Here is a 125013-nt window from a genome sequence, read left to right on the forward strand (position 1 = left end):
AATTGTTTCGCAGATAATAGCTAAGGTCAACACCATGAATGACGTCGTAGCTACAAAACTTAAAGAATGGGGATTTGAAGATTTTATAGATAATTTTCGTCGTAAGTGTCAAAATATACTTAACAGTGTTGATATTTTATATATTATATATCGTACTAATGCAGTTAATAGCTTCTTTGATATTACTATTATGAGGAATTTTTTTTGTATTGTAAACGTTTTCGAATAATATAACGTCAGATTAATTGTATCAGATTAATTGTATCAGTAGTGTGACATAATGTATTATAGTAAATTAAGTGAAATGTTTTAATTATAATAATAAAAAATGTTAATTATATAATATTCTTAAATTAGATTCTCTTAACAGGAGAACAAATTGATGGAGAATCATTTAAATTGTTAGACATGGATGTAATGAAGATTCTTATTCCACTAGCCGGTCCACGATTAAAATTTGCAAAGCTATTAGCTGAATATAAGTCATTACAAGACGAAGTATTATTCGAGTTCGATTTACATGGTTCTGTTGTTTCCAGTAACAATATTGATGAAATAATAAGTGTACCTGAAACAAGTGCCAGTTCATTATCATCATCTGATCATTCTGTTCTCTGTGCACATATGTCTTTGAATAAAATTGACCTTGATCTGAGACAAATATTGCAAAAGAAATATCCAAATATCTTGTCCTTGCTAACAGAACGCAAACAAATTGGCTGGTGTGACAAACAACGAATTAATCGACTGTTTGTTTCGGCACTCACTGATAAATATGGACCTTTCCCTCGTACAACACAGAAAGTCAGTCTGGCACAGTTAATTATAAAAGAATTTCCATCTTTGAAAGGTCATGAGGGAAAAGCTTATGTAAGTAACAAAAAGCTTATGGATTTTCAATTTATCATAACTACTGAATTAAAATTTATATAGAAACAGTGGTTTTATGAAGGACAAAATAAAAGCGCGACATCTGGTAGAAGACAGAATTAGAAACTGGAGAAAACGTCTTAGTCCTGGGAATAAAGCAGCATTTGGAATCAAATCGCACAAGAAAAAAAAAGTGATGATTGCAGTAAAGAGATAACAGAGTGTTCCACACAAAACACAGCAATTAGCCAACATATTCTTCAAATGCAGCAATGGTTGAAAGAAAACTCTACGCCAAAATCTATTGTAATTGAACGTATGCGCGATACTGCAGCTGCAAGAGACACATTTTTATTTTTGAAGAGAAACATACTCTTACGGAAATTCTTGACGCTTGGCCTCGTTTGTTAGATGTAGAAATTGTAAATATATACACAATTATTTGTATTTATATCAAATATAATGGTTTATTCAGAGAGAGAGAGAAAGAGAGAGAGAGAGCAACAGATACTTAAGTATTATCTTTTGATTTCTTTTATAGATAGACGCAGAATTTGTACGACGATATTCACAACAACAAGAAGATTCTCTTTGTAATGAATTCGGATTACTTTCCAAAGATTAATCTTTCAAGCCAAAAATTGTGGTCGTACAGGAGCTGCAAAGCTTGCACAAGAATTAAGTGCGCAAGGTTAATAAAATATTATTTCAGATTTTAAAATAATTTTGGTTTTCATATAATTTTCGAAAACAGATTCTGACCGGATCATAATTGCATTGCAATTGCTTCCATTTCTTCTTCCTCAAATGGTATTTATAATCAAAGAGGGAGATAAAAAGGAAACTGTTAAGAGGATCAAACCAACTCCACAGATTTCTAAGTTGCACTTTATCGATGTTGTTCCTGTGAGTATTAAATATTTCATAATTTTGTGAGATTTATAATTTATGTTATCAAAATTATATTTAACATCTACAATACTTTTCTCAGAAACAAACATTTTTTTACACAAACTGTATATCGGCACTGCACTCATTATCAGCAATTATTATTCATATTATGCAATTTTGCATTGGTAAATCTGATATTTCTTTCTAGGAAACAACAAATTTGGATTACTACCTTGTTAATGATCGTTTAGGATCAGATAAGCATCGAAAGCAACCGTTTATTCTACTCACTGGAGAAGAATCTCGACCAAGACAAATATTTGTCATTGTAGAGAATCATGCCATTAACGTGCCAACTGTTTTAAAAGGTGTAGACGTGTGTTTTAAAATACATTTTGTTTGTGACATACATTACTCTGAATTCTGCAAAAATGTATGGTATTTTTTAGATGTTGTATTTTATAAAACTGGTACTCTTAGTGATAAGAATATTCCAGCTTCTGTACGAGAATTAAAAGCGCAGCTATTTTGTTACTCAGAACAATCATGAAATGTCCAAAGTGTACAAAAACCTTTCATCAAACTGAAACATTACGTAGACATATTCGTTTATTCCACGGTATTAGAGATGGCGAAGTTATTGTGTGTACTGAAAATAATTGTTACCAGATCTTTATGAAAGTGTATAATTTTATTCGATATTGTAAAAATTATCATAATATTAGCAGTATTCATGAACAATCAAAAGTTATTTCCACACATAATTTGACAACTAATGACTTAAGAGCAGACACTGTAGATTCTTTTACAGTTTCTGATACAATTCAATCTTACAATAATAATGACAATATGTCAGAATGTACTATTGAAAGAGTTGAAAATGCAACTGCACAGCACTGCAGTTGATTTATTAGCACAAGAAAATGTTACAGTCACTGCTGCCGTAAACAGTATTCAGAAGACGTCAGACTTAATGTCACACTGCATTCTTTACTTAAAACAAAGAACAATAGATACATTTATTGAGAATAATGATTCAGAGCAATACAACAATCTTTTACAAGAATTTTATATTTTGTCACAAGTTTTAGAGCCTTATTCTACTATAACAAAATTAGAGAACTTAGCAAAAAATTGGTCAACTTATGTAGCACCAGTAGAAGTTGAATTAGGAGCACGTTATGAAAGTAGATATAAGTCAGGTAGGATGTGTTTAACACAAGTGAAAGAAACATTCCAACAAATTCCATTAAAAGAAATGCTCATAAATTTTTTTTCTTCTGATGGTGTTTTGAACACTGTAAAGCAATATAAACGAAGAGCTAAAAATGAAATTAATGAAATGATTAATATCCAACAAGGCGCTTATTACAGAAATCATGAAATTCTGTCTACTGATGATAATGTAATAGCATTAGAGTTTTACATAGATGATGTTGAAGTTGCAAATCCTTTAAATTCAAAAACTGGAATTCATAAACTTGGCCTTATTTATTTTACAGTAAAGGATTTGCCTATTACACATATGTCTTATCTCGAAAATATTTTTCTTTGTAATATACATTATGCAGTTGACGTTAAGAAATATGGTTACAATCAAATTTTGCAGCCTCTTATTAGAGAATTGGAAGAGTTAAAAAGAGATGGCATAACAATCTATGAAAATGGCGTTGAACATAATCTAAAATTTATTTTATGGCAATTTACTGGAGATAACTTAGGAATTCAAAAATTATTTGGTGGAAGGTTTTACTGGTAATTATTATTATAGATTTTATACTTTACATAAAAATGACATGAAGTCATGTACTATAGAGATTTCTGCTAAATTTGAAAGGACATCGCAAAGTTACCGAGAACAACTGGCAGACGTATTAAATGGAATCAAGACCGTTTCTGAAACTGGAATTAATGATAGTTGTTGCCTTAATGTACTAGGTTATTCGCATGTTACGAAAAACTTTACAGTTGACTGTATGCATGATATATTTGAAGGTTGGGGATCATTAGAATTGAGACTTATTTTAAGACAGTTTATATTGATTGACAAGTTCTTCACTTTATCTTTGTTAAATGCTCGCTTGAAAAATTTCGATTATGGTTTTTGTGATATTAAGAACAAACCAACTGCATTAACAAAAGAACAACTGAATAAGCCTGGTGGTTCAACGGGGCAAAGCGCAGTTCAAATGTGGTGCTTAATTAAAATATTACCTTTACTCGTAGGTGACAAAATTCCAATAGGTAATAATTATTGACATTTATATCTTCTTATATTAAATATTCTCGATATTGTTATGGCCCCACGTATTTCAGTAAGTGAAACGTTTTTATTACAAGAGATGATTCACGAGCATCATCAATTATTTTTATTTCTTTTTCCTGAGCGACATTTGACATCAAAACAACACTTTCTTGTATATTATCCCCGAGTTATAAGAGAATTAGGTCCTCCTATCAGGTACTGGAACATGCATAATGAAAACAGGCATTTTAGTTTTAAGAAAATGGCAGCTACCAGTGGTAATTTCATTAATGTGAGTAAAACGCTTGCATACAGGAATCAAATTAAACAGGCTGCAATTCTAGGGAAGTTAAAGTGTTTTGGAGAATCTGCAAATATGGCCGAGTTACAACGCACTACTGTTAAAAATGTGGCTTTATTGGAAAACCATGAACTTTTCTTGAAAGCAACATTTGATACAGAGAATTTAACTGTTGATTCAATAATTACAATTGCAAAACCAGCAAAAGTTCAGAATATAATGTACAGAACTGGTGAAGTTTTTAATATTAATTTCACATAATGAAAATTTACCACTGTTCGGTGTTATAACTCAAATTGTATCTTCGTCTTCTATCTGATACTTCTATGTATCTGGTACTTCTATGTATTTTTATTGTCATGTATTTGTAACACTTGGTTTTGATGATCATTTTCATGCTTATGTTGTGCGTTATTCAGAAGATTACATATATATAAAGAAATCAGCGTTGTATGATTTTAGAACTTATTGGGTACGTAAATCATTTACTATTGGTGACAAAAATTATTATATATGTTTACTAAACAAAGTATGTTCGACTAAAGATGTGTAGTACGCATAATATAAAAATATTCGTGTAATTGTTAATTTTTATTTAGCCTCTCAAAGATAATTTGTATTTGTTTATTTTGTATAATTTTAAGAAGTAAAATATATATTATATATATATTGCTATTGCTTTTTACATTGATATTACTTTTTAGTTAAACTACGTTGAAATGTAATTGTATGATTTATTAAGATCCAGTTCCAACAATATAAAGCTAATAATAACTTTGATATAATTTATTGTTTAATTCTTATCGTTTTATGGGTATATAATACTGCGACAGTTAAATTAATTTTTATTCTATTGTAGTTATATGTATCTATAGATTCCATTTACGCAGTTCCACTGTATAAAAATTAACTTTAATCTCTGTTTAATTTACTTTTTATTTTTTTTTAATGCTTATAATTAGAAAAAGATAAAATATAAATCGATCCGAAATTATAGTTGATTTTTATACGATGGAACCGTATAAATTGAACCTGTAGGTACATATAACTAGAATAAGAATTTAATTTAACTATCAGTATGTGCTCACAATAACGATAAGAATATGTAAAATTTAATCCAAACCTGAGTATTTTTTAACACATGTTAGATTAACAATATTAGTAAATTAAAACACAATAATGAGTTACTTTTTACTAAGTCAAAGAGTTATATTAACGTATGCATTTAGTAAATAATGAATTAAATTTGAGTCAAATTTAATACATTTTCTGAGTTAAATTATTATATTTAACCCTATCGTTTTAGTTAAATTAACGATTTATTTAGTAAGAGCAATGGCGACTTACGGGAGTGATTAAAAATAACTCAAATTTGTTCTAATTTGACAATGCGAATGTAACAGTGAATATGGAGTCATGGAATATGGAGTCTTTTTGATCAAAGTTAAATCCAAAAAATTAAGCTTGTCACATCCCTCTTCCAGTGTAAATTTAAGACGTGGATGATAGCTGTTAAAAGTAAGACAGAGATCGTTAATGTGTGTTTTGTTAATTGTTAATGCAATGTCGTCTACGTAACGTATATAAAATGAAGGCTCTGTCGTCAATCTATTAAAAGCAAATATCTCTAAGTCTTGTAAAATTGTCTGCAATTATACTGGAGATAAAGAAAAGCCCATGGGAACTCCAAAGGATTGTCTACAATATTTGTCATTGAATGTAAAAAATGTGGAGTCGAGAATTAATTTAATCGCATTAAAAAACTCTGTCTTAGATAAACATGTGTTAACCTGCATCAAATGCCATTTATTACCTATTATTACCTATTATTGATACCATCCAACACTAAATCCGTTGGAACGTTTGTGAATAGAGAAACCACATCTAACGAAAAAAGAGTATCGTCATTAGAGATTTTTAGTTTATCTAGATTCTTAGCAAGTTGAAAGCTGTTACTAATGAAACCCTTTGCTGAAGGCAAACCTTTTACTATAATTTTGTGCAAAAAGGTTGCCAGGTTATGCAAGGATAATATCATCCTATAGATGATATATTATTATCCGTAACGGATAACCATTTTTGTGTACTTTAGTCACGCCATATGCTCTTGGTAAAATTGAGTTAGCAGTGTTAAGATATCTGTACTTAGCATCACTAATCAAATCATCTCGTTTCCATCTCTTCAATATATCCTTCAAACTGGTGATTATCCTATTCACCGGGTTGCGCGAAATACTAATGTAAGTGTTATTGTCGCTGAGCATCGTCTCCATTTTCACAATATATTCCGCCTTGTCCATTCTAACCACCATATTACCCTTGTCCGCTTGCATAAATAGAATGTCTGGATTGTTGTTGATAAATTTTTTTGTCGATAGATATAATGACCATATCTTTTTCTCAAGCTATTTTATTTAACGTGATGTTGTTAATTAAAGGTATAATCTTGTTTCTTAATTCTGAAATATTAGGCATTTTTATTCTTTAAAAATTATACTCTATATTTTTGATAAGGTTGATAGTAGCTGTTTGGACATTGTGTAACGGTAAGCAAAACCTATGACCCAGCTGTAACAACGCTTGTACTTCTCGTGGAATGGAGACTTTGCTCAGATTTACAAACCAATTACCATTCGATTCCAATATGTCATATTTTTCTTCCTAATATGCTGTCACTGATACATTAATGTTAATAGTTTCCGCGTGTGTATTGTTTAGTGGTTTTTGGAATGTAAATCTGCTTAGTAGACACACCATTGACTTGTAAATTCTGGTTATCTGTAATATGCACAGTTTGTTCGTTATGTTGCCAAAAGTAATTAATGTTGTTAATTTCCTTAATATTGTCCATAGTGTGTCTCCTTACCAACCAATCAAATTTTCTGTTTAGTCTGTTATGTTGTATTTTGTAACGTCTATTTAATGCTATGTTTTGTGTATAAAAAAATTTTTTATATATAACCTTAGGAACATTATCCATAATTTGTTTGGAAAGATTAGAAATTTTTGATTTTAACTTCTTACAATGGAAATACGCGTCTGTAATTTCTAGTTTATATAACTGAGCAATATATATATATACACACACGTGTTGACTTTTTTGTTCGACCTCTGTTTAAACTTGTGTTCATAAAACCGAAGTTTAAAAAGAGAGCTCTTTAAATGTTCCGGATGCTCTTTAAATGATCCGAATGTTAAATTTTCATCTCTCTACATCTACTTAAAAATTCTATTTTTAAAGAGATTAATATTAAGTCCATATTGTATTTGATCCATTTCTTTAAAATGTCAACAATATACCAACCGAATAAAGAATTAATATAGTTAAAAAATGAAAATATTCTCCTTTGACGCATTCTCAGGCAGTGATATATAATATGAAATCGAGAAATTAGTTATGGATAGGCTCATTATTTAAAAATAGTTATTAAGCGGAACTCTTGTTATAAATTATAGAAAATTCTTCGTCTCGACAAAAGAAAACGGGAACTCTAATCAGAACTATGGAATTGCAATGTTGGGGTGCTGACTTCACAAACGCGTTATTTATAGGAGACCGCGAATTGCCCCACCATTTGCGTACCAGCCAATGAGCGCGATGCTTCGCTGTGCTCGTTGTATTCGAACGCTCATTGGATTACGCTAGCTTTCAAGATATATAAATGTTGCGCACTTAAAAAATTTTAGTTTTTCTTGAGCTGGTACTAGACGTTTCTCGAGAAAAGGAATCATATCTTGGAAGTTCAAAACGAATTACAATAATTAAATGATTACGATTGGATGACTGTTGAAAAGAGTGTATGAAAAAAGAAAATATATATGTAGATTACGTCTTTGGTCCGACGAACTTCCAAGAAGAAAATAATTTATTTTAGCGTATAGCGTTTACATTCATATGTATACTCCATCCGAGAGCTAGCAGTTGTTAAGTACAAAAGTATAATATAAACGTCAAATAGAGACGCGATCATGAATAATTAATGCTGGTATAATCTCGTTTAAGTTTAATTTCCGATATCGCGTACATGCAAGAAAAGAGAGCCTTATCGTCGTTTGTCGTTTATCGTTTATTCACAAATAAGCATGTATAATAATTATCATCAGAATACATTTTTAGTATCTAAGTAGAACTCGGTGAAGTTATATTGTCGTTATATTAATATTTTGATTTTAAGAATTTTGTTACAACTTTAAGTAATATGTATGTACCTTAATTTCTGTATTTGCAAGATAATATTTAAATAATTTTTAATTTATATTATACTTTTCTATCTTTTTCTTTTTCTAAAATTAGAAAGAAAAAGGATCCTTATTTGTAAAGTCTGTAGGAATCGCCAAATCATGGACATATATCTAACTTTCTCTTTCTCTATTTTAAAATTTATTAATTCTATTCTCAGTGAACATAAGTTACATGTAACATACCGGTTAATTGTAATTTCCCACTCAACGATATATCTGTAACGTAACACAAGTGTTATGTTACGGTCATATTGTTGAGTGGGAAATTACAACTAACAGGTACGTTACATGTAACTTTGTGTTCACTGGGTTACGTCGTTGGGCTGCGTTTCGTTATCTCTCTGTTTTGAAATCTCTCTGATATAATCTCTCTAATATCAGAAATCGTATTAGCTGCATTCTATTATTCGCTGCGAGTACTGAAAATCTATAATATACATAACATGAACTATAAGATTTTCAGTATTCGCAGTGAGTGGCTACGTTTACACCGTACTTTTAGTCCGCGACCTACACGATAGGTGTCTTTGTCTAATATACAGGATAAACAAGGACGTCTATTGTATAGGCCGCGGCCTAAATGCACGGTGTAAACGTAGCCAATAAGGGAACGTATTCGTAGTCGTTGTCGATAAATAAATCTAGCATGTGCTTCGCTGGAGGTGTAGTGTGCTCTGTCGGGTGCTCGGAGTACTAGGCGGCATCGGCATCGACAAAAAGGGCGACATCTTCCATTGGTGTCTGCCCGACGGAATTTTTTGACAATCCGTTGCTTTTCGAGATAAATTCCGAAGTAATCTCGGACGCGAGCGTCGCGAGGATCGCGAGCACACCGGCCGCGTGAAATAGATGGCGTATGCGAATACCGCGGCTACAGGAACGGCGGGTGGAACAATTCGCTCCGAGAACTCGGACACTACCGCGTACGAACATGATAGATCAAAACAGGGAGCCGGAGTCGACCACGGGCACCGCTACGGAGCAAGCGGGCGCGCGACGGAAATCAAAGCGTGGAAACACGGGTGGAAAACTCGCGACGCTTCTCCGACGGTGCGAGAGTAATCGGCATCAGGAGTACAAGAGGGAAGACTTGACGAGCGACACTAGGTCGATGGAGCATAGATTCAGAGGCTCGTCGAACAGCAAACTATCGTTCTTTGATTTCGTATGTAATGTCAAGAAACACTTGCTACTGAAGAATCTATGCAAGTCAAAGAAAAAGGTAGGCTTTTTTCCTTCTTTTCTTTTTCTCACTTTTCTTCTTCTTCATCATTCCTTCCTTTACCTGGAGTAAGATTTCTTTACTCTTCTTCTACGATGATTGTGTTTCGCCTAAAATAATTCCTTCTTGTCATTCTTTTTCAGAACAAAGAGATAGAGACATCGATCCCTTGCTCTGGTACAAAGCAGAATGTTATATCTGTCATTAAGTCTTTTAATTCTTGTGAAAAACGAGAATATCATTCAAATGACGAACAGGCCTCATCAGATAGGCTTTTGTATGAAACCAGATTAAGTAACATACTTGAAAATTCCTGCCACATCGAAGAGAATAAAACTAATAGCATGCAATATGATATAACTGGCATAAATCTTCATAAAGTTCCTATAAGACAGCAAAATAAATTGATAAGCAACATTACAACTGTCAGCGAAGCAACAGTGATGCAACCTACCTATTCTGATGCAACAGTGGCAGTTCTTAACGCAATAGCAGATGTTCCTGGCAGTACGAACGAAACGTTAAATAACGAACATAAAGTTAAAGCGAGTCTTGCAAAGGAATTGCTTAATCTAAGCAAACATGGATGGTATTGGGGTCCCATATCGGGAGACGAGGCTGATGCCAAACTCATATCTGAGCCAGATGGTGCATTTCTGGTTCGGGATTCGTCAGATGATAGGTGCATATACATTAGATAATTTGACTTTGCAGAATTTTATATATTTATACGTGCTAAATAAAATTCTATATTATTACCTGTAGGTATGTCCTAACACTCAGCTTTAAATCATCTGGGAAGATGTTGCATGCGCGAATGGAACACAGCGGTGGCCTATTTTCTCTGTGCAATCAAAGTACCGAAAATGAAGGCTTTACTTCAGTAGCTGCTTTAATAAATCACTCCATGAACTTCAGCCAGTCCGCTGTAATTTGTTATTCGAGGCCAAAATATCCAGGTTATCCTTCGTTTCCGGTCAGATTAACGAAACCAGTGAGCAGATTCACGCAAGTAAGGAGTCTGCAATATCTTTGTCGTTTTGTTATTCGCCAATATATTAGATTAGATAATATACACAAGTTGCCTTTGCCAAAAACTATCAAGGGATATATCCAAGAAGCGCATTATTAAAATTTAACAGATAAAGAAATAAAGAATGTTGAGATTAATAATAAAATTATTTTTTATCAAGATATATATTAACAAAATAGTATAGAATAGACTTCTAACAATAAGATGAAATGGCAGCAAAAGTATGTATGTGTGTGCGCGTACGTACGCACGCACACACGCACGCACACGCACACACACACACACACACACACACACACACACACACACACACACACACACACACAAAAGAGAATTTTTTTTTATTTTCAGTATGTCATACTTTGCAAAAATATTTTCAGAAATATTTTTCTCAAATCATTATCTAATATCAAAAATGTAAAGCAAATAAAAATTATAAATTATTTCAAAAATTAATATTAATGTTGTTTTTTATAAGTATTACACATTATTTTTATTAAATTAAAAGAGAATTTCATATTTATTATAAATTACATAATTCTAGGAGAAATTTGCAATAAAATTTCTATACGTTAATTATTGTGTGTAGATGAAGAATTTAACTTTTTCTACTATATTATGGTAGCAAAATGTAAAAGAGTAACAAGATATTTATATAGCTGATTCCAGACGATTATATGATTACTTAATTATGATAATATGCAGGGTAAACGAATAATTGTTTTTAATCTATTGTTAAAAGAATGTTGATATAGCTTTATGTAATCAACAATTTATATCTTTATATTTTGCATGGAGATAATATAGATTTACTATCTATTTTATTGTACAGATTTTGTTAAAATATATTACTGTGTAAAATAAATTAGCTATATTTGCTACTAGTTCCTTTCTTAATAATAATTTTTAATACAAAATTAAATGGTATGTTTAATAGTATTATTTACTGTACTCGTAAATTAAATAAATTTCTCTCGTAAGACCCTGTGCATAATGGAGGAAATATTAGCAACAGGAATAAATAATAGGGGAGAGTGGTCTAAATCGGACCTATTTGCAGTTTCTGCTCTCTATAAGGCGTAAATAAAGTCCGATCGTAAAATCGAAGCTATCGTTGGAAAGATCATTTAATTCCCTTCATTTTTGCTTCAGATTATTTTAACGTATCTCTCACCTGTGTTAAACTATAATGGAAAATGTAAAAACGCTCTTTCCAGTCCAATTTGGAACCATCGGTTATTTTTATGGATTTTTAGATAAAATTTTAAAATATTTTAATGTATTTCTCTTAGTATGGAGTAAGAACGAGCAATTTGATAGTCAAAGATAAAAATGTTTTCGGAAAAAGAAAATACTGACTGTTTATATTATTAGAATTGAAATCAATAAAACTCAACTAATCTGAGTCTGATGACTCATGATATTTTACTGATTTAATTGCTTGGAGCAGATCTGGTCAGCCAATCACCAGTACTACAATCAGGCCTATAAGTTATTCACTGAACTGTCCGATTTGGACACGGGTCCTTTTGAACTTTGGAACAAATTTTACAATAAACCGCAAAAGTGATCACGAAATGCTTGATATTTTTGAATTCTACTCTTTAATTATCTTAAATCAATTACTTTTCAAATTTTTAACATCTTTTAAATAATGATTTACAAGGATTTTCTTTTTTAAAAAAATTTTCACACGATGACTGAAAATACATATTTGCCTCTATTTTATGAATGTTATGACAGAGAACTGTCAAACTGCTATCGCATGTTCGGTGTCTTATAAGGACTTTACATTATAAATAGTACGCAAATCTGCTTAACCGTATTCATTTAAATTAAAAAGGTCCTATTTGGAACACGGTCCGATTTAAACCAGTCTCCCCTAAATATTACAGAAATAAAAAAAAATACGAATAGACACACAATGGATACAAATAAGATATACAACATATCATATGTCATATCTTATATGTATCCATTGTACGTTACATTTAATCTCTCTATTTAATATCCAACATTTATTCTTATTTCTAATAGTTCTCCTATTGTGCGAAGGGTTTCATTTTTTAAAAAATGTTTAATTATATTTATTTGAAAACATTTACAGAATATCTCTCTTTTCTTAAAATCTTCTCTCATTAATTTATTCCTTGTTTTACTAACGCAATCCGAGTATATTGCGGGCCTAGAACAAAAATATAATTATATGTACAATCTCTCAAAAATGGCTCATAATTTTAATTATAATCAACCAGAATTAATCTACCGTTATAAAAACAGTAGAAGCTGTTTCTGTAACACGGTTTAAAGCTTCATCTGGCTTAATCGAGCTGGAAAGCATTATCTGTACTTGTAAAATATCCTTTAATCGTCTCTCTAGGAACAACCATGTTTCTTTGTGGTCTTCACTTTTATCTTGCAACATGTACAATTCAGTAGCTTTATAAATAGTCGCTAGTATCAGTCTCCTGGCATACCAATTAATCTAATCAAAGTAATGTATTCTATTTAAACAGCATATCCAAACAATATCTTATACTAACAGATAAATATTAGTGATATAACTTACATCAACCGATCTATCGCCGGCATAGTAGCAGATATCATCGACTAAGGTTAATAAATTTGCTAAAGCAGTTGGTACGTTCGGTGGAAGGGACATAATAGCCACTGCTTGTGGCCAGGTTTTTTTGTAAGGGATCACCATTCTCAACCGAGTTTCTACAGCGTCATAAACTTGCTGTTCTGGTGTCTTCTGCAAACTTGAGGAATCTGCTTTAGTAGCTAATGCTTCTTTTTCTAGGATTTCATTTAATTCCCGGTTACACATAGAGTAAAAATACTCCACTAAAGCCGCACTACCTTTTGGAAACAATCCATGTATCACGCCCGGATATCCAACTGATTCTGCACCTTTAGCATCATACTCGATTACATCATTTTATTTTATTTGTACGTAAATATAACGCAATATTTTGGCAAATTAAAAGAAAAATTAATTATAAGATAGAATAGAATATAAAAAATGATTAAAATTACCAGCACTAATAGCCTGTTTGCTCCATCCCATGTCAGGAACAAATTTTAAAGAAGCGCCAAGTATTTTTAACTTAATATTTTTTTCATATTCCTCATCATTCTCCTCATGAGTAAATTGTTGTGGTTCTGCTTTTCTATTGTCATTTTCAAACTGATCGGCCAGCAAAGCCCTAGAAGTCCATAAACATCTAAAACCTAATAAAATCAATATCTACTTTTAAAATTATCTAATAATAATAATAAGATACGTATTAAATATGTTATATAAGACATAAGAATTGTAAGTATAAATATTAGTATAAATTAATTCAATTTTAGTTTAATTTTTATCACAAATATGATATTAATACAATACACACTCAACTTAAAAAATTTTTTATTACATTTAAACAATTACAATTTTACGATCTTAAACAATTACAATTTTATGATAGTATGACATTTTCATGGTTGATTTTATTTCTATTCAGGTAGTACATTCATCAGATTTTTTCACAAATTTTTCATTCATATCTATACATTCATTAACTCGTATAAGAATGCTTTCCATTACATCCAAACCATTTATCACTTGATAGCAGACAGAAATCTTTTCGTGGAGCGGCATAACTGGTAATTGTTCACCACCAATAGTCAATGTAACTTCCATATGAGCCTTCATTAACTTGCTATAATCTTGATCTTTAGCTAAATCCTTTTTCTGTTGCTCCAAATCTTTTTTCTTCACTCTCCAATGTGCTCTGCATAAGTCTATACCTTCTCTTAATGGATTCAGATAATTAGTTTTCAGCATATCTGTCATATTCCAAATACCTGTTTCATTGTTCTTATCTCTGATAAACAAAAATCTCAGCAAGTTCAGCGCAGTAATGATTTCGTCTGATATTTCTACCACATCAGACGAACTTCCATGAGGTAGATTGCAAATTTTTTTCAATAACAATTCCATATTTTTTCCGAGAAATTGAGGATTTCGTGGAATTGAATCGAGACATTCAATGATAGAAGATTTAAATATGCCAGTGATAAAGCTTAACAGGCCAGAATGTTCGACAATCTCATATAAATACAAGATAATAGTATATCTAGCTTCCGTACTAAATATCTCGATATAATCTTGAAAAACGCGTATTGCCTTCTTCCGTTGCTCATCACTATTAGAATAAATCATCACTTTAATGATTGGTTGAAACAATTCTGTATATATTTCCAGGCTCAACACCTCAGAATCTAAGGAGCGAAGTGAAATACGTTTTATAACATTTTCCATGAAAATCAATCCAGTAGAGATTGAATAATCTTCACTAAGCAGTATTTTGAAAAAGTATGCACATGTTTCAAGGATATAATAAAAATTATATACTTGTGGTACATTTATCCAATAATTTTCTTGGGTAATTACGTAAAAATAAAAATTAGCATAAGCCATATTAGATATGTTTTGACTCCAATCTAAAATTGTAGAACAAAAAGAAGATTCAATCTTTGTTTTTAGGCATTTATGTAGCGTTTTAACAAGAGTAGATTCTCTTTGACGTTTGCTAACAGTATCTAAAAAATATAATATATCTCCGGTGAGGTAAAGTGCTTGTGTTATTATGTTATCCGTGATTTCTTTATATGTTATTTCTTCACTCATGTATTTGTTCAAACAGCAAAAAGGTTTTCCACACAGAAAAATAAAAAAACTCAAGAGACGATTTCCAAGAAGAGATCCTTTCTCCTGCTTAGAATTGATATCTATCGCCTCATGCACCAATGGTTCCAGAAATACTATGATTGCCTTATATGTATTTACAATTCTGTCACTAGCTGCTTCTGGATCATCGACTTCATCTGGCAGTGGTAGATCCTCAAGGTACATCTTGATCGCATCAAAGTACCAATCGATGGTTTTACTCTTGTTCCGTACCAGCATCAAACAGGTCTGTATTGCACCCAAGATGGTACAAAAATTCACATGGTCACTCGCCTGCTTTAAGTATCTTGGGAACTCTATTATGGCTATTGTGGGCTCACAATTCTCAGTTAAAAACGTCAATACATTTGAACAGCAATCAAACATCGCTTTATGATGTTGTAACACAGGGTTCGTGAGATTCGGAACGATGGCAGACATGATGCCGCATAAGCTATTTTCAGTCGTCAAGTGATCTTCTTTCAAAAGCTGTATAACTTCTGCAGTTTTGCACTTGTCCAAAAGGTTGGTAACTCGGCTGATAAATACTTCTGTCATCTTGGTAAAGCTGCCGAAGGCGAAAACACATAAAAATATTACATGCAGATAATATTATTCTTTAAAAAAAGTATTTCTATTACCTTCTATATGTATATGTGTTTGCCTTCTTGGGTCGATCTCAAGTAATTCCTCCTTTATTGTTCGTCACTTGTTTGCAAGATTTTTCATCAAAGAAATATGCAGACACATATATTCTTTATTTTCGCCCTTGAGAAGAAAACATCAAGCACGAGTCTCTTTCGAAAACGCGTCTTTAAGCGAGGTTACGTCTTCGCGCAAGAACGTAGGTTAGGTTACACGAAATGTCACGCACCCTCCTACTCTCAACACGAAAAGGCACGGAATTGCACAGAATGGAATCTAACGATAATCAGATTCGATCGAGAGCGAGCAGTTGAAAAGACAGCGAAAAGTCACAAAGACAAAAAAAAATTCCTAGAAAAAAGGTTTCGTAGGTAGGAATGAAAGGTAAGACAAAACAGAACAAAGGGTGGGACGGAAGTTAGCATCGCTAACAATTCGCTTACCGGTCGCTGCAAATTTGCTCTGTGCCAAGCGGAACGAATTAAACATCGCCATGTCACCGAATATCCTTTCAAACTCTTATCGCTAAGAAAATTCCGACAAACCATGCATGTTCTTGAGATGCGATTAGAATTTCGCGAGAGAGACTGTTTCTAGTTTCTACATCTGACGGTTGCGCCGCGGCGTTTCTCAGACCTGACGAGTCAAGGATAGATTATATATTCGAAAGCACATTTTTCGAAGCAATCTGAAAATGATAATGCGGATTTCCACTTTGTGCTGAATTGACGATAATATCGATATTGATAAAAATCAGGTTAACAAGATAAGCCTAACCTGACTCGCATATTAAAGCTCGAGAGAGAGGCATGGCAATGCATGGAGATCACGTGGGATTCAGCCAATCAGAGAAAAGAAACTTCGCTTTTTTTTGTTCCAATTGAAGCAAATGTTGATTGGCTACGTTTGATTGCGGTTTACCGTCGAGACCAATAAACACACACCCCCCCCACGTCGATCACGTCGAAGCCGTCTGCTGAGTTTTGTTGAGTTTTTGTATCCTCGTGAATGATGTCTCTCTTTTAACCTGAAATGCGCTCTGCGCAATTTTAGTTTTGTGATCGAAGAGCACTTGATTAAAGTTGTCGCATTTGATTAAATCAAACGAGAAGATTTCACCGCAGGAATTTGGTTTCTTTGGAAATGGGCGATTCGGATGAAGAGAATTACGTGACATTCGGCGTTCCTCTTGACCCTTTGGACGAAGGTATACAAACGGAATAAATTACAGTGCTTAAGAATATATATTGTATCATAAATATCCTTTTTATTGCGTTATATCAAAAAGTTTTGATCTCACAGAGAACATCCCGCGAAAGAAGCCCATTACGGTCGAGGATCAATATGCATATGACGCCCAAGGTAGACGTAGGTTTCACGGAGCCTTTACAGGCGGTTTCTCAGCAGGATACTTCAACACCGTCGGCACTCGCGATGGCTGGAGACCACAGCAATTCAAGTCTTCCAGAAGCAGCAAAGCAGACAACGTTGTTCAGCGACCAGAAGACTTTATGGATGAAGAGGACACGAGTCTCTTCGGGATAGCTCCTAAAGGTATTCGAGCCACCAGCGATTATGCTGATCATGGACAGAAAGGAAAAAAGAGGGAGAGGATGTGCCAGGAAGGACCTATTCCTGGTACTCCTATCTTAAAGGAGCTTCTAAGACCTGTCAAGTTAGTATTTGCAAAAATTAATAATGCCATTTAATTTCTGTTAGTTTTAAATTGAAATTATTAACGGTATGTTTTTGTTTGAGAAAAAATAGAGTAGTGCATTAATTATTTACTTTAATTTATGTTGTGTTTGATTTGTATTCCATTTAGATTTAAAGTTATATTAATTTCTGATCATTTTAATTGCTCACAATTACAGAGAAACAGTGGGTATCGTCCTGCTCAAGAAAATGGGCTGGAAACCTGGTCAAGGTGTAGGTTCCAGGCTAACGAAGAAAGAAAAGCAGAAGATAAAGCTACGTAATGAAAAATTAAAACTAGCACAGAACAATCCCGAAATGACTGGAAGCAATTCCGAGGATTCGGATGATGACTCTACTAATATTACTTTTGCACCTGACGATTACGAGCCATTCCGGTGTAAACCGAAAGATAATTATTTTGGCATTGGTTACTCGGGTTTAGATAGGCGGAAAGTCCTTTCCAGTCATATCAATCTATTTGACAGTCCAGCTTTTTGCGTCCAAGATAAAAACAAGAAATTGTCGATTCATGGCCAGGCGTTTGGAGTTGGTGCCTTCGAAGCTGACGACGAGGATATATATGAGAAAGAAGACATGTCGCGTTACGATTTTGCTTTGGGTCCCGAGCATAAGGCAAAGACAAGATGGTCTCAGGATGGACCGAGTAGTTCGCAAACTGATTGTTTGGACAATTTTACTCATGCGAAAGAAAGACTAGAGAGCAAGAAAGTCTTCAAACCTCCAGAATTGCCGAAGAATTTTGCACCAGTACACACTATTAGGAAAAGTAGGTTTTATCCGCCGATTACAACTTCAGTAGAAAGTAAACGCAGGGAACCATTGAACGCCACAGACAGAGCGCGAATCTTGGAAGACCCTGATGAATGTTTGAAAAAGTCACAGGCATCATCGAGCACATCCGTTGCCTCTAATATTATTTTAAAAACCTTGAATTTGCATGGTAAACAACAAACAGAAGAGAGAAGAAAATTAGAGACGCAGCAGAAGACGACGACCAACTCTTGGCTAGACAAATTAAACGAACAAAATTTTGTCAAAGGTGGTATTGTCGGTTCCAGCAAAGACGATATGAGTAACTTAAAGAAATTGGAAGATTTTAAAGAATCTTTATCTGCACAATCAAGCACGGGTAAATCACTGGAGAATGATTTCTCGGATAAGAGTGAAACGAGAAAATTGTTCCTATCTGATCCGGATAAACAGAGACGATTCGAGCAGTATCTTATCTTCTCGAAGAATAGCGAGAAGGATAAGTTCGAAAGTATTCAACCACTTTCTATGACTAATTGGGAGAGAGAGCAAGAACGCGAAGAATTCGAGCAAGCAACAAAACTGGAGCAATCGAATAATTATATGGCAGATAAGTTTGTACACAGTGCTAATGAGACGACAGACAGAATAGATCCGGAAAAGGACGTAAAGGAAGCAGTAAGATTGAAAATGTTTGGCAAACTGACGCGACAACGAAGCGAATGGAAGCCGACGAGTATCGTTTGTAAAAGATTTAATATTCCCGAACCGAAAGTCGGGTGTGCACCGATCGCAACAGATAGGAAATCAGCCAAATTCTCAGTCTTTGATTCCTTGGACTGGTGTAGCTCATCAAAATTTACGAAAGCTGTGGATACAGTTGAGACACAAGTGGAAGACATTCCCCTGCCGTCAAGTAAAACAGAAGAAAATTTAAACGAACCGATTCCCATTGACTCCAATAATATTCCGTCTAACATTTACCAACCTTTAGAACCTATTTCTGAAAAATTTAGAATTTTCGAAGCTTCCTATGAAAAAGTTTTTGGCAAGGGTATTCACAATATTTCTTCCGCAACATCAAAAGATGTCGAACAAAATACAGGAAATAATTTAAAAGATGAAACAATTCAAGAAATAAAAGAGAAGGAAAAAACACCTGAGCCGGTGTCTGCGCTTAAAGATCAGTCGGAAGAAAAGAAGGATCTGTTCAAGGCAATCTTTCTCAGCAGCAGCGAGGAATCCGACAGCGAGACGGAAGATAATGTTGACAACGAGGCTGTCAAATCGATTTTGATTGGAAAAGATCCGAAGGAGATAAATGTGCAACGCAATACATCGCCGCCGCGAGGAATCTTTGCGAAACTAGATCTCGACAGCTTGGTGACACAACCGAAACACGTTAATGACGAAAGTAAGACGTCTAACATTTCAGAAACTAGTCCGCCGATTACTGGTGAATCGCAGAACGATCTTATGGATCGTAACGATGTAACTAATGATAAAGAGACTGCGATACTGCCAGATATGTATGGTCCGGTCCTGCCACAAAGATTATTGAAACAAGACAGTACTACAACGACAGAAGCTGATAATACTGATCAATTGTCAAAACCAGTATTTCGAAGTGTCGTGGTATCGAAAACTATGGAGGATTCGAAACTCGGTGGAAAATGGGTGGAACGAGACAAGATGAAAAAATCGAAGAAGAAGCATAAACATAAGGAGAAAGATAAATATAAGAGCTCCAAGCATAAGAAAAAATCTAAGAAAGAGAAACGTTCGAAACATTGATTTCTGTTTATTTTATCTTTTGATGATTCGAGTAACAGATAAATCGATTTATCAAGTAATGAAAATACCTTTTAAGTACTCATCATAATAATTATATAAGACATTCGAGATGCTTTATGCCCAATTAAAACTGTTTCATATATTATTTAATTAAATCGTATAATATTTATGCACTTATATATATATATATATTTCGCGATGCATATATGTACAGCTGTAATATAAACTGAAAATACATATTTAAACTGCAATTCTGATCATGTCAACAAATCTAACACGATTTGTAATTTGTTAGGTCCAATAGAATTTTAATTTGATATAAGGTACTTAAAATAACTCTTGGATACAGTCAGTAATACTTTATACATTATATTTTCCAATGATTGTACATTGTACAAAGGATATGTATATTTTACACACACTCATATTCACGAGCCATTTTTTATCTGTGAAAAATTTTCATAAGATAGATATATATATTAAATGGCGACTACTTGTTTTGAATATTAAACCATTGTAGATATCGTGGTTTAAAGATTTAAGACGCTATGGATATACGAGAATACACATGTACGTGCATTTTTCTATTAAAATCATCCCGATATATCTAAATACGAGTTTTGAGCAGTCCACCTTTTTATTACAGTATCATCGAATGTAATGTTTCTCTCTTTCTCTCTCTGGGGAAGTAATCGTGACGTCTAGTCAAAATATCAAGTTTCTTAACAAGATCACACATGTGGGATTATTAATCCGATGTCATGGAGTTCCTTGAAGCAGGTCTGCTGGAATTGCCGGTTCCAGTCTTTTTCTCTGCGCTGAAAAGGTATCATAACTTTTATTAAACATTGTTATATTTGAATTTTTTAATAATAAATTCTTTTGTCTATTTTTATGTATATTAGATAATTTACACAATTTTTTGGCGTACCTGCTGCTTCTTGAACCTCTTTTGAACATGGCTGTTAATTTCTTCTTTAGGTTCTTCTTTTCCAACTTAAGGGTTTCATTGATGCTGGTTTCAGAACCAGATGTCTGTCAAGTATTCGATCATTTTAATAAATAATGTTCTACTTGCATAAAAATAATTTCGAATATTTAAATATCTTCTTGCCTGAAGCGAGTAGTCGGTCATATTCGGGTCATCGACGCTAGATGATTTAGTTAACTTATGTGTTAATTTTCGTATTATGCCCTTGCGATATTTCTTGTCCCGATCTAACATTTCGCTCTTTGTCGATCCTCCGGAAAGGCGACTAAATATAATAATTATCAAATATATATTCATTACCGGTATTATGCGTATACTTCAAAAGATCATTGTAATGTTACGAATATTATTTCGATACCTATCTACACTGGAATCTCTCTGTCGACTAGTTCCGCGAGATTCCACTTCTGATCCTTCCAATGATTGCATGCTCGACAAATTGCTGTCCATGCCCCAAATACCTGCAGACTATATTTTATGCAAAAGTTAGCAGTAATCAAAAGAAGAAAGATTACAATTCCAGAATTGTATGAATATTTTCAGATTGTAAAAATTGGTATCTTTTTGAGATCGAATTTCGTACAGAGAACTAGAGATGTAAACAGCATATTTGGCATAAGATCTCTTATCTCAGAAAACTATTTCTTATACTTCACAAAAAGATTGTCTGTATAATAAGCATCCTGTTTACCTCCTGATGCCCAGACGTTTGTTCCAAAGAGAGACTCTTTCTTTTCAAACGTGGTTTACCGCGATTTAACACCACTCCTTTTCCTGGATCACTTTCTACTGACGTCGCTCTAAAACAACATAATATTTTTCATGCTCTGAATAGTTTGGCAAGAAATTAGACGAATTATAAATCGCGAAAGCTCACCTCTTCCCCAATTTCTTCAACCGCATTGCATTCGTTTCATCTGCCGTCTTCTTTGATTCCTTAAGTTCTTTCGCCACGTCCATTAATTTTTTAATAGTATATTCTAATTTTTCTGTTCTTTCGCCAAGTATTGGAGTTACAGCTGCATACAGTTTACAACGACATTAACAGTAAATTATTTATACAAAAATTAATTAAGTCTTTATTTCAAAGTACCTTTGACGTCACTTTTTGTTTCTAACATTGGCGACGACTCCCTGGATTTTGGTCCCTGCGAATAATTATATATTTTTAAAAAGTTTTTAACGCGTTTGTAATTTTGGATTATACGATAATAATTGACGTAATGTTTCGTTCCCTACTAATATTATATACGAATACTCATTTTTTTATACCTTCAATCGTCTCGGTGGTGTTGGCGTGTATACATCAGGTTTTCCGTTCTCCGTTACAGTATTTAATTCAGGAAATAGCTGTAACAAATCTTGTACTTGTTGCATAAGAATATTAATGTTTCGCAATTCAGTTTGCTCCAATTTGCATTTATTTAATATAACTTCTTTGAGTTCTTGTCTCTCCTTCTCGTGTCGCTCTTTTTCACGTCTCATTTTCTCATTGCTCGTTCTTAACTTCGCATGCGCGTCCCGCAGCTCAAGTAGGTCGCATTGCAACTAAAATTAATTAATACGATTTACGAACCGAAAATTATCAATCTTTCAACGACTATATTTTCAAAACACACTTATACAAATATTTAAATACCTCCGATAATTTTTTCTTATTTTCATCTTTCTCTTCATCAAACACTTTCTTTAACTGATCTTGTCTCCTTTTGTTTTCAAGCCGCTCTTTGCTACGTTCTCTTTCTATCTGCATAAATAACACTCGTAAAGTTGTAAAAAGTCTGAATTAACTATGTCATCTTGTTTTTATTCTAAACTACTAATCAATACCTCGAATAGTGTTTGTCGTAGATCTCGCGCTAATGTTGCCGTTTCTTGCAGTAACCTTTGATGTTCTTCTCTCTCTTTCTGCCAAGCCAACTCCATACGCACTTTCAATCCTGGAATCTTCGAGCGTCCGCTGGTGAGCAATCGCTCCTCTTCCAACTGCAATCACAACGAATCAGTAATGATATATTTGGAAATGTATTATTTGCATCCAATAAATCTAATTTATAATTACCTCGTTAATTCGGGATTGCAATTCAGAGACTTTAACGTGACTAGCTGATTTTTCTGAAACTAATTCAGCCTTTAGCCTGGAGGCTTCTAATTTTGTCTCAGAAAGTTCGTCTTCCATACAACTGATTTGTTTTTCTAGTACTAAGATGTTAGCTTTCGATGATTCTTCATCCTAGAATAACAGGAAAATATATTTTTCCTAATAGAAGATAATTAATAGTTAAAAAAGGATAGAACACAGTTTGAAGATGTTCTCAAAGAATCATCTTTAGGAATATCTTCAAAATTTTTTAAATAAATTTAAATATTGATGTAATGGTATTGACAAAAGCATATTGATTTGAAAATATATTGTTAATTATTTACCTCGTCGGATTTCCCCGAAGATGCATTAGAGAGTCTACCTTGTCTCGTAGATTTTAGCTCGCCTATAGTTTTTTGCGCGCCTTCCAACATATGTTTGTAAGTATCACGTTCGCGTTTGTATCGTGATAATTGATTCTGGATTGCTTGTATTTCATCGTTGATCGCCGTAATTCTATGCTCGTAGCGCATTTTACACTGCGCCAGATCTGCCTTTTTAGCCTTTTCTGTGTTTGTCAAGGCATTCTTTAATTTCCGAATTTCTGACTCCAGTGCTGTGGTGTCTGGTGTCAATGCTTGATGAATCTTGGAAACTGCCTGATAATCTTTCAGTTTTGTAGACAAGTCGTCATTCTGTAAATTAAAATAATTAAACAATAATAAGATTGAAAGACCGCTAATGTTAATAATTAAAATTATATTTTTTACATATATGTATATGAGAATAATTAAAAATTTAAATAAATTTGGAAATTAGCCAAAATAATGTAAAAACAAAAAAGTGGATAACAATACATTGATGTTTTGTATATATTCACGAAACAGCAAAATTAAACATAAATAATAGATATTATGTACTTACTATTTTTCTTACATCCTCCAATCGTTCCAATAAAGTGGCATTCTCTTTCTTCAATGTATTAATTTCGTCATTTAATTCTTCTACAATAACTTTGTTCGGCAATTGATTGTCACGAATTTGGCCCTGAAAGTATAACTCAACGATAATGGGATTTTTCAAGCTAAAATTTCTAATAATAATTGTATGATGAAATCTCTATACCTCAAGAGCAGATTTCTCTAATCGCCACTCACTCTCTTTCGTTCTCATCGAATTACGCAACTTTTCAAGTTCGGTTTGTATATTTTTTAAATCTCTCTTATGTTCCAAGCATTTGCTATAATAAAACGTAAGATTAAATGAAGAAAGTTATATGAGGCATTTAATATTGTTGGCAATGAATTCTTACTCCTCACACCGTTAGTGTCGAATTGCTGTTTACCTATTCAGAGATTCATTTTCCCTTTCAACCTGCAGCTTTGAATTCGTAAGCTCTTGATATTGTTTGGTAAGAGTTTCTTGCTCGTGTTGATGTTTCTTAATCTCATTCTCGAGATCTGAAAATTTCGTCACGTTAAGTCCATAATACATTTGAGAAATAAATTGTATCTTGCGATACTGTACTTAATATTTTTTCATCGTAAGTTTCTTTCATCTCATTCATGCGTTTTGTATTTTGTCCAGCCTTTTCTAAGGAAGTTATTTTTTTCTTAAGTGCTGCTATTTCAGTTTCCTTCGCTTCTTTCTCGCTATTAAGTTGCGATGTTAATTTCTCTCTCTCCTGCTTAACTTCCGTAAGCTCTGCAGTTAGATCCGCGATCTTCGTTAATGTCGTAGACTTTGTACTTTCTAATTCCCTTTTCAAACGTTTTACCTCAAAATCAAGCTTGGCTTTCGTCTGTTCAACCTATTTTAATCGAAAAAAATAATATGAGTATCGCAAGATAGATTTATTAATTTAGTCAGCTGTAAATAACGTTTCTTGCTAGAATAAAAATAATATTTACAGATGTTATCGATTGCGACATTTTTAATTCCCTTTCGGTGTACGATGACAAATCATCCTGTAACCTTTTACACTTTTCTTGTTCTTGCGAAAGTTTTTCTGTTATTTCATTTATTGTTGTTTCCATCGTTGCTGTATCTTTTTCTGACGTTTTAGCTGTTTCTGTAATATAATGAAAGTCATATATACCATTATCAGTAGTTTTCTAATAATATTTGGATATATTAAAAATATGCAAGACTAGTTAAAAAACTGTGATTTTATAATTATATTAAAAATAAAGCACAAATTTTACCGAGATCTTTCTTTAGTTGTACAACCTCGTTATAAATTTTTAATTTTTCGGACGATAGCAATAATAGTTTAGATTTCAATTTCTCCTTTTCTTCTGAAAGCGCCAATTTCTCTTTATCCCAGGCTTTTCTTTCAGCTTCTCGTAAAGTAACTACTTCGTCCAACTTTCTCTTCACTGTAATAAAATTTACAATTTAAGTATGTCTAATCTTACTGTTGTTAATGCAAGATTCATGTCTTTTCTACCATTTTGTAAATCCACATTTTTGGTATCTTCTACTTTTATACTCGTCTGAATTTTTTTCTTCTCTTTTTCGCTAGCCAGTTCTTTCACAGCAGATTCGAATTTCTCTTTAAGCAATTCATGTTCTTTCAGAAGTTTATCATACTTTAAAGTATTATTATCTTTCGATTTTACATCCGGTATGTCGACATTATGTCCATTTTTAATATTGGTAAAAATATTTAGCATGTCCTCTAAAACATTAACAGTTTAAATGAGGTATTTGATTTGTACGAAATTTATAAAAATACAATGATCATTAAACCTATTTCCTTCTCCATTTCGTCAACCATCTTTTTAAGTTGCAATTTTGTTGTGGATTCTGTCGGTTTCTTTTGCGTTCTGTTCTGGAATGCACTGCTTACTTTCTGCAAAATCTCTTCTGTTTTCTTTACCTAATAAATTATAGGTAAATAGGGAGATTTAATATGTAATATAATCTTATACTTAATGAATATGAATTACAGAACGGCAATTATTTGACTACATTATGTGTTATTAAAATTTAATAAGAAAGAAATTTTTTATTTGTTGTTATATATTTACCTCTTCATATTTCTTCTCTAAAGCTGACCGATCATTTTCTGATTCTTCGGCTTTGCGTTCTACTTTTCGCAATTTGAATGACAATATTCGGCAATTTTTGTTCGATTGCTCCAAACTTTTTCGTAAACGAGTATACTCGTCTGCTTGTTCGTCCCTTATATGCGAAAATTATATTCGTATAAAGAACACATATTGCAGCGCGACACAGTGTAACCATTCACAGATTTGTCGCAGATTTTGTCACGTTTGAGTATCTCTGTTCCTCATAAAGATGCGAAAGAAATTCTACACAAAATTTGCGAGAGAAGAACGGTATGATATTCCATATATTGCTCTCTTTCAAAAAATTTTCAAACCTTATAAAATTTTAATGTGAAATATCTCATAGTCTCTCCGCTAGACTTCTCTTCCGAAAAAAAAGTTCATGGATTTTATTTTATAGGTATGATCACGGTTGTCAAATAAAGAATCAACAAGTGCCAGTCGTATTAAGGATTACATACATCTCAAATTTGTCCAAATCATTGTCCTGCAACAATCCACATATAGTTCATTTTGCAAAAGATTGTGATCTCTTTTGAAACTTATGATTTCCTACGTACAATTTTCAGGTTTTTTTTTTATAAAACGGTTTGACTTCGCATACGTGTTGCATTGCCATATGCGTAAAGATCCTGAATAAATCTTTTGGACATAAAAAGGTTTTTTCGCAAAAATTGAAATGCGATAATAATTTATTGAAAGGAACAGAGATACCGATTTTGATAGATATGTAATATTAAAATCACTCATTTTATATAAATAATGGCGAGTCGTACTTCGCAATTTTTTAATAATGATATAAATCTATTAGTATATTTAATTAGAATTTTTCTTTATAATATTAATAAATACATATACCAAAAATTGCCATTGTTATCAATTTTAAAACAAAACTAAAGCCATTTGAAATAAATAATGTATGAGACATGTTATTATATATAATTTTATTAAGCATAAAATTATATAAAGTTATATCTTTGAAAAACTACAATAAGTAAGTAGCATGCATAACATTATTGCGGGATCTCAATAGGATATTTCATAATATCCTTTATGCAAGAAAATATAGTACCTAAAATTATCTTGCAACTCATAGATTTCTTCTTCTAACTGTCTGATTTCCTTTTTCATATCTTCATTTTCATCCATTAAACTTTCGCAAAGATTTTCTGCGGCTTTCAGTTTCGAACGTAATTCGTCGTGCGTTTTGTCCTTTTCACCTCTGTACGGTTTACTAATCGTTTCTTTTTCCAAACTTTTTATCTTTGCCAGCAATACATTTTTTTCTTGCACAAGTGCTAAAACACGCATGTGACACTACGTATTATATAGGAGTTTAGAAGAAATTTTTTAAGTGATGATAATGCGATGAAAGAGCATAATATATTACAGAGAATTTTTCTATAAAAATTTTCTATTGCATTTTCTATAAACTTAAAAAAATTAATACCTTCATTTTTCTTCTGTAGCTTTGTCACTTCGCTTGTCGATGTTTTGTTCGACATTGTCTCCATGGTCGTCAATCGACGCAGTAATATCTCGCTTTTTTCTTTCTCTGCCTTCTCACATCTTGCTCTCATGTCATTTAACAGAGACCTCAATTTTTCAATTTCATTCTGTGAGGAGTAAATATCTGTTAATTGGCACTTATCATCAAGATTATGCTGTTCATATATTCAATCTTCGCTTAATCCTCTCAATTCTGACACTCGTAAATAACATAAAAATTGCAAGACTATAAAAATAATGTTGCGCTTGAATAATTTAATGCATTTTTAAATCCATTGCTGCATGTATGCAACATTTTTTCTAAAAGTCAGATCTGAGAGGTTCACATACACATATCTTATGATATATAGATAGATGCATTATCATATATACTTATAATACAAACATCAAAATCATCTTTTTGATAGAAACTTTTCTTTAAATTATACATATACAGGCGTAACATCGATCTACATACAGTTAATATCTGAACAAGTTAATTAACATTTAAACAAAATACATTTAATGATAGTTTTGAAGTACAGTATCGCGAAAATGCTTCATAATTCACGATATACGACATTATGAATCTGGGTGTATATCAAGTACGTAAACAACGGCATCACACAACGATATGATGGGCGATATACACATATGATAGTTATTAATCGCAAGATTTCCGTGCTATATCGAAAGCGGCGATCGGCTCACCTCCTTGGTGTCTTCTCTCTTTACCATAATATTATCCGGCCCGTCCTGGACCACCTGTTTGGACGGTGCTGATCGTGATTTCCTTACCTAAAGTAGTGTGACAAATGAGAGTGCAAAAGAGAATTTCACATTTGTTTTCACATCTCTTTTATCATTGAATGTTGCTACGCTACCGTCTGCTGTACATGTAACTACAAGGCGCCTTTGTATAAAGAAGACGTTTATAAGCGTTTATGTGCGTGTTTGTATGCAGATGTGTATGTTTTATTTGACATAAAGCATTCCATGCCACTAGTGAGTTAGTTAACGAAGGGATACCTGAATAATAAATTCAACGTCGTTTTCCGAAGTGCCACTGTTACTGTTGCTTATCACATTTTTTATTTGAAGCTTCGCCGGTTTTCTAACATCTGGATTGCCACGTAGATTCACGCAACCGTAAATTAGTGTGATTTAAGAAAAAAAGAAGAAGATCTGACATTAGTTACTAATTCCAATATTAATTTGACGTTTAATCTGTCTCAGTACTTCGCTTTTATTACTTTCTAATTTAGGAGCGTCTTCTGGATTCTTATCTATAGCGGAAAGATCCATCAACGATGTCCATCCAGCTGACGCTGGCGGTTGCAAATGATCATTCTTGGTTTCGTCTTTCGCCAAATTCGTAGCGGAAGACCATATCCTTTTGTTCTCGGGTCCACTTTAAATAATTCATTCACAACAACAATCAATTTTTCTATGATATACAGTTCTTCAAAACAATATATCACTATTGCGATATTATTTTGCAGATATTTTATTAACTTATGCTAATAGCAAAGGCGCGTTATAATAATTGACATTTTATGCAATTTATAATTAGTGGGCGAAAGGACCTACCGTGCAGAATCTGAGGAAAGACTGGGAGACGAAGACGTGATGTCTCCCAGACTGTTTCTTCTGCCGCCATGCTCTTTATAATCCCTGAAGAGATATTATTATTGATTCGAAATGCGCATTTTGTATTGTTCCTTAGCCTTTGCTTTAAGTAATTACCTAAAACATCGTTTGCAACGCGTTGGCCACCGAACCTGCGGGTGGAAACCCAAAGGGCAAAGAGGATCGCCTTTTTTAGATGAATACATGGAGTGCATTCTGTGTACAAGTTTTTTTTTTATTATATTCTCTTATAGTATCTCGAAATAAAACAAATTTATTTATAGATATTTCCGAAGGAAATGAAAAAGAAACATATAAAATGTAATTTAATAAGCAAAGATAGATCCAATTGTTCATCTAACGGAAATAATATTTATATTGATTTTAATGTTTTCAAAACATAAATATTACCATTTAAAAATAGTAACGATAATATACAATATATAATATTTCAAATTCTAAATATATTTGTTGATATTATTTTATTTAAAGAGAGATTCGTGTAAAAAGAGGCATGAAAAGATTTACATAAAAATTACAGATAAAAATGAAATTACGTTTTAATTTTACGAGATCTTTTTAAATTCACGATTATACATTTCCGTAATTTATTTTTTTCTTACAATTAGTTGTATCGCATGACACTAATTATTGATATACTTTATACAACGGCATAATGATTTTCTCCTCTCTTAAGTGCGAAAAAGAAAAAGTAAATAATTTGATAGGAAAATTTAAAATCAATTAGTCAAATCAATTAGACAAAATACACTTGTCAGGAAAAAGAGAAACCTCTGCATTTCATTATATTCTCTGTTAAAAAATCATTGGCCAATTTTTTATAATTGCATATCTATCGATGAATTTATCATTATCGATGAATTTAAAGAAACTCGTAAAACTATAAAAAAAACTGCATGTTTAATCACTTAATTTTAAATTGACTCGTCTATCAAAAAGAATTCCTAATTGCGATGGAAAAAAAATTGTAACCGGTATAATATACCTATTCCAGAGCGCCTTTACTTATGCTGTTAATAACGTACGTAATAGCAAAGTCACTATTGCATGAGTGCAAGTTTAAATTTCCGTTTAATGAATCGTCTGATCGCAAAATCTGTGAAGAATATTTTAATAATTCACGCGATGCCAAAAAATAGAAAGAAAAGAACAATAAAACTTGTTTAAAAAGTTGATTTCTGATTGATCAGTGAATTTGTCGCCAGCGAACATTCACGAGCTGCATTGTCGTCTTCATACATATTTCTGACAATACGCACAGGCATACACACATACATACGCACACACGCGTAACAAGCGTGAGAACTGTGCGCACCGGCGCGGCGATTTATTTATAAAATTTCAATGCCACGCTGTCTCTTTCCCTTTTTTTTCACCCATCTTTTGCCTATGTAAAACGGGAATCAGAGGAGCCCGGAAGGAACGTGGGGGATAGACTTATTCGCGTTCTCCATTTGACGCGATGCCTATCTATCTCTCGACGATTTATCTCTTACGTTACGCAATCTGTCGCGTCGGTTTTTATATGATGCCTGCTACTCACTCAATCGGCACCGATATTAATCCAAATACGGCGAGCCGACGTGAATTAAATTTATCGTAGGCTGTTGCCGGTCGGTCAATCGGTCGGTCGTCGCTCGGTCAGAAACGGGCGTTCGTCGTCGCGGCGCTCGTCGTCTCTTCCATTCTGAATGAATACGGTAATCGCATCGTAATCGCGTAATCGGACAGCACTCGCATCGTAAAGGGGAGTAGTTTCTCACGATCTCGTCTTTCCTCGAAAGTCGGTTCGCCTCTGTAGTGTCTATCCGCGGATCTCGCTCATTTTTTCTATTTTTTCTTCTTCTCTTTTTGCACGCGTCCGCGTTCGAGATTCCTACGCTGCGCGCGACGTCACTAATAGCACTGACACAGCTCCGCTATTACGGAGTTTGTCCGTTTTCCCCGTAGACTGTGTGCGGGTATACGGGCGATTGGACCTACGCCAAGGTGTATATTTGTCTCTAGCTATAAATATAGGGAAGCGCGAAGACATCTTGAGCGCATGTTGCACGCGCGAGGCGAAGCTTCGTCTTCATTCATTTTTTTCGCCTCAATTGCGCGAGCGGAAGTAAAATACGCGCGATCGAGCTTAAAAAATTACGATATCCATGAGATATCTTTCATCTTGATATCACAAATGTCACAGTGGATATCCCCTCAAAGCTTTGTATTTCAAACGTCTTCAGGAATGTACAGCGCGACAGACTTATATTATATTTATGCGTTTTTCATTTTGTGGGTGTGCAAAATTAAGGTGCTATTAAAACCTAACTTAATATATTACTCAATATATTAATCAAGAAAACTATATTAATCTAGAAAGATTGTTCAATCACAAGCTATGGTGGATAAAATAAACATTCGTAATAAACATGCGGAATACGAGAGACGTATAGTGAAAAGATCGAAATATTATAAAATAGACAGGACATTAAAAAAAAAGAGGATTAATTATTTTTATTAACTTTTATTAATACACCAAATATTTCACCCATCTCCGTCACTCAGTATAAAATTGTATAAACATAGTATATATGTTTATATTTATATATGTATATAATATATTTATAATACATCATGATAAGCGATTAACTTGTCGAATGCAATATTTTAATTTTGCATTACCTTGTCAAGTTATCTACCCTACTTTGTATCAAATGATTTACTCCTATTAATCATTAAGATACTTGAAACGCATTGCACATCATCAGAATTTAACTTCTTTTAAAGAAAATAATTCGAAGTCTTGAAACTTTCTATTTATGCTCATGTTGTCTAATATTATTTTCACAGAAATGTGTAATTGTAAATATCAGCTTTTATATATTTTTCCCCATTTTCATATAAAAATGTATTAGAGTTCCTATATATTATATTAAAAAATTTTGCTTTGTATTCTTCTACAATTCTAATAATAAGAATCCTTAACATGATTATGGAATGTCTAGTAAAAAGGATAATTTCTCTGATGAAGAAAATGAAGACAAATTACTTACTTCATTTTAATATAGATCTTGAATTTTTAAAATAATTAATTTTTATATCTGTTTTATTTATTTACAGTATAATTGTTATGCATTTATTGTATCTTTTTATAGAAATATTTAAATTAAAAAATTTTTAATTTGAATTTTATCAACTTAAATCGATATTTCCATAATCCTTTATATATATATTCTTGTAAAAACCTAGTGAGAATCTCTCTCTATAGATTTTCAGTATATATGATTATTATATAATCAAATATAACTTTTTTATAGCTAATATAATTGTCTACTTGATAGAGAAGCAATCGAAAATTTTATTCGATCCACATTCAAAATTTTATCTTTCAAATCATTTATTTTTCAACAAGATATTTTTAAAAATCTAGAATAAACTTTAGAATAAAAAACTATAAGTATAAATATAATTCATTTGTACTACTTATGATGCATTTATACATATAACTGCGTCCTTATATAACAGTGTATAATTGCACCTTAGGAAGTTATAATGCAATTATATTATACATCTTGTAACAATATATAGCTGATTCGAGAGTATTAAAAAAATTGTAAAGTACATTTTATAGTACGCGATTTACGAGTACGAATGACTCTCACTGCTTAATTGGAATGTAAAAAACATAAAATTCGCGTCTAAATACACGCATGTAATTGCTCTGAATTTAGTTGAGAATATTTTCCTACTGTTTACCACAGCTAAATGATGAGCTGTTGAGATTATTTATATATGTGTGTGTGTGTGTGTGTGTGTGTGTGTGTGTGTACAAAATGTTATATTTTTTGTATTTAAAAGTATAGATATATATAATAGAAACCATTCCAAATATTTATATCACATGTCCCGTAAAAATATCAATGGTATTAATAGAAGACTTACATATTGTGTGTGCAAATTATACTTTCTTCGTTTACGTACAACTGTCGTTTTCTGCGAAGATTGATATTTAAGTGAGAATAAACATCAATTAAATTTCTCGAATATATAATTACAAATTTGCATAAATTTATATAGTACTGTACTATTTTCTTGATTTTATATAAGTTAAGACATTTTGAAAGTGTACAAGATGAAACTGGAAACTCTCTTCTGTACTATGTTTCGAATATTATTTCAGATTGTACGCATAAAATATCAAAACTACCGCACGCGAATATTTTACGCGAGAATATAATATGAAATCATTTTATTATCAATTTTATAAAAATAACCTTTTGCATTGAAATCCGAATTTCATAACACACTTATGTATTATAATTATGAAACTGCCGATAATGTAATTTTTCATAGCCAGATAGATAGGAAAAGATAAAGCGCGCGAAAAAGAGACAGGGACGTATTTTGTTTAGTGTGCTATTTTAACAAACTCCGCACTTTGAATATCTTACAATCTTGAGCGAAGCAGCTCGATTTTTTTGGCGGCGCGTTTCTGCAAATCGGGCAATTTCATGGCAAGCCCCATGTTGCCTTGAATTTTAACCTTCCCTTGGAAGAAAGCCTTCTGCGGATTTAATTTTCCAGAAATGAAATCGACGATATCGGTATCGCTAATCGTGAATGTTACATCAGGTTTGGTTTTGCCATTGTACTCGACTTTGCCTTTACCCGTTTTTGCGTCTACAATCCAATATCCTTCGGCGCCACCGGGACCATTTATGACTTTAAATCCGTAAATTCCACGCATTCTCTCAACCAGATTCTCATCATCTTCTTCCATCGCGATTGCCAGTGTCTTGAAGAGTACATCCGCTTGGAAGATACTCGAATCAGCGGCAACATTCACGTTCTTTCTGATTATTGCCCGTTTCGAGAAGCCCAAGCGGTAGAGAGCCACGATGACTGCACCGCCCAGACCTATGTTGTGCTGAAGTGCCAATTTGGCGTCTCGCACCTGTCTCTTGCCAGCCTCACCGCGAAGTTGCCAGGTAAGTTCAGCACACTGTGCTAATCCTGTGGCACCCAGAGGATGTCCTTTCGAGATTAGACCGCCGCTCGGATTCACAACGTACTTGCCACCGTAGGTGTTGTCTCCAGCCTCTATCATTTTACCGGCATGACCAGGAGCGCACAATCCTAAGGCTTCATAAGTGATTAACTCGTTTGCAGAGAAACAGTCGTGCAGCTCTATCACATCTACGTCGCTCGGCCTGCAGTGGCTCGATGTAAAAACTTTCTCAGCTGCGTTTCTTGTCATGTCATATCTGCAAAATATCGCAATAGAATTAGTAAACTAACAATTGATCCTATTGGGAAACATAATATAATAACTTGTTTATTTTTTCTCGTACCCGACAATATTCATACACGATTGAGTGTTAAATGTCGAGGATAAGTCAGTGGACATTTCCATAGCAAGGATTTCGACAGCCTGTGATTCCAAATGATGCTTATGAACGAAGTCCTCGTTAGCTAGAATGACAGCTGCTGCACCATCGGAAGTGGGACAACACTGGAGCTTCGTTAATGGTCCAAATACTTTGGGAGAATTCATAATTTGCTGCAAGGTGTATTTCTCTTGGAATTGAGAGTACGGGTTGTTTGTAGAATGCAGATGATTCTTATATGCGATTTTTGCAAAGTGCTCGGGCTTTGTGCCATACTTCCTCATATGCTCGATCCCAGCATTGCCAAACATTTGAGCGGTGATAGGACCCTCCGACAGACCTGTGCCATCGATGATTATGAGACAAACAAGCTAAATACATTACATACCGTTTCATTTTATGTTTTAAAAATTCTGGAATTGACCTGCGATATTTGCCATGAGCTCAACATGCTTATCCATGGGATTCGTGCGATCTGAAAATTTGGACATCAGGGAACCTCGCTCCATCTTCTCAAATCCAAGCGCTAGAATGCAATCCGCGTTGCCGCTCTCAACTATCTGTTTGCCAAGGTAGAGAGCTGTGGAGCCGGTGGAGCAGTTATTGTTGACATTGTAAATGGGACATCCGGTGAGCCCAATCTCGTAGATTGCCCTTTGACCGCAAGTGGAGTCGCCGTACACGTACCCAACGCAGACGGCCTGCACATTGTTGTAGGATACGCGCGCGTCCTGCAGAGCCTTGGTAACCGCCTCCTTCGCCATTTGCGGGTAGTCGAAGTCATCCCTACGGCCGGGCTTCTCGAACTTGGTCATCCCGACGCCGATCACGTACACTCTCGGCTTGTAAACCATCCTGGCGATCTGTCTCTTCAGGCACGAGCGAAACGCTGCAAAATTTCCCTTAAGCAAAACACGAGCGAGAACCGTTCTTTTTGCGAGACTTCCTCGTGTGACGAATGTTCAGGTTGTGAAAGTAGAAACGGAAAAAGAGAAAAAGAAATGACACACGTAACGTCGCTGCTACAGGATTACCGAGATTAGGCGATCGATCTCCGCGAGACGTACTCCGTTGGACTTTAATCCTCCATGTATTGCGGTTGATTGTAACAAAAAAGAGAAATTACAATGACAAGGCGGTTTACAGCGGACTCCGATTCACGATAACGAGCGACGATCACATCTCACCACGGCGCGAATAACGACCTAGATCGTTGTCTCTAGTGAAAATAATACGCTCCACGCAAGGTGTTATTTAATTGCGACTAACGTGTAATCGTGCCTCACGCAAAATGTTTCTCTATCGAGGAAACTTTCTATTGAAATAATAATAATAATAATAAAAATATACTTCGCATAAATTTAAAGTTATGCGCAATATTTTAATAATTGCCTGAGCGGAACAACAATTAGTCACTATTAACGTCAAAATGACATTAAAATGAAATCGGAAATGATTGAAAAACGACTTTTAATGATCATTTTGGAATCATTTTGACATCATTTTAGTATTATAATGACTTGTTGCTCCGTTTGGGTGGATGCGCAAAACATACGATTGACTTTTGTCCAGTAAGGCCAGAATATTTATCAACTTCAACTGAAGAATAATGTTTACGAGTATTTCATTTCCCTTGCAAATCTGTCCATTTCCCGTTCGCACTATTTAACGGAGAAGAAAAAAACATATAATAGTATAGAGGGAAAAAAAAGATGATAATTGCGTATTTATACATGATGAAATTAATAATAAAATTCGTAATAATATTAAAAAGAATCGTATTTTGAATTGAGAAAATTTCCAAATAGACATTTCCAAATGAGAGGCTCCACACAACATTGCTTTCCATTTAGTAACACGTACGGATCGACACGGACATCATTCTATCTTTAAACGAGTAACAAAGACAACGATACTTGTGTGATCAAATGGAAAGTACCCAATAGCTCCCAAAGCAGTTTTATCACAGTACATTGAATGCCATTTAATGACACAATTAAGTTGATTCGACACACGTGTCGTTCTATCTTCTTTACTCACTGAATATCAAGAAAGATAGAACTTACATTAAAATGGAAAGCACCCAGCCAGCATCAATGTTACGTTACTTTGTGTTTACGACGTATAAATTAATAAATAAATGTAATGTAATATTTGAACTGCATTTATTTCTTATACCCGAAAATCATTGCTGAAATTGATGAAATAACAATATGGAAAATCAAATTATTTTACACGTAAACTCTCCTTCCTTTGAAAATTCGAACGTATACACCTGCGTGTATACGTTCCAACCGAGGAAGATAAAAGCCGCGAATGAACTAACCCGTTTAAAGTTTAAAGTCTACGCCGCACATTGGCGTAGACTTGCCGAATGCCTACGCCGCTGGACGGCGCTGCGCCGGCCATTGCGCGGTCGTGTTTTGGCCGAGCGAAAAGATGGCGGATCGTTGTTTTCGATATCGCTCGCGCTCGCAACACGTCGGCGAGGTACGTCGCGGTTCAACGCAACTTTGAGGTCAATCCCGCGCGAAAGTTGACATGCCGCACCACACGTGCACCAGTCCCAGCCGTGGTAGATCGTCGTTGCAGCAGTGACGGTCGCGCGTGCGACTGGTGCGACTGCATCGCGCGGTACTCGCTGCATCGTGCTGCTGCTGCATCGTCTCGGCGTCATTGTCGCTGCCGTCGTAGTGGTGTGTCGTTAGTGGTCGTGATCGTCGTCGTTGCCCCGTCCCGGTGCGAAGCGGTGTAAATCACACAAAATTTTCGGATCTTGACGAGCAATTCCGACAATTTGTCGCCAGCGAGTCCAAGAGTCGATGCGAACGGGCGTGAGGACGCCATCGAGTCGGTAAAATGGTCACGCATCACCGCGAGTTTTTCTAACCCTCCTGTCGCTGTTTACCGCTCCCCCGCAAGAGACACGATTTTGGTTAGGTTACTCAAGTCGAGATTCGCGCATCCTATGACACCGGAACGCCGTCGCGCGTGTTCCTCGTGGTGGCCCATGTTGACAATGTGACGCGACATCGGAATCTGCGATTTGGTAATCGATGGATAATACATCCGCGATGGCGAACGATTTCGACGCAGAACAATTCGAGCGAAGACTCCACTCGCTGAAAGACTCGCAGGAGTCTATCCAGGGTCTCTCTGCATGGTGCCTCGATAGGAGACAGCATCACAAGAAGATTGTCACCACGTGGCTACAGGTTTTAAAGAAAGGTAAATGCCAAATCATTTTCTATGGTCAGCAGAAAACGCAGCTTTGCAACTGTTGTAAAATTCTTTAATATGATTGGTTTTGCGTTTTGCCCTTAGTTCCTCACTGGATCTAAATGTATAAACCAATCATATTAAGGAATTTTACAATAGTTTCAAAGCTGCTTTTTCTGCCGAACGCAGCCATAGGTTTACTATGATAGATTTACTCTCATAGATGTAAAATATTATCTTTTCTTACAAATAAGATCGTTTGCTGTATTTGTGTTAGATTATTTATATATGGAACTTACATAACTCTATCATATACTTCCATCGTCTTAAATATTCAATGTTAAAAGATACAGTTACTAAGTAAAGATGAAATACATTGTTACTATATAAAATTCATTTTTTTTTTTTTTATAACAGTGAAAGTGGAACATCGGCTCACATTATTCTATTTGGCCAACGATGTCATTCAATATTCAAAGAGGAAGAATTTTGAGTTTGTGGAGTCATGGGGCACTACTTTGCAACGTGCTACTCCTATGGTTCGCGATGAGAAAGTGAAGCATCGTATTCTGAGAATTTTCAAAATCTGGGATCAACGGCAAGTCTACGATGAGGAGTTTCTTGCCGATCTATCCGGCTTAATTTCAGCGGCACCAAAAAAGAAATTGGATCCTCCACCGACCACACAGCCTGAAGAGTTTCAGGCAGCTTTGCTCATTTCTACAATGAGGTCTTGTGCGACTCTGGAACAAGCTACTGATGCCAGATTACGTGATTTACGGGAGAGTAACATAGACATAGAATCTGCAGAGGAGTTACGTTCGTCGTTAAAGGACAGAAGACGCATGGAAGATGCAGAGAAAGAAATAGATTTGGTTGCTAGGAACGTCGAGAATTATGTTCGTGCATTGGAAGCAGAGATTAGGGAAAGGGCACAAGTGGTTGAATTGTTGGACCAAGCGGATCAGTTTTATGAGACTCAACGTGGGGAAGTTAAAATAGTAACGAATGTAAGTGTCAGATTTTGCAAAGTGATTCAATATCGCTGGTTTCTCATAATATATTTCTCGTAAATAGGCGTACCGAAATTTTGGCAGTCGTGTCAAGAATTTAAAGAAAAAGTTAGATGAATTACTGCCTACGTTCGTCTCGCCTATACCATCGCCGGATATAAACGCGCCTTCGCCGAGTCCCGACAGCGATATAGAGTTACCAGGAGATGAAACTCAGTCAATAGTTAATCAATCAGGAATGATTGACGTGGCACCACCGTCTCTGTACGGTTCATATTCTCACGAGTACGATCCTATTCCTGTACCTGCGCCTGATATGGTACAAGGCAATGAGTCGGCGGACTTTACTAATAATTTTCCTTCTTTTATGGGAGGAAATGTAGATTTTGGTAATATGGTAAGAATAAAGCAATAGTTGCATATATATCATTTTATAAAAGTTCTGCATTGCTTTAAACATTCGGTACATTGTATAATGTTGTTTTGTTTTCTTTAGAGAAACATATTTAACGAAACCTCTGAGACATCTCCTGAGATGTCTCAACAGTACAATGAGTCTTTAGAGGTAATTATTCATATTATTTACATTTGCAACATTCTATCAAAATATGCGCTTTATGAGTTCTGTGATTTTCAGGCAAAACCAATAGAAGTAATTAATATGAGACCTTCAAAAGATGAACAGAACAATGCGGACTTTAATATATCTAGTTTCCTGAAGACGGTTCTTCCATTATCTGATGGAACGGCAGATTCGGGTGCAATTCCAGGTTTAGGCCTGGACGTTTCTGAAAATCAGGTGGAATCGCCACAACGTCCCAGTTATTCGCCCTCGTTAGGGCCTGTAACGCCTGTGATCTCAAGAATGATGAGTAATCAGGGTACACCAGCCGTTAGTGGAGGCGGTGGTTTAAACAATTGTCAGATGAGTCACAGTACTCCAATATCGGTTCGCAATCTGCCCGAATCTCACACCCCTTCTCCGTATTCCAGTCAAAACAGTCAAAATAACATAGCTGGTCCCTTTGATGGACCCACCAACAATACGGTTAACCCTTTACCTCCCCCACCCTTACCGCCTCTCTTCCTTGATGATGAGAATTGTTACAATAAGTTACCACCAAAATTTCCCACATGGATGCCGGCGAACGAGGGTATCAAGGACTCGGCAAAATGGGAGGAAAAAGGTATTTTTGAAAATAATATTTTATGATTCAATTCTCTTAACTTCTTTATTATTATTCTACAATAATGCATAGTGTTAGTTATAATAAATTTTGCTACATGTTTAGGTAAGAATAGCATGAATCCTGCATGGCCTGGCGAGTGTGATGATAAAAACAAGAATTCCTGGATGGATGGCGATGGAGATAGATGGGACTCCAATAACGATTCCACATGGCCGGTCAGTAGAACAAAAAATGACATGCTATCCGAGACTCCTGAATCGCCGCCCATGTATGAAAAAGCTGGTTTTGCCGAGCCGGTGGAATACAACGAGCCACAACCACAAGAATCTTTGAATACTACAAGAGATGTAGATCATAGGTAATACAATTTTTATACCAGTTTCTATCCGAAACTGTAATTATATATATTATTGTTTTGATTTTTAGATTATCGATCAATTATATGATTTTCTAATCATTAAAATCTATATATTTTATATATTTTCATATCATTTACAGAGTGATTCCAATGCCAATGGCCCGCGAAAATCAGCTACCATATCGCTTGATGAAAGCGGCAGATGTGGATCATCGTAATCTGATCAGTTTGACTGGCAGTCCGGCAAATAACCACAATCCTGGTGAGCCGTCTTCTTTATCCAATAACAACAATCTATGGTCCACAGGCGATCAGGATTATCGGTGAGCTTTATATTGTTTTCATATCCATTTTTATAACTAGATATGTACACTGGCCGACAGAAATACCTTTACACATTCAAGATCGATGCGTTTTGGAACACATCGATCTTGAATGTGTAAAGGTATTTCCATCGGCCAATGTACATTTCTTATATAATTTGTATTCATTCTCATATATATATATATATATATATATATACATATATAATCTTTATATGATTTGTATAATTTAGGCGACACATGCAGTCTGGTGACATTGTTGAAAGTGTTGATATGGAGATGTCGGACGATGAGACTGACAGCAAGCCGAAAGGCAGGGTTCTTGTCGATCTGAGGTTGCAGGATCGCGACATGCGTGTTGGTGCACCACTATCATCCCATCACGACATGGATATGCGTATGATTCCTCTTCCCATCGGGCAAATGCCCGATCCGCATGATAATCAACTCATGCAAGATATGCACTTGATGCGTTCGGGACCACCTCCACCGCCACCGCTACCGCAGTTCCAACATCAGGGTCAAGGTGGTTTCCGACAAGATCAGCCGATAGATTTTCATCCGAATCAACCGAAGTTTCTACAGAACAGACCACCAAACTTTCTACGGAATCAAGATTTTCATTCAAATCAACAAGAATTTCATCAGCTTCATCAATCGCAACAAGACTTTGAATATCATGATAGAGAACACAATATCCGTTCAAAGCAAGATTTTTTGGCGGAATCACCAGGACGCGGGAGATATTCGCAATCGGTGGAGCATCAACATCAACACGACAATCCACCCTTTCATAGAAACGAATGGAATAATCGCGGTGGTCGTGGATTTCCGAGGAACCGCCGGGATAGATACTCGGAAGATCACAATGTACAAAAGCAGCGAAACAATTTATTGAATAGTCGCAAATCGAGATCGCAGGATCAACAGCATCACCAGTCACCGTCGGAGATCCCACCCAATAATCGACCATTACTGCAACCACCTGACATCGCCTTCGATGAGAAAGGTATACCGATCGGCTTACCCTTACCATTACCGGAATTTGATCAGGACAACAACGTGCTACCTAACACTCAAACTGAACCGGAACATAATTCTGATAACTGTCAGAATTCTTTAGTACCACATGTACAGCGGACTTTGTATGACATGCCGAGTTCTCACGATTCCGAATGCAATCAACAACAGCAGAATTGTCAGCTAGATTCTGATGAGCAGCAGACATCGTCTTTGGCTGAGTCGGAAGATCAGTCATCAACGATAAATCAAACGACGGTTATTCCGATAAGGACAGATAACGTTGGCGATGAATCGCAACAAAAGCAACACGTTCCTATTTCAGAATGCGAGGAGCACGTTGAATCGACTGAACACTCCGATTTCGCAGAGAAGACAAGTGCGATTGACGAACTGGTTAATGAAGGACAGAACGTGAATTCTATGGAAACGGAGTCGTTAGATGAGTCAATGACTTTGACCACATTAAATAAAGAGATAAAGAGAACAGCAAACGGTGATTGCGACGAGCAAAGTCACGAAGAAGGAAGCCCCAACAAAAAAAGGCCTCTCTTGCAGAACGGGCCGCCAATGCTGAATGATGACTTGTCTGGCCCGAATGGTCCCACACCAACAACGGATTTACATCCTGCCATGATGTACGAATTCGACGGACCAAATTTCCGGCCACGCATTGGCGCACTTTTCCCGCTCTGGCGAGGCGGACTACCTCCTCCGCCTTCCTCTAGAGGAGGCAGAGGAGGTTTTAGAGGTGGGCTCATGGGAATGCCGCGAGGTCTATGGATGGACAGAGGACCACGCGGTCCTATAGTCGGCAACTTCTCACCAAGAGGATTGAAACGTGGAGGCAAACAATTTTGGGGCGGTGGTTTCAGAGGTCGGGGACGAGGCAGTAACTGGTAGATAAAGAGAAAAACTTTGAAAGACTCGACGACTCCGTCGTCGTAATCTGACCGGATACATATGCGAAATGCGTTTCGCTCTCTGTAAATAAACAAACCGACACGCTTCGACATTCACACACGCGTGCGCTCGTGCGCGCACCCACCCACTCGTTCACACACACACACATACACACACGCACGCACGTACGCACGCACGCACGCACACTTAATACATACACGTACATAAAAGTAGATACAGAATCGGTTGGTTCTAAACAGTGAGATCTTCAGTAATGAAGATTCTTCACATTCTCCTGTGCGATTGATTCGCCTATATAAATATATAAATAACAGAACTATAGATATATATATATATATATAAACATATAGATATATGCATACTTAGTACATGTTTTGTTAAGAACTTAATGAGTGTTATCGAAGCGGCTTACGTTCGCATACATGTATATACATGTGTACACACATATGTGCTATTATCGAGCCCAGTAAATGATTAAGGGCAACGTACGGGCAATCTGGACGCGATATGTCGTCGTTTATAGTCGCTGCGATAATGACTACAATCGTCACTCCCATAGGTTTTTATGTCAGGAGGGTTTGTGTTTATGTATGCGCTGAGAGAATTGCTAATGATAAATTTGCCATCTCGTGAAGGAGGGTCGAGCTTTCAGCGAGTCGAATACTGGAAATCATAAAAACTACGATAGTTAATTGACAGCATCGATTGAAACCGAGCGTAATTTCACTGAGTTCATATTTCCGTGTTGTAAATTTACGAAAATAATCACTATGAAATAATAACATGAGCGGAAAATGAACTCTCTTTCTCTCGAAATTACGGCAGTTTCAATTTTTTTACTAATAATATATGTTTCTGACCCGATCACTATCCATATTCTATGGTCCATATTCCAAAAGTCTTCTATTCTTTCCTTTCCTCGTCCACCTTCAAAATAAGAATTGCAATCACTTGTTTCCTCCTCACCTATGCCTTCAATTCATCTGACTGTGTTCTCCGACGTTTGGTCGAGGTTCATTATAAGAGAAGAGAAAAAGGAAAAAATGGAAAATATACAGGCGTGTCAATGAACATTTTTAAAGTGTACTAATAAAATACAGTGTTTACGTTCTGGTCCGCTTCGTACATTTTCCCTATTGTTATTTCTCGTTTGTATTTCGTAGGTGATGAGTGTTTCTTCTCGATCGTAAATTGTTCTTGTTTATAAGAAAAAACGGCAATAATTAATTTGTCAGTAATCTGAAGACTCAACCGAAAGCGTCACATTTAATTTGTTTTATGTCGAAAACACAAAACAAATTAAATATGAAGAAACTATAAACTACATTTTATAATTTATAGTTTTTCTGACGAAAGAGAGCATCACATTTAATTTGTTTTGTATTTTCAACATAAAACAAATTAAATGTGAAAAAACTATAAATTATAAAATTTTATTATAAAAAATTATTTTTAATATTCGATTCGAAAGATAGGCTTATAAAATGTTCTTATAATAACTAATATTTTTTCTGTATTTATGATTGAAAAAAAGAGATTGTAAAATGAATAAGGCTTTAATGCCGAAACGATACGCTTGCTTAGCTATTTGCAAAATTCTTTATCGTTTTGCAATTGCTTGTGCATTCAAATATCGCCAAATTATTAATCACGAATTTCGAGTTTTTGTTTAGAAATCTTTTAAAAATCAATTAATTTTAATTTTTATTATATCCTTCAAAAATTTATTTTTATTTTATTGTCCTTCGAAAATTAATTTTAATTTTTATTATATCGATCAGTACATTTATTTTCTCTTTGGTTTTCCTACTGTAGAAGAGGTTGTATTGTTTTGTTGAAAGCAAGCAAATCGTTGTGGCACTCGAACTGAGTGTAGCAAGTGTAAAAAGCCCGTGAAATTCTCTCTCTCTCTCTCTCTCTATCTATTTATCTATCTATCTATCTTTCTAATTGTTTAATAAATAATATTGAGGATGTTTTTCTCTCTCCAACTTTCAAGTTTGATGGGTGAAACTATACTTCCGTTCTCGGGCAACACCGTTTTACCGACGCACACGGGTCATTCGTAGCTCACAAATATGTTATTGTTACGATTAATGCGAGAATGTAAAACGTATATATCATCTCGACGTGTAAATCTAACAATTCCCTTTCTTTTTTCTTTTCTTTTTTTCGCAAGTATCGCGATCTCAACATGCACTGCCTTACTACATTTCTCATTTATAATTTTTTTCCGTACGTAATTGCAAAAGTATGAAAAAGAGATGCGATTTTATATCGATTGTGACTCGCCGTGCGCTTCGTTCTTTTTCAAGCTCGCGATAATAGTGATTCAATTGGATTAGGACACCGTTCATCGGTCGGCGAGTGAAAACGAAGACGATATTGCTCTAGATTACGTGGATGGGTTGGGAAAGGGGGCGAAGAGAGGGAAGAAGAGGGATGTGTGGGATACGCGTGGAATATGCGGCTACAATGCAATTTCATGAACAGGATGGCGATATCCATGGGTAGTATTTTCGTAGATCTGTTCTTGCGTCGAACGGTCGGATATGAAACTCCTGACACTTCCGGAAGATATAGGATATATCGAGAATATATGTTTCCGATATAGGCTGTCTCGGAAGGGGTGTGAATTAGTAATAGAATTTTATCTCTCCGCGATATGTATATAGCGATAATTTATCATTTTCCCTTTCTTTCGAAGAAAATAAATAATTTTTCTTTCTCTTAATTAAAATATGATCATAAAAATATTAATAACGCATTTATGTTTTCGATCTATTTATTGTGTATTTGTAAATGTATTAGCAAAAGTTGTGTGAAGCTATAGTTGATTTGTGATCTTAAATAAGATAATTGTTAATTAATATAATATATTACAAATAGTTGTATAGATAATTTATCAGCTTCAATGTTGCAATATAAGTTAACGAAGTTCCTTACAGATGTTAAAATGTGAAACAATTGAAAGTTTGCTGAGAATTACAATAAAAAATGTCGAATGAGTTGTTTCAATAAACAGGGTGCTCTTTGTATATAAATGGCAGAATTTCGTTTCTTTAATAATTATTTTATCCTTTTTTTTATATTAATAGAAACATGTCTTTGATGTTAAATAACGGAAAATATTCTATTAATAATGAAAGTTTTACAAAGAAAGTAAACTTGATAATTTTTCTAATCTTTTTACTTTTTGAAAATAGATCAAGGCTTGAATAGTAATTTAAAATAAAAATTTTAGCCAAACAAGAATTTTTCTAAAATTTTTTTATAGTGTTATTATACTAATATACATCACGTTTGAGACAGCCTGTACATTCGTGTACATAATACTACGCGTTTTCTTCGAGAAGCTACATTTCGCACTTAAAGTTTTAATAATGGAACCGCTCAAGAATTTTGCAACTTATATAAATTTATAAGAGTTTTAGCTAGAAGTGCCTTTTTCACTAAAGCGAATCTCCGTCTTGTTTTGTGGGGGGAAAATGTAACATGTCTTATTTTTTGATGGGGTGAGAAAAGTGTATATGAACAAAATTACGAATGCTTCTATAATTTAATTAGTCGGATATATGCACGAATAATGAAAGATGAGAGAATGAAACAGTGTTTGTATGTGTATGTATATCAGAGCGAGCGAGTGGGATAGAGAGAGTGAGAGAGGGTAGGAAGTAGAGAATAATCGATTCAAAGTTCTATTAATAAACGAAGTACGGTTATTTCAGCGAATTATTATGTATATACATTAAATTAATGTTTAATTAATTAATTTTACATTAACGTTAAAGTTAACGAGTTTTATATCAGGATATAAAACGAATGTGCATACTGTGTATGCGAAAAGTTTTGTACATTGCTTAATAAAAGATTGATCTTTATTATTGCAGGTCCAATTTATTTTTATAATTATAGAGTATTGTATATTTTTTATTTACTACCTACGTATCAACGTAGATAAATTATATGTTGATATCAATTACTTTTGAAAATAAAAAAAGTATTTGCGTAATAATACAATTATCAGTTATAGATATTTTGTTATCTAAATTTTTATAAAATATATTTATTATATTTTAAAGAAAATCGAAAACATTTAACATTCGAAGTTAGTTATTTTTAAAAGGATAACTTTATATTGTAAAAAGATTTTTGACCAAAGCAAATTTACACTTTTAAATTGTATTAATTTTTATTGCTAGAATTTAGAACAAGATCTTTCTTTTATTTATAGTCGATTTTTATGGAAGCATAACATATTATAAATCTTATATTATGTTATTGTTTTTTATACATATAATTAGTTTTATATTATATATTATTTATTTATAAAAATGATTGTATGAAAATCTTCCAAGTGAGCGGTAATTGAGCGCTACTTTAAATTCTATTTTATATTAATATTTATATTTTTAACGTGCAAAAAACGTATTGTCAAAGAGACTGCAACGATAGAAATTATCTAAATTTTATTTGGAGTTATTTCTTTGTTTCTCTCTCAAAATTTTAGAGCTATTAATGATTAAAAAATGTAATGAATATATCAATATATTTGGTGAATTATACAAATAAATATTAAGATGTTATTCCAAATTTAATTATTTAATTTTAAACAAACTTTATTTTATTATATATCAAACAATACATTTTTAAAGGACTGGCAAGATAAGTGAGTCATGCATATATGAATAAAAGTTAAGTGAAAAAATACATGGTAATAAATATTTTATTCAAATCGTTGGACAATCACATTAGTGAATTATTTCTAATATTTAAAAAATATATACAAAAGATATTTACAAATAAACAAACGATCCGTCGTTACTGCATTTGATATAAAAATAAATATGTCGTAACGCATTTCCTCCTCATAATCTTTATATCTTACGACACGCAATCGCAATCGTAAAATAATGAGTCGCAACACTCAGGAAAATACGCAAACGCAAGAAAAAGATAGACGTGCGTTGTTAGTTTTGTGATGCGCGCTTATGAATTGACAACTAGTATTCTTGAATTGATTTCAAGCTCGTCGCAATTTCTTTCGCTTGCTTTAATTGCGAAGTAAAAAAAAATAGTTTTTTCGCCTCACAATATTTTATCGCAACATGTTGTCATTTATTTGGCCGATAGATACATGTTAGAGAAACAGATATTAAACTCAAGTAGCACACAACGTTTACAAAGCGTTAACAAAGCGCTGAAAAAAAAGATATAATCGCGTTTTTAGCGCTTTGCAGGCACTGCTATGCTATTTGGGATTTCCTGTTTTTCGATTGTATCATTCTATTTTTAACCAAACAGATCAATTCAACGAGCACGATTTTCCAATATCACTCTTTCGACATATAGCAAAATATAGTCCCAAGAATATCCAGCGGACATATCCTTAAGAATCTTCGGACGTTCAGATTTGATTTATAATTTAATATGTAGGTACTTGCGATAAGATTAACATTATTGTGTAATTACTCAGCCGTTAAATTAACGACTGTACATATGGGATATCCTTAGGATACACGCGGATGTTTTTAGAATATTTCTTAAAGGTATTTATAGTTTTTTATATTGGGATAAACTCTTCACGTCATTTTACACTTTACATTTTAATATTGTATACCTTTGGATTTCTATACGGAGATACAGGTGTCAGAAATATTGTTGTTAATTAGAGCTACGTCCTTAAAGTTGTTAGTGTGACATTAGATGTCTTAATATATTCTTCTCGACGTTCTGAGCAAATCGGAATATCCTAGAATCGCGTGCTACATGGAAATCGAGCCGATCCAATAACAGCAATTAATTACAGTGCATCACGTAAAATAGCTCGATGCGGATATCTTTCGGACATGATACTCTAACAAAAACTTTGTCGTAGTTTTAATTGCGCGTACACGGAATATATATAGTCTCTTTCATTTTGATTAGAAGTGTTACTCGGCGATAACAATCAATTCGCGGGAATAATAACGCTATTATTGCGCGTTTTCGCGTACAACTTAAATCATTTGAGATATATCTCCTTATGTTATTTTACTACCGATTCATGTCATCTCGTGCCTCGCAATCTTTGGTCTCTCTCACTTTCTTTGGTTTCTCCGCTTCCTCGTCACTTAAACATGACAAGGTGTAGCTAACGTACGTCGCTTCTATATTCCTACAGTATCTTCATTGTATCGATTATCTTTATTTACATTACAAACATTAATATATTTACGATATTATAGATCAGAAATGAGTCTTTTTTAATAATTATTACTGGACATTACATGCCACAAGTTTTACAGAAATATTTTTCTGAACACAATAATACTTCATATATCAAACTTGATTAGATATGGATAGAGAGTGCATCTCAAAGAATGAAAAGTTCTTCTCATATTTTCAATCTTTAGTCATAGTTTTTTATCATTTCTATTTAAAAGCGACTGTTCGACTACACCCTGCACGCTTTAGACGATTTATCAATCGGGAGAACTTGATCGCTAAAGTTAGTTCAAGTTGTCATTCATCGTTTGTCACAAACTGGTACTCTCTTCCCTCGCATCTACTCTTTCCAACATTCCTTTTTCGTCGATACCTACAAAGTACGTCGTGACTTCTCCTTTCGGCTTAACGTATGTTTCGCCACGTAGATGACACTTGACACCTTGTTGCTCCAAGACAGCAGCCGTATCCGCTGTCACCTAAACGAACGGAAATATAAATCGTTTTACTGTACAAATTCATTAATATTAAATATAATGTTAAATTTACTTGTATTTTTCCTGATAGTCCAGTAGTATCCATCCTGGACGCCATGTTTACGGCATCGCCCCAAATATCGTACAACGGCTTTTGAGCCCCCACGACGCCGGCCGTCACCTCTCCGTGAGAAATACCGATTCTTAATCTAAAGAGATAAATCGGATTTAATTTTTTGGTATTATTCTCGGAGCAGCATTTGTCCGTTTAAGTTAATTATGACATTCTCGAATTTATCTCAAACGTTTCGTCGAAACTCCTTATAATTTTGTCTATCGATTTTTACTTGGAATCACTTACTTGTGAGGTTTCGATGTAGTGAATGACCTTGCATTCATCCTATCGAGCACGGACATCATTTGTACGGCGAATTGCGCCATCACCTTGACCACATTGTCGCTGCAACTCTCGTCGCTCTCGGTGCTGTGCATTGAACCGCGTCGGTGCGCTTCCAATCCGCAAGCTGCCATATATGTTGTTCCTAAATAAAAACAGTATCAAACGAACTCAAATTGTCATTTAGATTCCAGTTTGCGTCAGTATTAATTTATTCGTTATAAATATGCATGAGATTCTCACCGGCGACCTTTATTTTTTCTATGCGACACATGAAGCTAGGTTCGAAAAGTAACTTGTCGAATTCACAAATAATTTCGTTCAAATCGCTGAGAATGTTACTTTCGACAATCGACAGCTCTGTCAGAGAGGCAAACATCACGGCAACATTGTTATGAGCCTCGTGATAAGGCTCGTTCTCCTCGGTTCGATTCATATTCAAATAAAACTCCGCTAAAAATACAACCAGTCACGCGATCAGTTTCGGACAATATAATCATCTCGATTACTAAGTGTTTTTTAAGTCAATGTATCAATTGGAGAATTTATTAAGAACTCGTAAAATATTTGCGGGGACCAACGCACCAACGTGTTCTGGTAAGATATTACGAAGTAGAAGCTTATTGGCATTCCTCGTATGAAACGCTTCGTCCTGTTCCTTCGTTAACTGACGTTTCCACTGATAATCCAGTCTACTTAAATATTCTGCCTAAATAAATGTTCGTAAAATTAACTCGTTGGTGAATAACGTTAAAAAGGTTTCGTGCGAATGCGATATTTCGGGGCTTACCTGACGATCGATGAGATGCAAAGAGAACGTGAGAAATAAAACGGACAATATATGCGCCAGTCTAGGCTCCATGTTAGGATTCCACGTGTCGCTTAACTAAAAGACATACTATCTGTCATTTATTATTAATAAACAATTTTGTATGCCATATATTTTGAGGCAATATGTATATTTTTTTATCGATTTTGTAACAGCAGAAACATTTCTTTAGAGAAATATGCATGTAACACCTGAAATATATTAGATCGGTGCACCCAAACGTTCCACGCGTAAAAGGCTACCACGCAGATGCTTATCACGAATTTCAAGATATAGTGAACTCTCAGGAAAAGGAAACTCGTGAGAATCGCCAACGAGCAGGTTTCTGTCATTTGCTGGAAAAGAAAAATCAATGACGTGCGAGAACATTCAGAAAGGGATTGTCAAGATAAGAAATTTCACGTGAATGAAGACACCGTGTACCTACTAAATAATCTTACCCAAGGTGTAGCTATGCAGTCAAACTTGGAGGAGATCTCCGACACGCTAGACGTTACATTAGCATCCAATAAGTCTTCATGGTGGTTTTTACACTCAAACTAAAAAGAGTTTTAACTCTTTAATTGCAAAAGAAAGAAATTCGATCTTTCGATTTACAGCTAATAGACAACTTCCAAAGCTGATTTTGTAAATGTATATGAAATAATAGACGGAAAAGGAAAGAATTAATTTATTAAGAAAACTCTTAATTTTTTAAAGACGAATCTTACAATCATATCAAGCATGGCGCATGCTGCTAGCATTATCGTAATCACCAGGTACAAGATCGTCCTCAGAAGGGCACTCCATACAACCTACGTGAAAACAGTAACATGAAAAAGAAAATCAACAGAATAGCTGATATAATTAAATAAATATGTATAATAAGCATTCATAACAACGTTCTATCTACCTTTACACTAGTTTGATAAAAAAAGTAGAGTAGTTTGTTTCGTGGATGCGGAACGTGTCCTTCGTGCTCATCATGCGGGTCCTTGCAGCGATTCCATACGAAGTGCATCCATGTGAGGGGTATTAAAGCGAACAGAAACATCAATGCCGAAAAATAACCGACAAGTGTGCGCAGATGCCATCTAAAAATTTATCGATTTTCGATTATTAAATCGACAATCTATGATTACCGGACAAGTAATCTTCTGATATACGTACTGAGGCAGCATAAACGTGGGCACAAGATACATAAATCCCATGAAGATGAGCACGAAAGCAGAGCAGCCGATGTAAAACTTGAAAACAGGGTCCGGTTCACGCAGGAATGGAATCTCCCAACTCCATTGCCGAAATGTCAGAAAGAGTGGATTTATGTGTTTCCAATTGCTCCATTGTCTAGAAAAAACGTCTATTTAATTTTATGAGCTTCACTCTCACTCTTTCTAATATCTTTCTATTGAAATGTAATACTTTGTCCAGAATTTTAAAAATTTAACAAGTTTCTAAGGACTCAGCGATTGGATTATCAGACAGACTCGATGTAAAAATCCTTACTCCCATTTGCTAAGAGGCATCTGGTTAATTGCGTTCTCCATCTCAGCGTCCGCTGCTTTCAACATCAGATGATAATCTCGTAGACAAGAATCCATGAAGTGCGTTCTCCGTCTGTAAGTGCTTGCAAAAACGTCCGCCTGATTGTTCACCATCAATCTTGTTCTAGAATTGGTGCTGATGATGGTGTTGGTACGCCCATTGTTGAACTTGACGTAGTGCTTGTTTGACATAGAATATGACAACGTCGGCGTATCCGGACTAATGGTGTTCAAACTGTTCTCGCTGTTCTGCAACAAAGTTCGTCTGTCAACGATGCGAAACACTCGACTAGGAATTCGCTCGAGAGCATAGTGTAAGAAATCAGTGGCGTAGGAGTATTCGTTCGTGATATTAAATGCTTCTGTAGTATGTCAATAGAGAAACACAAATCGTAGGAATTATTTTGTTGAAAATTTTTCTCAGATTTTTTAAATATAATTTTTTAGAATTTCAAATTTTTTATACAAATTGGAATACTTTTCAGAAGTATCGAGAAAATTTACATCTTTTTTTTAGAATTTTTTAAAATGATATCAAGTACAAATTTGTGATTTTTCCCACGCCACTGGGAAACACGCACCGCGTCGGTGACAGTATCGGCATTTCTGGCAAAGGTGCGATGAGGTAGCTACGGATTTCGTATTTTCGAAGGACCTCGTCATCCAACCTTTCGACCGGGATGTAGTTGTAGTCGTTCGCGTTCACAAGATCCAGCGTTTGCTGAGTAACATGGACCTTGCCAGGTTTCCCAGTCTGCTCCATTTTGTTCGCTATCACCACATCGCGCGACCAAACGTCGTATTGCCACTTGTTTGTGCCCAGGATTCCGGATATTATGTTGCCTGAGTGCACGCCAATTCTCATGTTCACGTCCACCCCGCTCTCGTGATAGACTCGCGCCCTCACCTCGTTGATGATTTTTATCATATCGAGGCCTAAGTAAGACCATTTTATGAAGCAATAATAAATCATACAGGAAGGAAACTAGAAATATTTTCTTATAATTGAACATCAATCATCAAATATTAAACTATAATATAATCAAAGAGAAAAAAGCCATCAAGATTTTTAAACTTCTAATAAATGAATGTCTACAGATATCTCTGAATTAATGTATATTAGAATAATGTTGTGCGCGATTTGTGTGCGTCAACATAGATTTTTGTAATAAAATTGAATTCGCAAATTACAACTTTGTCTATTTTCGAATGAAAACAAACATTATTTTACAAATGTAAAATGTTTAAAATAGCATTCTCTAAATATCCGCTCAATTTTTATTAATTGAATTACATTCTGTTGAATTGCAATGGATAAATAGACATTCTGCCGTTTTACCGAGATCGACGCAGCTCTTAGCATGCTGAGAGTTCGGCGTGGGCACGCCGCTCACGCAATAGTAACAGTCGCCCAAAAATTTGATTCTCAGTACATTGTGCCTCTCGGATGCTTCGTCGAAACTGCCGAATAGATCGTTCAACGTCTCCACGAGTTTCCGTATCGGCAGCGTTACAGTTAACCCGGAGAAGTTCACTACGTCCGCGTACAAAATACTCACGTTATCGTGCGTCTCCACGCATAAATCGCTGAAAGAGAACAATTGGAGTATAATAATCGAAAGAGAATATCGCATTTGCTATGGAGACGTCGTACCAGTATGGTCTGCCTTTTGGCGGAGGACTCTTTTTGTGCTCTTCTATGAATTTGAAAATATCCCGAAAGTCCTTTTTGATTTTCGCCACTATGTGTTGTGGCAATATACTCCGTGTCAATTGCTCCTACAATTGTTGATTATTTCCAGTTTCAGATATGTTCGATCAATCAGTTGATTTTTTTATTGTGAACTCTGGTAGATAAATTTAAGTTTGTAAAAAAATACAATCCAACTTCTATGATAGCAAAAATTTATTGTTAAAACTTTCACAAGTATGTAAGAATTTTTATAGACTTTTATACAATGCAGAACAATATAAAAATCTGTACTGAAGTTCGAAGACCCAGATTGCAAACGAAGGGTGAAAATTTCACATTGCCGATGGTTAAATTTCTATAATTTTATATTTAGTTTAAATTTTTACAATTTTCGCAAATTCAGATATTTGGACTCTTTATCATTAGATCAGATCTATGATCACTTTTGTAATATCTTTTTGCAGTTTTCAATTTTGCATTTATATTCTTCGCGGAGATAGAAATATACCTAGTAGGATGATGGATAATCGATCTAGGGAATGAAGTGCAAAGGACAACAGGAACTCAATTGTATTTATCGCGGTCGCATGTTTATACGTGCTCAGCATCGTGAATTTGTTTTTACATTCCTCGTACGGAATGCTACTCAGTTGCCAAAGGAGAATTACTCGAAAAGAACAGGAAGAAAGACAAAGGAAAAAGACGGATGAAATGAAGATCTAATACACGCTTTTCGTTAATGAAAATTATCTCGAAATTGTCCAATATCCCTATTTTTAATCTGACAAATGTGACGAAATGTGTCGCAGTAATTCAATTACGTCGGTTTAAACCTACTTCTTGATCCTTCTCATAATTGAGCCTGAGCGTGGACTCGACGCATTTCCGACGGTCCAGGAAGGAGCGTCTGATGACGACCTCGTTCATGAACCTGAAGTAGAGTCCCAGAGCGTTCACGCACATGAAGTATATCGCATCGCTGACGATCTGCGATTGGGGAGTGGACAAAAGAAAGAAAAGCATTCCATTCTTAGCTGCTGGTTTACTCTGGGGTTTGCATCAACGCGATTACATCGCGCATCGTCGGTGTAGGATTTACCTTGGTAATGTGATCGGACGTGCTGTTATAGGTGATTATTGACAGGGTCGCCAAGTAACACATGCTGGCTGTAAGGCCGAGCACGAGAGCGTGCGAATTCTTTGTGATCGGTAGGAACACGTAGCATGCGAGAAGCGAATGCGTCGCGTATGCCGGTCTGAAAAGAAAGAAACGCTGCTGAAAAAAGCGCGTGTATGTAATACGCACGTGAAGCACGGGATCATGAGTTCGCGTCGGCATGCTTATTGACGAAAAGTGAAAAAGTATATACAAACGATACAAACGTAATCGTCTAAATTTACTGCATATAACGGATCTCAGGTTTAACGAGAAAAAAAATGCAATCGGGATACGCACGTTAAACGATCAGTGGAGAACATAAAATGTGTGCACCCGTATACACGCATCAAGGATATTTTCGATTCTTGTACTGATTATTCTGCTAGGAAGGTCTTTTGCATCATCAAGTTAAAGCCAAATATTATTAGATCAATTTTTTTCGAAATCGTTTCTCAAAGATATTTTCTTCATATTCGAAATACGACGTAACAATTGAAAATATCTATAACTAATATATATAAAATTTATATTCTTATAAATTAATTGCTATGTAATTGTGACTTCTCAGTTTCTTGAACTTCTAACATACCTATAACCCTATATCATAATTGCTCAAAGAATAATATATCGCGTAGTCTTAAGCAGCGTTTCATTTGAAAATTGTGCCTGTTCTCAAATTATTATTATTTTGCACCGTACACCAGATAGAGATCATGATATCAATAAGTTATAATATCAGTTATAACATCAGTTGCTGTTCTGACAGTTACTATTTTTGTGTTGTGCGTGCGAGGCCAAAAGCACGCGCCTTTATCAGTAATAAATATTTACGCGATTTGTGTCATGCAGTTATCGCGGAATAATTTCGATAAACCCTGCACTAAATAAACGGCCGCCGCAAGGAAATCACCACGGCTGATACTAAAATAGTGATGATAATCAGATGCAACCTTGCATGATATTATGTCACGGGTCAAGTTATCGATACCTTATCGGTGGAATATCTTCGGCATAAGTGAAAACGTAAAATAGAGGTATGGTCAGATCACAAACGACCAAAAGCACAATGATCATCCAAGACAGCATGATCGGCAAATAGGTGTTTTTGGCGATGTGCCTCGATCGGAATGATAAGGCGATCATAGGACACATCAGAGCGCCCACGATGCAATAGACTACGATTTCCAACAAGCATTCCTTCATGCCGACCTAAATCAAGAAGAAAACTCCAGCTCATATATCCCTCAACATTACTTACAAATTTTTCAAAGTTGCATTATTTAAATATCTCTAAGTGATGTCATTAATTAAGGAATTTTACTGCAGTAGGAGCTAAGTGATTTTTAATCTCTAAGTACCTAAATTTCCAAGATTAAACGGTTAAGTAAATAATTTTTTGTATTACGTTTCACGTGGAAATTTAGTTTTAAAAACTGTTAAATTCATTTTTTAATATGTTTTGAAATAAAAACATATAAGTCCGTCGAAGATTATATAAAATTATTATTAAACATATATAGTTAAAAATTTCTAAATAAAATAAAACGCTTTTTTTCTCTTTCTGCTGTATTTTTAATAATAAATACTGAGCTTACCGTTATGATCAGAGACAAGCAATACGCAAATCCAAGTAGCAGTTGTAGCAAGATAAATATCGAAAGATAACCATATTGTATTCTTCTGTGATAGATTGTGTACAGCTTTTCTAAGTTCTTGTACTTGAATTGTTTCTGAAAGTAAAAATTTGTATGAGATCGTAATCAATTAGCTGAATTAGCAACGCTACAGAAACACGAAAAGGAACTTATTGCGATAAAACGATTAAATTGTCAATTGTTACAAACATTTAGCGATTCAAAAAAGAGATAAAAAAATGTCAGGATCTTATTTCTAAAGAAATTTAACTAAATCAATAAATAAAAGAAGGGCTACGAGTCAATTAAAATTTAAAGAATATTTAATATTCGTACAAACGTTTCGACGCCGATCGGGTCATTTTCAATGTAAAAACAAATAATATTACATAAGTTGTCGAAGTATTCAGTCAGATTACAATAGTATCCAGTGAAACGTATCGGTTGTTTTTGTATTCCCTACTATTTGATGTGTGTGATCCATATGTAAAATTAGCATCATTTGACTGATATAAAAGTGATCTCATCTTATTTTTAAATCTACAATCTTACAAATAAATTATCAAAAACTGTTCACATCAACAGATAAATAAAAATAATAAACTGACATTGCGTTACAATTAAATAAAGATAATTACATATCAAAAATGGAAGAGATTTTATCAGACAATAATACATATGAAATTATCAATAAAGATCCGACTAATAAACTAACCAGTGACTTACGCTCCTTACTTGTTAGATGGAAAGGTAAAAAGTTTATTGACGACTCCACATATCGAAGATTACTCACGACTGATGGTATCATTCCCAAAGCATACGGTTTAACAAAGATCCATAAACAAGGTAATCCCTTAAGAATTATTGTGTCATCAATAAATAGTCAACTATATTATTTTTCGTTATTTCTGCATAATAAATATTATTAATGATTCCATATCGGAAACCCCCAACTATATTAAGAATAGTTTTCATCTTACTGAAAAATTAAAGGATATTTGTATTGAGCCTGATTACATACTTGTTTCATTGGATGTCGTTTCCTTATTTACTAATTAATGTTCCCGTAGAATTGGTATCTGATAGTATTACAAAAAGATGGGAATGTATATTCATGAAAACTAAAATACCTTTGAAGGAGTTTTTAATTGCTGTTTGTATGGTTTTAAATTCTACTTTTTTTATGTTTAACAATAAATTTTACAAACAAATTTTTGATACTCCTATGAGGTCACCTTTATCTCCAATTGCTATTGATATGGTTATGCAGAATCTGGAAGAAATAGCAATTGAAAAATTACCAGTAAAGTTATTATTTTATTTTCGATATGTGGATGACATTATTTTAGCTGCTCCATCAGAGAGTATTAACGACATTTAAAAAATTTTTAACTCATTACATAGCAGATTGCAATTCACTATGGAAGTTGGTATAGATGGAAAATTAAATTTCTTAGACACTACATTGATTGTGGAAGAACAGATGTTAGTTTTGGACGTGTATCGTAAGGCGACTTTTTTTTGCAGATTTCTTAATTTTAATTCACACCATCCGCTTTGTCACAAGAGAGGCGTAATATACGGTTTTGTAGACAAAATTATACGTTTTATGTCATCCTCGTTTCCAGCAAAATAATTTTATTAATGCAATTAATATCTTTTTAAGTAATAGTTATCCATTGGAATTTATTTTTTCTTCAATACAAAAAAGAATAAAGTTTCACATTGATTCTAATAATAGAACTGTTAGCAAAAGAAGTCAAGGGAAAATTTTTCACAATACTTTATGTGAATTCGGTATCTGAAAAATTTACTCTAATTGCTAACAGGTTTCATTGTAAATTAGCTTTCTCTATCCCAAATTCACTAAAGAACTTTATAAGAAAGGGCAAAGACCAGTTGGATCCTTTATGCAATCAAAACGTTGTCTATAAGATCTTTTGTGATGATTGCGATGTTAGTTACGTAGATCAGACAAAAAGGCAATTAAAGACAAGATTACACGAACATGTCTCCGATATCAATAAGAAGTCAAAATCTCCAACGGTGATTACTAATCACCGCATTGACCAGAATCATAATTTTGACTGGTATAACGTTGAAAATTTAGACATAGAAGCTTCTTATAATAAGAGACTAATATCGGAGATGGTTCACATTAAAAGACAAAAACATGAGATAAACAAACAAAATGATACAGATTCTCTGACAGAATCATATCTTAATATTATACAATCTCTTTCCCCTTCCTAACATTGTCCTTTGTCATCTTTCATTTATTGTCTTTTCTTTGTTTTCTTGTTTCCTTTTTATCATAACGTCGTCTAACATCGTCGAAGATGCATGTTCTCTCGAATATACTGTATTATGGCTTACTTTTGTTTACTGCGTACGACTTAATTTGCGGTTTTCTCTCAACGTTTGACTCACATCATTGTGACAAATCAAGGTGTATATATATGTATGTAACTTAATTGGTACTAAATTATTATAACATATACATACTTAATTATATAATTTAATTTTAATTGTAACAGACATTTCATATATCAATTTGTTTGACTTTTAAGTATTAGTATTTGTATCAATTATATTGCAAGGTTTCACTGGGTACTATTGTAATCTGTGATCGAAAGTACTTCGACAACTTATGTAATATTATTTGTTTTTACATTGAAAATGATCCGATCGGCGTCGAAACGTTTGTACGAATATTAAATATTCTTTAAATTTTAATTGGCCCATAGCGCTTCTTTCATTTATTGATTTATTCTTATTGAGCCATATTATTAATTTATCAAATTTAACTAAATTTAATCTAAACATTTTATTCATCGTGCGATTCTTTAGTTCTTAATTTTAAATAATTGTTTATTAATTATGCTTTTTTAATATTGGTTTTATAAATATATATAACAATAAATTAGGTGCGAAAGTAATAAAGCAAAAGATCATTCAATTATAATTGAAATATATCTTTGTTTCGTTTCGGAAGTAGTATTATAGATTATCTGGAGTATGCACTATTATCATTCCAAAGAAAGTATCAGTCAAATTAAGGGTGATGAATATCGCCATTGTGAGAAACACGCGCAGCTCAACGTCGCAATTCATCTCAGCAAGAAGAAACGAGAGAGTATTTGCACACAAATTACATTTCGTTTCGTTAACGGCAAAGTTCTTTATTATTCATTTTACACCTTGATGTGTTCCATCAATTATGTCAGGATTCCGCTTTAGTTGATGATTGTATATATCAGAGCGGAGATATCCTTTTATACTAAAACAAGAGTTTCCTCTCATATCAGAAAATCGTTTTGATCGGTATAAAGGTGTAACTTATTATAGAAGTATCATCGTCACATTATCTGGCTCTCATCATTGTATCATTCTTGGAGAAATGTCCATAAATTTTCGGACAAAGCACTTGCACGCAATCACTCAACTAGAGCTAGGATACTCCCTTACTTCAAGAGTCTCCCATTTTTGTTACCCATTAATAACGAGTTCAAATACATGAGATTGATAATTCTCATGTATTTGGATCAACGATCCAAGGGTAAATTAGTTGAGCGATAGATTAAGTTTAGTAACTGCACACTTTTAATCACTTTCGTTTACTCTCGGCTCTCCTAACATCACAGGCCGACAGGCACAATAAGTCATCTCTAAGAGATTGCGATAGAAATCCTTATGAACTCATCCTCGCAGACCGGGGCTGCACTTCCGCCAGTAGTACGTCCCCGCTCGTACGACGATCATATAGCGATTTGCTGATCGCGTGCGTGTGGCGCGTGGCGCGCGCAAATTACACAGCTCTAAGCTCGTAAAACGATAAAGCTGCATCGGGCATCCGACCATCATCTGGCGCAGTCGCGCAGTCCCGACTGCTCCAGCATGCAACGTGTGTACCGTGGAATGCACCGCAGGCTCCCGCTGGAATTGCGCGCCTTCGAGTTGCTGGTATGACGGAATTACAGCTGGGATTAATCCTTATTGATGTATCCGCGCGAATACCAAATGTGCTCGCTCACATGTTCGTTCGATCCTTTCTAGCTTCATCTAGCTTAACTCAATCTTCTTTAACGACCATTTAAAATACATTTATTTAAATGGTTTCATATTCTTTCATTTAAAAGCTCACTCAGGTCATTCTAGTTTCAACAAATTTCTAATAATCACAATTTTTTGTAGCACTAATTGAGAATGAAGAAGTTAGGATTAAATGTCATAATGTCGAATTTCGAGTACGGAAAGGCAGAGATTGATAACCGCATATTTTTCTGAGACAATTCATGAAACAAAGATTTGAAGAATTTCTCATCCCTCGCGATATCTTGCGATAAATTACGTGAGCAAGATTATTACAACACGCGATGGATTTACGTATTTAAAAGCATCTGTGTACACATTCTAAAAAAAGACTTCTCCCAACAATTTTGACGAGATTTCATCATTGCGGTCATCGACTGCAAATAGAATATATTATCATCCCCGACGATATTCAGATAACGCGCGACATCATATCAAAAAGCAGAGTGTCCACAAGGCGAAACATCTGCTTTCACTCGACGATACTCACATGTGATCGACCGAAAGATCCGAGATTTGCACCGCGAAGTAGACATGCGATCTTTTCCCACGCGATGCACGACCACACCCGCTGAAAAGTCGCGTCCGTCTAAAATGCAACGGTTAACCAAGGTGCGCTTGAAGGAACCTCCACTTGCAGCAGCAGCAGCAGCCGGGGGAAACGTGCTTCCGTGCTTTCGTCTCGCGCGTGCGTTTTGTCCGCACGTTCCCGCTCAGCTTGGTGAATCTCTCTCTCTCTCTCTCTCCCCCCCCCCTCTCTCTCTCTTTCGTCTCGCTGAATATTGATCTTCAATCCCGAATTCGCGCAGCAGGTCTCCTTTACACCTCTCCATCTCTTCCCTTTTTGTCTTTCACTCTCAGTATTATTCATCGTCCTCTTTGTTCATTTCATCCTTCAACCCTTTCAATTCAATGTCATTCGAATAATGATCATTCGGTAACGATAAATGACGTTGATTCATAAATGATTGCCCTATTAGATAATGATAAATATTAGATGAAATACACATACAAATAAACACTGAAATAAACTATCTATCACACTGCACATTTTTGCAACAATTTTGCAATATCGTGCAATTTCGTTGGAACTTGTAATTTCATGTCTCCGGAAATTGTCTCTGCAGTATTACGTTGCAATTTGCTATGTTGCTAAAAAATTTTCCGATATATTGAAATAGAGATATCTTGCTATCGAAATTCCTCAAATAAGCAAACGTAAGCGAAAACTGCGTCTTTGATGAGATTATCGATTTCGTCACAGCAAACGCATTCGAGTGGGAGGATTAATTGAGATCTGATCGATATTCTCATTAGTCTTCTGAATATTAATTTATTAGTATAAATCAAATCAAAGCAAACTTTGAATCATAAAATGATTTCAATTAAGCAAGTTATTCTGTTCGGCGTTTAGGAAAAAATTCATACGTGCAATTCGGAACAAATAAAGAATAAAAAGTGAAACAATGAGAATTTCATTGGACCGTTCATGTGAATACACAAACCAATAGGAAATACAGCCCATAACGGTCGAAGCTGGATCTTTGGTGTTTGAATAATTCGATGCAATAAAAAATGACACTATTTTCCAATAGGAAATTATCGTAGAAACTTCTTTATTCAAGAATGGAATCTCCTCCAGAATTATTATCATCGATTTTTATGACATTTCCTTCTTGAATCGCTTAATTAATTGCAGTAATTAATTTTTAGTAACCCCCACCGCACACAAGAAAAGAATGTAGGAAAAGAAGCAATAAGGTTTCTTTCAGTTTTACGTAGCTCTTCTAGAGTTTTCGAGCATCACGGTGAAACATCCTTCGGCCATTCAGATAAATTAATCGCCGCTCGATAAGCAGCACCTTCGAAGAATTCACTTATTCTTTCTCACTCATTCACTTGACGAGTCATTTCTTTCTGATAGTGACTCTCGCGTTAAAAATTCTTCCACAATCTTGTTTTCCAGGTAACATCGTCTCAAAGCGTTATCAATACTGGAACGTTCACTTCACAGAATCGAAATTTTCTCGGGCTGTACAATACTTTTATTGCGATTACACTTCATTGTTAATGCAAATTCTTCATTGCCAAGTTTTTTTAATGTGCTTGAACCAACAATAACTTCGATATATATTAAATCAGAGGTTTTAATTCAAAATCAAGATATACAATTGCTTGTAAATTATATTTACACTTCAGAAAGCTTCACAGCTTTTCTTTTATAGGCTTGAAAGAAATGCATGGTTAAGGATATTCAAGGTTTCAAGAATCTGAATATTAAAATAGTCATTTACTTAATCCGAGATTTTTTAACACAGCGCAAAGTTCAATAAGTTTAGGAACTTAAACTTTACAAAATATTTTTGCTGTCATAGATTTTCAATCTAGAATTTGAGTTTGAAAGTCCAAGAAAAAAATATAAAAATAAAACAATACAAATCTTTAATATAAAAAATTACAATTATACATAGATAAAACAACAAGTCTGTTAATAATTTTTCGGTCATTGGATTTATTTTATATTATACAAACAATTTTCAAATTATAATAAGAAAATAATATATGACCTGAATCAATTATAAAATACAAATAAAAATGCATATTTATCTTGTAAATTATACCAATAAAGAAACCTAATAATAACAAAGCGAAGTAAAAGATAGCTATCGAAATTCTCAGTAACGTGGATCAAATGATAAGACGCCGTATAGTCAGCTGCTAAGAGTGAGGTACCAAGAGTAAGCTCGTTAAAGTACTCATTCAATTAAGACTTTTTAAACATTCGTCGATAAAGACAGATGGTTCTAACGTATAATTGATCGTTCACTTACCCGCAGACCAGACCACGTCCACTCGTCAAAGCTATCTGAAGAAATGATGCGGCCGTCGTCTTCCTTCTGCAGCGAACTGAACGATGCTCGGGTAACCAGTTCCATATCCATCCTAACTTCGTTAGTCGATTTTGGATCATCCATGTCGATGATAGTCACAGCAAGACGACAACGACGGTGACAGCGAGCTTGTCGTACTCATCATTGCGATGACGGATTCGCGACTGGAGAACGATTGTAACGAATCGCAATTGAAAAGTGAATCACCCCGAGTGTTGGGTTCCGTGATGATCAAGCCAAGCCCAAGCTTTATCGTGATAAGAGAAATGGGCCACTCGAAACTCCCCTGTGACTTTCCTACATTGACTCTCTCCTCCCTCCCCCCCCTCTCTCTTTCTCTCTCGTTCCGATTAACTATAATGCATGCTTCTGATTTTTTATGCTAGGAACTTTGTCTAGTATGTAGTATAAGTATAGCATCGATCGTGGGCGATAAAGTGACCTGCGGGAAAGATCGAGAATTGTTGTCTCGTTGTCGGAAATGCCTCGTGAGGCAGACAAGTAAAATGTATTTTTGGATGGAAACACCTTTCTGAAGAACTCGCACAGAACTCACAAAGAAGATCAACTAACACAAATGCCTCGACAATAACGTAGTCAGAAACATCCGCCGCCCGCTGACATTTTAAAGGGAATTCGCATTTCTCGCTAACAAGAACCGTAGGATTCACTCCACGTCGAGAGATACCGATATATTTATGCATACACGCTTCAATTGTCTCTTTTTAAACAAAATAAATAAATAGCCGTTCTGTCGAAAGCTTTCACATTTATCAGCAAGTTGTATTAGGCACGATTTATCCAAGCGATGTCGAAAATAGCTACCAAGTTCCTTTTGAATGTGACGTTTTCAAGGTCAGATAATCGATTCTTCCTGCGTTCGAAAAATGGATTTATCCCGCCCTCGATCCCCATGTCACAGAGTGCCGTCCCGGAAACGTAGTCATTGATCGTTGGAGGAAAGGCACGGTCCAATCTTGGAAAAAATGCACGTTCAAAGTATCTATTACAAGAAATAGAGAACAATTACATTTCTGTGCATAAAAAATTCCACAAAAACGAACGAGATTTTATATATTAGAATCCAACACTTTATTCGACCGTATAAAATATCCACACTAAATAAAGTCATCAATTTCAAAACTATTAATAAGATCGTCCTGTTCTGGTAGGATAAAATTTAAATGCACTTTTTCTTCGAACAGCAATTTTTGCTTACACATTCTTTCTCCAGCAATCATATCACAATTGAGTTATCGAACGGATCATGGAAGTACACTTGATAGCGGACCTCCTGTGTCTATTTTTGAGTTTCTCGTCTGCGGTTCACCTTTACTCGTCTTTACAAAAGTGAGATAGCCGAAATTGATTGAGAAATTAGATGGATATTTTTGCCAACTGATAACACTCAGTTTTTGCAAAATTATCTTGCTGACGGTATCAATTATTAAAATGAATCGAATAAAACGTTTGCAAATTTTTCTAATACATAGATTTTTCTACATAGATAGAATATTTGTTAAATTATGACTTTCTTTTATTATTACAATAACTTCTTGTATAAAATTATTTTTGTAACAATATATTCTTAGCCAACTAGGATATTTATATTTAATAAAGATTTCAAACTAAGTTGCTTGCGATAGAGAATAGCTAATTAAGAATATCGTTCTAGTGTAATAAAATTAATTAAGTTAAAATTTAAAGAACTTTATTCAGTTCGCCCTAGGTTGACATATATTTCAAATTATCATATCTGACAAGCCTTCGAATTATTCTTTATCTTTATCCTTACCGTTTAATTATATGTACATGAATCAAAGATTAGCCAAGTTACGTGATTTCGTTATGATAATATGACAATCGACAAACCGTGGCCTAAAAGTGAAATCTACACAGAAGTGAAGAAAATATTTTCAGCGCAGTTATATCACTGCGATTGGAACATTTTCGGCTGGTCATCGTGAACGTTTTCATTGTCTCTGACTTTCTTTCTGCGACACTTATTCATGCTAAATGCATCATTTATCATCTCGTGTTGCAAATCGTGTCCTCAACAATGCGATCGCACGTTAATTCATGGAAGACTTCACGATCGCTTAGACCTACGTGCAGTCGATCTACCGTGATCGTCAAGATCGGCTGCTACTAGCAATAATAACAGAGTGATGATAACAGACATAAATGCCGACACTTTTCGAATTTTGTAAAGGCCGGATAGAGATGGCGAATAGCGATTTTGGCGAACAGTAATTCCGGAGATTGGTCGCTAACAATAAGTAACAATAACAATGGAGAACCGGATGGAAATTGGTTGCAAGTAGAGATTTAGAGATGGTGTATGTGATTTTGGCGATCGGACGTAAGCTTCGAAATTAACTTTCCGAGCACTGCTAATTGCATCCTGCCCCTTCCGGATCGCCTAGCCCCGCGGCCAAATCGAGTGATCTAAACGATCAGTAATGTCTGTTCGAGAAAGGACGCCGTCTTAATGGACTCTCTTTAATGGGCCGTCTCAATGGAATAAATTGAATGAATATTAATTAACAATCGATTATCATGACGGATGATTCAACCGAGAGGAATCTCGAGTTAATATTTATTGATCGCTACGTGTCTGTGCAGATGTTTTTTTTTTTCTTTATTTCCAGAGAGCATCAAAAAAAGAGATTTACTAAATTAACGACCGGGTAAGCTTGTTTGAATAGAGAACGTGATTAATGTGCAATAAAGAGTCTGACAATTAATATAATAGAAAAGCATTAGAAAAACACACTATAAAAAAAGAAAGTTGGATATGCTATACCCAGAATGACATCAAAGGGTTAAATTTGTCTAAAAGCTCGTTCAAATTAAATTCGTGGATGGCAAAATGTTCCATATATTCTAAAACGACAGGTAATAAATTTTTAATGTTGTTATAAATCAACGTTAAGAATAAGTCAATTTTATTCGTCACGCGATTGAAGCTTCGTTACTTTCGATACCCACCTGATCGGAGGTTCCTTCACTTTCTAATGAAAGGTCAATCGGTCGGCAACTTTCGCGGTGAACCGTGGCACGATTCTCTTTTTTTTCGTTTATTTTTCTTTTCACACAGACGTTATTCTTTTTAACGCGCGTTACGTTCGGAAGTGCGCGCGAGAAATGAAAGACGAGAGTACGAGACCGCTTTCCACCGCCGATATCACCGCGACGCACGACAGCGGGCCCGACAGGTGTGACGGCGAGCGCGACATGGGTCGTGTACCCGTGGCTTCTTTTCGATTCGAGTCATGGTGGAGATCCTCAAGGTCTACCCCGCACTTCGGCACGCACGCACGCATGCATATTGCGCTTTCCGTCGAGAGCCCTGGACTTCGAAGACTCTCGGTAGTCTCGGTTGTCAATGGCACTTTTTATGACTTCCGGCGCGCCGTTTCAATTGAGGAAGATCGATTCCGGACGTCGAATCGTGGAAATTCACCGGCGATCTCGCAGTTATCAGAGGCGCGATAATGTTATAGCAATCGCACAGTCCTAGGAACGTAAAATTACCTCGATCAATCGAGCCATAATTCTGATATTAAGATTTTAATTAGGTCATGATTATTTGTATTTAAAAAAATAGAGAAAAATGTAATAAGGTACAAATAAATAAAAATGTCATCCATCCCAAACTTGGAATATCATGTTTTACTATTAGATTCACAGGGAGAGAGAGAGAGAGAGAGAGAGAGAGAGAGAGAGAGAGAGAGAGAGAGAGAGAGAGAGATATTAGCATTAGAATAACTTCTTTTATTTAAGGGTCACGTTATAAACAATTTTACAGATTACGCGAATGTTAGAGGAATATAAAAATAAAATAACATTTCTATAAACTGAAAATTAAGATCTTTTACTAAAAAAATCAAGACTCACGCGCGCCAAATAATAGGGGAGAATGGTCTAAATCGGACCTATTTGCAGTTTTTGCTCTCTATAAGGCATAAATAAAGTCCGATCGAAGGTGCTGTTGGAAAGATCATTTAATTCCCTTCATTTTTGCTTGAGATTATTTTGACGTATCTCTCACTTGTGTTAAACTATAATGGAAAATGTAAAAACGTTTTTTCCGGTCCGATTTAGAACCTATTGGTTCCAAATCGGACCATCCCCTGGTTCAAATCGAAAACTCCTATTTTTATGGATTTTTAGATAGAATTTTAAAATATTTTAATGTATTTTTCCTAGTATTGAGGAAAAACGAGCAATTTGACAGTCAAAGATAAAAAATTTTTTTCAGAAAAAGAAAATACTGATTGTTTATATTATTATAATTGAAATCAATAAAACTCAACTAATCTGAGTCTGATGACTCATGATATTTTACTGATTTAATTGCTTGGACCAGATCTGATCAGCCGATCACCAGTACTACAACCAGGCCTATAAGTTATTCACTGTACTGTCCGATTTGGACACGGGTCCTTTCGAACTTTGGAACAAATTTTACAATAAACCGCAAAAGTGATCACGAAATGCTTGATATTTTTTAATTCTACACTCTTTAATTATCTTAAATCAATTACTTTTCAAATTTTTAACACCTTTTAAATAATGATTTACAAGGATTTTCTGTTTTAAAAAAATTTTCGCACAATGGCTGAAAATACATATTTGCCTCTATTTTATGAATGTTATGACAGAGAACTGTCAAACTGCTATCGCATGTTCGGTGTCTTATAAAGACTTTACGTTATAAATAGTACGCAAATCTGCTTAACCATATTCATTTAAATTAAAAAGGTCCTATTTGGAACACGGATTTAGACCATTCTCCCCTATTTGTCGTACATCTGTTAATTAAACGACATAGACATTCGAAGTAATTCACTAATCACTTTCAGAAATATAAATAAAAATAGAAAAAAATTCTTTCAGAACTAGGACGAATTAGTCATTTTTTTAATCATAAATAGAGAAAATAGAGATTGATAGATCTTGAGACGATGCAAATTCGTGCGAAAAATATAGTGTTGCGTTTAAGACAATTGTCATAGTGATAGTAATCGTCACAAGATCGTCGCTGAACGCGACTCGACGTTTTTACACACCTGATGTCAATTTTCATACTCGTGCGATTTATCATGTAAAAAAAGAAGCAACACTAACCTCGACTATCTAGTGTTAACTGAAGGAGTCTGATGGCGTCATCATAAGTTTCGCGCTGAATGTTGCACACACCCACAACACATATATGTAACACAATAATTAACCATCGAATTGGGTTTCAGACATGATAAAAGTGTTCTCTGTGTTCAACATCGAAAAAAATTTGCCGCACGAAATTTTATATTACAAAATAAAATTCGGTTGGATTCTTCTCATTCTCTGCAAAGATCTCGTAAGTGCACATTAAATATTCAATATGATTTTTTAATAATCAACAACTCAAATAAAGTAATTTGCATGAAAACATGGTTTAATTAATCAATTGTGCTTCAAATAATTGGAAATTATTTCTTTCTCCTTTTTAATTAAAAAATTGTAATTTATTTGAAAATTTGTAAAGCGTATTGATATTCACTACATGTGAATACTTCGAGAAATTAAATTATTTTCCTCTTCTTTAATTTAAGAAAAGATGTTTCAAATTTTTTAAAATTAAGTGTTTAAGCGCGTCCATTTAGGACGTTCGAAATAAATACGAATATATATGTATGATGACGGTTTCATTCAATTAATTTCGAATGTTTGTATATGTAAAACACACGCACACGCACACGCACACGCACACGCACGCACACACCTTTTTTAGAACATTACTTTTGAATCAGCGTTGCACTGGTCGTATATTTATTCGTGAATGATTCGGTCAAGGCTTATCCAATTAAACATATTTGTCACATTTGTTTTCGATATCAGCATTCCGTAGCTTATCGGACGCGAAAAGCCCGAGGAATATCACAACTATCGTCGTTCTATCGCGTTCAAAGTTTTCCATAAAAGAGCGACTCGCGTATTGTGACCCGATCAATCACGTTTGCTGGAAACAATACACACCGTGCGAAACATGAGAAAGAGAAAAAAAAAAGGAATCATTGCGACACGTAAATTCAACTCGGCTATTTTTATTAGCAGCTTAATATATACAAGATACGACAGTTCTCGCCATGAATCGCGAAAAAGCGCGAACCGTGTCGTTCGACTCCACGTGAACACGTTGCTCGGAGCCGCGGCTGAGGTACGTTTGACGGAGGATTTCTGAGATGTCGATTATGGCTCGTGGAGCTTTATCTCTGCTGTCTTTCGATAAAGTGATAGCAGCTTGCCCGATATCAGTGAATCGCCGCACAAAAATCCCTGTGCCCATGATAGAAATTTTATTTCTCGTCTTCCTCGTTCACCGATCGAAACTGCTTAAACGACTGTCGCAAAATTATGGCGACACATTAATGGCGAGAAGTGTTAACTCTTTTGCAGTTTCGTAATACTTCAAATAATATCAATTCTAAAAACATCATTCGAATCATATCTTTTAACGAAACGTCACATAAATTCTATAAGAATTATAACAAATTATAGAAATAGAAAAAATATAAAATAAAAAATACATTCCGCCGAATTTATAACGAAATATTTATATAGGTATTTTACGCGTGTTACAGAATCAACATATTATTTTTTTTCTTTACTTGATAGTAAACAAGTAATATTTTAACAGATTATTTTTAACCGCGATTCATATTTCGATAAAATGAAAACAGAGGAAAGCTATTTTAAGATACATTTAAAAACATCGCAAGAAAGATTTATAAAAAAGCACGTACAACACTTTTATTAGTCACATAATACATTTATTTACGCTATTTTATGTTTTTGGTTGCAGACAGAAAGAAATACGGGCTACTTTCTGCTCATTGATAACAATGACTATGTCAGAGGCAGAGTTTTGCTTGTATTCTCATTAAGCAAGTTTACACCGCTTCTGCATATCAACCAGATCTTTTATCTATACGCTCACTGGACACTGAAAAATTTATAAATCTACACAGATCCAATAATTCCGTGAGCGAAAGTCTAAAAAAAAATCTAACGACGCGAGAGGAAATCGCGCGTGAGATTCCCTACATTATTCCATAAAAATCAGATACTCTAGATTCTTCTCTCACTAAACTTTTCTCTTCTTTTTCATTTTACTGTACAACGTTTACAACGATTATGGACTGTCTATTCATAGCAAGAGAGTAGAGGAAGAATTGCTCGATGCATGCGTTATAAAGATAACAAATGCTTATTTAATCGTAAGATCATATAAATTATTCACTTAATCAAATGAAAGTCACAAACGAACATTTTATAAAGCTGCATATCGTAGTGAATAAAGACGGCGAATAAACAAAAAAATAAAAAAACCGTTGAGTATTTGTCTATAAAGCTGGTAGAAATATATATTTAATTAATTGCAGTTATTCTCACCTCATATCCTGTTTACTCAATAGCATTCGAGTTGCAGAAAAAACGGCAAAAAAATCTACTTTGAAAAGATACTTAAAAAAAAGCCGTTTCAAGCGTATCAACGTGCGAATCAATAAATAACATTTTAGATGTTCAAAAATGATAAAATGACATGCATAACTAATCGTTTATATTAGGAAAATATGCGTTGAATATTTGTGACAACTTCTGGAGGCAGCTCAGTAAAAAGAGCATTCCAATCATTTACAAAATCTCGCTGAACAGATTTGATAAATTCCATAACGAGATTTTGCGTTTCTGTAAAAAGGAAAAATATATTGCAATCATTATAAATCAAGTCGAAAAACACTTTAAAGAAAAGACAACTATTCTCACATATTTTTCAAACAAAAATATGTGAAAATAAGTTACATGCATTATTCTCAAATTATTTGTCATGAAATTTATACAAGATAAAAAAAAGGAAATCGTGTTTTAAATTATTAAAAAAAAATCTCTTAAAAAATTCTTTAAAATGCTCAATGCTATTAACTAAATTTAATTAAAATCTCACCGGCATCAAGAGCCTTTTCTTCGTGTAATATGATAACTGCAACTTTTAACAACGTATGAATGTAAGATTGTAAGAGGGTAACTCCAGCTTGATATAACGTAAGAATACTTTGAAACACGGCTTTATGTTCTAAGAAGTCAGCCTTCAAGGGTAGCTGTTCAACGAAAACTGGAAATACTTGTTCAAGTGGCAAATTCGAATAATTCGTGATAATAAGTCGTGCAATTGCCCCAACCACGTTATCACGTGCGGCTGCATCTGTTTCTTTTGCAATAGCACACGACAAAGTTTGAAGAATATTAGGATAATGTCTATGTAATAATTGTTAAGGAATATCAACAAAAAATTTTTACTTGTATAATTACTTTCATGAAAATTTACGAAATAACTATAAAAGAATAGCATTTCTTTATAAAATAAAATTGTATAAAATAATACTCAATATACCATATTGTTGAATAGCAAATTATTGCCAAACTTGGAAAAATAATTAATGATAAATACTCGATCATTACATAACAGAAGGATACGGATAAACTGCTTCTTTTCCATACAAGGCAAGTTCTCCAATTCCAAAGAAGCAATTACTACGAACTTCGCTGCAAGGATCTTGGGCCCCAGTTTGTAGAAAAGTCGGAAGCAGTTGTGAAACAAATGCAGCTGTCATGTGTTTAAGTCCGGATAAACATTCAGATATTGTTCCAACAGCAAAGGATCTCTGTGCCTCCGAATTGTCCATTTTCTGTAAGCATTTTGCTGAGTTAAAATTAAAATCACAAATTTTTCAGAAAAATGCAAGTATAAAAATCGGTAGTACCAATCTTTTTAAAAAGAAAGGCAACATAGTCTGAAAATAGAGTGCAAAATCTTCTGCCGAGAGTACTCTTCCCAAATGAGAAAATACAGTCCCCGCGCATTCTATCAGTAATCCGTCTTGTTCTGCTTCGATGTCGATGCCTTCGATCTCTTCCTGATCCTGACACGCTGTTTTGTCTTCGATAAAAATTATAATTCCGATTTGCGTGCTGATTTATTAATATAACAAACATAAATAAAATACGCAACGCAAATACCTTTCATCACATCCATCACACAATTTACTATGGCTTCTTTATGACCTACGCCGGCGATAACATCTGATTTAACCTGTCTTAAAAGTGTTTGATATGCCTCCAAACCGCAAATGGCAACCGTCGGCTCTTCGTCTAATCTTATGAGCTCTGATAATTTCGGGATAAACATGGAGAGAGCCTTCAACAATGCCTTTTTTCCTTCGTCGGTATTGATTTTCGATAAGTTAATACAAAACTGTAATAGAGCCTCTATACTCGCTTTTCGTATATCTTCTTGAGGATAATTTATCAACTTAAAAATCTCTTCGAAAGATCTTTCGAGGTACGGCATGAACGCTTCTCTGCAACAATATTTTTAAACAGGACTAATTCAGTTATTAACAATTCCAAAAAAGGAAAGCTTACTCTGTGTGTTCCGCAATCTCCTTCAGCGCCATCACGCTTTCTTCTTTCTCTTCCATATAGGCATTTTCAACACTGTAACCGTCGATCTCTTCATCATTATCATCTTCGTTATCGGTGCATTCAATGTCTTCTTCTTCATCTTCTCGTTCATTCTCGGTATCGCTGAGATCATCATAAACTGTAAGAGCGTTAGCTTCGTCATCCTTAAAATGCATCTGTAATGACAATGTTACATTTATACCATTTCCATAAGTTTTTCGACTATCACAATTTGTGCAATAATTACCAAAATTCCATCTGCACTCCGTATACTCATTATCATGTACTCGACGATTTCGGGCAAAGTCACAGCCATCTCTTTCTTCATTATTGTGCTAATAGCGGCGAACAATCCATAAAGAGACTTCCGCAAGTCTGGATCGACCGTATTTCTCAGTAGTTTTATTCCAAGATCAAGTGATGTGGCTGCTAATGGGGCGAAATGTTCCTCACCTATTGACCTGGCTACCACTCCGAGAGTATCTAAAATATTTGAGGTATAAAATATAAAAAATATAATTACAGATTCATTGTAATGCAAGTAACTAATTGAATAAAGTGATTCTCACTAACCTACTGCTTGAACTTGAAGACACATATTTTCCTCGCTCGGCTCTGTGGTAAGATAATTGTTAAGAATATTTATAATTGTTTCGAAATACGGTAATATATGCTCCTCGCTAGCACAAGCGGCAGCGCCTACTGCGCTTAGAGTGAGCTCCTTCACGTGCGGCGATGTATCCGCGTTTAGGATATCGAATAGTCTCTCCATTAATTTGGGCAAGTACGGCAGAATCCTCTCGTTCAAGTTCTCACAAAACATTTCGAGAGCGTAGAACATACGGCCGACTGCGTGCGGTTCTTTCTTCTCTTGTTTAATGTACGAGCATATCTGGCCGAGATATTCAAACAATACAGGCAGCAACTCGGATGAGTATTGTGATATCTCCGGTTGTAAATGTTCGGAGTATTGTCCTAAGGCATAAAGCGCAGCATTGCGCACAACGGGCGAAGGATAGGAGATTCCTTCGCAAATACATCGCAGGAAGAATTCAAGATAATTTGAACGAATATATTCAGCGCAACCTTCTGCTAACACAGCTATAGCCACGTACGACGTCTTCTTTACGTAATCATCTGTGCTTCGGAGTCCAGGTTCAATATGTCGCAACTATGAAATTAATATTTCTTCACTTTAGAATAGTTTTCTTAAATTTGATAGAGAGAATAATCGAAGACACAAAATAATCAACAGTTTGTGGAGATAAAAACGTATAAATTCGTAATTTGTAATATCGATCGATCTCCATAGAGCGAGATGTCAAAGCATTATACGATACAATTCTATAATAGAAATTTTCTATCATAATAAATTTGTTTTTAACATTATAAAGTAAGAAATTCAGACATAAAACTATATATAAACAAAAGCATATTATATGTATAATTAAATCATAATCAAATTGTATATAATAATATATATTATAATCATTATATCAATATATTTGATAAAAAAAATTCTGAAGCTTACCAAATGTGGAATTAACTTTTCCGGCGGCAAGTGCATCGCGAGCAAGTCTAAAGTTTGAGTAGCGCTTGTTAAAACAGTATTTTCATTATCTGTATTTGAACAATCATCGTCTTCCTCTGGCTTACTCATCATGACTGCGAATAACATATCTGCAAATCACGAGATTATTGAATCGTCCTGCTAACATGAGCTAATTACTGAAATAGATCGCTCACCCACGATAGGTTCCACTAATTTGTGCTTTACAAGAGCCTTTTTCTTTAATCTTGCGAGCCAGCCGATAAAACTGATCACCCTAACTTTCAAGAGTTCGTCTGTAGATTTATTAGCAATGATCGTAAGGCACATATGGACAAGAGGTTTCACATGGGGCGTTATTACAACAATCATATTCTCGCACAATTCGTCCAATAATTCAAAACTTTGGATAGCAAAATTATTGTGTTCAGTTTCGGTAAAAGCCTGAATTGTGCTCATTATTAGCGGCATCATTGTAGCATAAGTATGTAGTGTCTGGAATGACATATTTGTCAACAACGATATTTTACAACAATCAACTTTGGGGTGATGAGTGGTTACGTGTAGGAGCGACCAACTCGTAATCGGCAGGTCCCGAATTCGATCCCGACCCTCATCCCATATATGCAGTTTACAAGAGGTTTTTCTGAGAGATATTTACCTCAGTTTTTATAAGAGAGGTGAGTTAGAAAAAGTTTTAAATAAAACTGCATGAGTTAATGATTTCAATCTCCGTTTCGGGGGGGGGGGAATGAATATATATTACATATAAATAAATAATTTAAACTAATATATAAAAACATAAATAACTGTAAACACTGACTAATGTATATATAAATACAATAAAATTATAAAAGTTTAACAAAAACACCGCGTATGATACTAACCGTTTCGTCGTGTTTAGCTACAGGAATAAGATGCCGCAATGTTTCCAAAATATAAAAAGCGGCAGGGTTTCCTAAACTCTGAAGAGTGCTCAATGTTTGAGCGAGAAGCATCACTAGAGATCTGGCATGCGAGGTATAGGCATCCGGAGTAACGTCTGTCATAATTGATAAAGTATAAAGGCCTAGCTAAAATAAAATATTTCGCATGATAAAATAATGGACAGACTTTTGAATATCTTCTTTAAATAAATCTCAAAATTAAATTAAATCTTTCTTGATTACGTACGACTTAGTTGATATTTGATTAATGATATTAAACATGTATTTAATATCACTTTGAAAAAAAAGTTGATATTAAGTTAAGTTTAATTTTTTACTTACTTCTTTATTCTCCAACCTTTCATTAGTAATTAACTGTTGCACATAATGTATAATTTCTGGCCAGCTATTTGTAGGTAATTCATGTTTAACAATGACACCTATTAATTGAGCTATGCTATTTCTAACCAAGTTTGCAGATTCATGCTCTAAAGCCTAAAAAAGATGTAATAGATAACATGAAATTAAAATGTATATAATCATAAATATTACTTAAACAGATAAAATCTCGAGTTGTATGTATCGTAATATTATTGTCTTCTGTTTAAAGAATTATTTTCTAGAATCAAGCTTTAAAATTTACATTCATTTATTTAATTGTTTAAAGAAGCAATACAACTTTAATAGATTTATCTAAGAACATGTACTATGTATCAGAAAACGTAAAATATATAACGGAAATATTGAGTGAATTTAATAATATGAAATTGTGTGATTTAAATCATCAGATGTATTATAAAAATTTCTCACCTGTAATATAATTTTCTTAAATTCGGTTCGTACAGGTATAGACAATTTCGTCCAGTATTTTCCTTTAGTGTAACGTCTTCTAAGAATGAGAGTCGCATACTGCCGCACCTAAAACAATATATATTCCATTTATTATTCTTGCTCAGAGTATAAAGAGTGAATCGACTTAATTCTATGAGGAATTACAAACCTCCGGATTGGATGATGTTACGACAAGTTGGCATAAAGCTGGCACACTATCTGGATTCTGAAGTACTTTCTTGAGTTCTTTAGTTGCCTGAAATTAGACATATTGATACAAAAAACCATTCGAACAAATTACCGGCTGTTTAACATTGCGACAGATGACAATAATAATAGATAATCAAAACAGAAGAATTAAAGATCAGAACGACGTCAAGATCTGACTGAGAGAATTCTGTGAATCCGTGAGAAGACACTTCGCGAGTGTCGAGCGGTGTTATTCCAGTAAAACTGAAAGAGCTAATCGATGGAACGGAAGGAAGACACGTGTTCGCAGTGCGCCTTCAACAGGCTCCGATTTGACAAAGGCAAAACGATGAATATTCGAAATGTACAAACCTCCTGTATCGTAGCACTATCGGACGCGAGTAGGTTTAACAGTAGACGCTCCATTTTTCTTTTTCCCTGTTTTTTTTTTCTTGTTTTAGCCGAAAGGTAAAAATTCGCTCGAGAGCACGGACGGAAGGTCGACTCGACTGCTGCTCACCGCCGCCATTCAGACCTACGAGGGACCTGTTCGGAGCATCATGATTCAGACCTGTTGGCGACGTCTATGTGGATACTCCTTCCCGTCAGAGGGCTCGTCTTGTCGTCCTTGCTGACGATACTGACCTATTCTTTGTTTTCTTTTTTCTCTCTTCGAATCGCGATGATTCCACTGGTCTCAAATGCCGCAAATGGGACGCGATTAAATAGAAAATCAGTACACGTGTCAATTGACACACAAAGATCTTCCATTGAACAATAACTCAGCTGAAACCACGTCAAAACGTGTGACTGCAGCTATCAGTAACCATTTCATATTTTTTTATTTCATGTTTAAAAAATATTTTCTAAAATATGTAATTTTATCTCTGCTAAGATAATACTTCATAATTATTAGTGTATAATAAATTTATATATCGTATTGTCTAATATGCATTTATTATTATTACCAACGATCGGTCATGTCAACATCTTTCAATGTTTGAAACATTTAGTCGAAATCCATAGGATTATAAGGGGATGCTGGAGCCGCCTGTATTACCGATAAAATTAGCGTTTTTAATGTTTTTGTTTCTGTCGAATTTCTTCGTAATGGTTTCACAGAATAAAAATTCCTTTTCCACGATTAAAATGTCCATGCTAATGTATTTGTCGCTGGTGTAATTTGTGTTCAAAGCTGGAAAAAATAAAAAATTACAGATTTCTTTATCCATTTTTATCTCAGTATGGCGACCAACGCTGAAGGTAAAATGAATAAAAAAATTTGTATTTTTTAATTTTTTCTAGCTTTGAACACAAAATACACCAGCGACAAATACATTAGCGTGTACATTTTAATCGTGAAAAAGAAATTTTTATTCTGTGATACCATTACGAAGAAATTCGACAGGAACAAAAACATTAAAAATGTCAGTTTTATCGGTAATACAGGTGGCTCCAGCATCCCCTTAACTTTCCTTGATATTTAATGACATATATGGGTCAATGATTTCCTTAATATTTTTGTGCGATTCTATTTTGCTTTCTAATATTTTTTGTTCTATATATTCATCAAATTCTTATAAATTAATATTGCCTTTGTTAATTACTACAATTTTTGTGGAAGAAATGACATAATCATTTTATAACATTTAAAAAAAAATCAATTGTAAAAAAAATTTTTTTTTAAATAAATTTCAACTAATTACATAGTAAACCCTTATATTAATTACTAAGATAATTATTTTTTTGTGATATATTTTTCAATCGTGACAGATCACTGGCAAACGCAGCTTTCATAGTTTCTGCCGATTAAATATTACACCCATATATAAATTATTTTAATCGATTTTAATCAATATATGGTATGTAATATACCATACATTTAATAAATTAATACCATATATTATATTACATTTAGTTTGTGTCAACTGGGATATGTTATACTTTTTAATCAGATGTCGAACATAATTCTTGTTTATCATTACAATATAATTTTTTGTGTCTTTTAGAACATTTTCTTTTTTATCTAAACATCTACAATAATCTTTTTTATCTAAATGTCCACATAGTATAAATCGCTAATTTATCACTCTGGATCTAATCTTCCCGCATATTGTGGACCAGTTTATTATTTTAGAACAAACTCTTTCCTATGGAATGCATCCTCCACTACCCTTCGTTCACTTCTCTCATCTTCTTTTTTTTTTCCTTTCTGTTTTCGCTCTCGTAAACCCCTCAATATATTCCAGTCATCTTAATTTTTTTAGATCAGTTTTAAAAATTCATCTATAAATGCACGCCTGCAATGTGATTACAGTTTAGCTTACATCCTCTCTATTTGAAGTTCAATATGCTACGAGCATTTTGACATGCAAGTGAACTGACAAGCAGCGATCTATCAGCGAATTATTGGCAGATTCGAACAGAAATTGCAGGATGGCATCGATTTGCGTGTCCACATTAAGTTCTTCTGTTAGAGAACTGCAAAGCTTGTAAGCAGGAAATACGACAGATCACTGGCAAGCGCGCGCACGCGCGCACACACACGCACACACGCACGCACGCACGCACGCACGCACGCACGCACGCACGCACGCACGCACGCACGCACCCTCCAGTTTTTGCCGATCAAATTGATTGAAGTTGAATATATTCAGTTGTTATATTTTGTCGAGAAATTTAACTATCTTCTACCAATATTCTGTAGGCAACATTGCACGTACGGTAAATTCTGTGTGGTCAAATTCAGTCTCAAATTCAGTTTTTTTTCTACCAACAATATTTATGACAAACATTTAGTTCGTTTTCAGCGAATTAACTCTGTCCAATATATAGAATAAAATTTATGAAAGGCGTATTAGACTTATCAGTTTACTTGAGATTAAAGTATTTTATGTACAGTTGTGTCTTGAACACGCGTGTGCGATACTTGGGGTATCTTTATGCGTTCTCCACAACACGAAACTTGACATGAGTGTCGGTACTTGAGCTATAAGAGAGCAAATCTTGAGACTTACCTTCCTTGACCTCCTTGCACTTCTCATCATTTTTATTACCACTCGTTTAATTTGATACATACATTGAAAGAATGATTTGGCTGAGGTATTTAAAAATATAGCTGTAGATCTGAAAATTTCTTTAACCAATCAAAATAAATACGTAGGATTCTCAAATTGATTGCTAGACTGTTGTACAATAATTATCATATCATGCTTGAGATTTCCACGTAATTATTTTGATGGTCCAATAAAATTATTTTTAAATCTGTATATAGCTAAATTTTTAGATACTTCAGCAAAATCGCATTCTTTCCATGTGACTAAATATTTTAAAAGTTTGCCTGTCAATATGATTTTTCGATCAAAATATAAAGAAACATATAACTGAGAATTTATCATTTTCGAATTTACACATTATTAAAAATAAATTGCTACTAGAAACAGTGAGATAATTTTACATACAATTATAATGTATCATTATTGTTTCATCTATTATAAAATCTTTAATTTAAATCTCAAATGAGAAAATTATAATTTTTATTTGTTAAATTCTAGCAATTCGAGATTTTAAAATTTATTAAAGAAGAATTGCTCTTGAAGATATTTTTCCTATTATCTATATTAATCATATTTAATTAATTAATTAAAACAAAAGACATTTTACTAAAATTTTAAAATTAATTTAGTACAGCGAAAAGACAAAGTCGTAAATATTATCGTTATTTAATGTGCATTTTTATTTAAGTTTTCGCAAATATATATATTTCCTATTTTTGACCGAGAAGAATCAATATTTTTTACTACGCGCGAGGCTTATCTTCTTCCTTGATGGAACTAACACCGCCTCAGTAACACGAACACTAAATACCAAAACGAAGGCTGTCAGCAACGTCGTTGAGCGACTCTTGTTGCACCTCGTGCGTGCATTCGTCGTCGACTTAATGTGCATTCCGCTCGCGACGTTCACTAAAGAAAAATTCCTTTCCTATTTTATTCGATCTCAATAACTAAAGACCTTTTGACGAAATTCAGTCAAAAAAGATCACTTCTCGAAAATCGCGATAAAGTTTTATTAAATTGTCTTGTTCTTAGTTCATGCAGTTTTTTGACTGTCGTTTCGTGGAATTTAATATTTTAGGTAATATAAATATTATATAATGCTTCTCGTAATAATTAAAATATAGCTTAATTAATTAATTCTTTTTTATTAATACGAGAAACATTAAAAAGACAAAACTTTATCACCCAAAAGCCTTTTCGCTACGAGAAATGCTAACAATGTTTTTTCTTCTTTTATTACTTCTCTCATTTTTTTCTCGCAAATATTAAGACATGTACTATTAAGAACATGTCCATTAATAGCAATAATAAAATTGTATAGTAAATATATTCTACATTAATGATAATTACAAAATTGTTGAAAACGAAAGGATTAAGAGTTCATGGTACAGCAACATAGGCTACGTTTACACCGTGCGTTTAGTCCGCGACCTATACGATAGGTGTCTTTGTTTAACCTACAGGCTAAACAAGGACATCTATCGTATAGGCCGCGGCCTAAACGCACGGTGTAAACGTAGCCATGGACTCTATACGTCCATTAAATTTAGGTAGGTATACGTTGCATCAGGTGATTTCTTCGTCGCATGCAATGCAGTGTGGTCTGTTATATGGCTGAATTAGTATACTTTTAAAACTTAAAGTGAGATAAATATATGTTTGATGATGTTTTGCTAAAGCAAGAAAGTTCTAGTACAATTTAATAGAAACCTCCCCCTCTCCCCTCTACAGAGTTTAACCACGAGCAATTTTATTCATTCGAGCACTACTATTTTATTCATTCTTATTTACTGAAGTTGACAAAAACAACGAATCAATCAAATGTTTATCATCTCATCATAGTCGAACTCTGTTGTAGACCGAGTCTCAGTGCACACAGTCTAAAGTAAGAACAAAAAACAAACCCATCATTTCAAGCCTCGCGTTCACATGAAGTCCCGAGAGCTATCAGAATCAATAGGAATCCGAGAAAAACCGTAGAACGGAAACATCCCAATTTCATCATCAAAGGGAACTTACCTCATAGAGAATCCGTCTTCCCCGAGATGTTTCCTCCAACCGCACCGATAACGTTCTAACGTCAGCACTATTTCGGGAGCTGACAAAAACCGATCGCCGCGTTTCCGCGATAGAAACAGATAGGAAAGCGCGACTTCGTAGATCTTAACACCGTCGGACGCGATTTTCCCAAAAGACTGCGCCGGTGTCTTGAACACGTGACGGACCTCTCTCCTCCCCGCTGTTGTTGCTCAAATAAGGCGCGACCGTCGGTCTAAAAAGACCGAAAAAGAAGAAGCCTTCCGCCGCAGTCACTTTTATGGCGGGCAAACATGCCCTTCCAGCAAACGTGGCGCACAGCGTTTCTTAACGACATATTGCTGTCGCTCACGATGCATCCTGTCCGTCTACGAAGCGTTTAACATTGAAATTCAACAAATCCGAGGTATAAATCCTTGCGCGGAAACCGCACAATTTTGATATCGTTTTTCTTATGATCTACTTAATTTCTTACAAAATATACCGTTTGGACAATATTTTCTTTTTTTAAATCTTTTTTATATAATTAAGACTTTTTCTAATGCTATAAGAAGGTAAAAAAAAAAAAAGGAAACTTGCTTGAGTTTTGATAAAACGCGTCATTTTTATTCGTCGTTCGATGACGATATGTCTCCAAACTGTCTGATGACTGATATTGGGGAATTTGCCAGTCGGGAGATGAAGTAAATATCTGGAAAAAATCTTCCGCGGTATCAACAAACTTATCGTCACCGCAAAACGTTGTGACGTAAACGACTTATGTGGGGCTACTGTTTTACAGTTGAATCATTCGCGTTTATAGCATGTATGACACCCCCATTGACGTCATAGATCCCTTGTTTCGAGCAAATCGATGCTTTTAATTATCAACTAAAAATCACAATAAATTAATGAATTTGTAATTATTGCGAAAAAATTATTTTTTCAAAATATTTTTTACTATATTCAAAGTATCATTGAACAACATAAAGACATAAGAAATGAAATTCTTATTCTCGTAATATATATGAAATAGTTTATTCTTATATCTCACACAATTTTTTAAAATTTCTAATTTATTTTGCGATTCTTATTCTTATTTACGACAGAATGTATTTTTATAAAATGTAACTTTTTATTTTTTACAATTATTATTTTATATCTAATGTTCTGAAAAAAATCGTTCATTAAAGTTTCGTATTTCATGAACACTTATGTCATTTATAACACATATCTATTTGAATAATATCAGGATGGAAAATCGGGTACAAGATCAGTGAAAAGATCGATAGAGAATTTTCTTAGCAAACATTATTTAATTCTACAGACTTACTTTCTGTGTTCAAGACTTAAATTAATTACATCGATTAATGAATTATAAATATAAATAGGATACGGTAGAGATGCATCAACAGCAATTTTTTAAAGCGGATGTATCTCTCGATGCGAGTCGCATTATTTGCATTTGAGCCACGATTGATCCCCATACAGCAGAAATGTCCAAATTAAATGTCACAAGACAATCTAAAGATATCGCAAGGTGTGTAGGATATCTGTATGATCGGGATATTTCTGCTGTGTGAGTCGTGATATTTGTGATACATCTTCCGTAACTATATTTTACATTTTTCTTTTTACATACTTTGTTTATTTACGTCGCAAATCGGGAATCAAGTTATCTACCTTTCTCGTGTATATTTCTACGAATTTATTGGACTATGAAGACCTTGAAAAATCTGCAATTCTAAAACTGTATGCGCATAAGTCAATGATTTCCAATTCTAAGTAAAGCAAATAAATGTTAATGAACTTAATGAAGTATTAATTTTTATAGCTAGTCTTAGCTATTGAGATTACGTCCTATTAATTCGAAAATATGTGTGAAAATGTAAGAAGTTTTCAAACTAAAAGTTTCAAGATTTACAAGAGTTCACGTATTGAATTCATTCAATGTTACTTAATAAAAAATTGCCATGATGTTAAATTTAACTTCTAATTCTGCGTACTTTTTTTTTAAAATATCGAAATGCACGTGAGAGAATTTAACTTTAAGATTGGTCATTTTCATTCTCAAAAGTGCGAGGCGTTTCAACGTTTGAGATACGAAACTTTCAATAGAAATAATTTTACGAATAAATTGAAGTATGCAGGACTCTCGATAATAAACGTAGAAATAATGTGGCAAATGAGAGTAATAGCACGGTTAGCGGAGCGTAATTTTTTTTTAATATATTATGTATAAAATCTATTACATATATTATAAATTCTTCGAACGTTTCGGTCTCATTTAGGGCCATCTTCAGTAAATTTTAGCGAACAAAGCAAACCTCACGCTCAATCGTAATGGTGATCAATAATAATTTAACGGATTTAATGACTTGTCTCTTTTCTTCGGAAAAAAATGTCTTCACATACTGTATTTGATCTGATCGTAGTACATCGTCGTAGGTGGAGATGTCGACGCGTGATGAATATTCGTAGAAACTGTGCCAGGTATATTGGATATGCTTAGGCCGCCGATGTTGCTCAGATTTAACGAACCTAGTGAACTTAGAGAGCTCAAGGTCACCGAACTTCCCGGATGCGCGAAATAGGATGGTTTCCGGTCAATGATGCCGCCGCCAGAACTGTTCGAACTGGAGTTGGAATTGGTGCACTGCATTTTTATTCCTGAAACAGATTAGATTATCAATTATTTCGAAGCTATCTCTTCATAAAAGTATACCTCTCTAAAATACTACTTAAAATTCTTTTAGCAATCTATTAATTTTCTTTTAGTAAAATTACAATTGAACTACTGTGCTTAAAAATTGATACTTTAACCTAAATTATTCTACTTAAAGTCGGTTATTAAAACTCGGTTTCTAATCTTTAGAGTTATAGCTTATAATTTAAGGACTTGCGGTCGATACTCGTGGATTTCTTTGTTAGTTTTAACGTAAAGTGTGAAGTCCGAAAATATTTGATTCCGATCTTCAAACATTCTATGTATCCGGATAAGATTTCATCCAGTTTTGCTACTTAAGAATGCACACGATGTAAGAGTAACGGTGGAAAGAAACGAAAGATCTCACGATAGAAATTGGTACTTAGGCACAGGCATCCATAAATCTAAAGCTCCGCCAGTTCTCAAGTAGCTTTCTCTCGAGCGGCCACTTCACTCGTGTCTCAATTTTATTCTGTTTTTTTTTTTTCTCTTTTGCATCCCCATATATTAATTTTTGCTTTTCACAAGTGGATCACAGATTTACCAAGATTTGCTTGATCTCCTTTGAAAACTTTTCTCTTTTCTTGCAAGAACGCTTAAAATATATTTTGCATATATCGAGCAAATTTTTAATATAATTTAGATATTTTAACTTCCTAAAACTTCGAAATTTCGAAATTACGTCATGTCATTCCTCGAAGATTTGAAGATTGGCGAGTTCTCTCGATTCGACATCGCGACGCCTCGGAAAGACGTCCACGTGGGTGGTCCGATGGCGCTGCTGCCAGTCAAAATCCCTCTCCGTAAATCCAAATGCTCTCGGGCACGACCGTGCTTGCGCCATTTCTTCTTGTTCTTCTTTTTCTTTTTCTCTTCTTCGGGAGCACACCCGCGGCAGCGCCCGCGCGAGGATGCTGGCTTTCAAGAAGCACAGAAGTTGCTTCTAACCGAATACCGGCACAACAGGCCATAGTTCGGAGCAAAGAGATCGCGCTCCAGAAATATACGGAGAGCACGGCGTGTAAGAAGAGTAAAAAGACATGCCTGCGTGGCGTCTGTGTGGATCGATCTCGTTTACACTTCACTGTGACTGACGGAAGACGAATAAGAAGAAGAAGAACAAGAAGTCTGCGGTGGAGGAAGCGTGGGTGGCGGCGTTTATCTCCTGTCGATCCGCATTGTATCGAGATACAGAGGAAAGAGACTTACTCTCCTTAATCGAGATTAGACCAATTTTCGTAAATCGGGATAGAAGCTTTTGTAGAAACTTTGAAACATGCTGATAAATATTTTCGCCGCTTACTTCGACCAATTAGGTTGTACGCATAATGATATCAAATTACATGTAATTCAAATACGTCTGAAATTTTTTTCAGATACTTTAAACGTTAAACTTGCAGAAATAGTTTAGAATAAATTATTTAACCAGTTTTTCAAAAAGCATACAGCATTGTCAAGAAAAAAAAATTTATTTTATTCGAGATTTATAAAACAGTCGGATTAACTAATAATTGTTGAAAAGTTTAAGAGCGAATCGAAGACTTATGAGGGTTTAAATAAACGATTTGCGGATCTCGACGTGCTATTGGTAAGTTAACGCCGTAAATATTACGATGCTCCATTCTCTGTAGGGTTAAGGCCGAATTAAGTCACCTCGTTTATACCTTCGATAAATATTTAGGCGATAAACGATTTGAGCGCGCACTTGCTAGCACGCGACTACACTGAAGAGGCAAAAAGCATTTTACGCGCGTTTCACTTCAATAGTGATTATTTTGTGTGATGCATGTGTGAAACATCTACTTATCATATCGACTTCGTTTATCAAAGAAATGGATGCCTTTCTAAAATATTATCAACACAAAAAAAATTTAATCTAAGAAAATGCATTTAAAATATAGTTGCATAGGCTGCGAATAAGACATCTCAAGTTCAGTACGTATAATATATCTTTGCCTCGCAGGAAAAACTGTCAAGTGTTTTGTTATCGTTGCCATAACGCGGTGTTAACGAGCGTTTTATTATCGCGTTGTTGGGCATAGACGTTGGCTAAATTAATCTCGCGAGGAAAGGAAACGACGCTTCCAGTCTTACGGCGGGTTACACGTGTTAAGTTACAAGGTACAAGTTACGAGCTCGAAGCGTCGTACAGGCGTGACAGGGACGTCGCCTCAGTTAATCGTTTCTGTCAACGGCGCCGATGTGCACTGTATCCACCCATCCTGTGTATTCCAGTGATATTAATCTTTTTAACACACTATTATGGTCAATCAAAATTATCTAAATAAATTTTGATATTAATTATTTACTAATACAAATTATTTAAATACACCTTATGTTTGTATATTTTTTTGTTTGATATGGTGTGAAAGTAAATGCAATACGCAGGATTCGCTATACTTAATGTTGTGTATGTTTATACTGTTTGTAAATATAATTACGTATTAATGCATTGTAGATTTATTGAGCACTATAGATGTAATTAAAAAAATTAAATTGAATTGAAATGATATAAAATACGCTCATATAATGAAAATTATATGATAATTACATTATCAAAGCGGAGAATAATTTTAAACTGAATGGATCCAATTAAATAAAAATTAATAAAAAATTACCTCTTCTATAATAAAACATTATCTCTTTTGTACCGATTTGTCGAACTTTGACCTGATATACCCATGAAATTCTATAGCTATAGAGGAAGGATGGAAGGCTCGAAAGAGTAGTGCTGTCGTTTTACTTTGCAGGACACGGCGCCTGAAAGATCGTAAACTGTCTCCAATTTTCCAGATGGCCCCTAAATGACGTCGCGGATCCATCAACATTGTCCTCGCGATGCGAAAAGAATTCAAAAATCGCTGCAGGCATGATTTCGTTTCGTTGCATTTGTTCGCGTCATGTTCTACGGTTTCGTATTTTATTCAAGCTCGTATAAATTTTTAAAAAATTTTTCAACAACGTTCCAAAAGATTGCTTTCAATTCAAGTACCTTCTCGTGTTACCTTCTCAATTCGAGTAAATATCCCACGCCTCTCATTTGTAAACCATTCTATCTTCCGTTTTTGCAATTTCTTTTTATATTCTTATTTCGTATTTTATATTACACTTTTAGTATTATATATTATGTACCTATTACAACAAGTTACACAACTTTACATAAGATAACATTAGTCATTCGGTCATACAAATCATTAAAATTAAAGTTTTAGAGGTGCAGACTTTTTCGACTAGTAATAATATTTTATAAAATTTTTACTAAAGTTTAACCTAATAATGGATAAAATAATAGAGAATGTCAAGACAATGGCTGGATACAAAAAAGGAGACAAAAAATTTTACATAATGTGTTATGCAGATGACGCAGTACTGATGGCCGACAACGAAGATGATCTACAAAGGACTCTATACAGATTCAACGTTACAGCTAGGAAATATAACATGATTATTTCGGTGGAAAAAATAAAATGCCTGACGGTTGCAAGGGAACCGATGAGGTTCAAGTTAGAAGTGGATGGGAAAATAATAGAGCAAATAATGTCGTTCAATTATTTGGGAATAGAAGTAACGAGTGACCGCAACATCTACATGGAGACAATAAAACAAATAAGAAAAGCAGCAATTGTCTCGGGAACATCGAGAGAGATAGTATGGAAGAACAAACACCTCAGCATAGAGGCTAAGGCAAGAACATATAAGACCTGTGTCCGTTCAATATCAACCTACGCGATAGAAACTAGAGTGGACACGAAAATAAAACTAAACAAGCATTAAGAACATCGGAAATGAAAATCTTAAGATCCACGGTAGGGAAAACAAGACGTGACCGCGTAAGAAATGATAACATAAGACAACAATGCAATATTCAGGATATCGTAAGATGGGGAAGAGAACGAAGGAGGAACTGGAACCAACACATCTCCAGAATGAACAGGGATAGGTTAGTGAAGATAGCACGAGATGGCAAACCAAAGGGATCTAGACTACCGGGAAGACCCCCGAAGAGATGTCGGGACAGCTGGACATCAGTCTCGCAGGAGGATAAGACCAAAGGCCTAACGTAAGAAGAAGAAGAAGAAGAAAATTTTTACTAAAAAATTATGTAACATATAAACTATTTAAAAACTAATGACACAAACTCATAATCTAAATAGTGATACACAGAAAGCTGTTTTAAAAATTATTGAGACTAATTTTTAGCAACTTTCAATGCTTTGGCAACTAATAACGCGATTAAAAATACATACATGACAGAACAAAAACAGAACAAAATACTATGAAGTTACACGATAACTCACCGTGATCCGCGGCAGGAGTCGGACACCCACTGTGTGGCGAACTGACGTTGGTCACAGGGCTGCTGTTACCCGGCTGCTCCTGCATAGATTGCATGGTGATATTAACGCCGTGGCCGACAGCATTGTTGACCCCCGCGAGGCCATAACCGACATAATAATCTTGTCCAGGCGCTTGAGTGGTAGGTGTCGAGTTAGCACACTTGTAACCCATCATGGCCTCGTCCTTGTAGTCGGCGTGATGTTGCGGATGATGATCCTTCATCGTTGAGAATCCGTCGGTCGATGGCCTGTACGCCGTCAGCTGATCCTGGCCACGAGCACCGAAAGATCCAGGCTCGCTCTTGAACGTCACTAACTCACCGTTCCTGTAGACCGGCGCTGGCTCGCCGCCGGTCTTATACGTGACTTCGGTGGTCTTGTAAGTCACCTCGGCTATCGACGGCCCAGACTTGTACGTCGCTGAACTCTCCGGATATGCCCAATCGGCGGACACCGCCGCACTCGGCGCGTACATGGCGTACTCCTGGTAATTTTGATACTGATTCTGGTAGCCGTTCGCGTATTCGATGCCACCAGGTCCGGCGGCTAGATTTTCGTAGGGACCAGGCGTCTGCACGCCGACTCCGGGTGCGGCGCTCGAATAATATTGCGGATATTGCGGCTTCATCGCTTGACACTTGCGTCGAAAGCCGCGTGGTCGCCGCCGAAAACTGCCCTCCTCGAACATGTACTCAGTGGAAGGATCGATGGTCCAATAGTGACCTTTGCCGGGTCGTCCCAAACCCTTGGGCAGCTTGATGAAGCATTCGTTCAGACTGAGATTGTGGCGCACCGAATTCTTCCAGCCCTGATAAGTGCCACGGAAAAAAGGAAAACGCTGCTGCAAAAATGAATAAATCTCCGAGAGGGTCAGCCTCTTGCCTGGACTCGACTGGATCGCCATCACAATCAGCGCGATGTAGGAATACGGCGGTTTTTCCTGGCGTCGCGAGCCAGGTTTCCTCGCCTGCATCTCGCTACTCGTCGGATTGCACATGAGCGGTTCTAAGCTTGTCTCCTGGGGCAGACTACCTGCGCTCATCGGCAATATCGATCGTGCGGTCGAAGAGTTTGGATGCACGACAACCGTCTGCTCCTGTTGCTGGTGCAGGTTGCTGGCGTCGGACTCGTTCTTCATGGTCAACCGCATGTTATCGATGCCAGGGTCACGGGGCATCGACGGCACGATTACGCTCTGGTCCATCGAGCTCTGATTCCCGGCTGTCAAAGTCCGCCGGTGGCGAACATCCTACACGCGAATATATCCCTTGGATTTCCAGGATATAGTCGGAGTACCACAATCTTTGAACACACTATTCCGAAGAACTATGTTGAAGATTTCTTCGAGTGATGCTCGGCACGCAACAGTAACACGATTGTACCAAAAAACGGAAATGGCACGCGCTATATTTTACTGAAAAATCAACATCGCGCGAGCCGATCCGTTCGAGGATCCCATCGTTCAGCGGAGCAACGGCCCCCGCCGCCCGAGGGGGACCTTCGCCGCCTTGTAGTAAGCGCGACGCCGAGGTCGCGGATATTTACACGGTTGGATGTAAATTGTTTGCGCGATTCTGCCGCGGAGGGGTCAATTATTTAGACTCGCTTCGTCGGCACGTAACGGGCTTACGTCGGGGCTCGAGTCGCTATGATGCGCCGCTAAGTGTTTTCGGATGACTGCTGCTCGCCTCGCATGGCACGGGAGCGGAATCTGGATCACGGATGACGTTGATCGCGGCGTGACAGGGTCAGAAACGGGCGTCCCCCACGTGGGCGGTTCGGACCAAGTCGGGCATCCGGGATTCGGATTGGTCATGTGCTGATGTTCCACACGAAAAGTCAGATGCTGTGCCCAATGGCGCCCCGTACCGCCTTCGACTCCAACGTTTTCTCCTTTCATCGTCATGGAATTATGGGGAAGTGAATTGCGTAATGACGTTATTTGGATTTGTCGGCGAAGGTACGTGACATTGTACGACTCGTTACAATCTGTTACAATAATTATACAAGAATGTTACAATTATCTTTGATTCTGCCAGAAGAATATGGGATAGAACTTGATATTCGCTCGCTGAAGCGACGTGAAAATGTATATCCAAGAAATGAAGAAATATTGATTAAAATCCGCATGATATGATTTTAGAATATTAAAAGAATCCAGAAATCCGTCTGAGAGTCGTCCAAGGGATGTCTCGAAAATTCAAAAACATTTCATCCTTTTAATTTCTCATTAGTAAATTCGAAATTTGAAGTATGTAGATCATAATGAGACACTCGTAAAAGAGAAAGATGTAATAGTTACCACAATTCAGAAAACATATGAAAAATATATGTCACGAAAACAGATTTTTTATGTTAATTTATATGGCTTCATATCGTAATAGTTGCGTTAAAGAAAAATAACGATCGAACCGAGATATGTTATTGTTTTTAGAATGGGAATGAATCAAATTGCATTCATCTAAATATATATATCAATATACATATTTTAATGAAATAGTAATTAATAATGTTTATTCAATAATGTTTGCAAAAATATCAAAGTCGCTTATTAATTCTAAATATTAAATATCGTTAAATATTAAATTATGAAGATCTTTGTAACTTTAAAATTAAAAATCTTCTTAAATTAAAAATTGTATTAGAATTTCAAATTTTACGTTGAGATTTTATTTATTTAAATAAAATATTTATATTTTATCAAAATATCCAATCATTATAATTGAAAATCTAATTAAAAACTGTTGTTTTCATTATGAAAAAAATTAGCTTTAGATTAAGTAAAGTTTTCATGATTGTACATTGATTTCAAGATATCGCGAATGTATTTGAGTACACTTGATATCAGTTTATTGACGCAAAATTCCCACTACGATGTAAACGTTCAAGCGTTCGCCAATATCCTTTTTCACGAGCGGTTCGTACTTAGTTTGCTTGAAAATTACAAGTGAGTATTGCTTCGTCGGATATCGCTATCTGTATACTTACGATGAGTAATGTATCCGTCTTCGGAACCGCGTGATGCACAGCCGCGAATGCATATGACGCGAAGACGAAGAGGATCCTATTGGTCCATTTCTTAGCCAACGAGATGCTGCGAGTTTTGCTCCGCCCGCTAGTATATAGAACCGCCTTAGCTGTCTACTCACATCAGAGTCGTCGCAAAACAGCAATTTTTTCCTCGAGCGAAAATCTCCTACATCAATTTTCTTCAAATTTGGAACCAACGTGTTGCTATAAAATAAAACAGTTAAAACCTCGACAAAAAATTGAAGTTATTTGTCTATTAATAATTAAATTGCTAACAATTAAAGGTTGTATTTCAATTAAAATTCCTTCAAATAATATTTCTGTTTTATCTAGAAAGAGATAATTAATTGAAGAGATAATTAATTGAACGTCTGAATTTTTTCTAAGCGGTTTCTTTTCCACGAAAATTTGAAGGATTTGGAAATATTGCCTTATTTTGAAACATATATTAATAAATTAGTACACAGAGAATGTCTAATATTTTCAAATATATGTGTGCATCATTCAGACATCTAATAAACGTTCTTTTTCTTTTAAACCATCATTAAAGAATTATCACATATATTTTGTCTTTCCAATTTGATTACGATATAATTATAACTGACTGTGAAGGCTAGAAATAATTTTATGGCACATTTTGCTGCGCGTGTAAATCCTCGTACGTCTTCGAACGATGCTTATCAGGCAATCGTCACTCGATACCAAAGAGGACATCAATGATCAAAATGTCAATGTCGGTCGATCGAGACGAGATGTTTATTCGCCTTCACGCGTGACCGAGTGTCGAATGACCAACAACGACAGAAAGAGAATTCATGCCTTATCACGGCGCCCTATTCCACGTGCTTCATTTTATTGCGATCCTTAAGAGACTGGTCTCGAAGGGATGGCACTTTCGAGAGGTCATAAAAGGGAAATTTTACTCATAAAATACGAGAGTTCACCGTGGTCTCCAGCGAAAAGAGTGCATCCGCTAAAAGGGAAAAGATGCTATAAAATTACAAAATGTATCCAAATAAATTAACTACAGAATTTATTTATGATAATTGACGTAGTAATCGTCCATCGTGTAAGATCAATCTTTAATGTAGAAACTTTTACTCAAATTTTTATAATGAAGATCGGCAATTTTTCATGCTCGATTGGAGCAATAATAGATATTTAATTTCTGAAAAAAATTGTACATTTGTTTTATTTTTTCGGATTATGTTGTTCAAGAAAGAAGATAGAGAACAAATATTAGATCTATAGGTATAATAACACTGGGGGACGTGATTTTTGCTGTTTGAATAAAAGATAGCATTTCCGATGTATTTTCGCGCGCTGAACACGAATCCGGCAATGAAATTGCTCTATCACGTCTGGTTTGTGAGAAAAGTGAAGTTAAAGGTGTCAAAATTGACATTTTTTGACATATTTGTGATTTTTTTGCTAGCGAAGTAAATTTTTTTTTCTACTTTCGTTTACGCCATCTTAAAGTGCCAACTTTTATCTTTAAAATATATTTTTTTTAACGCTGTACGTTTTGTTTTCACCGAGATAATTTCTGCGTAGTCACGCAAAGAAAAACGTTCTGTGCCAAAAAGGTTTTTGAAGAAAAAGTTTTAAGAACTGTGTGATGATTTTAGTAGCAAAGTTTTTAAGGTGTAATCTATAGATCATCAATAATTCATTTGTTATCAATTAAATTGAACATTAGAAAAATGGTGGCGAGATTTTTAGATCACACGGTGAATACTGTAGACCACAAATTCTTAGGAAGAGTTTGTTTGCCTTAAAGCAAACGAGCCGACGAAAGAACAGCAGCGCGGCCATCTTGTCTCTGTCTTCGTACTTCCTCTCTGCAACGAGCGTCGGGTTCTTCTTCTTGCGATCTGTGTCGTCTATCCGTTTTCTTGGCTCGTTTGCTTTAATTACGACAATGAATATTATGTCGTACATATCGAGTTCTTTTGATTACTGTAATTCTATAAAATTAAAAGGCGATGCTACCGCTGTAAAGGGTAAATTAAATTCGAATTTTATGTGATTCTATCATATGTTAATTTGTCCCGAAAGGTATAAGTGTTTTGGAAAAAATACAAATTCAGAAATTTAAAATTGAATATTACTACTAACACAGATTTGTATTATAATATAAAAAGGACTTCAAGGAATCCTTTTTTACGTAAAAAAATCCTTTTTCATATAAAAAGAATTCTGTCAAGAGAAACTTTTGGAAAGAAAAACAATATCCATTGTATTATTATATTTACATTTAAATGCGAACATTCGCTAGGAGGTTGCCCACGTTAGTAAAGGGCCTCGTGTCTTAAGGGTTGAAAGTCAAGTGTTTTGGCCCTCGTGATGATCTCTCCTCTCTTTCTCCTCTAAACCGAGAGCAACCCTCGTGGTACCGCCTGTTTACCGTTTTACTACTTTCGAGCCCTCCCGTGACATTTTCTGCGACAGCCTCAAGTGCCTCTCCAAGGGAAAGTAATTGGCTTCCGCCATAAAAACCAGAAGAAAGTGGAAAGATGTATATAGTGCATCTCGGATGGCAATTAAATATTATTTGTATACAGAATACTTCGACTCTAACACTACAGGAAATATCGCCATATCTTACCACTCCGTTTTTTTATCTATATTCATTAATTTCTTATTATTAATCTAATCTAATATCATTATATAGTCCGGAAAAGAATTCGGCGCCCAGTTCGAAAGACTACAAATATGATATATATGCAAGTACATATACAGTATATTTAATAATTCAAGATTGAATTATGTAAGCATTAAAGGTCTAGCTTCGACCGTTATAGACATTTTAACATTGATTGTGTTCTCATTAATTTCTATTTGTCAATTATTTATGATGTAAACGCGAAAAAGTATATTATTAGTATTCCAGCAAGATTTCGACGAGCGGCTGCAGTCGGCACATTAGTAGACAATCGGGCGACTTTATTGCGAGGGTCGTGGATACTTTATTTAAGATAAAAGCGCCTCACAAAACCGGGACCACCCCGGAAAAACTCGTGTCGGTTGCACGTGTGCTCGTAGGAAAACCGCAAACCGGAACCAGAGATTACGGTCAGGGTGGCTTCCGCGCGTTTATACGTATATGGCAGGGCGGTCCTTTTAATTACCTCGACTGTGTTTCCGAGAGTGATTATAAGATACTGTTGTTTTCCCTGCTGGATGCAAATTTCTTGTGGAAAAAAATGATTTTTCAAACGAAAAGAAGCGAGTAAATTATTTTGCTCTATCCACATAATCTTGAAATGATAATTATTTTTCTAAAAATTATTATTTCTATACACTATTATAACTTCGTACCTCATTATATCTAAATTATGCAGTATTGTTTATACTTATTTTGTCACACATGATTAGGTTGGTAGAAAAAAAATTAATAAACAGCCGTACAAGGGAAGATGAACTAACTTGCGAATGATAGCAAATTCCGAGCGATATATTCCGAATGAATTTTGAACGGTAAAACGTGCGGTAAGACGAAACCGTCAACAGGTGCATTTGTGAATGGTCGAACAAAGTCGACGCGCCGCGGTAACACGCGCGTATCGGGTGCGCGCTAAAACACGAGGAGAGGGTTCGTAAGGCGGTGCGGCGGCCACGATCGACGGCGACGGTATAAAATTACGGTATCGTGTAAACAGAGTATCTCGTCGGCGCGTCTGATGGCGGCTTGGGTGGCCGTGGGGTTCGGAGCTTCACGTGTTCTTCGTAAGCGCCGGAGGCTGCAACAGGCAGCGAGCCGAGTTGAGCCGAACGAGCGACTTTCTCTCTCTTTACAACAATAGCTCTAACAAATGATCGAGTAACGCTTTTATTTATAGTGTCTGCGTTGCCTTTTTCATTGCTTTTTCCATCGTGAATCACGCTAATTCTCTCGCGCATTTTCACGCCGATTTGATCTACCTCGATCGCCACGCTCATCGAAAATCTCGCGGGTTTCCACGGCGGCGCTCGTCGTGTTTGTTATCCTCATGCGATCTCTCTCCCCGTGGTTTATTGTATCAAGATTGAAGATCGCCAGGAGCGAGGATTGTTCGGAACACGTGGAAATTCGACGATCCATTTATAGATTTATAATTTCATCGACATTAATAAAAAGTGTACTAAGCATTGCACTGGGATAATACGCACGATCACCTACGGCGAGATTCCGCGGTTTTCGACAGAAATCCGCGTATAGAAGAAGAACCCTGCGCTTTCCGAAATAACCAGCATGGCCGGATAAACGTGTCTTATTTTGAGAGCTAACCTTCCCTCTCTTTCTTGCTTTCTCTCTCTTTCTCGACGTGTTCCACCGTCAAACCCCGTGATCTTACGCAAAAGAAACATTATCCAGACACTGCGTGTGCCGAGGACGAGCCGCAGAAATCGGGAGAAATTACGGTGCTTGAGAAAAGCGGAGCAGACAAGTCGTGGATGGAATCGCCAAATCGTAGATCAATTTGTTTTTCTATTCGCGTTTACAGTGACAAATTTTCTAGGAAAAAAAAGAAGAGGAATATATGAAGAATTAAAAAAAGGCGGTAATTTTTTACAATTTACAAAATATATCTGCATTGATTTTCATTTGTTAATAGTTAAACTAATTTAAAGTACTCATTTATATTCAATTATCGCAATTAAATCTCTGCTATAAAAGAACTAATATGATTTATTTCAGAGATTGAATGACGTTATGACATTTTTCCAGCACTGCACGCGGGAAAACCGTTCTATAAACAACGTAATAATTTATCGACCATGTTTATTGCTTTTACCAAGTGATTTATGGGATTAGATAGTATCTCGCGACGCGCCCTAAGAACGCGCTGAGATTTTTCACTATTCGTGGCCGTATCCCCGTAGAGTTTGACTGTTTACGTAACGTATGTTACGTACCCCACTTAATCCCATGTTTTACTGTTTAGATCTTGACTACCGTAGGGGGTTGTTTCGACACGATTTCTCTGACGTTTCGTCTCGGGTCTTCTGCTCGTACTTTTTCTGCTCTGGCATCTCTCTTTTTTCTTTCATCGACGTAAAGCAGGTCCTCACGGATGTGTTCAAGGCAAAAGATACTTCTGCTGCACAAGATAAGACATCCGATGAAAACGAAGATCTGAGGAATCAGATTACTGCCCTGGCGGAAAGTTTTTACGAAAAATTACATAGATTGAGACAATATCTTAGAAATTTTTAATTTTTCCTAGATATTCGTAGTGGGACGTGTAGAGTAGCGTCGTTTCTTTGAAAAATCAAAAAATTCTGCGCCCTCAAACAATATCTCTCTACGTCCCACTACGAATATCTACGAAAAATTAAAAATTTTAAGAATTTCTAAGATCTTGTCTCAATCTATATAGTTTTTGTATACTCTTTCATACAAATTTTTTTTTCCGCCAGGGTGATGTCGCGCAACAGCAAATTTTTGTGTTGGTCTCTCTTACAATTAGGGATATTTTTATTTTAGCTTCGGATCACTCTAAAGTATATATAACTTTTTATAACAGTTAGTAATTACACATCTGTAGCGGCGTAACTAACATCTTTGTACTAATTTGAAATTATGTAAAATAGATAAAAAATATAATGTACAAAAAAATAAAATTTGTAATATTAATATATAATCTTTTAAATATTATTAATATAAATAGTTTTCCAATAATTAATAGATATAATAAAATTATGATTAATTATTTCAAACAAGTACGTGTACGCGTGAGGTAAAAAATTATTATTACCGCTTTTCTCGTGCACGATCCAAATGGAACTTGGAGCGTTACAGCTGCGGCCATCTTGCCGCCTCGGGACTTAACAGCCTCGTTAAACATTAACGAGCCGTTTGTTAGAAGGCTCAAGCTACCGGAATAGAATGAGGAGTCGCAAATGCAACACAGCTTTTACTCCGCGTATCATTTGGTGTCGGTCTCCAATTCAGTTTTCCGCATTCCGATGCTCATTGTTATATCCGCGCTAAATGCGATCATTTCGTGTACGTTTACTGAAAACTAGTTTGAAACTTAGCTTAATAGAAAGAATAATTTAAAGTTATAACCATTTTTTACAGAGATTTTTTATTATTAAAAAACAGATTAATTCAAAATACAATAATTTAAAAAAAAAATAAGAATAATTTTCTCTCAATTTTTAATTCAAGATTTAATTCATGTTTCTAGCATTATTGTTCAGTTTATGCGGATTCTATTAACGAGATAAATATCATTATGTTAGGATAATCGACTCGTGAATATCGCACCTATGAAATCAATTACAACAATAGTTTCCGCGCAGCATCTTCCGGGAACTGTGTTCGCGACGAACCGGAAGATATAAATCTCAACTCTTTCTCCCACCTTCAAACGTTGGCAAGTTGGAAATCTCAAGACCGATCCTTTCACATAGAGCACGTTTCGGCCTCAAGCAACGGTGCGGACAATTCTTTCTCATCAGCGTGGTGTTTACAGGACGGAGTATCGTTACGAGCTATCGGACGTGAACCATCTGTCTGAGACGTCCAGCGAAGAGCGAGAGACCGATACCAAAAAAAGTATTTCTCTTCGTCTTCCATTGCGCACTCACATTCGTCTGATGCTCCGTACGATTCGTAGTAGTATCGTCGAGTTTTCGACAGCATCCCTATCCTCCTACATCTTAAATATTGATGATAAAGAAGTGGCGAAGACGCAAGAGAAAAGCACGTCGGACATTCATATCGACGCGACATAGAAAGTGCGAAAGACAAGCAAAGATATTTTCTTGACGCTCCCATTTTTACATATAATTATTTGAATAATTTTGAACTCACAGGCTAACGGCCTAACTAAAAATATTCTTTCTTTTATCCTGTTTAAGTTTTTGAAGATCACGAAGTGATACTGTCAAAGCAGAACTGGTACTCAAAAGTTGCTTACAATTGAAGAACAAAATTATCATGTAAAGTGTTTTACATCTGTAAAGCTTAATTTATTAAATTTTTTTATCTTCAGTATGTATCTAATTAAAAAAATTGATAATATTATATATTTTTTAAAGTCCTCATTGCATGATAATATATTAGCTTCAATAGATGCTTAAAAAATTGTTTTAAATAAAATATTATATTTAACATTATTATCACTATATTAATAAAATATATGCGTACATTTCGAAGAAAAATAAACGGTTATATTCTACTTTTGAATGCGTTTTATTTCCTGCTTTATTGTGCATCGATGCTCTCCAACGTACAATGATACCTCCAGTCGAGAAGGAACAAAAAGTAAACTACTCCAAACTGCAGTCGATGAAACAGTTTCGCTCTTTCAATCGATAATACTGTGTACTACGACTTACCTCAAATGGCAACTTTGTATTATCGGCTTTTCAACAGATTCATCCAATAACTTTTCAAATATACGTATGAGGTCTCTGAGGAAGTCAAAATTACTTCCAAAAGATCGTACTTCACTAGATATTAAATCAAGAAAACAATTAAATCTCTTAATGGTTATACATCTAATTATTTTTTTTATTTTTAAATTTCTTCATGTTCAATGTTGTATATGAATTTAATTTTTTATACATTTCCTTTTTTCGTTTAAATATTAAGTTTTTTTTATTAAATTCTGTAAAATCTATATAACTGTTCTTCAGTTACTAGATTCGTTAACTTCTAGTTTTTCGAATGTTTGTATCCTCAATCTTCATATCCTGGAATATTTCAAACCTGATTCCTCGCACACATTCTAGCAACCATCTTGTATTCTGTGAGTTTCTTTAGAAAACCTGAATCTACTGAACTTGCATCGTTGTATCGTTAGATGTAATCCCGAGACTCGATGACTTTGAAATCTTTGCATCACCAGGTGTTCAAGAGTTTGATCTCCTAGGATATTCTTAAAGAATCTGCTGAAATCTTTTAACGATACAGTTAAGAACAATCCGTGGAGGAGAGATCGAGATGCCGCACCCTATAGTTTGAATTCTTAAACGCTTTAACGCCAGACTAAATAAAAACACCGTACACCTCGAGCTCCCTATTCCGACAACGACCTGCTCTTGCCGACAGATTTCGTATATTTTCTGAATCAATATTGAATCTTCCGCGTGACCTTGGTATAACAGGTAGCACGCTTAGTTGCAACGTATCCTTCCCTGATTCATTTTCTTTTTTCTCACCGTTTTTTTATACCCAGATCTCGCACCGTTTCATGTTTTTATGACATCTTACGTTCAATTTGCATAGAAGAGCAACGCTCTTTTTCGTTCCCTTGCAGTGCAACGTAATTTGCACCGTCAATTTGCAAATTACGATTTGCATCGTGGATTTGCATATGACGTAATGAGCATGGCGATATTTTCTCAACACCAACTTTTTTTTATTTATCGATCGATCTATTATCTTAAACAATTGCGCGTTGTCATTGTTTCTCAGATACAATAATTTCGCGTACAATTTCAGAATTGCAAACTTCGACTTCCGCTTTGAGACATCGTGTCTCCGCATGAAAAAACAAGATTAGTAACATGAGGATTGTCCCTGCGGAATAACCGGTCATTCATTATAACTCAGCGAACTGTCTATAGTTCTGAAACCATTGTATAGAATGTTTACCTACAAAATTTTTCTTTCATTCTTTTCTTCTCGTTTCTTATGTATTTATAAATTCAAAGTATTCAATTATAAAATATCTTATAACGAAACACACACACACACACACACACACACACACACACACGAGTAAGTTTATAAGAATGAAAAGTTTGTAAGTATAAAAAATCAAAAACAGATTATAAATAGATATAAGCCTACGCGTTATAATAAAAAGAATCTATTATATTATAATTGTGGAGGAAACGCAAAGATTTACATTTATAATTTAAAAGGATAATATCTACTTTCTGTTATACAATCACACTTATATATATAAAATAATTAAATACATTATTTATGCTTGTCTTGACATCACATTCTGTTTTATTTTGCAATTACTTAAAAAGTTTACGTTTTCTTGACTTTGGTTCTACTGATGAATAGTGCAAATTTAGTGAGGTTCAGTGGAACACATTACTGAATTATTTATTTTATAATATATTTTGATTTATTTGTTTCCTACAAAAAAAAGTTTTTATTAATTTTTCTTGAAATTCAAAATTTTTAAATATCGTAATGTTTATGTAATTGCATAAATATTACTACACATACTAGAACTAAAAACAATGTCGTTGTTGCGAAGATAATTAGAATAATATAATATTATACCTGAACGTAATATATCATACCTTTAGCACAAACACAATTTCAGTTTCAATCAATTTCAACTTGTACTCTGGTTTCCACCGTCTTTAAAGAAAAAGTTGTCAGTAATAACTTTTTTGCACTAGTTTTTTCAGCGAAACATTAAACACTGAAAATATATGAATTGGTTTTAACAGTGGAATAATACAATTGCACTCAGTGTGCGCTAGTGTTACACTAGTTCCCCAGTGAAAAATGGTATAAGATTTTTATGTCGCATATTTATTAAATGTGGCAGATCACTCACAAAAATATTTCGCTGCATTGATAGAAAAATGACACAAACAAAAAATTGTTATTAATTGCTTGCGAAAGAAGAACGAAAACTTACTAAATTACACTTCAAAATTAATACTACAAAATTTGAATAATTCAAGACAATAAAATTTATTTTCTGAAAGATGTTTCTCGAACTGTGTCGTTGTTTTAACAAATGAGCAATATGTGAAATAGTTTCTGTGCAACGGAAAATCTCGAAAAAGTTTTATCTATCTAAAAAAACTTTCACTTTTGAAAAAAAAATATTAAAGAATAAAAGAACGTATCTTTCACAATTTTAAATCCCTTCGGTTTTACTTTCATATGTTGCTGATAGATTTGTCTGGAAATATAAAGAAAGAAAAGAGCTGTGCCTAGACATGGAATAATCTCAATAAAACATGGGTATTCTATTGAAAACGTTCTATTGTCCATTTGAACCATTCTAATTGAACCATTAGTTTAATCATTTACATAGATTATAGATAATATGTACATTTTTAAAAAATTCTATAAATAAATTAAATAATTTGCGTCTCCGTTAGAATGTCAAGTCGATATAACTCTACGTTGATTTGTCCGCATTTTGTGTTTATCTTTTATCAAACTTTACATTACACTCTACATATTTACTCATATTCGTTTTTGTGGAAACTCACGATTCTTTATATGCATATAGAGAGATAAATTACCTTGTCATTTTCTTATATGTCTTATGTTCTAATTTTTTTTGTAAAATAAAGCATTTATCTTTTCTTTTTTTCTCTTTTAACAAAGGTTGTATAATAGTTCATAGGAAAATAAAGATTTAGGACGCGTGTGGAAAGACATCGAAAACGAAAGAACAAAGATACACATAATAATACCTTATTTTATTAATAAGGATGGCGTAGCTATCTCGATGTAACTATGAAATTCACTGTGGCGAAAGTCAAAGCTGGTTGATGGTGATTTCGGGAGAATGCAGACCAAAAAAACTTTAACAAATATTTTTTCTCTAGCATCGTATTAAATTTAGTAATTAAATCACGTGACCAACAATTCCATCAATAATTTTCTTTTATCTCAACCTTGACGATCGATCCGGTCGACGAACCGCGATCTACAATAGCGAATCCATCAGACCAAATGGCGCGATCGGAAGTTTTGATAAGAGATTCGCTTGAAAATAATGACGTATTGAAATAAATTCTTCGAGTAATTGTAAAATATTGACAGAAACGCGTTTAAAACCTAGGATAACGCACAAAAAGATAAATATATAAATTAAGAATAATAATCTTATTTTTAGACCGTACATGTGAGAACACAATCGATAAACTAGAATCGATAAACCTATATCGGTCGAAGCTAGGTCTTAAAATGCTTAAATAATTCAATCTTGAATCACTAAATGTGCCATATATGTACTTGACATATATACCACACCCGTAGTCTAAAATTTCCGGATTAAATGCAATTAAATCACAGTAGTAATCTCGCGAATTAAATTAATTTCTAATAATTTTGATGTTCTCAAACAGGCATTACATTTCAAAGATGTTAATATGCTGAAAAAACTGTAATTAAATTTATTGCGAAAAATATTACCTCGGTCGGGAGTCGAACCCGGATCTCTTGTATTCCGCACGAGCGTCCTAAGCCATTAGACTACCGAGGCCTTAGTAATATTCTTCGTAATATAAATTAAGATTTAGTATAATTATCGTGAATGATTTTTCTCATTTACTGCCATAAAAGAAAAGAGTTTTAATCTTAGTCAGCTTTCATCAGCATCTCACACATTTGATATTATTTGTTCCAATGTTAAACCAATGTCTCTCACTGATACAATCCACGAAATTATGACAGAGTCGCTCGTAAAATCTCAATGGCTTTTCTATGTCTTCAGCAATAGTTCTCAATCGTCGAGGACTTGAGGACACATCTTCGAGTGGTTGAGTACTCGCGGATAAGGTGATTTTGTGAACGAAGATTATTCCAAGATAACAACAGCGGACATAAAACCGCATGATAAAATTGATTATATAAACATATATATAAATGCAGTTATAGTTTAAATTTTCGACGTTGACAAACAAGCATTTCCGAAACGATGGCATTACAATTCTAATTTTAAAAACCGTTTTATCTGTTTATAGTCAAAATATATTATATATACTTACATAAATAATCATAAATTTTATATTTGTAAACTTTCCATTCAGATTGCTCGATTTTTTTTTATAATTACACATATGATAGCACGCCATGAAATGTGGGGCTATTGCTATCAAAAGTTTTTATTTCTTCTTGTTTCGCGAATTTTTTAATTCTTTGATCTTTGAATTCTTGAGCCTTCAGATCTTTAATTTATAAACCTAGGAAAGAACTAAACAATTTAATACACTTACGCCTAATGTGTGAATATAGCACCCCAAAAATTGCGAAAGAATATATACATATATCCCGCGGTAAAAATACAACTTTTCCCCGAACCGTTTTAATTTCTTTAAATAAATTCCTTTAATCTAACGCGGCATAGATTTTAAGAAAAGCATCAAAATCGATAATTGAAATAAGATCGAGCTGTACGAAACCAAAGGATCGAAAGCCAAAGAGTTCGGCATCGTGTCGCTTGCCCACGTGGTGCTCGAGGAAGAGGAAGCTCGGCCGTCGGGGGATCGCTGAGAAAAAGCGGCGGAAGGCCGAGGTAACATCAAAGGGAAGCGACAACGGATATGCGTAAACCGTGGCCGCGCGAATGCCGAAAAACCGACAGAGCGGCTGCGGTTAGGAGTAGCCGAGTAGCTAACCGTGGCGCGCGTTCTCGGGAAAAGCTCATCAAAGAACCGCGGACGGATAAATGTAACCGGGCCGTTTAACGCGAATCCCTCGCTAATTTTAATTACCGGCTGATTTACGTCTCGATATGTTCTCTCTTGCGTGTGCGGGTTGATGTACTTTTTTTCTCTCGTTTCCTTTTCCCCCATCCCATAACGTTCCGGTTTAACGCTTCTTCTTCTTCTTCTTCTTCTTCTTCTTCTTCTTCTTCGGTGTGGTCGTCTTCTTCTCGTTCTCTTCGTAACACGTGGGCGGAAGATGCCTCAGGAATTCGTCCCTTCTTTCTCTCTTTCTCTCCTCTTCTCCTCGTTCTTTCTCTTTGCGTTAACACGTCTACGATCGCCTGCGTCGAGAATGATAAATTCATCGAAGACGAGCGGATATGGATTAGTGTGATTTGTCGTCGCCGGATAGCGAGGGTTTGTCGCCTGTGACATCTTGTTACTACTTATTCCTCTTCTGAGACTTTTTTTATTCAACACAAATAAATAAAGAAGTGTATATTCGGCGGTCAAAACAGATTTGAGTGCCTAATAATATTTTTATGGAAATTTTATTATTTTCAGTTGAAGCAAACTGCACGCTAATTATTTGTTAAGTCTTGAAACAGTTCTAAACTAAAGTTGGAGTACGTAACTGACAAGCGATTATTATTATTGTAAGACCTGTTTTAACCGAATATGACCTTCTTCGCTTATTTGTATTGAACATTCTCGGTCAATTTTCACTTAATATTGTTTACTTTTTCTTTTTTTATCGAGTTCAAGGAAAGGACAATTAAAAAAATATTTGAAAGCAATATTTTTTTTAGATTTATTTACCTCGTTATCATTTTCGTCATACGTCGTATGAGACGCGAAAATTCTCGCTCGTGATCGATCGCTGCGCATGCATGTCTTATCTTGCTTCCGCTCGCTCGAGGAGGAGGTCGGCGTTTCTTCCACCCACTCATAGGGATATTCCTATACCTATCTACCTATCTACCCAGCAACCTAATGCGGGCACGAGGACATAACTGCCGGTAGTCGCCTACGTAAGCATCAGGACGTAATATTCAGTTTGGTTTGATACCACCCCGCGAAGGTGTTTTTACACAAAACAGAGAAACCCATCTCCCTCGTCATCGTCGCCGTCGATATTTCCTCTTTTCTGCTTTTCCGCCCGCTCGCGCGCAGGCGATCCTACCCTTCCTTTTCCTTTCCACCTTCCTTCGATCGTACAGCTTCGGCTAAGCCCCGCGAGGAAGTACTGGGGCGTATCAGAGGGTTGCGGGCCGGGGTGGTTGCGAAGAGGTCGCTTTCAAGATGGCCACCGCCTCCGTAATCGGCACTCCCGCAAGTGCATTAATCTAATAGGTTCAAACTCTATCAGAGTCCTACTTTATTTTTTAATACTACTCGCTATATTTCTGCGACAACTAGGTACTCGCTGTATTTCTCCGACAACATGACACCATATAACCACCATACAACGTACGGTTATACGCTGCCAACTTATCTTAGATAATTATTTCAGGATCATACTAAATTGTGAATTTTTAAAAGTTTTTTTACCTCCTTTTCTTATTAGACTTGATCGAAAAGCAACGTTAACGATTTAATTCGGAGCGCATCGCTTGAGACATGATTGATCGATACAGAAGAAGAATTCCATTCCTGCCAGCGAGATTTGACTGATGCAGACTGGCTCGATTATCACAGATTACACGGTGTGTTGTATCCATTAGCTACTGGAAGAAGAATCTATAATGGAAACCCCATAGGTGGTAGACAGCGTGGCACCGAAAGTCTCTACCTCTCCTTGTTTCTCTTCTCTCGGGCGTGGCAATAAGGAAGTGGAATCGTGCTTAAGAAAACACAAAGCCGCCAATACCGGATAGGCCCGACCGAGTGCCTGAGAAAACATCAAAATGTTCTTGGAATTCTGTGGAGGAGTCATGACGTTGCTGCTGCTGTTCTTATCAATCGCAAAGGATCGAAAACTGATGAAAAAGTGAATTATTCTGTCAATATTGAAATAGTAAAATCTATATTTCAATTTATATTTCAATGTATGATCCTTTATTACAATAAAGAATTATTTTATTTCATTTTATTTTAGAAATATTTTCTAAAGTATCTAAAGTATCTACTTTAAACTTTCTAATACATTTTATTAATAATTAATCGTTATCGCTAGAATAATTGTAGGATATAATTATGAAGAATCATTCACAATATCATGATAAGTATATGTTATTAATTCCATATGCATGCAATGCAATTTTTAAATCATTATATCAATAATTTACATAGTCATTTATTGATTCTGTAATATGATTATTTATCATCATCTGTCTCCACGATTATAAGAGATTAGAACGTGAGAATGATCTCGTATGAATAGCGTGCGGCTTCCGCACCGAAAATGGGAAGAGCATGCCTTTCCGTGCTAGACAGCGTGGCACCGATGGTCAAAAAAATTGGACCGACACGTCGGCGATGGGCGGCCACCGACTAATTAACGATCTGACGAAAGCCAGCGGCGATTAACATGAAACTCGCTTCCTCTTCGGAAACTTCCAAAACGGGGAAACAACTTGGAGAGCTTTCTGAGACGGCATCAAGCGTTCGCGAGCGAAATATTTCTAGCATGCTTATGGTATCGGAAAGTTAAAAAAAATAAACGCATAATGTCTTCAGTTTCCAAAAACAATTTAATATTTTCACCTAATTTTGCTCTTGTTACTTTCGTTGCTCTTTTCAGAATGGAACATAGAATTATAATAAAGGCATAATGATATCATAGGATGTCATCACGACATCATTTGATACTTAAAAATAAACTTTTAAATAACAAATAAGATGATGATTTTATGATATTATTATGACTTCTGTGTTCTACTTGAACTGTTGCGTAGTCCTGATAAACATTTCGGAATTTTGTTAGAATCCATCGTCGCATTAAAACGAGTTGAGTTTTTCGGTCGAAGATCGCCCACATATCAAATAATTCATCACGCACTATCGATCCCACGTGATTCATAATAACGTCGGTCCGTTATTCCCTCGCACTCGTTAATCAGCGGCGACCTGTCTCGGATTAACGACTCGTCGTCGCGCGAATGACGCGCGACGGAAGAGTTTCGTTCACCGAGTCGAATATTGTGTATCTTATGAAGAAAGGCCATAATGGGCCTTAATGGAGTTGACTGTCAGCGGGGTTCCTTCTCGCGGAGCGGTGGCACACACCGGTAGACTGGACAATGGCCGCTTCGGTAGCCATGCCACGCGTGTCTGTGTGCGCGTTTGCGTGTGCGTGGACGTTACTCGACAGAATTCCGTATATTTTTCCACACACGGCAGTTCCCGGAAGGTGAATTAAGAATATTAATCCCGCATAATGTATTAATACGCGGAATTAATAATAATTGCCGGCATTTATACAATGCTATACAACGTAACGTCGAAATTGTTGTCGACGACACGACGTATCTCGTCACAGGAGATTACTTGTCACAATAGTCTTTTTTATTAAATCGTTATAGATTATATCGCGTTCGGAAGAAATGCAGTTTTGTGCATCGATTTCGCTTGGCTGCTATGTAATGGCCTCGTTAACAGGAAGCTTCGAGTGCACGCGCCTTTCACGTAACGCCTACGCGATTATTATGCTCGAACCGAGAGGCAGCTCAAAGCCATGATCGCGAACGTTATGGCCGCTAGTTTCTATTTTATGAAACCTTTATACGGGATTACGAGTGAAGAATATCTCGTTACTTGGCACGTCAAAGTGAGTTTCAAGAAGTCTTAATTAATATCGCATCAAAGTGAGAACCCGAAATTCGATCTTTCTACCATGATTTGTAGGAATATAATTTTCATCTTGATTGATAGCGCCAGCAATTATCAACCATTTTTTAGAAATAAAAATAATATTTTATACGCGCGCGGCCAAATATCTAAATAAATTTAAAATTCATAGTATGATAATAATTAAGAAATGTATATTCTTAAATATAGTTTCTCACAATTATATTAACTACTTTAATTTAATGATAAAAGATATCTATTTTAATCAAAATTGTAAAAAGGATCTATTTTAATTATTAGAAAACTACCACTGTATTATCATTAAGTTAAAACGATTACTCTGATTGTTGACAATACAAAATCGTAACTTTGTTGAAAAACTGTCGAAAATTACAGGGAATAAAATTACAAATAAACGAATTCGACTGTTTATTTTTCGAAAAAATTTCATTATGTAGTCCTGTTAAAGCCCTTGTTGCCGGGCTAATAACATGCTTAATGGATTTTCAATAAAGAACGCATCCGCTGTCAATCAATATTATGATTTTTCGAATACTTGGTGAAAACTTACCCTCTATTTCTTTCCCACACATACACTTACACACACCCATACGTGTAACCGTAATTTCAAAATGACAGCTTTTTTGCTGGTCGTTGCGGTTACTATTTGAATTTTACAGTTTAGATTTTTTCCTGTCAACCAACAGAAGGTCTCATTCTTTATACCTTTCACTACTCCATTTTGTTAAGTCACCTTGGTTTAAGTCAAGCTATTCTTTTTCATGTTTTGGCACTTCCGACAATATTAAGCCTTGCCCCTAATACCATGGGTGGTCGTCTCAACTTACCCTACACTGTAATCTTTCCTTACAGCTTTCCCATTCGGACATGGTTGAATTTCAGCACGACGGGCGATGAATGCGATGCGGAAACTGTCAGATTTGCAACTTGAAAAAGATTCCGATTGCGATTAGGTTGACCTCAATTAGCATCAATGTAAATTTAACATTTTTGTTCATGGAATTTTAACAGGGGTTGGATATGTGGTGGGACCGGAAATTAATCGGATTAACATGCTCGAGCAAGATTCCATTTCGATTAGGTCAATTTCAAGTAACATTGATGTCGGCGCAATTCCGATCGCACATTTTTGTTCAATAATGCTGTAATAACTGAAAAAAAAAAAGAAAAAGTGATCTTAATAGAAATTAATTATATCAATATATATTTTACAAAGGTCTATGGCGTGAAGTAAAAATCACACAAAAATAAGATTTACAGCAGTCGAAAGAATCTTTACCTTTAATTTACTTTTTTATTGACAATTGCAAGATTTTTTCCACAGAGTTACGATGTTCTGAATAATGTGCAATTTTGCACGTGTTCGAAAGTGTTTCCTATTTTTTTGTTGAGTAGTGTATATGTTATATAATATACAGCCTGCTTTAGGATTTGGGTGAAAACATACTTTCTTTCCCTTCATTTACCCTCCCCATCTTCTCTTCGAAAAAAATCATTCTTTAGAAAATTTTCTTCCTGAACTAGGAATTTTATAAAAAAGTACTTTTTTATGTAACTTTATTATCTATACATTTATTACAAAAATATAGAATATATCAACAAGATTTATACTGGAATTATGATTTATAAAAGTAAAGCAGAGTAAGATAATACAAATAATATCAATTCCATGCACTGTGTTTAAAAAGATAGTTTAAGTGTGCTATCCCTTCTGGGATAATTTACTCTCAAAGTTTCTATTTTTTGGTCGGAATTCAAGACATAATGCTACCTTTATATGACAAAACACACGCGAGCACATTCACACAGAAATAAACGTACGTGTTAGAAAACGAGGCCTGGTGCGAGCCCATAACCTGATATTCGAATACAGAACCGTCTGTCAGAATCGAGAATCGTGAAAAGTATCGGATTAGAAGGAGGAGAGGGGGTATCGTTAAAGATGCTTTCTAATCTCAAGATCTTCGGAGGCGCGTCAGCTTGTGTATTCACACATATCATCCCCTTTTTCTTTCTATCTAAATAATTCTATTCTTTCTATCTAAATTTCTATCTAATTATATTCTTTCTATCTAAATTCTATCTAAATCATTCCAGAAAATTAAACAGTTTTTAATTTAATTTTAAATTTAATTATTTACACTAAATTAAATTATCGTAAAAATAATTCATTATAAAAATTATAAAAAATAAAATACATTGTTCAAAATATTTAGGACCTTTTTTTAAAGACGTCATTTCAAGAACGTTTTGATCATTATACGAAAAATATAAATTTCCAATTCCAGTTACTTGTTGCATTACTATATATATACATATATCTGATACATCCTTTAACTTTAGTCTCCAAGGCGATGAAAGATGACCATTTTAAAAATTTCACATCTTTTTATGTACTTATTGTGACACTATATAGTCACAGCTACAAGTTTGTTACAAGTTCATTCGGCACCATCAGGAGCGCAATAAAAGAGTAGCTCTGCAGGTGAAAGAACAATTCATTATCGGTGCCTTTAAAGCGGAAAATCCGCTCAGGCTCTGAGAGTCCATCAAGTCGTGCTGTGCTGTGACCACGACCTTTGTTTCTTTATACTTCTATACGGCATCCGTTTCCGGTCCTTATCTTACGTTACACATGTAACCACCAGAGTTCTACTCGACCATTGTTGACCACATGTGCCTGGTCTCAAGAAGTTTGCTTATGTTGGCCCATTTAACACAACGAAGCTATACGCCTAGACCTGAGTGTAAACGTAAGCGTCGAACCCGTGAAATCACCAGAGATAATTCTATCTAATCGTCGAATGATTCGACGAGAACAATTCGAGTGATCTTTGATAGTGCAGCCGGCAAAGAGGATGGCCCCTCTGACTTGCCCTTGATGGATATATCCTAAATATATTTTATTTCGGTGCGAACGTTAATTAATGCATATTTCTAAAAAAATTTAAAGAATATGAGTCTTTCCAACTCTCTGCAAAATATAACATAAAGAATCTCCTTCTCATATAAATATTACGAGATTATAAACAGCTTACTAGAATTCCAAGCTGATAACTGTAATTTCGTCGCACTTACAACTTCGCTAGTTTACGTACGAAGATAGATGATGTCTGATTCGGGAGTCTATGAAAAATTTTATGGGTTAACTTGCTATATTTGTCCAGGATTATTCCTCGATACCTCATTCTACTCAAGGGAATTTATACGAGTTTCCGTCTGTACACTGTGTTACGAACGTAAGCAAGGACGAGTGTCGTCCGCTCCGTTGGCTCGGAATCGACGGGATCACGTCGAATCTCGTAGAAATCTCGTTTCCGACGGCAGCGACAAAACGGTCGTGACACGTTTCAAACGTTGCTAATTTTTTCTTTCTTCTGGCTGCAACCGAGAAAAAAATTGTATTATCAAGAATGAATATTTTTGTTTATAAAATTTTTTTATATTATATTAAAAGTATTTTTATTATCCCAGTACTCAGAAAAATTGTAGCAAATCTGTATAAACAAATCTGCATTAAACGAGCGTATCAGACTAACATATAGGTATGTCTAAACCAAAGAAAGTTGAGTTAAGCCTATAGGACAAATAAGAAATAACATTAAAAATTAACATTAAGAATTCATATCCGGTCTACTACAAAAAATTATAGATCAAACTTAGTGTCCATCATATGTTTAAATTAAATAATAAATGTTAATATATAATATATAGTATGTACAATAATAAATAATAAATTAATAATAAAGACAGATGTATGTACTTCAATTATTTTCAAATATAATATAGATATTAATTCTACGTTTTCTTTCCTTTTTCTGTAAATTTCTACAATTCTATCTTTGATTTTTTGTGCTATATGATTTCGTTAATTTCTGATATTAAGAGTATTAAAAGTCTTTCCGAAGTCTTAAATTGATAAGTGTACGAAATACTCGGATTCCTCATTTCCAGATTGTAGGATTGCGTCTAGTTTTACTCAGGGTGAAAAGATGATGAAAAGTTGACGGAGAACGGGGAGAGGAAAGAGGACAAAGAGTAAAAGAAAGAAAGAAAGAGAGAGAAAGAGAGAGGGGGGAAAGAGGGAGAGAGAAGAAAGATTTCGCCAACGTGACACCTCCGCGATTATAATTCCTAAATGCTCGATCAACGAGCCCTTTCCCTGCCGAAGATAACAATCCCGCCTGACAGATTGCGTCCAGAGTTGCATCAAAAGCAGTCCGATTGAAACCCATATTTCCGCGTCAGTCTCATACGTTTTCTATATGTGGCAAAATTTCAGATTGTTTCCTCATTAGTTATAATCAAAGAAGATATTCAATAATTAGAAGACATGACTAATTGTGAAACAATTAATTTCTCATGCTTTCTCGCTGGTAAGTTAAAAAGATGATTTGCTGCTCCAATAGAGAGAACTGGAGCAAATAAATGTGAATTGAAATATAAGAAATCAAAAAACAGAATGTATAGATAGAAAAACATATTCTGGAAATAAATATTCTTCAATAAGTTCCTTACAGTATTTTAAGATACTCATTAAATTAATGATCAATATAAGCTATGATTATGTTATTTTCAGCTTTAGTTTGTGATTATGTTTCAAGTACAATAAACCGAATCGATGTGCATTTTATAGAATTGAAAAATATATTTATAAATCTACATATAAATATTATTTACCATCAAGATCTGCTTTGGATGGAAAATAGAATTTTATCTCTTATTTGATTTATTTTTATTGGTTTAATTTCCACTTATAGTTGAGAAATGTATTGTTTCAGAAATATACAGAAAGCGAGTATTATAGATAAGATTTGTGTTTCAAAAAATTAACAAAATAGTAAGAATGGAAAATTTTCTCTATCATTAATTCTATAATTAATCAGGATTAAATCTCCATTTAAATAATGAGAATCTTAACAGAATGTAACTCGAACCGGAAAATTAGTTTTTTTTTGCAATTGTCTACAGAATTGCACATGGAACTTATTGTCAATCTAATCTTGGTCAAAATTAAAAATATGCTACATTTTGCGTTAGTGAAGTACATCCTGCGTTGTGACAATCGTAACCGCCTCCTGAACACGAAGGGATCGGTATATTTAAACCAAAAATCGCGTGCGAATTGTCGCCTAAAAGTGGCAAATTCATCACACGCTTGTTTTTCTTTTTTTTCCCGAATCAAAAACATTTCCCATGCCGATAAATCCGTGTGCGGATGCGCGCAATGACTACCGTCGGCGACATAAGCCGACGCATTGAATCGCGACGTAAACGTCACGTATGTATCCGGGAGCTGTGATAGTGCGACGGCGAGGAGAGGAGGGACGGCGTCGTTCAGCGTCTCTCTGTTTAGCGTTCGCGGAAAAAAGGGACGTTGGAGGAGAGGACTCGCGAGACGTGGGAAAGCTGGCCGGATGAGGAACGAGCGAGATGCTCGTGACCATTCACCTGTCAACTGTCTTCCTCCGCGCCGTGTCCCGTCATCGGTGATGTTGCTGTTGCTCTGCTCTGTTCTGCCGTTGCTGCTGCTGCTGCTGCTGCTGTTGCTGTTGCTATTGCTGTTGCTGGCTCTTCTTCTTTTTCCATCTTCTTCTCTGTTCTCCTTCACGGTGGCACATCGGCAATGCCATCGGCTGATTCACATAGTCGTGCCTACCAAAACATCTTCGACGATCCTCCATTTGACTCGCCATTCAGCACCGGTGAAACAGCTTAATATAATCCTATTTAAGAAGACAGCTATTGTGGAACTCGGGGAAATCGACGGAACGTGACCAAAATTATTTACTCGTTTATTAGGATCCACATAGATTTGAGATCAGAATTCACGTTTGACGCACGCGATAACGTGAGCTCAATGACAACTTGACGAGATCGCAGGAAGTAATCGACATTCCGTGACTTCCAACTGTATCTCGCTAATCGATAATAAGATAATTCAGTCACTTAAAAAAATTACCCTTTCTCGCATGCTGCGATTAACTAGCAAAACATTACTTTCTCAATAAATTTATATATAATTGTTATTTAAAAAAAATATAGGTATGTAGTTAGAAATATAAACATTTATTCCGCGTTTGTTATTTTAACCTAAAACAATACATAAAACAACAGATGCTTCGCAACACAGCAACGAGTTAAGATATCGAAAGAGTTCGTGTTTTCATTACAAGGCTTACTGAAGAAATCGCGTCGCGATTTCTAGATGTAGATTTCAAAAACGCGATAGTTGACGGCAAAGACACAAAACGATGATTACATATAGGTAGACAAATTCTCAACCATGTGTTCGTAACAAATGAGCTCTATAACATACTGGAGTGCGCCATCGAGGAGTGGGGTGTCTCAATTCCTAAATAAGGACACTCTAATGCAAAGTTGGTAGTGTCTTCTTTGTCAGGGATTCACTGATTGGCTAATGCTGTTTTACTATCACAAGTAGAAAAGAGTCAGAAAGACCAATACTGTTTGCCTTCCTTTTCTCCGTCGGGCCGCGGTTTTCTATAGTTTAGTATAGGGAAGGCGCGCGCTCCAATGTTATAGAGCTCACTGCTTCGTAAAGTGTCCCATGGAATGCCGCGTACGTGTCCAGTCTTTGAGAACTCGTGTGCCGCGTGAGTGCCAGGGCGGGGGAGTCCTGTCAACGACAGCCCGGGTAAAGTTTCTGCGTTACGGAAGAAGAACGGCCTTTTTACGTGACACACCAGACACGCTACTCGCGCCCGATCGAGGTGTCAACGACTTGACCGATGAATCGACGTCAGATTCTCTCGGATTCGTGCCTGGATCACGCACCCGCGACGCACCCGGATCGCGTGATCGATCGAGAACCTCCGTGAACTCGCCTTCATGTTAACCTTTTTGTGATCTGCGCTAAGGTAAAGTACGTCACGTCGGTGAAGACACATCGGGCATAAAATTAGAGCCATTCACTCCTCCTCGCATTGTGCCCAACTTTTGTTGTCCGTTTGTTGAAGCTAAAGTTACATCATCTTTCAAGCCAGTGACGTAAAAATTTAAGAATCTAATGATTTGACGACGTGAAGGAATTCGAGAGCTTCGATATCTAACAATTTCAACGTGGCTCCATCGACTTTCATACGAGGTGGACTAAAGTGCGATATAAAAAAAATTGGGATTTGATATAATGGACCGAGAGGAGCCTGCGTCCAGTCGCGTCCGATCGCGCGAGGACGTCGATCGTTAACGTTCATCGAGAAGTCGCGCGAGACTCTCCGCTCCTCCACGTAAGGTCACATTGTTTACGGGCGACGGGCCCCGTGTCGCCCCTTGGAATGATATCGCATAAATAGCCGTGCGCGCGTGAGTCGTCTTCCACGATGAGACCAGTCATCGTCTCTCCGGTCGCCGCTCGTCTTCCATTGTTGCGCCCTTCTCGATGCGCAGGAATCCCGCAGGATGTGTCACTGCCTGTGACGCAGCAACCTGCGCGCAGAGCAGGTCCAAGTGGCGACGACGGCGGTGGCTGCGGTGGCGGGGACGCGGGGATGCGTTTTTATTGTTGCCTTCGAAAAATGACCACACGAATTTTTTTCTCTCAGTTCCATTGAGCTTCTCCTGGAGGGCCTCGAGGAACCCCTCTCGCTCAGAGCTGCCTCGGGGACCGCACACTGAACCGGCTTTGCGCGGTTTCATTCATAATGCCGGCCACACCGGGCCTCGGGGCCCCAGGGCCTCGGACCTCGAGTGGAGGACTCGAGCGCGCGAAGTGGACCGGATGGTATTTCACTTCTTGACAGCCGTCGCTCCTCCTCGTTCGTTCGTTCGTTCGAATTACGAGTATACCGAAGGCAGGCATTTTGCTTACTGTATAAATAGTCACCGTGCGATATATAGATGATCCGTGCGAGTAGCGTCGACCGTGAGGTAGAAGAGGAGGTAGATCCCGATAATGGCGCGGAACGGTGCGGTGTGTTGGTATATATTAACGGGTATGTTCCTCTGTCGACGTGTCAAAGAATAGTAGATCGGTTGATAATGAGAATTAACGGTACTGAAATATCACGAAAATTACGTTCCTCTGTTCTACGAGAAAGGGGGAAACTTTGTGATATTTACGCTTCCTCTTAGCTTTTGTTATCTACTGCAATAAATATAGTTCACCTAATTCTCCGTAGATTTATAAGTTATTAATTCGCTCTAGTCTTTTAAATAAAAGTACGACGAAACTGCAGCGGTTAAAATTAACAATACTAATAAAGTTGATCTTTTAACTGCATGCGTTATGTAATTCGATGCTAAATTTTATTCAACCTTGCGATGGAAAGATTAATGGTCGGAGTAACAAAACATCATGATTTTCGCAAGTCTATTCTACAAAATCATTTATCTTCCCCCGCTTCGATTCGAGCAAGGATACTGATTGAATATTATGTTACAATAAAAAATCCATTATTCGTGCTGCTGAAAACATTTTCTTGTTCTGAAGAAAAGGTAACCATTTAAAAAACCGTATTATTTAATCAATTATATAATGATCATTTAAAATTCAATTACTTATCTCGAAACATTTTTATCTTTATTCTCAGGGAAAGAAAATCGTCTTTCTCTAAGCTTGTAAGAGATTACTTGTAATGAGATCACTTTTTGGTATCCTTCGTGTAAGAGAAAAATTCTATACTTCAAAAAATTATATTCAGTATCACGATATTCCGGTAAACGTGTCAGATGGTGAACGTTGATATGGCGTATTGTAAAGTAGCCAGGCTGTCTAACGCGAGAACAGGAATTTCACCTTACCCCGTTAAATATTTGCTTTTTTCGCGAGGCACTCGAGCATCGCTTTGACGCCTCACCGCAACTTCGGGTATACTGACGATGATTTTGAACCTAGTGTTAACTCCACGTGGGTGACTTCAAGAGCGCCTCGATTTTCAACCGCGTTGGTTAAGAACGAACAATGCGCGTCCGATCTTCTTACGATTCTCGACATTTATTATTCATACATTTATGCGACGATGCATCGACTTATGCATCAAAATATTGACGGGAAATACAGTTTCTCGAGAGTTTCACGAATCGCACCACAGGAGAGTAAACGGTTTGCTAACTGTATTTGCAAAACAATTTTGTCCTCATGCCGTAAATAAGCGTGTAAACAAAACCTGCTTAGGCATCTATGAGAAATTAACAACAAATATGTTGAAAGATTCGCAGAAAACGTGATTTGAGTGATTGAAGAACTATAATTAATCGGATAGGACTGAGCAGGTCATGAAAAATCTAGAATTCGAGTAGAATCTTGATAGTTTCGCTATCGTGCGTCTCTAACCCAATTTCTCGGGCTCCCATCGTTAAAATTCGTTACCGGCCACATTTATTTTTATTCCCATTTCCCGAGGTAACTAGCAGACGGCTTGGCACCACGCGCACACGGTGCCATCATCGAGTGGCACACCCGAGTATTATTCTTCCGGTCGACTCATCGATCGCCGGTCCATTTTATGTGCTGATTTATCGCCTGTTTGCTCTCGTCCGGCAGTGAACTGCAGAAATGCGGCGAACGACCGATTTACGATCGACGACCGCAGGAGACATGGCATAGGAAGCGAATGAAGGCCGTGAAATCCATGTAAGCCTATACATCTCCGAAAAATAAATATTATCACTTTTAAAATGATTAACAGATAATTGCATTTACATAATATATAAAAATAAAAACGCTTGGATAATCGAGTAATAGCTTGCGAAAGTCAATATGTGTTATTTAATTCCTGTTTCTTTAAAAAATATTATTTTAAAGTGCGTGCGTGCGTGCGTGCGTGCGTGCGTGCGTGTGTGATTAGAGTTATTTGTTGAAAAGTTTTACAACGTTTTACTTGTTAACACCATATGTAATAATAATTTGAAAGACAAAAAGAAGTGGAAACATTGTCAATATTTTATTAATTAGTCATTGATTTATGTATATCGATATAAATTAATTTCAAATGTCGGAATAGATTGCTATTTACACTTGCCGTTGATTTTCTATCCTATATACAACAAAGTTATTTGCGAGGGTTGGAAGGGTTAATTGGTCCACAGTTTGCTTTCGGACTTAGCGGTGGGTTCTTGTGGCTTTTCGAGTAGAGCAGAGGAGAACGTAGTGCGTCGCGCGTCGGGAGGTTTTGCTATCAAACGGCTGAACGCCTCCGAAGATGAATGTCCCGCGCCGCCACCCTCGAGTTTTCATCTCTCTTTCGTCGGCTCGGTCCTTTCTTTCCCATCAAGCACGCATCCTTCTCCTCCTCCGCCTCCTGGTTTCCGTAAAGACACGCCAGCTTTCATGCTCCATTACTGCCGCTTTGAAACACACCACGGCGGACCAATGAGCTTTTTTATTGCTCTATTATTGGCAGCGCGGTTCGCCGAGCCCGCTCAACGGCGGGTCTCGCAAAAGTTGCCACGGCGCGATTCCACAAAAAGCCGCCGACCGTGTTCCTTTAACGTTGCCGCGACGAGACGGCAGGCCGGCAACCAAGTAGCTTCCTCCACGAGAAGTTATCTCTTAATTTAAAGGCTGGCTGAGTTCTCCCTTCTCTTGAGTGTCTCGTTAACGTCGGATTCGGCCTTCGAACAATATTGGCCGCGATCGAAAGAATTCAGGCTTAAGTATAATTAACGAGAAGATATTATATGGTCATCGCTATTTACTTTGATATTGCTACTACTTATCGTTTTGGTAAGACATTAATATTTTTTTTACATTGACTCAGAAAAAAAATAATCGATCATGTCTGTAAATGACTAAAAAATTAGAGAATATTCGGAATAAATCTTATACGTTACGGAAATCATGATATCGCAATCCTCAGAAGCTTGCGATCACTGGATTACGAATGTCTGACGCTTTATTTATTGACCCGCCAACTAACTCTTTTCCGGAGGAGAGAGATCCACGGTTAAATCGACAGAGCGATCCAAGTCGATCCTCTTAATCTTCAATTCCGAGGCACAAGTAGGTTGTTAATCGATAATAAACATAATAACAAAGTGTAAGTATGCGAAAACGAATTAAATAACGAAAGTGATAAGAAAGGCTTCTTTTGCCGAAGTATCTGAATATATTTTGAACGACAGATTAGCACTAATCATCCGGGCTATTATTAGAATGTTAAGCTAAGGTCGCGTGTGACTTTAGTTTTAAATAACAATAGACAGTGGTCAAATCCATTGCAAAGGCTGTGATACAGACACGTTTATTCTGCAGAAGCTATACTTTACCGAACGCAATCTTCTGCTACGAATGGTTGACATATTCGCGTGACATATCTGTCATAAATGCTGTTCCTAATATACTACAACGTCCATCACGGCAACGGGTTAAGTCAACATGGGTTACTGTCATCATTAGCGGAACATTATCGTACCTAGATCAGAAAATACTTCTACAACCTTCTGAATGCTTCTTGAGTATAATAACCGACAGCTTAATTACCACGCGAGATATATGTGTTTACATATATCGCCACTATTAATTTTTTCGTAATTATTACAACTTATCGCTTTTTTTGTGTGCACGCAGTTTATACAAATAAGACTTTACACGAAGTTTTAAACATTTGAAATTTTAAACAACGATAAAATTGAACATAATTTTTTCTCTGGCAATTTAACTTTATGTTTATTGCAGTAGAGATTTTCTATTAACATTTCTATAACTCATAATTTATATAATTCTAGAATTAGAATTAATTATAATGAAAACTTTGTTATAAGAGGAAGAGAGGTTCATACACTTATCAAATAAAAAATGGGGAGAATTCTTTTTGGATACTTAAATCAAGGATTTTCGTCCTTTTCATTGAACGGTATTATTTCGCGCCAGCGATAAAAGGCAAAAGCGTTATAAAGGGAACGAAGGTTTTTATATCGCACAGGAGTCTTCCTACGCTTCTTTCGGTCTCAAAGTGTACACGTCGAACAAGAGAGCTAGAGAGTACTTTTTATTCTACCTCCACGTCCTACGCGTATATTTAACTTAGCATTCCTACTTCAACACCTCCTGCGCATTATTCGCGTCGAGGATGTCTGGCATCTCACAGATCCTTTGCATCTTTTTGCTAAATATACTGCAAATTTGAATTTCCATTTAGTCTCATGGAAAGCCTATACTTCCATACACTTTTACGCTCAAAATTCGATAATCGATATTTGGGCGGGAGTATAGAGTTTTGCATTAACCCGGATCTACAATAGAGTTTTAAGTCTTAAGCCATAAGAAAATGGACGAATCATAGTCCATTATTCTCCTCGAATTCGACTGTAAGTCCGGATCTACAATAGGTGTTTTAAGCCTCAAGCCGTAAGAAATTAACCAATTACAGTCGAATTCGAGGAGAATAATCGACTGTAATTCGCCCATTTCTTATGGCTTAAGGCTTAAAACCCTATTGTAGATCCGGAGTAATTGATCAGCTTCTTACGACTTAAGGCTTAAAACACCTATTGTAGATCCGGGATTACGCACAACGCATAATGCATAATGCATAAGAAAACGAACTAATCAAAGTCCATTTCCTTCCTTTTTATGAAATAAGAGACTCTTATTTTTTATTTTTTTATATGCTTTATGCATTATGCGTTAGTTCCAAAATACAATATGTGTAATAAGCCTTAAGCTGTAAGGAATTAATCAATCGTAGTTAAATGTGAGAAGAATACTCGACTATGATTGGTTCTTAAGGTTTAAGGCTTTTACTACTACTATACCTATTATGTTTCAGGACTTATGCAAAGATCTGTACTCCGGCCTTTGCACTCTCACGCAGTAATTATTTAATGTTAGACGTTACAGTGAAAAGCATGCCCAATATTGCGGCGCGAGAACGGCAGCAAACGGAACTCGCTGGCTCGCGAAGTGTCAAAGATTCCACGCACCGCAGATAGGTATATTCGCTGTTACGTACTGAGAATATTCTGTCAATCGTCGGCGGAGCTCGTTAGCGGCATCCGTCACAGCCGCGGACACGTCTCGGCGCCTTGGCTCTCGAAATAATCGCGCAGACGCATAGAATGTAGACCTCGTCTTTTCTTCGTTCTGCAGCCCCCTCTTTTCTACTGCAAGTGTATAGCGTCCCGCGTGATCATCCTGTTAAATCTCGCATTTTTGGCAGTAATTAATTTAGCATCCGTGATCTTACGATACGAAATGTTTCAGATAAATAATGCTTCGCTTTTTTTATCTTTAATCTGATAATACTTAACGGTTGAAATATTTTTAGGTTTCTCTATTAGCGTTTCTATATCCAAAATATTAATTCATATTTTACAAATAAGTTTCTTTCACGTATTGAAATCGAGATTTTTAAATACCTTATGCAACTGTTTTATACAATTAATATATATAATATACGAAGTTTATTAATCGTATTCTGATTGTTCTATATTTATAATTGTAATTTTTTTTACTTGATGCATTTACTTAAACACACATCTGTTAAATACTTACATTTAATATTGACAATTTTGTGACGGCATTAGGTGTAAGGCATTACGTAATGCACTGCACAATGAACGATCGGCCACGATATCATTCGAGCGAACAGAAAAACAATTCGTAATGCAATTTAACGAATTCTGAAGGATGTTGCAACTCCACTTCCGTGCGTATGATGCAATGAGGAACAATGAGGAACTGTACGCAAAGACTGCGAGAAGCGAGTTACTTCGGATAAAACGCGCAAGTAAATAAGTAAGATCTCCGTATCCGGAAGAGCTAGGAAATGGGGTTGGGGAAGAGGAACGGCGATCGCGATCGCGGTAGTTCGTTCGTCCGTGCAGGTGGTTTTGCACGAGGACACGGACGAACCGCAGCGGCCGACGTTGTTTTCAGAACAAACCGGCGAGCTTATACTCATAACAGGAAAAATATTAAATCACCGTCCGCCGTCGGCCCCCTCGAAGCTCTCGTCACCCCTTCCGCGCGCAACGATTGAGCGATCCTTAATCTCTCGCTAACTCCTTTCCGCCGTTTTTCGAACGATCGCGCGCGATTACGCGACGATTAATTATGCAGATTATTATGTGAGTTACTGAAATAACTGGGCTGGGAATATCGTTTTCACATTGCCCGTACGGCTGCCGTAATCCTATTTCTCATATTGCGAAAGCGGAAAAGCAGGATTCTACCTGATTTATTAATAACGTAGAATCGCCACGATGCGGTAATTAATTTTTTTTCTTTCAATAATGTAGAAAGAGTTATATTGTAAAAGTACGCGATCTGTGAACAATGACGAACGGTAGGAATAAGAAGTGACTCACTCGCTCTTACCGTAATTACATCCTACTAGTATCTGGCGACTACACCGTGCTATTATTAATTCTTAATCCGTTGTACGAGACACGCGTGTACCACCTCAGAATTTGTTGGACGTCTGCCACTTTTAAACGAATAATGATTTATGATGAAACACAAGCTCTCTACCCAAGCATAATGATTTACCTTCCTTCCCACAATGTAATCTGCCATTCTTAAACATCGTTTTCGTTGCACTTTGGAGAATTAATCTTCCTCGCCACATATATTTTCACTAAAATCTCCATCGGTGCAGGGAAAAACGCCGCGAAAAACTCAAATTTTTTTCTTTTTTTTTTTTAGCATATCGGAACGGAGGTATCGAAAACATCAGTTCAATGTTCAAAACAAGAGAATTGCTCTCTATTTCGGGCTCGCGGCAAGTAGTAAACAATTCCGCGGATGCCGCTCGTTCTCCCCAATCTCTCGCTTCTCCCTCTTTTTCTCTCTTTCTCACTCTCTACGTTGCTCCATTCACAGGCGAGCGTATACAATATGTGCATCGGGCAGACCCCAAATAGTATTAAGTCATTGCTGTTGCCCAGTCGTGCGCGCTCTAGCTCCTGCTGTTGCGGGCGATCGCATTGTGCAGGGTGAATCTTAAGGCATCCCCATTCTCGCAAGCCAAAAACCGAGAAATCCGGCAGGATACAATGCTGATCATTGTTTCTCAATTCGATCACCGAACGAGAGAGAGAGAGAGAGAGGGTGCGCGCCCCCATAACGTCGCACGCATCGAGCCGTCGCGTCGAACGAAATCTCGTTGTCTGTTTTTTTACTTTCTTTTTTCTCACACAAGTATTTAAAGTACGGACGCACATTTTTATTTCCAAGACGAACATTTAATCTTCGCGAATACTTAACAAAGATATTCTTCTGTTCCACTGTAAAAGAGGTAGTCAAAAATAAAAGTTCCAACGAAGATGTGCACCAGATGTATTGAAACATAAGCTCAGAATATGGAAGTTTATTCACGTATCTCTTATAGTAAATGCAAGTGCCACGTGTTTCTATCTGTTGGCAATACATTAGAGCCAATGAAGACAAGCTCAGATCTCCGAAAATGATCAACGGGCCTCAGGGCCAATGGGGGAGAACGTGTGTTCGCGGATGCGTTCATGGATTTCACGGTAAATCGAGCACTGTTAATGGCGGATACGTTGTTGTTACGCAACGCTATTGTACGCGAATGCCTCCCGTGGTGTCACAGTAGAACATCGGTCGACGTGCAGTATCTTGGCAAATGGAATTACAACAGAGTTCTATAATGGTTCAATCGACCCGTCTTTGATGCGGCTTAGTCGAGGAAGAGGACGCCAACATGTTTGGTGTATAAAACCGAGAATATGCTCTGTATTTCGTCTATTAAAGGGACATAGGGCAAAATAGATTGCACCTATGCTGTCTATGTGGCACGCAAGCGTTCCAAGAAAACGCACATGATGCATTTTCTATCCTTTAAGGATATCTCTTGCGCAAACATTTCCATGGCGCGTAATCCCGTTCCGCTATTATTTATAATACGGTTAGACTTACATAAACCTCTGTGTATCCTACTGACAGGTTACATTAGAGAGGACCGTGAATCTTAAATTTGATCTGAAAGCATTTTTGTTTTTTAGATTTTGTTCCAACGGAATTTTTATAGCGATACTATATCACTCAGTAATGATAAGTGTTCCAATTAAAATCTTACTGTTAATCATTCATTACCTATTTTTTGAATATATTTTTCAAAGACGAAGGACCCTGATATTTTAAAATTCAAGAAATCTATCGAAAAACAACGACACCTCGTTAACGCTGCCACGTCGGGTGAAGAAATAGGAAACAGTCCCGCAGATACCGGCGCTCGTAACACGGCCGTCGGTTCTGAGAAGCAGCGAGTTTCTCTCGCTTTTCGAAGACTTAACACACAGCGTCAGGGAAGCCGGGTGTCGGAATTCCCTGGGACGCACGTACGTGTAAACAACGCATCGGCCACGGTGTCGGACGACGCGCGCGCTCGCTCGCGAACACAGCAACCAGGGGGTTGAAGCACCCTAAAATTAGCCCCACGGGAGCGGGACACCGCGTGTATGCGACCCGCCCGGGGCCCGTCCGCACCCACCCGCGTTGAAGAGCGTGAAAAAATGCTTACATTATCATCCGTAATTTTCGTAAACACCCGACCGACCTCGCGGATGACGCGCGACGCGTCGCTCCGCCACCGCTCGTTGCGGGTGGCCCTCGAGTAATCGACACTCCGTTCGCTTCCGTCGCTGCGCGACTCCCGGGCCCGTCGAATCAACTGGAGGCCCTGAATTAGGCTACCGCAGGCAGTTTTGAAGACAGATTTTATGGTTGGGG

The 125013-nt window shown here is 35.7% G+C and overlaps 11 protein-coding genes and 2 long non-coding RNA genes across 21 annotated transcripts; 5 read left to right on the forward strand and 8 right to left on the reverse strand.

Moving 5' to 3' along the window:
* Positions 1-26: 26 nt before the first annotated feature.
* On the forward strand, positions 27-2294 carry LOC108730388 (uncharacterized). Its single transcript, XR_001936974.1, has 6 exons — positions 27-101; positions 540-870; positions 934-1292; positions 1412-1561; positions 1625-1776; positions 1970-2294. It is a non-coding gene; the product is annotated as an uncharacterized lncRNA (long non-coding RNA).
* A 6934-nt stretch (positions 2295-9228) lies between these two features.
* On the forward strand, positions 9229-10930 carry LOC108730384 (Suppressor of Cytokine Signaling at 44A). The gene is made up of 3 exons (XM_018460043.1): positions 9229-9771; positions 9915-10453; positions 10537-10930. Exons 1-3 carry the CDS (start codon positions 9406-9408, stop codon positions 10901-10903), a joined length of 1272 nt encoding a protein of 423 aa, XP_018315545.1. The 5' UTR covers positions 9229-9405; the 3' UTR covers positions 10904-10930.
* A 1965-nt stretch (positions 10931-12895) lies between these two features.
* On the reverse strand, positions 12896-16679 carry Coq9 (ubiquinone biosynthesis protein COQ9, mitochondrial). The gene is made up of 5 exons (XM_018460075.1): positions 16610-16679; positions 13844-14038; positions 13374-13717; positions 13071-13289; positions 12896-12989 (listed from the first exon to the last, which is right to left on the reverse strand). The coding sequence occupies exons 1-5, from the start codon at positions 16659-16661 to the stop codon at positions 12963-12965; spliced, it is 837 nt and encodes a 278-aa protein (XP_018315577.1). The 5' UTR covers positions 16662-16679; the 3' UTR covers positions 12896-12962.
* LOC108730394 (glomulin) lies at positions 14302-16599 on the reverse strand. 2 transcript variants are annotated; one of them, XM_018460072.1, is made up of 2 exons: positions 16186-16599; positions 14302-16089 (listed from the first exon to the last, which is right to left on the reverse strand). In XM_018460072.1, the coding sequence occupies exon 2, from the start codon at positions 16077-16079 to the stop codon at positions 14310-14312; it is 1770 nt and encodes a 589-aa protein (XP_018315574.1). In that variant the 5' UTR covers positions 16080-16089; positions 16186-16599; the 3' UTR covers positions 14302-14309. The 2 variants fall into 2 exon arrangements, with proteins under 2 accessions (XP_018315574.1, XP_018315575.1); XM_018460073.1 differs by having other exon boundaries at positions 16163-16599.
* A 131-nt stretch (positions 16680-16810) lies between the features above and the next one.
* LOC108730396 (uncharacterized) lies at positions 16811-28907 on the forward strand. Its single transcript, XR_001936975.1, has 3 exons — positions 16811-16883; positions 22597-22606; positions 28896-28907. It is a non-coding gene; the product is annotated as an uncharacterized lncRNA (long non-coding RNA).
* On the forward strand, positions 17133-20523 carry LOC108730393 (G patch domain-containing protein 1 homolog). The gene is made up of 3 exons (XM_018460071.1): positions 17133-17373; positions 17469-17841; positions 18041-20523. The coding sequence occupies exons 1-3, from the start codon at positions 17310-17312 to the stop codon at positions 20427-20429; spliced, it is 2826 nt and encodes a 941-aa protein (XP_018315573.1). The 5' UTR covers positions 17133-17309; the 3' UTR covers positions 20430-20523.
* Positions 20762-31654, reverse strand: LOC108730392 (GRIP and coiled-coil domain-containing protein 2). Of its 3 annotated transcripts, none has more exons than XM_018460067.1 (29): positions 31259-31654; positions 29812-29910; positions 29656-29739; positions 29310-29476; positions 29095-29186; positions 28777-28863; positions 28028-28193; positions 27650-27875; positions 26536-26689; positions 26255-26384; positions 25953-26183; positions 25708-25881; positions 25414-25574; positions 25031-25313; positions 24849-24963; positions 24629-24743; positions 24428-24550; positions 23848-24198; positions 23483-23653; positions 23251-23406; positions 23060-23167; positions 22693-22968; positions 22514-22568; positions 22298-22439; positions 22112-22220; positions 21779-21888; positions 21544-21685; positions 21361-21464; positions 20762-21247 (listed from the first exon to the last, which is right to left on the reverse strand). In XM_018460067.1, the coding sequence occupies exons 2-29, from the start codon at positions 29907-29909 to the stop codon at positions 21178-21180; spliced, it is 4200 nt and encodes a 1399-aa protein (XP_018315569.1). In that variant the 5' UTR covers position 29910; positions 31259-31654; the 3' UTR covers positions 20762-21177. The 3 variants fall into 3 exon arrangements, with proteins under 3 accessions (XP_018315569.1, XP_018315570.1, XP_018315571.1); XM_018460068.1 differs by having other exon boundaries at positions 29319-29476; positions 31259-31653; XM_018460069.1 differs by lacking the exon at positions 28777-28863.
* A 1921-nt stretch (positions 31655-33575) lies between these two features.
* ScpX (Sterol carrier protein X-related thiolase) lies at positions 33576-36393 on the reverse strand. Of its 2 annotated transcripts, XM_018460094.1 has the most exons (4): positions 36122-36393; positions 35512-35976; positions 35052-35427; positions 34148-34964 (listed from the first exon to the last, which is right to left on the reverse strand). In XM_018460094.1, the coding sequence occupies exons 2-4, from the start codon at positions 35939-35941 to the stop codon at positions 34148-34150; spliced, it is 1623 nt and encodes a 540-aa protein (XP_018315596.1). In that variant the 5' UTR covers positions 35942-35976; positions 36122-36393. The 2 variants fall into 2 exon arrangements, with proteins under 2 accessions (XP_018315597.1, XP_018315596.1); XM_018460095.1 differs by lacking the exon at positions 36122-36393 and having other exon boundaries at positions 33576-34964; positions 35512-35941.
* A 1750-nt stretch (positions 36394-38143) lies between these two features.
* On the forward strand, positions 38144-43445 carry LOC108730406 (uncharacterized). The gene is made up of 8 exons (XM_018460091.1): positions 38144-38315; positions 38724-39316; positions 39384-39716; positions 39816-39884; positions 39957-40506; positions 40612-40867; positions 41008-41190; positions 41424-43445. The coding sequence occupies exons 1-8, from the start codon at positions 38144-38146 to the stop codon at positions 43111-43113; spliced, it is 3846 nt and encodes a 1281-aa protein (XP_018315593.1). The 3' UTR covers positions 43114-43445.
* A 4431-nt stretch (positions 43446-47876) lies between these two features.
* Positions 47877-69239, reverse strand: ACXD (Adenylyl cyclase X D). Of its 5 annotated transcripts, none has more exons than XM_018460077.1 (21): positions 69169-69239; positions 63976-64199; positions 57014-57148; positions 56407-56627; positions 55359-55515; positions 55097-55246; positions 54221-54345; positions 53906-54153; positions 53148-53502; positions 52529-52831; positions 52193-52369; positions 51936-52116; positions 51754-51837; positions 51484-51582; positions 51235-51378; positions 51005-51100; positions 50800-50923; positions 50458-50667; positions 50179-50359; positions 49891-50026; positions 49653-49820 (listed from the first exon to the last, which is right to left on the reverse strand). In XM_018460077.1, the coding sequence occupies exons 2-21, from the start codon at positions 64117-64119 to the stop codon at positions 49653-49655; spliced, it is 3438 nt and encodes a 1145-aa protein (XP_018315579.1). In that variant the 5' UTR covers positions 64120-64199; positions 69169-69239. The 5 variants fall into 5 exon arrangements, with proteins under 5 accessions (XP_018315580.1, XP_018315579.1, XP_018315578.1 ...); XM_018460076.1 differs by lacking the exon at positions 69169-69239 and adding an exon at positions 67027-67374; XM_018460078.1 differs by lacking the exon at positions 69169-69239 and having other exon boundaries at positions 47877-49820; positions 63976-64267.
* A 1605-nt stretch (positions 69240-70844) lies between these two features.
* LOC108730398 (importin-4) lies at positions 70845-77796 on the reverse strand. The gene is made up of 16 exons (XM_018460081.1): positions 77686-77796; positions 77413-77586; positions 77021-77107; positions 76831-76938; positions 76363-76515; positions 75982-76167; positions 75292-75589; positions 75077-75225; positions 74119-74716; positions 73793-74028; positions 73507-73721; positions 73102-73442; positions 72846-73021; positions 72559-72770; positions 72029-72339; positions 70845-71772 (listed from the first exon to the last, which is right to left on the reverse strand). Exons 2-16 carry the CDS (start codon positions 77464-77466, stop codon positions 71648-71650), a joined length of 3249 nt encoding a protein of 1082 aa, XP_018315583.1. The 5' UTR covers positions 77467-77586; positions 77686-77796; the 3' UTR covers positions 70845-71647.
* A 6594-nt stretch (positions 77797-84390) lies between these two features.
* On the reverse strand, positions 84391-90527 carry LOC108730385 (forkhead box protein biniou). Its single transcript, XM_018460044.1, has 2 exons — positions 89121-90527; positions 84391-84785 (listed from the first exon to the last, which is right to left on the reverse strand). The coding sequence occupies exons 1-2, from the start codon at positions 90361-90363 to the stop codon at positions 84523-84525; spliced, it is 1506 nt and encodes a 501-aa protein (XP_018315546.1). The 5' UTR covers positions 90364-90527; the 3' UTR covers positions 84391-84522.
* Positions 90528-113842: 23315 nt separating this feature from the next.
* On the reverse strand, positions 113843-114055 carry LOC108730390 (ras-related protein RabY-like). Its single transcript, XM_018460048.1, is given in 1 exon segment — positions 113843-114055. A coding segment is annotated over 1 exon segment (213 nt).
* Positions 114056-125013: the final 10958 nt, after the last annotated feature.

The sequence above is a fragment of the Mycetomoellerius zeteki genome, unplaced genomic scaffold (genome assembly GCF_001594055.1).
Source record: "Mycetomoellerius zeteki isolate Tzet28-1 unplaced genomic scaffold, Tzet1.0 scaffold91, whole genome shotgun sequence".
In the NCBI taxonomy this organism is placed as follows: Eukaryota; Metazoa; Arthropoda; class Insecta; order Hymenoptera; family Formicidae; genus Mycetomoellerius; species Mycetomoellerius zeteki.

Coding starts and splice junctions, on each gene's coding strand:
- LOC108730392 (XM_018460067.1), bottom strand. CDS start 29,909: ATGCACTCCATGTATTCATCTAAAAAAGGCGATCCTCTTTGCCCTTTG. Junction 29,477..29,655: donor CTTTCCTCAGATTCTGCACG/GTAGGTCCTTTC, acceptor AATTATTTAAAG/TGGACCCGAGAACAAAAGGA. Junction 23,168..23,250: donor TACGACAAACACTATTCGAG/GTATTGATTAGT, acceptor TTATTTATGCAG/ATAGAAAGAGAACGTAGCAA.
- LOC108730398 (XM_018460081.1), bottom strand. CDS start 77,466: ATGGAGCGTCTACTGTTAAACCTACTCGCGTCCGATAGTGCTACGATA. Junction 73,022..73,101: donor TGTGATGGATGTGATGAAAG/GTATTTGCGTTG, acceptor TTTTTATCGAAG/ACAAAACAGCGTGTCAGGAT. Junction 71,773..72,028: donor AGAAAAGGCTCTTGATGCCG/GTGAGATTTTAA, acceptor TCCTTTTTACAG/AAACGCAAAATCTCGTTATG.
- LOC108730393 (XM_018460071.1), top strand. CDS start 17,310: ATGGGCGATTCGGATGAAGAGAATTACGTGACATTCGGCGTTCCTCTT. Junction 17,374..17,468: donor TCTTGACCCTTTGGACGAAG/GTATACAAACGG, acceptor TTGATCTCACAG/AGAACATCCCGCGAAAGAAG. Junction 17,842..18,040: donor GAGCTTCTAAGACCTGTCAA/GTTAGTATTTGC, acceptor TCACAATTACAG/AGAAACAGTGGGTATCGTCC.
- LOC108730394 (XM_018460072.1), bottom strand. CDS start 16,079: ATGACAGAAGTATTTATCAGCCGAGTTACCAACCTTTTGGACAAGTGC.
- LOC108730406 (XM_018460091.1), top strand. CDS start 38,144: ATGGATAATACATCCGCGATGGCGAACGATTTCGACGCAGAACAATTC. Junction 39,717..39,815: donor ATGTAGATTTTGGTAATATG/GTAAGAATAAAG, acceptor TGTTTTCTTTAG/AGAAACATATTTAACGAAAC. Junction 41,191..41,423: donor ACAGGCGATCAGGATTATCG/GTGAGCTTTATA, acceptor TGTATAATTTAG/GCGACACATGCAGTCTGGTG.
- LOC108730385 (XM_018460044.1), bottom strand. CDS start 90,363: ATGGACCAGAGCGTAATCGTGCCGTCGATGCCCCGTGACCCTGGCATC. Junction 84,786..89,120: donor GACTCCTGCCGCGGATCACG/GTGAGTTATCGT, acceptor AATCTGTTTCAG/GAATAAAAATGCAGTGCACC.
- ScpX (XM_018460095.1), bottom strand. CDS start 35,941: ATGGTTTACAAGCCGAGAGTGTACGTGATCGGCGTCGGGATGACCAAG. Junction 35,428..35,511: donor GCTCATGGCAAATATCGCAG/GTCAATTCCAGA, acceptor TCGATGGCACAG/GTCTGTCGGAGGGTCCTATC. Junction 34,965..35,051: donor TCGTGTATGAATATTGTCGG/GTACGAGAAAAA, acceptor GATATTTTGCAG/ATATGACATGACAAGAAACG.
- LOC108730384 (XM_018460043.1), top strand. CDS start 9,406: ATGCGAATACCGCGGCTACAGGAACGGCGGGTGGAACAATTCGCTCCG. Junction 9,772..9,914: donor TATGCAAGTCAAAGAAAAAG/GTAGGCTTTTTT, acceptor ATTCTTTTTCAG/AACAAAGAGATAGAGACATC. Junction 10,454..10,536: donor CGGGATTCGTCAGATGATAG/GTGCATATACAT, acceptor TATTACCTGTAG/GTATGTCCTAACACTCAGCT.
- ACXD (XM_018460078.1), bottom strand. CDS start 64,119: ATGGATGATCCAAAATCGACTAACGAAGTTAGGATGGATATGGAACTG. Junction 53,503..53,905: donor TAAGAGCTGCGTCGATCTCG/GTAAAACGGCAG, acceptor GGTCTTACTTAG/GCCTCGATATGATAAAAATC. Junction 51,379..51,483: donor ACTGCATAGCTACACCTTGG/GTAAGATTATTT, acceptor TTTCTTTTCCAG/CAAATGACAGAAACCTGCTC.
- Coq9 (XM_018460075.1), bottom strand. CDS start 16,661: ATGGCGATGTTTAATTCGTTCCGCTTGGCACAGAGCAAATTTGCAGCG. Junction 13,718..13,843: donor CAAACAGGCTATTAGTGCTG/GTAATTTTAATC, acceptor ATGATGCTAAAG/GTGCAGAATCAGTTGGATAT. Junction 13,290..13,373: donor CCGGCGATAGATCGGTTGAT/GTAAGTTATATC, acceptor TACTTTGATTAG/ATTAATTGGTATGCCAGGAG.